At 41.7% G+C, this 144179-nt stretch overlaps 1 protein-coding gene and 1 long non-coding RNA gene across 5 annotated transcripts; one reads left to right on the forward strand and one right to left on the reverse strand.

Annotated features, from left to right (window-relative positions):
- Positions 1–4936: 4936 nt before the first annotated feature.
- Positions 4937–99043, reverse strand: TRPC6 (transient receptor potential cation channel subfamily C member 6). 4 transcript variants are annotated; one of them, XM_072134183.1, is made up of 12 exons: positions 98783–99043; positions 45589–46363; positions 41475–41663; positions 40108–40272; positions 37567–37783; positions 30263–30496; positions 26588–26852; positions 25779–25974; positions 21898–22101; positions 9393–9476; positions 6349–6424; positions 4937–5200 (listed from the first exon to the last, which is right to left on the reverse strand). In XM_072134183.1, exons 1-12 carry the CDS (start codon positions 98923–98925, stop codon positions 5061–5063), a joined length of 2688 nt encoding a protein of 895 aa, XP_071990284.1. In that variant the 5' UTR covers positions 98926–99043; the 3' UTR covers positions 4937–5060. The 4 variants fall into 4 exon arrangements, with proteins under 4 accessions (XP_071990284.1, XP_071990285.1, XP_071990286.1 ...); XM_072134184.1 differs by lacking the exon at positions 98783–99043 and adding an exon at positions 78207–78422; XM_072134185.1 differs by lacking the exon at positions 98783–99043 and adding an exon at positions 78203–78305.
- Positions 82758–91331, forward strand: LOC140117437 (uncharacterized). Its single transcript, XR_011853019.1, has 3 exons — positions 82758–82980; positions 86769–86815; positions 91187–91331. It is a non-coding gene; the product is annotated as an uncharacterized lncRNA (long non-coding RNA).
- Positions 99044–144179: the final 45136 nt, after the last annotated feature.

Here is a 144179-nt window from a genome sequence, read left to right on the forward strand (position 1 = left end):
TCTCCTAACTTAGCGGGAGACACGCGCGAACACCTGCAAAGTGAAGAATAGTGTTATTTCAATGTGTTCTTACAAGTAAAACATCTGCAAACATCTGGAATTTTTTTTTTTGCACTGTTCTTTTACTGTTCAGTTTTATTAAAAAATTGCTCGGGTCTCCCATTGACTTTAATGGGGTTCGTTATTCGAGACGAGCACTCGAGCATCTGGAAAAGTTTGTCTCGAATAACGAGCACCCGAGCATTTTAGTGCTCGCTCATCTCTAATTACTACCACACTACATGTATCTCTTGTTAGATATGTTCCTGTTTATCATGTTAATTTACCAAAAATTCCAAGAAAAAAAATTCTCATATAAAACAATTGATTTCTCCTCTTGTAATACCTGTGAGCGCCTCCACATTGTGTACTCCAGAATCTTACTTACTATTACGCAGTTTTATACTAATTTAATTCCATGGAATGGACCCAATATGAAAGCGATTCTTCTATAACAATCAGCTACAGTCAGCAGGTTATTTAATTTCAGATAGACGGAATATTTCCCCCAGAGGCCATTATCATAAGCAGTTAGAACAGGCTATAAAACAATTTGGATATCTCCTCCGTGCAGTTTCACTCTATTATGTAGGAGTAGATTAAAAATATATTTTGGTCCCTGGGAAGAATGGCCTATTAGTGTATTAGTGAGATTTTATTTTTTTTTACCTAAAAAGGGTTTTTACAAAAAAGAACCATGTTATCTACAGCTGTAATTGTGGAATACAGATTTGTGTCTGTAATTTTATATAGAGGTATCAGATAGTAATGCAAACCTATAGGTACTGCTGGGACCCCCATTGTTTGCAAAAATAGGGTCGCTTGTAAGTGGATTGATTGCTCTGTTGACAAGTGCAAGTCTGTAAGTCTTCAAATACTTTTAAAGGAAACCTACCACCACGGATCTACCTATTAAGGTAGATCCGGTGGCAGGTTCCTCTAATGTAGAGTAGTATAGCCCTTTTGAGGGCTAATTCCTTCATGGCTGAAAACTTTTATAAATTTGAATTCCTCCAATATTCATATTTTCGAAAGAGGCTACAGGGGCGTGGAGTAGCCGGAGCTGAGGCTACACAGCGCGGCTAATCCATGTCTCAGTTGCCTCTTGCGTTCCGCCTACAAATACATCTTCAGCACGCAGCTCCAGGTAGTCTCGTCTGCGAAGGTGGTTTCTGCGCATGCGCATAACACAGGCTGCGGGCTGCGCAGTCTCGGCTCTGATAGCGGAGCTACTGTGCCTGCACAGAACCCAGCTTCGGAGACGAGTACGTGCAGCTAAGAGCAGCTGAAGATGTATTGGTAGGCGGAAAGCAAGAGGTTTTTGCGGCTACTCCACGCCCCAGTAGCCTCTTTAGAAAATTTGAATATTGGGGGAATTAAAATTTATAAAAGTTATCGGCCGTGAAAGAGTTAGCCCTAAAAAGGGCTATATTACTATACATTAGAGGAACCTTAATAGGTAGATCCGTGGTGGTAATTACCTTTAAGTGAGGTGCTTCTTCCTGAAGAGCCATCAGCTCTCTGCATTAAGCTATTCCGTGGTCCAACCACCCTCTGAGTGACAGCTGTAGCAGGCTCCTGGTTGGACAAAGAGGGGCGGTGCTGTGTGTAGAGAGCAAAAAACTCTTCAAGATGGAGCTCCTTATGGCTTGTAGAGCTGCAACCTTTTTATTTAAAGGACACCTGTCATCAGGTTTGTGTCACTAGTCCTGTCACCACTAGCTGTTGCAGCAGCTCACAAGGATCCCATCCCAGCCTTTATCTAGTTATTTCATACATTAATCATTGCTAAATCATCTATTCTTTATCATGTAAATGAGGTTGGTCACATGGTCAGAGGCAGTGATGTCACCCCTGTCCCCCTCCCCTCTCCTCCCTCTGCTCATGTCTGTGTGTAATGTATAGTAAAGCATTGCTAGTGTGTGTGCTGTATCTGCTGACATGCTGCATCCTCCTAATACACAGAGACACAGACGTATCACACACATGCATGCACACACACATGCACACACAGGGTGCAGGGGGCATGGCCACCAGGAAGCACATGGAGCAGCCATTACATGGAGCAGCTGTCAGTCAAACACTGGGGGTGTGGCTGTACCTCCCACTCATGAATAAGCTGGACAGCATGAATATGCTAATGACTCATTGGACATTACACAGGTCATTTGCATACAGCTTTAGGACCTCATTGCTTAAGTTTACAGGCATGTAGAGGGACAATGAAGGGATAGAGGCAATGCTTTCTAGCATTTCTGGCAGTTTATGAAAATATATTTAGTTTAGGGGGGTTATTTTGCATGACGGGTTCTCTTTAATTTATTTGGTCATACTGCTACGAACAGAACACACAGGTATTCTTTTGTAATGGCCCACAGGATGGGTCATTACTAACAAATTAGTTCTAGATGGTTTCCTGGCTAGCTAATGGAGTGCGGCCTTCTCTATTGTGCTAATCCTAAGTGGCAATTCTCCGGTTTGAAGTGTACCCCGTGACCCCCGGGAACTTCTGGTCCGGCACCAGAAATAATGGTGCGATGCATGAGCCAGAGCAAAATAAGTTTTGTGATATTATAACCATTAAAAAGATTTTAGTCAATTTTACTGGTTCACCACTGATGGTAATGACAGAACATTACACTGTATGCTGATTTTTGATTGGTTTATTCAATAAAGCTTTAATATAACAGTTTTTACAAAAAAAAAATACAACTTTGTGTTCTGTACATTGAGCTTTATGTAAAGTATTTGCAGTTTGTAATAATCTTACAATGATCGGCTATCACACCTTATATAGATAATGGATATGGCTTCTTCTAGATAAGTTTCAATATAATTTGGAGTCACTAAATGATTCTGTAACTATCCTACTTGACCAATGTCATGACATTCCGGCTGTCTCTTTGATAGAAGTTATAGTCAGTGGTGGTTATTATTACCTAATGGGGTTGTGTAGGATTAGAACAATATGGCTGCTTTTCTCTAAAAATAGCGCCATAACTATCCGCAGGATGTGTGTGGTACTGCAACTGCTGAAATCACTTTAACGGTGCCAAACTGGATCATGTGTCTGTTTCTAGAAGAAAGAAGCCAGTTTGTTCTTATTTTGGAGAGATTCTTTCATATATATTTGAGGTATGTGATTTACCACATGAAAGATAAGTTCTTTGGCGCAAAAGCATGAGTAGGATGGATAAGAGTGAAGATATCACACGAAAAACTTATGGTCGATGCTTCCATAAAATCAGACTAGTTGAGTTGTGTTTCCATAACTAGTTTGTAGCTAATCATGTCGGGCTGGGGTAGACTAGGGAAGAGGAGATTCTCTAATGAAGCCTGGTTGTCAACAGATTAGGCGGTGAATCGTTACTACTATATGATGAGGTGTCCTTCAAAGAGGAAACCCTCACGAGGACTACATGTCAGCTGGTCCATTTCTTCTGGGATTTACTGGGCCTCCATCATTATTTTCTGTGCCTTATATCACATGGGTGTAGCTTTGCAGGACATATATTTCGCTTTCAGTCCTAGTTGTGCATCTAAATATCCTCGGCATGGAAATTTGACTTCTTGATCACCCTTCTAGCTCCCAGGACACCACCATTAGTTATGATCTTGACAAGCAGCCAAGTATGGGAGCTCTGGTCCTAGAGGAGATAACATTTCACATAGAACCTTAAGTTGTTTGAACATAATGGGGCACATTTACTTACCAGGTCCAGTCGCGATCCAGCGGAGCGTTCTCCGTTGCTGATTCGGGTTTGGCGGGATTCACTAAGGTCCGTGCGCCCGATATCCACCAGGTGTCGCTGCTGCGCCAAGGTCCGCCGGTGTTCACCTTCTTCGTTCCGGTGCATGTAAGTACTGATCTTGCAACACAAATTCTTTTTTAAATTCCGCTGCTTTTCTGAAACCGTCAGGTTGTCCGATGGCCACGCCCCCCAATTTCTGCCACGTGAAAGCCGGCGCCGATGCGCCAAAATCCCGGGGCAATTCCATGCAAATCTGAATTTGACAAAACCGACGAAAGTGCGCGATTCAAACCCTTAGAAAATGACCCCCATTGTGATCTCTCCTGCTACTGTCTTCATGGAACCCTAGTCTCATGCTTGTCCTAGATAAAGAACCTGTAGCGAGTGGTTGTATACTTACAAATTTACTACAGCTTATGGTATAGGAATTAGCAACATTAAAAGAGGCTTCCCCATCCCAGAAATGCACAGGACTTCAGGAGATCTTGTTAGTGATGTCTCTGGATACAGAACCATCAATTACAGGAAAGGGGCTTTCTGAGGAAGAGAGAGCTGGACTTCAGTGTTAAACTCTCCGCCTCCTTGATTTACAACCTATACAACCAGTTTATATCTCACTTCAAAGTAGATTTCCTGGATGATGCCACCACACTGGGTCATGACAGAAACACGATATGGAAGGTGTTTGGTTGGTTGGCAACATACTGGTAGTGGCTTGTTAGGTCAAATACTGCTGACAGGTTCCCTTTAATGAGGAGAATCTTTTATAAACAGCCACCTCTCTATGAGCTCATGCTTCAGGACCCATATCTATTTAACATTTAGTATGTCAACAGCATGGAAAAAACATTTTAAGCTGCCCATGGACATGAGAAGAAGTGCAGTCTCCATCATGAAGAATCAGGATCATACAAGATACACCAGGACCAGAGTTATGGTGATCATGAAGCAGGCCATAGGATTCTCACATCATACACACCCCAGCCCTGCCACGAGTGTCCTTTCACACTTTTGGAGGCATGGGGACATGTAGCTTATCCACCATAGATGATGACCTTATAGAGTGGTTTCTCCTTGAAATGTGTAGGACATAAGCAATGGTCTAACTCAGTGAAGAACATAAAAGCACCGTAGAACAGAAGACAAAGTGGTGAGCTTGGATTTACTTGCACCATCCAAAAGATAAGGTCTCTCAAAAGAGAAGGGTCAACATGGTGAGCTAAGGCAGCGAATAGGCCAGGAGGAACATTGACACTTTTATTTATTCTTCTATGGTTTTTTAGGATCAATAGATAGTCTTTCCCCAAGTTTTCGAATAAGTTCTGCAAGGTCCTCTGTGTTGTGAGTCTTCTCTTCGAGGAGCTCGTAGCGAAGACTTGAAATATCTTGTTTTATTTCCTTCAGTTCGCCTGTAAAGAATAAGGGAAATATTTTTTTTTTTGTTTTACATATACAAAAGAAAAGGTTATTTCATACAACACAGATTGTATGATGAACATTCTAGCTCTTGAAGTAGAGCATCCATGGATCAGATTTGTTTTCCCACCAAATTCTACAGATGGTCAATATAATTCAGAGGAACATCTGAGTTATTTGGAGACCATTCTCCACCATTAACTCTTTGTCATGTTCCTCAAATCAGACAACTGTCATCATTGGGCACCACTAGGTAGGTACTTGGACTGTACGTTTAGGTTGATGGTTCATATCATAACTAGAGCTTGATGCTCGTTCGAGTATTAGCGTACACGAAACGGCTCGTTGCTCGGGCGAGTATTTCGCCCGCTCGAGAACTGCTCGAGTCAATGCAAATTGTCTTCTGATAAGTTAGCAGATGAAGAACACATTGCAGATGTTTCCGTACATCTGCTAACTCATCAGAAGACACGAGTGCAGAACGGCAGATTCTTCATACATATTGTTCTTCACATACTATTGCGGAGAACACCGTTCTGCACTTGTGTCTTCTGATAAGTTAGCAGATGTACTGAAACATCGGCAATGTGTTCTTCAGTGAAGAACACATTGCAGATGTTTCCATACATCTGCTAAATTATCAGAAGACATTATTTCTCAATAAAATCACACATTGAAAAATGCTCAAGTCTCCCATTGACTTCAATGGGGCTCGGTATTCGAAACGAGCACTCGAGCATCGGCAAAAGTTTGTCTCGAATAACGAGCACTCGAGCATTTTAGTGCTCGCTCATCTCTAATCATAACAACATCCACATGATGAAAGGGGTTTTCCCATAAAAGAAAGTTCTCAAATGGTGGTGTAGGAATTACACGGTATCCCCTTCACTAGTAGCTGTAGGAACTTGTTTTGTCCGACTTCTTCTTGTTATATGTGATTCTTAAATTAACTAGTAAAATGAGATGATGTTTTTATGGTGATTTTGACTCCTATTGTTTTCTTGGGAATAAACATGCACATGATTACAGAACCCAACGCTTCCCCTCATATGGAGGAAAGATTCTTTTGGCCCGCTAAGGCCTGGGTACAATTACACCCTCTGCACCCCCCAACCTGTGTCTAGTAATTTAGACGTCTCACCTTCATTGACTTCATCACTCTCCTTGTCAACCTGAGCTTTGAGAACATATCGTTTGATAAGACGCTTCATTATTTTCTGCAAGATAGAAAGAATCAACACAATTTTAATGCAGATCCCAGTAACAGATTGATCATCAAAGATTTGTTCAAAAAGTTTCGGTTCGGGTCCAAGACAATCAAAATTTCAACTTATGTTGCTCCCATTATCCTGGAAATTGGGAAATAAACCCCTCTAGTTCTCTAAAGCTCAGACCTTTCATGAAAAACTCTTACACTTTTTACTCATATATACATAAATCATATATACTAGACAAATTTTTTATGATTTTTTAAATTTTCTCTTGCCCCCCCCTTCCTGCCTAAACTCTGGGATTACAGGAAGTATTTAATTTTTTTATAAGATCAGAACTGAATCCCAGAACCCACTGCGACCCATGATCCCACCCCAATGCAAATCGATGCTCACTACGATCTCCGAGCCAGAGTAAAGTAATTATACACTTTATACAATTTATACACTTTCATCTGGCTTCCGACATTGTACTCATACACTGACGCATAGAAAGAGAGATTTGGCCGATCATAGATGCATGAGATGCCTATTACACAGAGGCTGACAGAGGCTGGCAGACAGAGTTTGACAGACTTTTACACTGTCAGCTCTGCTACATCTCTGTTCTCACAGATATCTGCCTGCATCCCCCTTCCCCTGGATCAATTATCTGCCTGGAGTTTTTAGTTTCAGCTTCTCTTTCCTCACCATGTGCTGGCAGAAAGCGAATGAGAGTATGTGTCAGTGTGAACTCCATGTAGGGAGGCGGGGCTACAGACACAGAGCAGAAAGAGACAGAAATCTCAGCAGCACAGTGTCACACAGCAATCCAAGATGGCAGCCACCAGACCCTAAGTCATAAGTTACAGGGTCGTGTCTAGGGGCAACTGAAATCGTGTACACCAGGACTAATAGAGACAGGTTGAAATTATATCTGTGAAATGCTGTATTTTTGTTAATAACAGTGAATTTGAGAATATGTTATTTTGTGTATTTAATCTACCATCTACCACCAGGATCAAGGATAATAAACAAAGTACAAAGTACATGCAGGTGTTATTTTGTTATCCTGGGTATCTTTAAGAAATTTGCATTTGTGGGAATACCTTTTTAAAACAAAATGGAGGTGGAATTTACAGACTGTCATTTTTTTAGACCAAATTTTTTTGGACAAAAATTAGTCACAATGTATGAAATGACGAAAAACTCCACAAAGTTTGATACCCAATTTCTTCCAAGTATTCCGATACCCCATATGTGTTGGTAAAATGGAGACGGCGGGCATAGAAGGGAAGGAGGCGCCGTTCAGAGCAGATTTGAATTAGCAAATATATGGGGGTTTTTGTAATTTGGGTATATGGAGGATTTTTTTGTTGCGGTATGAGATCCACTTTTCAGGTACATCATTTAGGGGGATTCAATAGCTAACAATGAGATTTTATTAACTCTATCTTGGTGGTGTTTAAGGGTTTGTTTTTTGTGAGACAAGCTATACTTTTTATTAATATCATGTTGGGGTAAATGTTACTTTTTGATCACTTTTTATCCTGTCTTTATGAGGTCAGTTAATGAAAATATCAAGTTTTTTTTCTTTTTTTTACGGCGTTTAGTGACAATTTTATTGTATGGGTTGTGACTTTTATTCTTTTTTTAAATATTTTTTTAAAATTTGCACTTTTTGATTTTTAAACTTCTTTTTGACTTCTTTATTTTGTCCCAGAGTGGGACATGAACAAGAAATCATTTGATCACTTGTTCAGTGTGATGTTATACAATACAAATGTATTGCAGCAATACTATGCATTCTACATAGGCTGAAATCAGATCGCACTTTTAGCACAATCCACAAACAGGCTTCTATGAAGGCAGCCCTGGGGTTCTTCATTGGACCTTTAGGCTGCCATAGCAATGTGCCTTGCACGGAGGCGCCCCATCATCCTTATAATGCCCAGTAGACACCACGGTCATGGTTAACCTTAGGGTTAAACATCCGGGATCCCGATAGTCGTGAACTCAGCTGTTACTGTGGGAACCGGGCTCTCACATGCTACTGGGATCCCGTGGTGATCACAAAAGCTCAGCTTCTGAACCTGAACGATCACCGTGACTTAACTGTACATTACACTGCGGCAAGTACCCGCACTTTATGACGTACAGTTACGTGAGGGTGCGGGAAGGGGATACTGGTATGTGCCTCCTCTGTCAGGATCTGCTCTTCTTTTAGCTTCTTATGCCCTTATTTTAAAAACTTTCAAAAGCATGCAAATGAGCCTAAGGGGCTCCCGGCTCCATTAACATCTATGGAGCCTGGAGCACCTCAGGCTCATTTGCAGGCCTTCTTTTGTAAAACAAGAGTATAACAAGTTAAAAGAAGAACATATCCTGTCAGAGGGGGCACACACCAGCATGTAAGTGTGCTTGGTTTACAATCCTTTATCCTGGTGGTAGATTACATAAAAATAAAAAAGGACATGCTCTCATCGGACAGACCATGTTTCTAACCTTGTAGTAGGACAGATAACAGAGATATATTGAGACATCATGCTGCCTTTCTGATGGATCTCTCTAAAGGAAAGACCCAGACCCAGACCCAGTGAGTGAGAGAAGAAGCATCTACAGGAGCTCCATTTTTCATGAAAATCATTTTTAACACCAGTATAGGTATAAACAAATATGCCCCCAAAATTAGGGCAGCATGGTGGCTCAGTGGTTAGCATTACAGCCTTGCAGCACTGGGGACGTGGGATCAAGTCAACATCTGCAAAGAGTTTGTATGTTCTCTCTTTGTTTGTGTGGGTTTCCTCCGGGTCCACCGGTTTCCCCCCACACTCCAAAACATACTGGTAGGTTGATTAGATTGTGAGTCCCATTGGGGACAGGGACTGATTAGTCAAGCTCTGTGCAGCGCTGCGTAATCTGTGTACGCTATATAAATAAAGAATTATTTTATCATTATTAGTAGTACAAAGCAGGATAGAACCAAAATAATCACCTGATATCTTGTGGGGGGATGACTTATGTTGTTTAAGTTGCCGTCTTCAGAACTTCTTATACTCGAGTGCTTACTGTGACCAAGCTGCCATTCAATGAAAGACACATTAATATTAGTATTATAGATGTGACTTTGCATCCTGTAAATCATAAATTACAGATTACATAAAACACTGGAGGGGTAGGGATAGTAGTGCAGAGGTAGCAGGGCTTGGAGCAAGAGAGATTAACTATCTGCCTAAATATCACCATGATGAATACTGGGTCATCTATATAAAATTTGAAGGAGTCCAGCTCACCTCACGCCAAACAGGAGAATCCAATGAAGCACGGACTGCCCCACTGCAAGGGCTGCAACAGGTTAACAGACGTAGGAAAAAAGGATTCCGTGTCCAGCTTCATCCAAGATAATCCACACTTTTATTAGGGCATAATTGTTAAAATTCCAGAGTGTTACATGGCCAACATGTTTCAAGCGGGCAGACCGCTCTTAATCATGGCTAGATTAAGAGCGGTCTGCCCGCTTGAAACATGTTGGCCATGTAACACTCTGGAATTTTAACAATTATGCCCTAATAAAAGTGTGGATTATCTTGGATGAAGCTGGACACGGAATCCTTTTTTCCTACGTCTGTTAACCTGGGTCATCTATATACAGGGTGAAACAAAAAGGTCGGGATGATGGAATATTATCTTAACATAATATTACGGAAAACTAAAAATATACTGTACATGTCAAAGATTTTTCAAAAATCTATCCAATAATACCAAAACAAAGGGACAGCATTCTGTTAAGGACAGGAAGTGAACAGGGAGAGGACTTCCTGTCTGCTCAGGCTGAGTTCTTAAGAGAGCTGTCAATCAAAAGAAGGAGGTGTGGTTCACTGGCTGCCTGGAGATAACATGACTCTTCCCTTCAGAATTGACTCTTTGTCTGATCATATGCATTTCACAAAAATGGCTGTAATTAAGGTACACTTGCTCAGTGGCAGATCATTTTAGGTCATATTTAACCCTGGTGTGAAGGGCTAAAATTCTGGTCATCTTTAATCAATATCTGATATTTTCCTGGGGAATATAAATCTGCAGTAAAAAATGGGGATTCCCATGTAAGATTTTAAAGTTGTCCCCTCCCCCAGGCAAATTTAGTATTATTTGATAGATCTTTGAAAAATATTTGACGTGTATATTTTTAATTTTTCGCTCTAATGTGTATTTCGTGAAATATTCCACCATTCTGACCTTTTTGTTAGACCCTATACTTAATAGAACTGCAATTGTAATTCTCCAGTTTTACCACTGGATGGCAGCAGCACACCATCGATGATTCTTACACCCGTCTACTACATAGGACGCATTGATAAATGACAGGGAGGAACATTATTAATTTATACAATCACTTTGCCGTCTGCATAATAATATTAGCAGTCATTACTGTCAGTGATATTATCAAGTTCTCTGCTACTGGAGATGACAATGAATCTCATCTGTAATACATACATATTAAATAACTATAATTGCTCACTCCTTATAGATTATTAGGTACCTATGAATCATAATAAATTATAATACGTATGCTTTCATCTCCAGTATAGCTTCTCTTGGTGTTTCCCATTTCTCTGTATAGGACAAAGGTGTCTGACGGCCGGGGCTCAGACCTGCGGGAGCCTGGACTTATGATATCAATTTGATAACATACAATATAATGTCCGAACATTTTGGCAAAAAATGTTGACATATGGAACATAACATATGAGGGGGCAGTTTTATCCAGGCCCAGTATCCTTAGGAGGCCAATGGAGTGATAAGTGATACATTATAGACATAACTTCTAGTTATGTCACTGCTTGACGTGCAGATCTCAGGATCTATAGGATCTATTTTCCGGTATCAGACTGTATAAATTCATGTAAGCAGTAGTGGATTATAATATAGGGGGTTTGGGTGGTAGTCCGGGGCCCAAACCTTTTAAGGGGCCCATGGCCACCCAAACCACCCACCAAATTTTATACTGAGACAGACCTTCACCCATGAAATCCTTGTACAGATCTGCTCCTGCTCTCAATACACATGTAAACAAGAGCCATTTCAGGACCTTTGAAGGTTCTCCAAAGGTCCTAAAAGCAGGCAGAAGGGACACATCCTCCATTCCTCAGAAGCTGATTCTAGTCCCATATTATATGGAAGTGATTCCAGACTTGTAGGGGCTATAATATTCATACAGTCCAGGATCCAGGGCATGTTAGTTTCCACAATCGCCTAGTTTTCCCTGCACAAGTGACAGAACAGCAGACGTATCAGTAGATATTTGTTGCTCAATACTTGTATGACCACTGGGTGGGAGTCACAGATCACATTATACATGTACTAGAGGAAGCAATGACCTCACACTATACTGCATTCAGACCAGGCCATGGCACTGGAAATACGTTTTGCACCTTTGATAATCCGTTTAAGACATAGGCATTTGCGATGCAGTTTGCCTGTGAAGTGTAAGGGGGCGCCACAATCATGAGTTGTGTCACGTTCATCATGAATCTGACACCCCTGCACTATTCTGACAGAGTGCACCAACTTAATTTTTGGTGCACCTTTGAAGGAAACCTACAATGAGGAATCTGATAGTAGAATCCTCCTGCCTCTGCTCTAATCTGTAATTTGATAATCCCGAAACTTGTTAAAAACGTTATTTTAGTAATATGTAAATAAACTTCAGAGGCTACTGGGGCGTGGAGTAGCGGAGTAGCCTGAGGTCACAGTGCCAGTGACTCCCTACCCTGTATAATACCGCCTGACACCCCACCCTCTACCTGTGTACCTCTACCTAAAAACACCCCTCTTAATGGCCCCATATAACATAAAGCCCCTTTCCCATATGCCACCCCCACTATATAAAATACCCCCTGCCTATGACCCCCTACCCTGTATAATACCCCCTGCCTGTGACCCCCTACCCTGTATAATACTACCTACTTGTGGCCCCTACCCTGTATAATACTACCTGCATGTGACCCCCTACCCTGTATAATACCCCCTGCCTGTGACCCCCTACCCTGTATAATACCCCCTGCCTGTGACCCCCTACCCTGTATAATACTACCTGCATGTGGCCCCCTACCCTGTATAATACTACCTACTTGTGGCCCCTACCCTGTATAATACTACCTGCATGTGACCCCCTACACTGTATAATACCCCCTGCCTGTGACCCCCTACCCTGTATAATACTACCTGCATGTGGCCCCCTACCCTGTATAATACTACCTACTTGTGGCCCCTACCCTGTATAATACTACCTGCATGTGACCCCCTACACTGTATAATACCCCCTGCCTGTGACCCCCTACCCTGTATAATACTACCTGCCTTGCCCCTACCCTGTATAATACTACCTGCATGTGACCCCTACCCTGTATAATACTACCTGCCTTGCCCCTACCCTGTATAATACCACCTGCATGTGACCCCCTACCCTGTATAATACTACCTGCATGTGACCCCCCTACCCTGTATAATACCACCTGCATGTGACCCCCCTACCCTGTATAATACCACCTGCATGTGACCCCTACCCTGTATAATACTACCTACTTGTGGCCCCTTACCCTGTATAATACTACCTGCATGTGGCCCCCTACCCAGTATAATACCACCTGCATGTGACCACCCTACCCTGTATAATACCACCTGCATGTGACCCCCCTACCCTGTATAATACCACCTGCATGTGGCCCCCTAACCTGTATAATACCCCATGCCTGTGACCCCCTACCTGTATAATACCACCTGCATGTGGCCCCCTACCCTGTAAAATACCCCATGCCTGTGATCCCCTACCCTGTATAATACCACCTGCATGTGGCCCCCTACCCTGTATAATACTACCTGCATGGGGCCCCCTACCCTGTATAATACTACCTGTCTGTGACCCCATACCCTGTATAATACCCCCTGCCTATGACCCCCTACCCTGTATAATACCACCTGCATGTAACCCCCAACCCTGTATAATACCACCTGCATGTGGCCCCCTACCCTGTATAATACTACCTGCATGGGGCCCCCTACCCTGTATAATACTACCTGTCTGTGACCCCCTACCCTGTATAATACCCCCTGCCTGTGACCCCCTACCCTATATAATACCCCCTGCCTATGACCCCCTACCCTGTATAATACCACCTGCATGTAACCCCCAACCCTGTATAATACCCCCTGCAAGTGACCACCTACCCTATATAATACCCCCTGCCTATGACCCAATACCCTGTATAATACCCCCTGCATGTGACCCTGTATTCTGTATAATACCCCCTGCCTGTGACCCCCTACCCTGTATAATACCACCTGCATGTGGCCCCCTACCCTGTATAATACCACCTGCATGTGGCCCCTACCCTGTATAATACTACCTGCATGTTACCCCCTACACTGTATAATACCCCCTGCCTGTGACCCCCTTCCCTGTATAATACCCCATGCCTGTGATCCCCTACCCTGTATAATACTACCTGCATGTGACCCCCTACCCTGTATAATACCACCTACCGTATCTGTGCTGAAAGATATGACCAACCACATGCCCAGGACAGCAAGACAGAAACCAGAACATCCAGAACTCCACTGATTCTCCAGTGAGAATAACAGAGGAACGACGAATGATAGGAAAAGATTCTCCCAAAGTCCTGAATTGTAATTTCATGGTAAAGAATTTAATAAAATAGAGATGTCAGGGGAGTCCTGAAAATTTGGGTTGGGAATGGATTTGTGGCCTGTACGAACGGATCTCTACTACCTATACCAGACACAGCTCTTCACCGCGTGTGTTCCCATCCGCCATTCCCCTGAAGATATTTATGAGTGACAGATTTTCCCGCACCTTATTCCCACTGTTGTATTTACAGAGATTGCGCCAAATTACACACAATCCTCCTAAATCCTCCTAATGCAGCGCCGGTTATGAAGCCTCACAATACAGACGGCGCCTCCTTTGTTGTTTCATTTGCCTCATTATATTAGGCCTCTTTTCACGCGTCGCTAGCGATTTATCCTAATCAGCTCTCCGGCAGCTGTCACATACAAGTGGCGCTAATAATCCCGCCGCCAGCTGAATACCTATGTGCGCCGCTCTCTCATCTCCCATGCAGAAAGCAATTTGTTCTCAGCATCAGAGAGGCCGTAAGTAGTTAAATATTTACACGGCCCGTGATTGTGCTGCGGGCTCTTTGTGTAGCCACAATACTCATTTATTCATACACTGGTTTTATATGACCACCATGGCATCTTCATGTCTTTCCTTTGTTGCCTCAGGTTATTTCTGACTGATTCTAAGAAGAAGGAAAACAAACCGAAAACTTAAAGGGATCCTGTCGCCATATTTGACCTCATAAAACGACTAGTCGCCTCAGGCAGGGTAAGAAATGTCATTTCTATAATCCCTACTTTCGTGTGAAATCTCATCCGTTTACCTATAAAAAAATCTCCTCAAAGTCATGTGAAAATGAGCAGAGAAGAGTCATATTATAGACAAAAATCTCTGTAGTAGTTCTGTGAGAGATACAGGGGGAGATTTATCATACGCTCGTACGCCGCCCCTCTGGCGCCACCAGATATATCAAGAGGCTTAGGGTGAAGACACACGTGGCGTTTTTGGGCTGTTTTTGGGCCGTTTTTACTAAGTGCGTTTTCAGATCGTTAAAAACGCATGCGTTAAAAAACGCATCAGTTTTTTAAAAACGCATCAGTTTTTTGAAAACGCATGCGTTTTTGTCCATTTTTCCGAAATTGCGCAATGAAAAACGGGCAAAAACGCATGCGTTTTCAAAAAAACCGGATGCGTTTTTTAACGCATGCGTTTTTTAACGATCTGAAAACGCACTTAGTAAAAACGGCCCAAAAACGCCATGTGTGTCTTCACCCTTAGGCCGGTCGACATAACGATGCCAGACGCTAGTGAACATGGCATGGCATAGGAAGTCCGCAGTAACGCCCTGTGCTGGCCCAGTCTGCCGCCGCCCGCGTCCCCTTAATTCTCTTTCCACACCGACTTGGCATGGAGATGACTTGAAGTGGAAAATAATCACAATTACTGGTATTTCGCAAATAATTGAGATTGTTTCGGGGCTTCAAAGCCAGTTTCCTGGCGTAAAAGCCCTAATAAATGTCCCCCAAGTACAAAAGAAACGGGAATTGAATCATTATCCAGCACTTCTCCAGCGATGCCTGTATCTCCAGTTTTGTACTTTACAGAATCACAAGCCAGATGCAATCTTAAAGAGGAGATTTATTGTTTCTAGGTACTATAGAACTGAAAATAGGGGTAAAATATGACTCGTCTCTGCTCATTTCCGCATGACGATGGAGGATTTTCTTTTTTTTTTTTTTTTTTTATAGCTAGACACATAGGGGCAGATTTATCAAGTGTCTGAAAGTCAGAATATTTCTAGTTGCCCATGGCAACCAATCACAGCTCCCCTTTAAAATATTCGTGAGCACTGATAAAATGAAAGCTGAGCTGTGATTGGTTGCCATGGGCAACTGGAAATATTCTGACTTTCAGACACTTGATAAATCTGCCCCATAGAGTTTTAAATAAAAGAGGGAATTCTAGAAAGGACATTTCATACCCAACCTTAGGGAACTGGTTGTCTAAAAGGGTTAAATCTGGTGACTTAAATGGGGAGGTATAAGATATGCAACCATAAGGCTGCTTTCTTCCACACACAGCTACCACACCTACTTGAGTATATCAATATCAGACATAACCGACAGATAAGACAACAAGAAATTGGTAATAGCTTTTTTTAATGGGGGGGGGGGGGGGGAGCATATCCGGATGGCAATTGAATAAGAAAGTGTTCCAGTACATTTAGTAATTAGCAGCAGTGATGATGAACCGTTATGTTGGGATATCATTGTAGTTGATTTGACCCTGGTTCAGAAGGCAGGGTGCGGCCACCCCACACCCACGTATTGGTGACATCCATAATGGCCAGCATATTAGCGTTATTCCCTATCCACAGTATAGGGAATAACAATCTGATAGGGATTGTGAATAATAACAATCTTTGTACAGTGCTACAGAATATGTTGGTGCCATCTTATTAAGATAAGTTGACTATATTACCATAATTTAAAAAAAAAGGTGATGAATAAACCTAAAAGCTAACCATTGCTGCAAGCTAGAAAGCGCTCCCCATTCACACAATCAGGGAGATTTATCATAAGTCTTTTAGAGCAGAACCAATCAGAGCTCAGCTTTCATTTCCCCACAGCTGATTGGTTTCCATGGGCAACTAGAACAGTTTTACCTCAGAAACTTGACGATAAATCTCCCCCAATGACTATAATTAAACAGGGGAGCAATGTAGAGCATAGGTTGAAAAAAAAACTCAAAATCATGATGGGAAGAAATATGAAAGGACGCCTATGGACTACTATTAAATAAGACTATGTGCAACGTTTATCAATTGTGGCGAAGGGTCTTTGTTTTTGGCGCACTAATTGTGCTTTAATTTACACTGTGATGTTAGATTGCGGGGTTAATGAATTTGCATACGACCAAAAATGGTCTAACCTAACTCTGCATTTATAAAGATGAAATAGAGCTCCATATACCAGCTTTGTGTAGGTCTAAGTGTGCGCCAAAAATTGCACCAAAAATGTGTCGGAAAACTAGAAGCGCAGGAAAAGCGTCATATTCCCAAGCGCCACTCAAATGGTGCGCCCAAAAAAGAAAAATATGTGAGTGTCGGAAAAGCACCAATATTGTGACTCCGACACTTCATAAATAAGGCTCAAACGGCGCAAAAAGGGGGGGGGGGACGACAGGCTTCTGTCGGAAAGTGAATAATGAATGCCCCCCCCCCCCCAAAGTCTTATACTGTGATGCTAATATCCAATATCCATATTGATCGGAGCTGCTCCTGATTGGGCATCTTGGCGTCTGTTGTAAAAAAAAAAAATAACCTTTCACTGTGCTATAAATTGTATTTATTCAATACCCTCATTCCCAGGGATAGAGAAGCTGCATACCCACCCACATCTGTATACATCACATCTCAGGTCATAATTCACACTATGCAGCTATTAGAACAGTCAATAGACTCATCTATGGGAAATCATTGTAGGAATTGTCAAATATCCTGACATTGACATCACTGACTTACAGGCCAGGAGGTACTGTAAGGGCGGACACATTCAATGTCAATTATAAGTCTGTTACGCTAAGGCTCACATCATGTTTTTTTCCCTATGTTGTGAGGTTACGTGGTGATGTGAACCTAGCCAAATTACAATGTATGATGTTTGTTATATTACTACTATATATTATGGTGTTATACAATGATTCAGTGTAATCCGGCAGTGTTACTGACTATAAATGTGCTGTGAGCAGTAAGTAGTCATTGTATTTCTGCTGCCTCTTTTCAAAGTTGTCTGCTGTCAGTGCAACATCCTACACCGGGGACTGACCTTGGGGTTTGGGGGCAGCTGGATTACCCTGGTACCTGAATGGTTGGCTTTAGCACAGCTTAGCGCTGACTTGGTCCAGGCGGAACAGGCCTCCTGGGAATTGCAAAATGTGAGAGACAATGCGGAAGGATGATAAAAATTCTCCCTGGGGCGTTCCCAGTGTATGCAAGCATAAGGATCCATGGGTAGATGGTAGAGGGGAGGCCCTTGATCTTAGCGGCAGCCAGGAATCACACGAAAACAAGAGAAATAAAACATCAACTGGCCAAGGTAACAGACCAATCTGTCCAGGTACAAGGTAGCTGGAAGGATGAGCTCTGGCAACAGATGCTCACAGCTGAGTTTCTGTAGCTTTAGGCTGGGGAAGTTAGGAGCTGTTTTAGCAGTAATCCTAGGCAGGCTCTGTCAAGGATCAGGCCTGATTTCTGCAGACCATGTCCTGTAGCAAGGACTCATCTGCTTCTCATCTTATCTCGGAAAAATCTGCACACACTCTTTTCCTCTGAAACTCTCCATCCACAGGGATTTTGAGATCAACATCTCCTGGGGGTGGAGTTTTCAAAGTATCTGTATTTGTTACAAATGGAATTAACAAGTATTAGACATTATATTATTGGTCAGTATGTGAACAGTTCCTATGTAGGCAGGTGTTATGCAGCTGCAATACTGGGTATGGCCAGTAGGTGGCAATACCACTACGGAATGAATATATATTTAATTGAGGGTAAAGAACATGTTCTTATAGCAACTTCCTATGGGAACCACGCAAATTGCAGGAATAGCTGGAGCACAAAAGAAAGTGCAAATACTCCCAAAAAAGGCACAATAAAAAAAAAATTGCAAAAAGCAAGTCAAAATAAAGATAAATGTCCCTCAATGTGTGGCTGAAGCTCAGACAGGAGATTGTAGCCACTAGGCAGCTGACAGGTTTAACCCTTGATAAGACATAGAGCGTAATACAGAGGCATGTCAAGTAGCTGGATAACCCCTTTAAGTAACAAAATGTACTATAACGTTGCAGTGCTCTGGGGGATGTATGGAGAGAGCTCACAGGCTGAGCTCTCTTCATACATGACAGGTGTCAGCTTTACAACACAGCTGACACCCGCCTCTAACTGCTGTGGTTGTTGATGATGACGGTAGTTGACCTGTTAGTGGCATGGTCAAACCCAATTGGCCATCCAAGATGGTGATGTCATAGAGACTTGTAGGCCTGTCATGGAAAGTGCCGATGGTAGGCTATTAGAGATTAGCAGTAAAATTACTATATGCTGCAATAAAGACCCTCCAGGGTTAAGGTACTCTAGATGGTCTGAAATAATAGTAAAAAAAATAATTAAACATATATTTTCCTAGAACATATATAAAAATAAAAAAAACTGTAAAAATCATAAACAATTTAGGTATTGCCACGTCAAACTTTGCCATTGTATCAAAATATAAAAAAGATCATTACCGGCCATGAACACTGTAACAGAAAATAGCAGCCAAGTGTCTGAAATGGCGCTTTTTCACCTTTTTTCCCATCCATAATTTTTTTTTTTTTTAATATGCTCAAACGGTATCATATAGGTCCCAAATCGATATAAATTAAGACGTGAGCACTTACTTCAAAAAATGACACCTTACAAAGGTCTGTACACCAAAGTGTGAAAAAGTTAAAGGTCTCAGAATTTGGCAAAATTGTACAAAGTTGTACAAAGGATTTACATTTTTAAAACATCTCCTAAAACCTTATAAAAACCTACATAAATTTGGTATCCCTGTGATCATACCGATTCACAAAAAGAGCCATAAAAACAGACCCGACAAGAAAATGCCGCAAATGTGTTCTTGTATCACAAACATTATGCAAAGTTTGTTAAGAAGACCCTAAAATAATAGACCGGTTCCGAGGCAATGTCCTGTCCACATCAAAGTGAGACGTTACAAACAGATTTAGTTACGAGTCACCCCATGTATGAAGCCGTGATACAGCTGTGTGCACAAGGCCTTGTAAGGATATGTACAAATTAGGACTGTGCTTCTTGTAAGATAAGAACATTTCTCATGTTCCTGCTAGGAAATAAATCCTCAAAGATAGAAACTTCAAACTTGATACTTTAGTTCAGTTACAAAGGACGTTATCAAAGTGCTCGGCGTGACCCCCATGAGACTGGAATACGGAGAGCGTCAATCACCTCCATTACGCTTTTGTTAAGGAGAAGATACAATCTCCCGAAACTAAACAGGATCAAATTGTAACAAAAGTGAAACCTACAATCGGGAAGATAAGAGCCACTGATTTTAATTACACAGAACAGATCCAGCTGGACCACCACGTGGCCATCTCACGTCATCGGCTGTCCTGGCAGATATGTCATTTCCTTTGGCCAATGCTGGTATAAAGTTCAGCTCGGATATAAGTCAAGTAATTATTCTCATTGTGTCCGATACAGAGATCTTCTATAGAGATTAGAATGGTCTGGGATTAAAGTGATCTCATGTGTAATCACGGAGTGGATGTAATAGGGGAAGGGGGATGTATTCCAATGGTTTCTTGGAAAAGCAAGTATGAAGATGATATGTAGTGACACAGAAAGTCGTAGCTTGCCTCTCGACAAACTTGGAAAGAAGCAATAAGGAAGTGTGTGTACATAAGAATTCCAGAATTTCAGAACTCCCTGAATTAGTAAGTAGAGACCTAGCTGCTGTGACTCACTCCCGCCCCCCCCTGCTCTCTCCATAGACTACTATGAGAAGGCACTGAGGTGTCAGATTACAATCTACAATGCGATTTTACTCTCTATATGAACTATAATTATAGAACATAGCCGTCATGGAAGTAATAAACCAACAAAAACCTGCAAATTTACCATCATGATAAACCAGTGTGACACTTACTCATACATCCAGGCACTGTGACTTTGGTTCTTATATTTGTTATCCATGGTTTCCTTCCTTCCAAAATCAACGGTTAAAATTATGCTAATAAGTCTGAAGGGCTACTGGAGGAGTTACCAAAACCCCTCAGTGTTGCAGCTTTACAGGTTGTAAAGCTTTGCCTCATCCTCCCCCTCTGCTCCCTCAGCACTTCCCCCTCCCTCTGCCTAATGTAATCTCACTGCGGCAGGGGAAGTTTCAGCACACAGCGGGAGGGGGAAAGTGCAACAAGACAGTGTAACAAGCAGTGGCATCTACGTGGCTAGAAAATTTTAAGTCCCCTCACTGAAGTCTTCTGTGATTGTACCAATGAGCTGCCATGGTACCTGGGCATCTCATTATAGCAGGTTGCCTGTCAGTGTAACACTCACAGGCATAATGTGATGCGTCATATGAACAATCTGGGGATCATATGCTTGGGCATATGAAAACAAAGATCAAAAAAGTGGCAACATAAAAAAGTTGAAAATCTGAAAAAAAAAATTATAAATCAGTTACTTCTTACAGAGTTATTTATCATGAACATAACTAAACTGCTCACAGGCATAATTCACCATGATAAAGAAGTTATGTAAACTATCATAGGCGCATCATTGGAAAACTGCATTAACGAGTCCCCTATTTCACTTACAGTAAAAAAAAATTTTTTTTAAATTTTAACACATTGGAGCTGACTTTCACACGACAGAAATCGGGGGCCGTGGCCGTTGGACAACCCGGTGGAATTTAAAAAAGAATTTGTTTCGCAAGATCAGCACTCACATAAACCGGGAAGAAGCAGGTGAACTCCGGCGGACCTCAGCGCAGCAGCGACACCTGCAGGAACTCGGACGCATGACCTTAGTGAATCCCGGCAGACCCGAATCCTCGTCGGAGAACGCGCCACTGTATCGTGACTGGACCGGGTAAGTAAATCTGCCCCATTGTCTTTTATAGTAACATGAAGAACCTGAATTGTCAGCTTTAGCTAGGATTCTATAACTTCAGCCACCAGAATGACTTGTTGAGGTTCCTCCTGGCAGTTTTTGAGGCCTATACCGTTTCACTAGCTCCGATCCCTCCCTAGATGTGTAGATAGACATATAAAGAGTATAAAAGCCTCCCCTGTATACCTTGTTCATCTCTGAGTCCTCCTGTAAACCCTTCGAGTGGCAGGAATATATTCTAGGAAGGAGGGATTTTATTTTCAGTGCAATGTAAACAAAGGATTTAGGACTTGGAACCAGGTTGAATGGCACTGGAAGGGTCCTTCCTTCCTCAAAGTACGAGAACCAAAGCTTGGCCCTGGCAAATTTCCACTCTACGTCAGCGTCATCCTGAGGAGAATAAACATAAAATGTCACAATATTAATACAAAGGGCCATCAAGTATGGAAACGAGAAGGAATATGCTATGGCCAACGGCATCTGCCCTTGAGTAGCCCTCCCTTTGATGAAAAAAAATGGAGTCAAATTAGTTGCTCTGGCCAACAACATTGTTCTTACACTAGAACATATTTTATCTTGTATTTTTAGATTATATGACAACTAACTTTCCAGCAGTTTTCCCCTCTGTAGGCTCTATGTGTGATTTTGCGTTCCCTGAGCTACTGTGTCTCATTCCTCCCCCTTCCTTCTCCATAGACTTCTATGTAATCAGACACTGTAGTAAACCTCTGTAAGCTAAGACAGAATCCTACAGGAATTTACTGTTATTAGACAGGGAGAAAGAATGAGAGTAGAGATGAGCGGACTCAAACCCACACTTCGGTGCCCTCTGTTCCACCCCTCGACCTAACCCGGACATGCTGCTTGATGGACTGTAGAGTCCCCACCAATCCACTAGTTTTACTCCCCCTGGCAACTAGGCATGGCTGTGATTGGCCAGATGTGTACAGCTGCTGGATTGGCTGCTCTGCAGCAAATCAAGCATCATGTCCCGATTAGGCGGAGCTGCTGAACCTAAAGTTTAAGTCTCCAAATGAGATGTGTCAAGTAAGTAAAAAAAAGCAATTTCCTATAATATGATATATTATAAAGGACCAAAAAATTTTTTTCTCCGATCCAGCTTCAAAAGCGGTGGAATTTATGAGACCTCTGTCCCAAAGTGGAAGTTTCCAGTTAAGTTTAGGTGTGGACAAAATACTCAAATCCCCCCCCAATTTTTTTCATGGCTTCGATTACTAGGAGATTGAGAAAGGGGATCAACATTATATAAGGGAACTCAAAAAGTTATATAAGGGAACTTCTCATGTATTTTTAATACTCTTACCGGCCACCATTGCCTTAGACCACATGTTCGTAGGACTACATTCTTGAATAAAAATCAACTTTTCTCTATTATGTATAAAATGGACATATATGAGCTTATATTGTATTCAAATTAACCAAAGGGGTGGGGCCACTATCTTGACACACATATCAATTTTATGTTACAATTGTGAATGCCTACAAATAGGCAGGTTAATTTATGGGCTGCCAAATTCGAATTTGTAGGGGACGTTACAGGAAATTCACAAATGTGGTTATGTTCTTCCTAAGTAGCTATGCAGATTATTTTTAACCTACACACCATTGTCAAGCATCCTGCGTTGCTTTGTTAAAGAAGAGGGAATCGTTACATACATACGTTACTTACATACTGTATTACCATCTGTTAGAATCTCATGTTGACAGTTTAGGGTCCAAAAAATTTCCCATAAAGTGCCAAACCAACATGCTCCCTCTACGGACATGGAGTCATCATTTAGGTCTATGCAAAATATTAAGATTTGGTAAACAAACCCCGATTTCAAGGGTCATAAAAAAATTTGCCTTCCCCTTTAAGGGGAGCCATTTTTGGCTGATTACAACCACAGCTTAAAAAAAAAACTTCAAAGGACTTGACATCTGTTCACATTTTGATTCTCCATCTGACAATATTTATTTTGTGTAATATTTTCTGGCTCCGGTTTTCATGCTTCCCTTTGATAGAGCTTGTATTTACCGTATGACACCGTGCAGACCCTGTTTATGTGACAAATCTACTTCCCCCTCTTCATCTTTGTACATTCTTGGCCGTGTATCGAGTGTTTCTATTACCAGCGGGGCGTTTTTATTATCTGCTAATTCTTATTGATGTGCATTACTTGGTAGCGTTGTTTCAGGCAGACGCCGATGGAGCCGCAAACGGGAACGACTTCAATGAGCGATGGGTTAAATGTTCCTGGCGTTAAATCATAGGACGGCGGTGATTTGTCAGACGCTATATGTGAATCTGACGGAGCACCACCAATTATTTTTAGTTCATCGGAGAAGGGAGCGGGAGAAATCGGTCTATAATGATGTGAGCACCGGTGTCACTCACCACATCGGGGACAGATTAATCCCAAAGTGTTTGTTAAGTGACATGTATCTGTCACCTCTCCTGCAGAACACATCAGGAAGAAGGGGGTATGCTTGTTATATATATACATCACACGGCAAGACAACAATGTCAGACATGGAATCGGGAGCGACGGTGTTTGTAACAATGCAATATCAAACTTCCAAAAGTAATGAATGCATCCTGTAAATTATGTACAATGTACTGTATATTTCTGTATATATCTCCTTTTTCAAGGATATGCAAAATAGCCTGTAGGTGCACTAGAGGCAGAGCTGATTTGCCGACAGGCAGCAGTGAATATCACCTTATACACCGGGCCTAATGCCACCGCTAACTGTTTTTGATGTTTGCCTCCATTGCACTTGCTTGCTGATTTGCATGGGATGCATTTTGGACTCTTTGGGCTACCATCCTGCCCCCCTTGGGCATTTTGGACTCTTTGGGCTACCATCTGCCTAAGAATGTAAACTTTTGATACTCTAAAGAGCAGTCAAGAGTATAGATGAGTGGACTAAAATCTTTATTTAGGTTTGTTTTCAGCTCATGCAACCCGGATATATTGCCATATTGGCAGTGAAACAGCCAATCCCGCAAATTTACACCCCTAGCAACTAGCAAAGGCTATGTTTGGCCAAGGGTACACAGCAAATTAGTGCTCCTAGTAGCTAGCCATGGCTGTGATTGGTCATGAGTGTCCTCCTGGCCAATCAAAGAGGCTAAAAGCTGAGGGCATCAATTTGCTGGAATTAGCTGTTTGGCTGTCAATCTGGGAATATGTCCAGGTTGTGCAGGTCCAACAGGAATTCTGACTCTGAACAGAAATAAAGAGTCCGCTCATCTCTAGTAAAGAATAATAGTCATTACTTCTGCAATTCCACAACTGCTTTCTGTAGTTAAAGGTATTTTACAGTCCAAAAACATCTATAGTTTAGACAATTGATATCATATAAGTGGGAATCTAATTGATTTCGGAAGTCTAGTCCGTTCCCTATATAGTGGCCAACACTGGGAACTGCAACTAAGGACTTATTCAAATGTAGAATAGCTCATCTGCAGTTCCCAATGTTGACCACTATAATGGAAACAGAGCTGGATCTCCCACCCTCCATTATCTTTTATTACTATGTCAATGGAAGACTATCGATATTTGCTGATCCACAGTGGCGTAACTGAATGGGGCCCCCCTTCCCACTTAAAAAATATACTTATTTATATACTCACTTGTGTGAGTTACACACCATACATCGTATGCGTAAACATACAGCATATATACCACATATACCATATGTACATTGTACATATTATAGTTTGTCAGGTCACTTGATGGGGCCCTTGACACTGCGGGCCCCATAGCAGCTACTATGGCTGCTACCACTGTAGTTATGCTCCTGCTGATCCAGCATCCGACCTCCAACAATCTAACAATGATGGCCTTTCCTGGGGATAGTTCATCATTACTTATATTCCAAAAAATCCCTTTAAGTTTTAAATCCATAGGATCCCACACTCTAGTCTAACTAAAGCCGCACAGACTGCACCTTTAAGAATCCACATTATAATTATAAGTTATCTTTTAATATGATAGATCTATTTTTAGATTGATATAGTTTTTGGAGCAGTACAGTGACACGTACTGTACTGTACTTACCTCGATCTCCTGGTAGGAGCTATTGATCATGGCAATCAGCATATTTAATAGCACAATGACCATAGTGACGTTGTACACCCCGTACAGGACGTAGCCAATATTTTCTATAAATTTGTGTCCATAGTTGATGACGACTGACTTCACTTCTGAAAGTCCAAATATAGCCCAGAATAATGTCTTAAAACTTTCTTCAACTCTTAAAAGAAGAAAAAAAAATGAAATCTTAAACAGATTGTAATCTTTTATGGAGATTCAGCCATGTTCAACCATTCATAATTCACTCTGGCTGGAGGTGATGTCCTGTGTGGCTGCCCACAGAGGGATCATGTTACTATTTCGGTCTACATGATGTTAGTGATGATTGGTGACCACATCCAGGACTGATGGCACTTTGTGATTACAATGAAGCAATGAACAGAACTCAAACAAACTGGCTACTTCTTTTTTCACTAAAAATGTCCTACTTTCATTCCTTCAATGGAGCTAAGCTGACGTAAGGGGGTTTTATTGTTTCTAAGGAAAAGCAGTCATGTTTTTTTTTATTTGGGCAAAACCTTTAAAGGAAACCTACCACCACAGATCTACCTGTTAAGGTAGATCAGGTGGTAGGTGGATCTATTGGACGTGAGGAGAGCCCTTTTAAGGAAAGCAGAGGAGGGCACATCTACAAATCCACTAAATGTTTGCAGATCACGTATTATCACGTATCAAATCAGACAAGTTCAGGTGTCCTAAGATAAATACATAAAGACATTTTTCTTCCTTGTCACACTGTGAAATAAGTTCTAATAAACTCAATAAGCCCTTACGTGGTGAAGGCATCATTCTGCTTGGCCCCGAGATAATAGGAGTAGAGGTTAAACATTCCGATCATGAAGGCCACAAACACCATAATGAAGATCACCATGAACTTGAAGATGTCCTTCACCGTCCTTCCCAGGGAAATCTGTAAGGGGCCAAAGCTCTCATTGGCCGGTAGAATATAGGCAATACGGGAGAAGCTCAGAACGACCGCAATCGCGTAGAGGCCCTCAGAGATGATTTGGGGATCTGATGGCAGCCATTTTATTCTAGCTGGAAAAGAAAAGTATAATAACAAGTGATGTGATATATGTAACAGCAAGGTCTGCATTGGTCTGTCATGTACAAAACTTTGAATCCCCAACGTACCCACCAACCCATTAAGAAGTAAGCATCCCAATATTAATGACGCAATTATCGGGAAACGATTAATAGGTCACCTGCTAAGGCCATATTCACATGGCCATGTGCTCGCCCAGACCGGATCCTTGGCACAGCACACGGACGAGTGAAAAAGCGACGGGAAATGAGCACTCCTCACCCCTTCCCTCTCCATTGAAAGCCAGGTGGCCGCTCCATAAATCTGGCAATATATAAGACACGTCCTATATTTTGCAGCACAACCCTCCGGCTCGGTCATGGTATGGCAAGATACCGGGTGCTCATCACACCCTGACCGGTGTCATAGACTTCTATTGTGGCTATGACCTGGCTGCAATTTGTGCTGCTAGATCACAACTACAATATAGGCGGTGTGAATTGGGCCTAACGGGGTATTTTGTTTTATATTGTTATCCTTTATCAATAGTTGGAGTCCCAGCTCCTCTAAGTAGGTGGGTGTCCTCACACTTCTGTGCTCTTAGCTTTCTTCAGAAAACTGTTCCAAAGGCAGCCCTTCCCTCTGCTCTGAACGAACCTTATTGACTGCTAAACAAGCTATTGGACTCCCTTTGAAGGGACCTTGTCATCAGACTTTAGCCAAATGCCCCTGACACTCCTCTGAGCTTGGCTTATATTAAGTAAAATATGACTCCTCTCTACTCATTTTCACATGACGTTGGAGAATTTCTTTATAGGTAAACCTAGAGGGAAATTTAGAAAGGACATTTCATACCCGACCTGAGGGGGCTAGTAATTTGATGGGATTAAAATTTCAAAAATCAAATGTCCTTTAAAGAATTCAATCTTTTATGGGAAATCTCACTAATCTATGGCTACATTATTTTGCCACTTTATAAAAGCTTAACCCCTTAATGCTGAGGCCCTTTTTCGTTTTTGCGTTTTCACTGTTCACTCCCCACCTTCAAAAATCTATAACTTTTTTATGTAGAGAGTTGTGTGAGGGCCTGTTTTCTGTGTAACAAATTGCACTTCTTAGTGATGGTATTGAATATTCCATACCCAGTACTGGGAAGCAGGAAGAAAAATCCAAATGCAGTGAAATTGGTGTAAAAACGCATTTGCGTCATTTTCTTTTAGGACTTTCACTGTGCTCCCTAAATGACAGGTCTACTTTATTCTTTGGGTCGGTGCGATCACAGGGATATCAAATTTGTATAGGTTTTATAATGTTTTCATACATTTACAAAAATTAAAACCTCCTGTACAAATAACTTTTTCATACAGCCTGGGATTAAAGTAACATCCGGAGTGCTACACCTGAGGTCACAGGGGGCAGAGAGGTCTGTCTGTCACTAGGGATAGTCTGTAAGTCGGATGTCCTTAAGTTGGGGATACCCCATGTACTTGAATACATGGAATAGAACTAGAATAGAATGTGGAATGGAATAGAACTCGGATGATATCCCCCTACCCCAGGTTTAACCCTTCAGCTCTCTCTTTTTCATAGTTTATTCTGTATTATCGATGAAAGGATTATTATGTATGAATTGCAATGATGGCGGCACTGTACAGTAATAATCTGTCAGCTGATTGCCATAAAGCCACAAATTTCCTTGATTTTTGAATAAGCACAAGGTTGTGTTGCATCTCCGGGAACATTTCCAAGCTATTCATTGCTGCTGCCGGATATTAACCCTCTATTTCCTGGATTATCCTGAATGCTCATAGACTGCACTGCTTCTTTGGATTTACAATATGGCTGATTGCCTTTGAAATATCATAAAATAAACCCAATTTGTTAATTTCCCTGTCTGTGGGGGGAGGCAGTGAAGGAAGGATTACATCTCTAAGGCCGGGATAATGGAGGCCGATGCTTATTTCATTGCAATGACTAACTACTAGGCAATCAGCAAGACAAAGGGGCTCATCCATAATAACAATCAGTGAAGATAACGGTGCACACATATTATGGGATTTGGCACGTGTGCTGTATATCGGGGAGCCCCTGCTATATTACCATCATCGAGGTGCAGGGCACTGTAATAACATCTATAATGTACCCGCATCTGTGACAGGTGGGAACATTTCCTTCTCCACACTTGTCAGAGCTAAACACATAACATTTGATAAGCAGCAGACTTCCTAAGGTTACCCGGGCACAATACTTAGCCGATAAATATGATGGATATTTTGGCTGTGGAAGCAATGGCAGGAAGCCAATGTTTAGGGGATTGTGTTACTAAGAAAACTTATCTCTCACCCACAAAGATAGGGGATAAGTGTGTGATCACTGGGATCTGACCTCTAATAGCTCCAGTAATCATGAGTACAGGGGTCAACAGGTGCCTCTAAGTGTTCCTCAGAATAGGGACAAGTGCTGGGATTGGTGGGACGGCATGAGAAGGCCTTTCCGTAAACCCCACATCAGTGCACCATTTATGATGATAACTTACAAGCCCCCTATTCTTGTGTAAGCTTGGAGTCAGATTTCTGTGGATGGCGGAGAAGTGTATGATCATTGGAATCCAACCACTAATATCCCCAGTAATCACGAGAAAGGGGGTAAACAAGTGCCCGTGATTGTTCCTCAGAATGTTCAACATCCTTGACCAGAGCTCCATTCACTCCGGTGGGAAGAGAGTTTCAGCAGTTCTGGAACAAGTGTTCCTTTGGTAGGTAAATAAAAATATCTGAGTACCCCTTTACTTCACTGATTTCACGGTTTTGACAAAGGGTTTATCATATGTATAACCATCCCAGATTCTGGTCAGATTCTGGTCAACCTGTTGGCCTGGAGGGCAGGAGTTATGTCCCAAAACCATCTCTCTCTGTGTCCTCTAGTTTCAGATAGAGTTAAGCATAATGAGGAAGCAGAAAGCCGTCGGCTCCCGCCACCACTATTCTTCTTTTGCCACTGCTGTTGGACATGGTGACACAATATAATGACATAATTTTGCCTCCCGCTTCAGAGATGAGTAGGGGGAACAATGGAATAAGACTTTTAAAAACAAGGGGAACATGAGGACGATAATTATAGAATGGGCTAAAGGAAAAAGGAAGAGTCCCCACATTATATACAGTATAGGGGGCGTAAAATAGGCATTATGTTTTTTTTTTACATAGTGGGGTAGCAAAAGGGGGTTCAAAATGTGGGGACCAATAAGTGGGGCATTAAACTGTGTGGGGGCCATGAAGTGGTGGGGCAGGGGTTTAGCAGTGTTTGTTCTTTCTTCTATGATATGATAGTTGAGAGGTAAAAATTGTAGAGTCTCAAGCTCAGCCCTGCTACATCTTAAGATAAATATAAAGTGGGTCATGAATATAAGTTGAGGGCTACTCACCCAGGGTGTAGTATTTGATTTCGGGAGGCAGTGTGGCACTAGTCACGTCCTTGATGTTCTCATCATCATCGACATAGTTCTGTGCTCGGGACGCGTGCCAAAAGGCCATGAACCTGGCAATAAATGAGGCCGCAAAGATGGCCAACATCCCGAAATCCAGGATATTCCACAGCTCAAACATGTATTCCCTGGGCCCTTGTGACCAAATTTCTTTACATTCGGACCAGATCATGCCTGCGGGAAGTCACAAAAACAATTACCGTCAGACACTTAGGATAGTAAACACAGCCCTAGGGACAGATGCAGGGCCGGGCTATTTCTAGGCCATACAAATCATTGGGGATAAGACTGATGTGTTATTATGACTACTGCCAAAAGACTTTTTTGTGAGTTATATTTGTATAATTGTTAACAAAAAAAAAAAGAATATATATACAATTTACATTTTTCTACATGAAAATCCTTTTCAGCATCATAATCTGTTACAAATCCCCCACATGGTTTTTTCTGCTGATGTTACTCTTCTTATTAAAACAGGTAAAATCTGCATTAAATAATCCGTAAGGAACTGTTATGGAGCAGATTTTTTTCAAAAATAATGTGCAAAAAAAAAATCTAATGTACTATATTTTGCTTTTTCATGCAGAATCCATGCAGAAGATTTGCAAGTACACTGCAACAAATACACAAAGCCGAAGGGCACCTGCTGGCTATGTAGATTAAAGGGAACCTGTCAGCAGGAGACCTTTTTCTGGCTCCTCCATGTCCCCATAGAGAATAGTGTGTACATTGCCAACATGTTTGTAGTATAAAACTGTATTTTTTTCGATAAAAAGAAAAGTTAGATGAAAATTTACCTTTCTCTCTGCAGAGCAGTGCCCGGTGTCCCATGGGAGTGGCTAATGAGAAGTGGTCCCCCACCCGCACCCTCGGTAAACCGCTCCATCATGCGACTATTTCAAAATTTAAAAACGACCATCTCCCTCCTATTTGAAATAAATACAGGACGGAGCAGTTTCCTGAGGATGGGGGGATTCGCTTCTCACAAGCCACTCCCATGTGACACTGCTCTGCAGAGAGAAGGTAAACTTTCATCCAACTTTTCTTTTTATCGGAAAATGTTTTATTATAATAACACTTTGGCAATGTGCAATAACTATTAACTATGGAGCCATGGGGGAGCCAGAAAAGGGGTTCCTGATGACATGGTCCCTTTAAGAGCTGTTTTTTAATGCAGAATTTTCACAGGGAAAATTTGGATTTCAGGTGACAATCCTGGTGCGGAATTCATCTTTTTGCAACTTAAGCTACAACCTCTGCAGTAACCGATTTAATAGTTTGGTGCCCCAGAGATACAGTCGGGCAGATGATTCTCCTTGAGAAGTTGTGGATAGGGGATAACGTCACAATTTGGACCGGTCCCTTTAAGTCTACAGCAATATCCATATATATATATATATGAGAGCGTTATCTATGTCCGGTCACAATGTAATGAATTCAGTTTTTAGCAGCATCAGCGGTGGAGAAGAGGCGTAGGACCAGCAGCCGCACTTTCATTTAGGAGAATAAGATTTTCTAGTTAAATGTCAGCTCTCTGGCAGCCGTCCGCTCCCTCCGCTCTGACATGAAATAGCCCTCTATCCCTGAGCGTCTGCTTAGTGTAGCTTGTAGGATAGATCCACTGACACGCAATATAAACCTCCATCTCATGTCAAGCTCTCCTGCCAGGGCTTCTACTAGAGGCTTTGTGGCAAACAGCATCAAAGGAGGAGAACCTCGCTGGATGTCTAACCACTTAATACTGAGGTATTACCTAAATGAGCGAAAATTCCCTTTCATCTATTTATGACTTCATTTTGTGAAGATCTGTAAGGTGAGGGCAATCTGATCAATGTTAATATCCCTAACATGACATAAAGGGGTATTCTCATCAATAGGATATGAGATAAATGCCTAATAATAACACTTCCCAATTGTCCAATTTTTGTGGAATTATCCAGACAAATGGGTCATATATTAGACACTTGGAGAGTCTTATTGCTGGTCCCACCATATAGCTAAAGACCAGAAAGCAGTGGAAAACTGTAGTCCATTTTTGGCCTCATTGATCACACGTGAAGTAAATGATTGGCTGGCGTTAGAGGTCAGGTGAGAGGAAATGAGACATCATCACTTCCTGTCTGTCTAGCGCTAGTGTTAAAATAGACATTAAATAAGACCTTAAAATACTGAGCACTGTTATATCTGTGTCTGCGCCATCCTCGGTTCGTGCTGAGTTGCTGAGGAGTTGCTGATTTTTTTTATACATGTCATAGTGCTACTGTGTGTGAACATGGGTTTACGTGTACTGGTTTGATTGTTTCAGCAACTTCACCTGTTTCTTTCCTGCAACCTAGCTTGTTCCAGGGGTGTTAACCTTTGGTGATTGGCAGTTCTGGCCTTCTCTGTGCTCACTGGATCTCTGAGATCTGACCCAATCAACTTGGGAGCCCAGAACTCTGAGATCACATATCAGTTCGGCCCACCCTTGACGCGGTACTGTGTGCCTGGTCCTGAAGATGCAAAAAACTCAGAGCCAGGCATTTCTATTAACACCAATACAGTACAATATCATTACTATCAAAACCCTTGTGAAGCTGCAATGGCACATAATGACCACTGGGTGGCTGCAAATAGCCACCAACATTATATCACTTTTTGGCACTGTTGCAAACAATATTATCCTGAACAGGTGATACATATCTGTACATGTTCAGCTGTGAAGAATGATAAGGACACATTTGTACCCATCTGTACCTATGGAACTACACACATTTCACAAAAGATTTATTGATATTTCTCCATAGAATTTACCAAAAAAACCCTCTAATACTCATAAATGAAAGTCTTATTTTGCTGAAATCATGAGATCATGTCATCATCTTTCCAGGAACCTCCATAAAATCTATATTCCAGTTTACTTCCTGTATCATTGCTACAATGAAGAATATGGAATCTCCTCACAAGACGTATTTATCTGATGTTAACCAGCAGTTGATATTCATGACACAGACGGTAATAAGCAGTTTCGGCTCTGGGTGCATGACTCCATCTGATTTCTCATTACGGTGAAGGAGACGTAGAAAACACCAACGTTATTTAAAATTCGATTCGATTTCTCCGTCGCTGATGTGACATAGAACCTCATCAGAGGAGCCGCTCATCAATATCCGGGGCCACGTATACAGCTTGTTACTGGGTTTTTTCCTTATTAATGTTCTTCTATGTAACCTGATCTTCCCTATTACTAATGAGTGACTGCACAGAAGTTGCAGCGGATATTTCCGTAGTTGTTATGGGTGGACGTGTCTTGTTGGTGTTGTAAATGTCGTTTTGCAGCATAGACGTTATCCACATACACATTACTACAATATAGGGCCCCAGGGGACCAGCAGAAGTCAATTTAGGGCCGTCTTCCCAACCAATCATATGTCAATCATCATGCAGAATGATTCACATATAACCTATAAGTCAGGCTATGTATCAATTCCCAAATTCATGCGGTTAAATGGTCAATAATCTTTAAAAAATCTTTCCAGAAATCAATTTTTTTTCGAGTGAATACAAGAAACTTTGTAATCAAATGTATAGCAGAAGGAAATTCTTCTCTCACTACTTATTAGACCCTTTGCCTTGTAAATTGATATTGACTCTGAAATCTGCAATGAATCTGCCTTGCTAGAACAAGACTGACTGGACTCTCCAAGGTATCAGATTACATTTAAAGGGATTGATTAGAAAAAACAAATCTAGTAAGCACAGCCAAAGTGTAAACGTAGCCCGTGCATCAAAACAGATACAATTGAAAGTGGTTGACCAATTTACTGTAATGTGTGTGTGTGGGGGGGTGCAGGATATTAGGTAATTTACCAATATACATTTATTAATAGTTCTGCTTTCTTCATATGTAAAACAAAGCCAAAAAATGGTCGCTGATGGAGAGTCATGTGATCTCTAACTGTTCATAAACAATCGCCCTGCCTGGACATTGTTATATTCATGAATACCATCATAAGGTCCTGGAAGGGCGATTGTTCATGGACAGATAGAGATCACATGACCCTCCATCTGCCGCCATTTTATGGTCAGGAATGTCTGGCTGATGAGGTAAAAGACAGGAGGCTTCACTTTACATATCAGGAAAGCAGTGCAGAACGTTTAATAGATGTATATCGGTAAATTACCTAATGTCCCGCCTGCCCACACTTATTCATTACAAAAGCTTGAGGTAAAACGACCAACCCCTATGGGTGATGCCACACATGGCGTTTTGGGTCCATTTTTAAGCATGCGTTTTCAGTCCTTTTCAAAACGTATCCATTTTTGTACGTTTTTTTCCCAATTATCTTAATAGAAAAACAGGTTGTAAGCAGCCAAACCCATGGTAAACAGTCAAAAACAGCCAAAAGCGGACTGAAAACGCATGTTTAAAAAAACGGACCAAAAACTCCATGGGGCAAATTTACTTACCCGGTCCGGCGCGATCACCAAAGTGCATTGTCCAGCGATCATGCACATCTGCCGCGATTCACTGAGATCGTGCGCCCGATATCCTGCATGTGTCGCTTCCCCGCTCAGGACCCCGGAGTTCACCTTCTTCTTCCTGGTGCATGTAAGTGCATTGTCTTGCGACACAAATTGAAACTTAAATCCTGCGCTCAGTCCAAATCAGTCAGATCATCCAACAGCCTGCCCCCCGGTTGCATGAAAGCCGGCGCAGCTTTGCCAAAATCTGATCGTGTGCGACACAATCCCCTGTTAAATATCTGTCACAGCAGCGCAAATACCCAAAATTTTGAAAATCCAACAAAAGTACCATCCGCATACCCTTAGTAAATAAGCCCGCATGTGTTGCATCACCCTAAAAGTTTAAGGCAAACTAGACCCTAGTAGTTTCCAAATTGTGTTTCTTCTGATGGACATCAGGGGTCTAATATTGGGTTAGAGCAGGGGTCTCAAACTCGCGGCCCGCGGGACAACATTTTGCGGCCCCCACCTGGATGGAGAGGGCTCACGGGCTGAGCCCTCTCCATAGCCGGTAAGTCTTTGCTGCATATTGCAGCAAAGGCTTACAGGTAACACCCGCGATCGGTGCTAGCACCGATCGCGGGTGTTTTTACAGCGTGGGCTGCCGGCAAAGCTGCCGACAGCCTCAAACAGATAGCGGCGCATGGGCGCCGCCATCTTACCTGGGATCGCCGCTCCCCGTGACGTCATCGGGGGGCGGCGATCCGTCTCCATGGTAGCCTCGGGTCTTCCGAAGACCCGAGGCTATTTCGTTTTAACCCCTTCATTACAATGTGCTGATAGCACATTGTAATGAATGAGGAGGAAAATCCCCTTATACTGCCATACTGTAGTATGGCAGTATATGGTAGGATCGATCAGACAACCTAGGGTTAAAGAACCCTAGGGAGTCTGAAAAATAGTATAAATAAAAATAAAAAAAAGTTTTTTAAAAAAAAATTAGAATAAAAAAAAAATTAATTTCAAATCACCCCCCTTTCCCTAGAACTGACATAAATATAAATAAACAGTAAAAATCATAAACACATTAGGTATCGACGCGTCCGAAAATGCCCGATCTATCAAAATATAATAACGTTTTTTACAATGCGTTTTACCCCGTTACGGAAAATAGCGCCCAAAGTCGAAAATGGCACTTTTTTGCCATTTTGAAAAATATAAAAAAATCTATAAAAAGTGATCAAAAGGTCGTACAGTCCTAAAAATGATATCATTGAACATATTATCAAATTTCGCACTGAGCCCCTGACTGGGCTCAGTGCGGTAGGAGCTTGGGACCCCTCGGTGCACAGGACGCGTTCATAGAGAAAACACGTCTCCCAGCTCGGGGCTTTCCTTGCGCTGGGAGACGCCGTGACATTTGAATCTGAATAATGATATTTTGTAAGCGCATTTTGTGTGGAAAACTTGATGCGGCCCAGCCTTACCCAGAATCTACCTCCAGCGGCCCCCAGGTAAATTGAGTTTGAGACCCCTGGGTTAGAGTCTGGGCCCACTGGGGGATTCTCCAGTTCTCTGGGGCGTCAGAGGGACAGTCACAAAGCACTCATAGGCATTTACAATGTGTCGTACGTGTCCTTTGTGGCATCAGAATCCTTTGTTGTTCTTACTGCGTCTTGTGCGTCAGATTTATTATTTATTGGCGCCACAAAAACCTCATTTTTCCAACACAAACCCCCCCCTTTTTTTGTCACTCAATGTAAGCGATTAATTTGAATCCCAATCCTTCTCCTGCAATTTACCAACTATTTTTTTCCGCAATTTTTGTCGCGTCACCAGACTGCCAACTTCTAAACCTCTTCATGAATAAGGTCCGTCAATTCTGCAGCTCATCTGTTCTTCTTTCAGTACGACAAATCCATTAAGACCATCATGTTCCAAGATATAAAATCACAGTGAAAAACACCACTAACTTCAGCCGCCAGAAAAATACACCTAGCACCAAAAATAAGTGCCCCCACCCCGGTTCTAGTAAGCTCCTGTCTAACCCCTAGTGCTTTATTTGCATCAATCAAAGGCAGAACTTCTCTATAATGATCCTTCCTGTTTCTGTGTGAGCGATGGAGTGGATTCATCTCTGCAGCCTTTGGGGCACATTTACTAAGGGTCCAAACGCTGCATTTTCGTTGAGTTTCGCTTGTTTATTTTTCGTTTTTCCCGGGTTTTTGGCGCATGCGATCGGATTGTGTCGCATCGGAGCCGGCTTGCGCCACAAATCTGGGGGCGTGGACGGCGGACAACCCGACTTATTCGGACAAACCGCGGAATTTTAAAGCCAAATTGTGTCTCAAGATCAGCACTTACATGCACCAGGAAGAAAAAAGGTGAACTCCGACGGACCTCGGCGCAGCAGCGACACATGCAGGATATCGGGCGCACGATCTTAGTGAATCGCGGCAGACCCAAATCCTCGTCGGACAGCGCACGGCGGGGATCGCGATAGGACCGGGTAAGTAAATGTGCCCTTTTGTGTTAAAGGAGACCTCATTGGTATCTTTTCTCTTTATAGACAATCAGTGGTGCTATAATCTTTTTATTATACCATTGAATTTATATGCGTAGCGACAATATAAATGGCTGTCACACCGGTATTTAGGAACATACACACTGTAAGGACTGAAAATTAGATAACCCAGACTTGGTCACTTGGCCTTTTCGTTGCTTTTATAATCTGGGCCAAAGGTTCGGAAAATAATTGACGATTTGGCAACTAGGGGAAAAGGAAAGAAAATCTTTACCTATTACCCAGGAGATAATGAGCAATTCCATCCAGGAGAAGCAAGAGGTTTTCATCCTAAATATCTGCTTTGCATTATCTGTGATGCTTTCGTTAGGAAGGATCTTGGTGCCCTCGAATCTGTCGGCCGCATTCATCACTAGCAGACCAAGGAAAATAGTAAATGAGGCCGCGTGAGCTACAAACTTCATGAAAGGTCCACGCATTATCCTACCAAGCTGTAAAAAAGACAAGATATCATATAAACTGAGAGAAGCTAAGACACATCTAACACTAATACATTATAAATCGAGCATCTCATCCAAGGCGTAATAATATCACCAAGGCAACTGAGTGCTACTGACATGCCAAATATCCAGACAATAGAAAAACGCTAATAATTTCCATGCAAATAAAAGGGCCAAGTGTCTACAGCAATCAGGTTACAACCCGGTTCCTTTAAGAACTGACAGTTCAATTCTCTAAAAATACAGATTAAAGAGTCTGTCTCGTAATTTTGCAATGCGTGAAGGGAGATCAAGGGCAGGGTCAGGAGCGTAACTACAGGGGTAGCAGCCATAGCAGCTGCTATGGGGCCCACAGTGTCAGGGGGCCCCAGCATCTGCAGTATTGGATGTGTATGTGTGTGTGTGGTGCATATATATTGTATATATGTGTATATGCTGTATGTAAATATGGTGTGTACCTACTGTATGTATGTTTATGCTGTATTTATGTGGTGTGTATATACTGTGTAAGTATAGAAATATGTATATTCTGAAATATGATTTATTTCAATGGCAGAGTATAAAATATATCAAGTTATTTATATCTTTACAAATATTAATTTTAGGGGGTACAATGAATAAGATGTAATGCAATGTCCACAGTAGATAAAATTATAATGTTTAGTGGGTTCACTACAGTACAAATATTTATTTGGTTGAAGACAATACATACAGTAAATTAATATCAGAATTTACTCATGAATCTGGCGCCCCCTGCACTCCTCCGACAGGCTGCATCACTTTTTTTTTTGGTGCACCTTTAACATGGGGTGTGTGCGACACACATGTGTAGAATGTATGTAGCATGTTAAATCTGGCTCACGGTCTGACTGAGCACCAGAACGCCCCCTTCAGGGCAGAAATTTGTGTCCCATAAAGATTAGTGCAGCTGCGCCACATAACTGAAGCGTGCAACAAAAATGTGGCGCGCGGCCCTTAGTAAATGTGCCCTATTGTGTTTTACGGTTATATTCATAGGGCAGTATTAAGTTTGCAAGTATCGTTTTCAGTACTATAGTGTCTAGCAATTTTGTTTTCAGGGAGGATAATGTGGGCATATTTGTATAAAGTGGCAGTATTAGTGTGGTAGTATTGTTTTCAGGAGCAAATTGTGGCAGTATTGTTTTCAATGAGCATAGTGGCTGGCAGTATTGTTTTCAGGGAGTATAGTGTGGTGATATTGTTTTCAGGAGCATAGTGTGGTAGTATTGTATTTAGGAGCATAGTGGTTGGCAGTATTTAGGAGCATAGTGTCTGGAAGTATTGTTTTCCGGGAGTATAGTGTAGTGGTATTGTTTTCAGGAGCATAGTATGGCAGTATTGTATTTAGGAGCATAGTGGCTGGCAGTATTGTTTTCATGGAGTATAGTGTCGTGGTATTGTATTTAGGAGCATAGTGGCTTGCAGTATTGTTTTCATGGAGTATAGTGTGGTGGTATTGTTTTGAGGAGCATAGCGCAGCAGTATTGTATTTAGGAGCATAGTATTGTTTTCATGGAGTATGGTGTGGCAGTATTGTATTTAGGAGCATAGTGGCTGGCAGTATTGTTTTCATGGAGAATAGTGTGGTGGTATTGTTTTCAGGAGCATAGTGTGGCAGTGTTGTATTTAGGAGCATAGTGTCTGGCAGTATTGTTTTCGTGGAGTATAGTGTAGTGGTATTGTTTTCAGGAGCATAGTGTGGCAGTATTGTATTTAGGAGCATAGTGGCTGGCAGTATTGTTTTCATGGAGTATAGTGTCGTGGTATTGTATTTAGGAGCATAGTGACGTGCAGTATTGTTTTCATGGAGTATAGTGTGGTGGTATTGTTTTGAGGAGCATAGCGCAGCAGTATTGTATTTAGGAGCATAGTATTGTTTTCATGGAGTATGGTGTGGCAGTATTGTATTTAGGAGCATAGTGGCTGGCAGTATTGTTTTCATGGAGTATAGTGTGGTGGAATTGTATTTAGGAGCATAGTGACTGGCAGTATTGTGTTCAGGGAGTATAGTGTGGTGGTATTGTTTTCAGGAGCATAGTGTGGCAGTATTGTATTTAGGAGCATAGTGGCTGGCAGTATTGTTTTTGTGGAGTATAGTGTGGTGGTATTGTTTTCAGGAGCATAGTGTGGCAGTATTTTATTTAGGAGCATAGTGGCTGGCAGTATTGTTTTCAGGGAGTATAGTGTGGTGGTATTGTTCTCAGGAGCATAGTGTGGCAGTATTGTATTTAGGAACATAGTTGCTGGAAGTATTGTTATAAGGGAGTATAGTGTTAGTGTGTTATAATGCTTACCTTGCTACATGGTGCCACCCAGTAAACCATTGCAAGAAATGGCAACCCAACCGCTACAGCCAGAACAACCAGAAATTTTACTGCTGTCGTCTGCTGCCGCAAACCAGATAGATTCTCATACCAGATGGAAAGGAGCTGCTGCTGACAATTGGGATGAGCCACAAACTACAGTAAAAATAAAAATTTTGTTAATATCATTTATGTCAATAAAAATCCTTTATTTGTCTTCCCTTCCTACAAACTGATGGCGTCCTATGTCCCCATTGCCTACAAATGACTTGCCATAATAAGGGAACATAGGCAGATTATGTCATGGTCTCCAATCTCAGCCGTTTACCTATAAAAATCTGCCTCAGGCAAATATGACTCTTCTCATCCCATTTTCACATAAGATGAGTCATGTTTAGTGGTTGCAGGTAGTGTCACTTAAGAAGCCCCTATCTTCTGTTCTATAGCACCTAGAAACATGCTGCTGGTGTTATATTAAAAATAAGAATCTCATATTTTAAATCACACCTTATGACTTTGTGATTTACAGAATCAGAGATACAGACAGCTAAAGACATAGTTGAAATACCAAGTGGTAGATAAAGAACCTGTTTTGTAACTTACAGAACCACAAGCTTGAGAGATGAAATCCTTATCTTTACTATGACACACAAAGCTTATAGAACCAAAGACACAAGTTTCCGAAGTGACACATAACCCCCGCTTGGCGTGTCAAGCTTAGCGGAGGACAGCGTCTGGATCCACATCAAGAGGAGCAAAGGTGAGTATTTCTAGTATTTTTTGTTTTTTAACTGGTTAATTTCCTTTAAATCACAGGTGACAGAGCTTCTTTACTGTGAGAACTGTCAATCTGTGGAATAGCCTGCCTCAGGCGCTGGTCACAGCAGGGACAGCAGAGAGCTTCAAGAAGGGTCAAGATACTTTTGTACATCTTGAATTGTTTTGTTTGTTTTGTTTCCCCTAAATCTCTTCCTCATCCAATCCTTCCCTTCCTTGGTTGAACTTGATGGACATGTTTCTTTTTTCAACCATATGAACCTCATTAGACTTAGGCCTCATGGTCTTCTATGGGGCACATTCAAAGTGGCACCATGGATTACCATGCCGGTAATGTGGCGACTGCCCCGAAAACCAAAATATAGGGAAGCTCCTATTCCTTCTAGTCTTTGGAGCGCCAGGACCTCTCCCTATAGATATGGTTTGGGTGAGCTCCACTCACTAATGGCAGATAGGTGGCCAGCAACTGCACACATTAGTGTGCACAATGCCTTACAGTTGGGACTGGGACTCACCATTAAGATGCGGTGTATAATATCAGAGAACGGTCAAATAATTTTTTTGCTTAACATCACTCCTACCTTTTTAACCTCATACTTAATAGCGAGCTTTAATCGGCAGAGGCTCGGCCGGCCATTGACTTCTCCAGAGCTGTGGATCGTGTCTACGTCACCATTTAAAATCGCTTCCACCTCCTCCGTGTTTCTGCACAAATCAAGAAGTCCAACAACAAAGTCCTTGCATTGCATAGACAATTTTTTGTAGTCATTCTAAAAAACATGTAAAACATATTGGAGAAGTGACTAGAAATAGTCGACACATGCAAAGGTCTATGGGCAACTCTTCAGAGGTTCCTGGGCATCCAGTGAGCCGGGTCTTCCAAAAAGTCACCAAAAATAAAATTAAGTGCAGGAAAGTGAATATTATATTCGGTTTATTGTACTTTTAGTATTTGCTTTATTTTTGTCATTGTGTTCCAACATCTATATAGGGAGTTTGAATGTAAAATATGGGGGGTGGGCATCAAAAACATGAGGTTGAGGAACCTGATAGGAGACGAAAAATACCACTCAATGCCAGGAACCACATGAAAAGGCCCATATGCTCAATTTATTTTATATAAAATCATATATCCAACGCTGAGTATCCAAAGTTACTTGTAAACACAAGGAAATCTTCAGTCTATAGTTATAGAAAACTTTTCCTACTCTACCTCCTTCTCTTCTCCAAAAACAGAATTTGCCAAAATTATTCAGCATCTGAGCAATTTGCTATTCATGATAGAAGATATCTCATTTACAGAACATACAGAGAATAAAGCTTCATCTTCAACAACTTAGTTCCCAGATTTTGGAGGAAACCATGAAAAGCTGCTTATTGAAGGAGACGAATGACAGACCCCACAACAATCTGATAATGATCATGTATCCTAAGGATAAGTTATCAACATCTGTTGAACCCCTTTACGGTTCCAGTCTTGTCAATGGGGGATATTTATCAGGACCTCTGCGCACCGCCAGTGGCGCAGAGGCCCTGAAATAATCGCAAATGCTAGCTTATTGCTAGCTTTCGCAATTATTTTCCCCAATCCGCCACCTTCACGCCAGTGGGGCATGAAGGGGCGTGAAGGGGGGGGCGCGGCCGACGGAGCGGAGGGCGCGGCAGGCCGGGATTGGGCCGGCGCGGGGCGTTACTGTTCCTGCGCCTGCGCATTCGTTACTGCCGGCGACTTTTCATATGTGGCGACTTTTCATTTTGGTATTGTCAAAAGTACAGAAATCTACTCCATTAGTGTAAACCATTGGAAAACCGGAAGTTAACTCATTGGGTTTTTTCTCTGTTTTTCCTTCTTAAAGGGGTTGGCCACTTTTCAATTAATCTGTTCCATTAGACATGTCTCTGCATGTATATGTACCTGTGTCTTTGTGTCAGCCTTTCCATTTGTCCCCCATGCTGCCCTCCGCATGTATACAGAGCTTCCTGTCTCACACTCCTGCATGCCGTCTCCCAAAGGAAGAGGGAAGGGAGCCGGAGGAGTCATAATCTCCTGGTACAGCTCCTCCTATTCATCAGTGTTCAGACGTGTAAACAAAGATCCAGGTAGAATCTGCAGACAGCACTAAAGTAAGTATCAGAACTGCTGATTCACCTGATGAACATTCAGAGATTATTATTAAAATTATTATTATTAAGGCATTAAAGGCACATGGGCAATTTAGTAGAAGAGTAGCCAACCCCTTTAAAGTATATAATTAAACTACCAACTCAGTGTTACCATTTATACATTGGGGCTTATCTTTATGCAATCTGACACTCTGGTTGGATAGCATCAAACTGTAAATGGACACCCTCCGAATGGTAATACCATCGTTATATAATAATTTGAACATTTTACAATCTCTTAATTGAATTTTTTCTTTAAGCTTTTCTGTGTAATATTTTATATTTACAGGCCGTAGTTGCTGCATTCATTAAACACATAAGAAGCTATTATTGGCCTTCCAACCCAACAGCAATTACATTCAGATGTGACTATAATTTATACTGCATCGGGCCAGCAAGGACTTCCAATTCAAACATTAAGATGCGCCTGCATATTAACAAGCTATTTTATATGTGGCTAATCTTGTCCTATCTGCAGGTTTATTATAAGTATGAAATGACCTTCTCAAACAAACTTCTCCCATCTTAGTTACTTTATGTACGATGGAGCTTTTCTACCAAGTTCTATGTGTAGCCCATAAAAAAGTCATGACTGACCCACAATGCACTAAACAGAGGCTTACATGAGCCAGAGCGCTGGAGCTGTACACAATATATACACGGGCACAGATCCCGGCGTGATAAAATACATATTAGATTAATGAAAAATCTGTGATTAGGGTTCTTTTGGAAGCTTTGATGTCAGTTTTATATGAAAAAGGGGAGGGCGTTAAGACTGTAATGGGTTAAGTGCTGAATGGCATTTCAATAATTTTTAGTACATTTAGTTTAATCTGGCCATCGGTATATAACCTCAGTATATAACCAGTCAGCCCATGACCCACTGTATATAGCCAGCCCCTGCTCCCCAGTATATAGCCTGCCAGCCCATGCCCCCTAGTATATAGCCAGCCTGCCCGAGCCCCCTAGTATATAGCCACCATAATATAGCCAGCCAGCCCCTGCCACCAGTACATAGCCAGCTAGCCCATTCCACCAGTATATAGCCTGCCAGACCCCTAATATATAGTTAGCTCCCTGCCACCGGTATATAGCCTGCCAGCCCATGCCCCCTAGTATATAGCCAGCCTTCCCATGCTCCCTAGTATATAGCCACCATAATATAGCCAGCCAGCCCCTGCCACCAGTACATAGCCAGCTAGCCCCTTCCACCAGTATATAGCCTGCCAGTCCATGTCCCTTAAGTATATAGCCAGCCCCTGCCACCGGTATATAGCCTGGCTGCCCATGCCCCCTAGTATATAGCCTGCCCATGCCCCCTATTATATAGCCAGCCAGCCCCTGCCACCAGTATATAGCCAGCTAGCCCCTTCCACAAGTATATAGCCTGCCAGCCCATGCCCTCTCATATATAGCCAGCCTGCCCATGCCCCCTAGTATATAGCCACCCCCCTGCCACCATAATATAGCCAGCCATCCCCTGACCCCCAGTATATAGACAGCCCATGCCCCACAATATGTAGTCAGCCATCCCATGGCCCCTAGTATATAGCAGCCCCCTCTCCCCATAATATTGCCAGCACCCTGTCCCCATAATATAGCCAGCCCCTGATCCCAGTATATAGCCAGCCTGCCCATGTCCCCCCAGTATATAGCCAGCCCCTGCCACCCTAGTATATAGCCAGAAGCCCATGCCCTCTAGTATATAGCCAGTCCCTGTCCCATAAAATATAACCAGCAGCCCCTGCCCCTGGTATATAGCCAGCAGCCCATGCCCCCTAGTGTATAGCCAGCCCCCTCTGCCCCCTAGTATATAACCAGTAGCCCATGTCCTCCAGTATATAGCCAGCAGCCCAAGTTCCCTATGGGCTGTGAAAGCAGGACTCACAGGTTTCCTCTACAAAGCAGACAGGTACACAGGACTCATAGGCTTTCTTTACAAGTGGATTGGGGAAGCAAGACTCACAATCATTCCCTATATGTAGGCAAGAACACAGAACTCACGGGCTTTCTATACAAGTTGGAAGGGATACAGGGCTCACAAGCTTTCACCAAAAATGGGCGGGACAAAGGACTCGCAGGCATTCCCTACCAGCGGGCAGAAAAACAAGACTCACAGTCTTTCTCTACAAGCGGGTGTGAAAGCAGGACTCACAGGCTTCCTATACAAGCAGACAGGGACACACAACTCACAAGCTTTCTGTTACTGGGATGATTTAAACAAATAGTAATTGTAAAATACTGAATCAAATCATAGAAAAGTACATGGATCTAGACAAACTCCATTATAGGGGAGCATTTCCTCCTCTATATACCAGCCTGAGGTAGAGGAACTGAATAATTCACTTCTAAAAATAACAGCAGACCTATGGTCCTGTAAGTGGTGTACACAGTCGGGCACTGATCCTATAACCTCATAATCCTTTGCCATCATATATATTTTATGGTAAAGACACTTGACCCACCAAGCTCCACCACAACATAAATTTTTGGGTTATAGACATTTTTATGAGTGTTATGTGCTGCACCCACCTTGAATTCCTTTTCTATGTTTGCTAATACAGCCAGCTCATTGCTGAGCTCTAAAGCCGTCATAACTGGATCTTCACTAGACAAAGACAGATAGGCCGGACTCGCCAGACCTTTATAGGCATTAATCCTCGACCTAGAATGGCTAAAAGAGTCATGTTTCTGTTTTTCATTACATTCATTGCATTTACAAAAATAGTCATGAGGCCTCTCGATCCTGGCTCCTTTGCGTAGAAGCGTATGAACTATCTCATACTCCTGACAATGAGCCGCCAGAATGATGGGGGTGATGTCTTGGGAGAACCTTGTCCCATCTTCATCGTAGGCGTAGAAGTCATCATGTTGGAATTCGGCTTGACTTGGACTGGTGGTGAGTCGTTTCCCTTCGGCAAATGACGGGTGTCCTAGTATGGCCTCTACTATCCGCACGTATCCTTTGCTGATGGCTAGAAGTAAAGCGTCGCCCACTCGGGCCAAGTTTTCTTTCTTAAGTAAAAGTTCTGTAATCTCCAAGTGCTCGTTGGCAACAGCTAGTTGCAAAGCGTTCTGACCCATATAATCCACACAATTTACATTTAAGGTAAGACACTCTTCCATCATTTTCCGAATCACAGGAATGTTACCATACTCTGCCGCGTCCAAAAACCGCTCTTCCTCTGCTGTAAGGCTAGTGGAGCGGTCACTAAACATATAAGCCGGACCTCTGTTGGCTTGTCTTCTACCCTTCTCTCGCAGTAATGTTTGTCTTCTATGTGACAATGTGTTATCTGTGGCGCGCCTGTGGAGAGAGAAAAAGTCAATTATCAACCATGTAAAATTTTAAAAAACCTAGTAAAGTAGCAGGAGACTTGACTACCGACACTAAAAGACTTTCCCAGATTGAAGGAAAACCTTTTACATTACCTGCAGCTGGAATTAGGTGGAGCTCACTCTGCATAAAGTCGAGTACTAGCTTTATAAATCTATCAACTGTGAGATCCACCTAGTGGTGTCAAAATACAATTAAAGTTGTAGCATTTAGAATAGGAAAAACTTCTTTCTTCCAAAAAAACATCCACCATTGCAGACCAGCTCAACTGTAGTGATTGAAATTGGGCTGGGATACCAAAGTCTATATACATCCTTAAAGGAAATCTACCATTTGTTTTAATGAATTGTAAACCAAACATACCTTGAGACTGCTGTAGCTACACTGATGCAGAAACATATATTGTATAATTCCTGAGCTGAGAGTTTTTGCTCAAAAAACTATTATAAAATTCAGAACTTCGGGAAAGCTGGGTGATGCTGGCTGCCATAAATTATTACACACTGTCCAGACAGGACTAATCAACCTGAGCTGGTTCACTCATACACAGCAGCCGGGGGATGGTGCAGCCATTGATTACTTCTGCCTGTCAGGGACACAGTGATTACACCATTCTCTGGAGCAGTGCACACTTAATGTAAGAGGATAAGCGCTGGGCAGCCACAGGAGTTCTAGAGCTTCATTATCATAATTTTATAATCGTTTTTTAAGGAAAATCACTCAGCTCAGGGATTAAACAAGATATGTTTCTGCATCAGTGTAGCTACAGCATTCTCAAGGTATGTTTGGCTCATAATGCATCAAATCAAATGGTAGATTTCCTTTAATGGGTAGATAATCATCTTTATTACCTGGATTTACATAGAATATAGACAGACTCCCTAGCAATGATAAAATATGGCCCCTTTCTGGAACTGCTTGACACTAGCACCTGTCTAACCATTCCCAACAAGTCTTCATCCTCCATTTTATTTTTTTTAAATGTTACATTTGCCAACATTACAAAACATTACAAATTTTATAGAGATTTATTTTTATTGACGGGTCATTAGGATGCGATCAGTTGGATTCTGACACACAATAGCACACGTATCAAACTTTTGGCTTGGCTGTTTCTTTAATTTTGGAGAAATTTTATGGTGCTTGTTGCTCATTTGTGACTTCTTTTGCGCCTAAACTGTCTCCTTTTAACCCCTTAGCGCTCTGCACCGTAGTTGTACTGTGCTGAGTCCCGCAAATAGCGCTCAGAGCAGTACAGCTACTGCGCAGAGACGATGTCGGCTCAGCTCTGCACAGGAGCCGAATCGGCATCGGGGGTCGCGGGATTTCAGCGGTAATCTACCGCTGACATCCCCGGCTAACACCCGCGGTCGGAGTGGGCTCCGATCGCGGGTGTTTAACCCGTTAAATGCCCCGGTCAACGCGACCGCGGCAATTAATATGCCTTCCGGGGGTTTGTACCCCACGATCGGCGCCCCCGCTCTGTTTTCGGGGGCGCCGATCGCTGCTATGGCACCTCTGGGGTCCGATCGGGACCCCAGAGAAGCCTGAAGGCAGTGCCTTTAAGATGGCGTCTGTGACGTCATCTTAAAGGCAAAGTGTCAGCCTATGCATCTGCATAGGCTGACACTGCTAATACCCTGCAATACATGAGTATTGCAGAGTATTATAATGAACAAGCAATCAGATGATTGCTTGTTCATGTCCCATGGTGGATCAAGTAAAAAGTGTAAAAAAAAAAAACAGTTTTTCAATAAAAAATAACTTTATAAAATCGCTAAAAATGCCCATAAGCCCCAAAACATATAAAGAGACATATAACGCTCAAAAAAGTCTAAATCATAACACAACCCCACATATATAGTATCACCGCGTCCGTAACAATCCATAGAATAAAACTAAATAACTATTTGACCCATATGATGAACGCAGTTAAAAAAAAACTTTAAAAACCCGCAAAAAATTATGATTTTACCTATTATATCCCACTAAAAATGCAATAAAAAGTGATCAACAAAACATATGTACTCCAGAATGATACTGTTGCAAAGTACAACATGTCCCGCAAAAAACAAGCCATCAACCAGCTCTGTAGCCAAAAACGTAACAATGTTATGCCACTTGGAAGACGGCGATGCAAAAATGATAGATTTTTCCCCACATTAGGGTTTTATTTGGCAAATTTAGTAAAACGTGAGAAAAAATATTCATGTCTGGTGTCCCCGTAATCGTATCGACCCATAGAATAAAGATAACATGATTATTAGGCTAAACGGTGAACACGAAAAAAAAGAGTAAAAAAATCCAGTACAGAATTGATGCTTTTCTACTCATGACCTCCAAAAAAGTTCCTAAATTTTCAACAATAGGTGATACCAACCCCAAAATGGTAACACTGGAAAAAGCATCTCAACCCACAAAAAAAATGCCGTCACATGGCCCAAATAACGGAAAAGCGAAAAATTTTATAGCCTTCAAAAGGAGGCAACGAGAAAACTAAAATCCTGGCAGCTGCAGGGCTCCTTCCCTTCTGCACCTCGCTGTGCCCCCATAACACAAGTAATGTCCACATGTGGGGGGGGTCTCTGCACTCAGGAGAAATTGTAGAACAAATTTTATGGTGGGTTTTCTCTTTTTATCTTTTGGAAATGTGTAAATTTTAGGGCTAAATTAACGTATAACTGACAAAATTTGACCATTCTAAATTTCACCGCCATTTTGATTCAATTACTATGAAGATCTCAAGGGGTTAACAATCTTCGTAAATTCTTGAGGGGTGCAGATTTGAAAATGGGTTGGTCATATAGGGTGGTTTTAATGCTAAATATGTAAAATTTAATTTCAAACAGTATTTATCCCCAAAATAGTCAATTCTGAAAATACGGAAAATCGCTATTTGATTTGTAGGCCGCGCAACATCAAAATAAATTATCCAGACAGTTCAAAAATTATGAAAAAGTAAAGTAGACAAATGGGAAATATTATTCGGCAAGTTATTTAGGTGGTAAATCGATCTGCCTGAAACCGCAGTGATTTAGAATTTCAAAAATGACAAATTTTTCTAAAAATTCTTTTTTTTTTTTGTAAATAAACGCAAAACTTATCAGCCAAAATTTACCACTAAAATGAAGTACAACATGTGGGGAAAAAACTATCTCAGAATCGCTTTGATAAGTAAAAGTGTTCAAAAGTTATAACCATATAAAGAGACGCAGGTCAGAATCCAAAAAATGGGACTGAGCCTTAAGCTACAAAATGGCTGCGTCCTTAAGGGGTTAAGGTTCACCATGGTCTGCTTTTCTGCAGTATTCCCTGAGTTATCACCTGAATCCAGATGTGAAAGTTGTGACGTTTTTTCTGACATCTCTTATAAAGTTGCAACTTTCACATGTGTATTCAGTTGATAACTCAGGAAACACTGCAGAAAACCAGACAATGGTGAACTTTGAAAGGAGACAAATTTAGGCGCAAAAAAAGTCACAAATTTTCATTCAAATCTACGGCAGCGCCTGAGCAGGCTTAGAAAATAGCTTGGAACTGATTCCGACTATTGGAGACTTTTGTTTTAAAAAGTCGCAAATTCACTTAAGACCAAACGTCACATGTACCTTTAAGGAAAAACCGCTAAGATACATCTGACCAGCAGAAAAGCCAAGAAAAGTCCCAAAAGCCGGAATTATGCTACATGTGCCCCTTTAACCCTGGCACTTAAAGGGAACCAGTCACCACAAACCTTCATTATAAACCTCACACAATATCAGACAGGTGTACTGCCATTCCAATCTTTCTATTCCAATTTCTGTATGTTTTCATTGTACATCTTTTTGTACGTTTTCGTTGTACATCTTTCATTTGTCTTTACATTTCTATATGTATTTCCTTTTATTGTTTCTTATTTTATTTGTGCGTCTAGTCACAGAGGGGGAAAAGCTTACAGATCCAGTCAAGCTCCCTCCACCTCTTTTGTGCAGTTAGCTCCCTAAACCCGTCCCACGGCACCGCCAGTCCGCCCCGCCTTGTCCCACACATCACTACCCGCCTGTACGTACTGGCGGTGCATGCACGGTTTGCCTGTAAATTTGGAGCCATCCTGCTTGTCACCGGATTCCTCCTCATGTGCAGTGCGCATGCATCTGTAATGAGTACACACTGCGCGGTGCTGCAGTGATAAAAAGCAAGGCTTTCCACATCACACCAATTTTTATGATGTTGAGCCATAGATGCATGTACGGTGCACCTGTGGAGGTAGCCAGGGAGCAGCACACGGCTCCAAATTTACAGGCACAATGCGCATGCACCGCCGTTTATAAACGGGCAGGCATTGGCATGCGAGGCATCGTAAGTGGATCTGGGCGCTCTCCCACCTCATTTGTACTGTACAACGAAATATACAGAAACCAGAATACAGACATTGAAAGGTATTGTGCGAGGTTTGTTGTGGAGGTTTGAGGGGACAGCCTCCCTTGCAAGGAAAACTTTAAGAGGACACAACTGCTGGAAATATATGTACATTTGCAGTGGAGGTGAACAGACACAATTAAATTGGATTTCAGAAAATTTCAGTAATTTTTAAAAAAACGAAATAAATCAATAACTCTGAGGAATACCTATGACAATACATGTACACTGCCAAGCGTCTATCTCATTTCATTTAACAAAACCTTAATAGTTTGGATTGATTGGAACATGGCTGTGGGAATGATATACCTCTCCATCCTCCTGCCTTAATTGAAGTGTTCAGATGCTTTCCAGCATTCGTTGTCCCCTGACACTCATCATTGCAATATCAATAGCCGCGCTGTCTGCTAAGAGGACTAAAGCCCTCAGTCACTTATTGACAGGAAGAGATTCGAAAAGGTCTCCGACCATTTTAATTAAGTGAAGTCTCCCACACTGATCCTGAGACTAAGGTCATAGGCCGATACTAGGATGGAGAGTGTATACACCACCCAAGGGACTCTCATCGATAGGATCCATCACATGAAGTGGGAGAATAACGTTAAAGGTCATCTGGAATTACTTTGCAAGTCCCTTATTGATATTAAAGTGGTTGTATAGGATTGGCCTTTCCTGTCCAAATGTCCCATTAGGGATATCCAACCCTATCCACACATCTAGGAGCTTCCATCGCCGCTTCAACCAACAAATATTGTAGATAAAATTATGGACACCATGGCAGAAACTAGATGGACCTTATTTTAGGATCAAGTGGTCCAACCAATGATGTTGGTATCTGTCATAACAGATCGGGTGCTCCACCATATTGTAGATAAAATTATGGACGCCATGACAGAAACTAGATGGACCTCATTGTAGATTGTGAGCCCCATGGGGACAGGGACCAATTTGACAAGCTTTGTGCAGCGCTGTGTAATCTGTGTGCGCTATATAAATAAAGAATTATTATTATTTATTATTATTATTGTGAATTTTTAATTTTTGGGCACAAAATGAATATACTGTCCAAAAAAAATTACAAATTGTAAATTCGATTTTCTAATTTACACCCTGTAAAACAACCTAAAGAGTTGACAAACTTCTTAAAGTTGTTTTCTCATACATTGAGGGGTGTAGTTTTTATGATGGGGTAATTTATGTGGTTTTGCTATTATTAGGCCTTTCAAAGTCACTTGAAAACTGAGCAGGTGCCTGTAAATGAATGTAAGAAGCATGTGTCGCAAGCGACCTTTTTGTGTCACTATTCTTCACACGACACAAGTTTTGTGTCCGTGGACTGTTGGACCGCACGCCACATTTATCAAGCAAAGTCTGACAAAAGTGTGTCGCACGGCCCATGTTAAAAGTTGGTGCACTCTTTGGGAGCAGTGCAGGGAGCGCCAGATTCATGAAGAACGGGCACCGCAATTCCTGAATCTACACAGGCACATAGTACAGACTGCATGGTTTTTAGTAATGTAGGGCCCAGGAGTCCTGCTCCTCCCAACACTTGTACAAGGTATAATTCAATGAATCAGCTGTGACTGGAGCGTTCCTTTAAATATTTATAGAGAATTTATATAGAACAAATCACAGGACACGTCCATATATTTTACAGATCTGGTTAGGTTTCGTATTGGGTACATTGTGTATCAGACTGAAGGATACGGGTGCAGAGACTCAGTAGAAAGTGCCAAAAACACCATTTAATCCTGATTCATAGCTACACTACATGAACTATGCAGAAGCAAAATCGTGTCAGCGGCAGTAGAGAATTTATGATGGAACATTCATTCATTTCCTTCCAGATTTATGGGGACATTTTAGTCCTTTTATTGGAGTAATATTTCTTGCCACAAATAGTAGAACATGACCTTCAATGGGTTCTGATTATATTCATTATACGACAGATAATATGTATAATTTGAAATAGTATCAAATTAGTTAAAGGGAACCTATCATCAGCAGGTGGCCTACTAAACCACTACCAGTATAATATCAAACAGTATAACACCTTCTAGTTTTTGTTTCTTTTATGGTCCTGTGTGATGGCATCATCCAGAAAATCAACTTTGAAGTGAGATGTAAATTGGTTGTATAAAGTCAAGGAGGAGGAGAGTTCAACACTGAAGTCAAGGTGGAGAGCTGGTGACATCATGATTCAGACTTTAGGAGATCTGCTTAGTGATTTCTGCCTTTTATGAAGTATTGGCCCATTTATCAAGTAATAATAGGGCATCAATGACAGAATTATGGTTATGTGCTTGGTTCTTCAAGGCGTTAGACAGGGTCGGAGCCAGGTTTCATGAAGCCCCTGGGTGACAGAGCATCAGTAGGCCCCTCGGTGACAGAGCATCATTAGGCCCCTTTGCAGTGAACTCACATGGCAGCATTAATAATTCAGAAACTAAAACAGTCTCCTGTTCCAAAAATATTCCCTACTTTATCATACCAAACAGCCCTCATGGTTATTTTACATAAAGCCCCCCTCACTCCTTACAGATTTATTAGATACAGCCCCCTCACTCCTTACAGATTCCTTATGTACAGCCTTATGTGGGTCCACCAAGCAGCTCTGGGCCCCAGCACTTGCCCAGGTACACCCAGTGCTGGTGCCGGCCCTGCGTTAGGAACAATCTCCCTGCAGAGCTCAAACACTGTGAGCAATTCTACCTAAAATTAATACTCATAGGAACAGCAGATACACCAAGTATTAAAATCACACAGATTTATTTGTATTTTGGTTAATTGATAAAAATGAAATATTGATATTTTCATTTTTGAAAAAGCACTTTTTCTGCCCCTGACTAAAACTTTTGCACAGCACTGATGACGTGGTCAAATTGCCTAAAGAGAAATGGGTAAAGGGATGAATGGTTACCCCCTTGATATTGTGCTACTCACGCTCTACCATGTTTCTTATTTTAATGAGATATTTCAATGACAATTTTTCAAGTAATGATAGTAAATGGTACAACTAGACTCATCAGATTCCTCCTAGTTAATAAAGCAAAGCACACGATGGTATATGTGTCCATTGGGAATATCACTCCATATCTCATTTTCACCGTCCAGCAGACAGCCCTATTAGGGGGATACGTGAATGATGGCTGCTCGTAGAGATACATCTGTCACTGCACCGACAGCTTTTATTTCTCCATTATTTGCAAAACAAATTTCCCTGCCCCCTGATGGACCGCTATCAGTCAGTGACTGCACCATCCATCAGCTGAGCCCGGCTGTCACTCCTGGAGAAGAACTTCAGGCCCCTTCTATATACTGTACGACATGGACACATACATATACATATACATATATATATATATACACACTCTGCAATCATAAATTTGAGGGCATTTCTATATTTGATATTTTAATATTCAGTGTAAATGTCAACTATTAGAATAACATAAATGTGACTTTCTATAGAATTCTTACAGATAATCAGTGTATAACCTTAGTCACTATTTTCTATTATCCTCATTGGGATCAATGAGCTCTTGCAAATTCTTGGACAAAAACTTTTGTGTGAAAGGTGCATCGTATCTCATCCTATAACGTGAAGCACATTGCTAGGATTTGTCATTACCTAATGGTCATTGGGAGTCTGACCGCTTAGTCCTACACATATACAGAAAATGAATAGGCTGAACTGGTGAAGCCGCCGCGCTGCAGTCTCTTTACTGTTTTACAGCAAAGCTCTGAGCCTACTGGACCTGCTGGGATTTGCAGCCAGCCACTTTCAGTTTAGGATTGGAAAGCAGCAGTGTTATCACAGTGTTTCTAATCTGTTCAGTTCCTTCTGCTCTATAACATGCTGCCTGCAGATAGGACACTGTGTACAATCAGCTCAGCTCCTCCTGCTCTATAACTTACTGCCGGGAGATAGGACATTATGTACAATCTGCTCAACTCCTCCTACTCTATAACATGCTGTCTGCAGATAGGACACTGTACAATCTTCTCTGCTCCTCCTGCTCTCTAACTTGCGGCCTCCAGACAGGCCTCTATGTAGAATCTGCTCTGCTCCTCTGCTCTATAATATGCTGGCTCTAGATAGGACACTATGGACAATCTGCTCAGCTCCTCCTACTCTATAACATGCTGCCTGCAGATAGGACACTATGTACAATCTGCTCAGCTCCTCCTGCTCTATAACATGCTGCCTTCAGATAGGACACTATGTACAATCTGCTCAGCTCCTCCTGCTCTATAACATGCTGCCTGCAGATAGGACACTATGTACAATCTGCTCAGCTCCTCCTGCTCTATAACATGCTACCTGCAGATAGGACACTATGTACAATCTGCTCAGCTCCTCCTGCTCTATAACATGCTGCCTTCAGATAGGACACTATGTACAATCTGCTCAGCTCCTCCTACTCTATAACATGCTGTCTGCAGATAGGACACTGTACAATCTTCTCTGCTCCTCCTGCTCTCTAACTTGCGGCCTCCAGACAGGCCTCTATGTAGAATCTGCTCTGCTCCTCTGCTCTATAATATGCTGCCTCTAGATAGGACACTATGGACAATCTGCTCAGCTCATCTTGCTCTATAACATGCTGCCTGCAGATAGGACACTATGTACAATCTGCTCAGCTCCTCCTGCTCTATAACATGCTGCCTTCAGATAGGACACTATGTACAATCTGCTCAGCTCCTCCTGCTCTATAACATGCTGCCTGCAGATAGGACACTATGTACAATCTGCTCAGCTCCTCCTGCTCTATAACATGCTGCCTGCAGATAGGACACTATGTACAATCTGCTCAGCTCCTCCTGCTCTATAACATGCTACCTGCAGATAGGACACTATGTACAATCTGCTCTGCTCCTCCTGCTCTATAACATGCTGCCTGCAGATAGGACACTATGTAGAATCTGCTCAGCTCCTCCTGCTCTATAACATGCTACCTGCAGATAGGACACTATGTACAATCTGCTCAGCTCCTCCTGCTCTATAACATGCTGCCTTCAGATAGGACACTATGTACAATCTGCTCAGCTCCTCCTGCTCTATAACATGCTGCCTGCAGATAGGACACTATGTACAATCTGCTCAGCTCCTCCTGCTCTATAACATGCTACCTGCAGATAGGACACTATGTACAATCTGCTCAGCTCCTCCTGCTCTATAACATGCTGACTGCAGATAGGACACTATGTACAATCTGCTCTGCTCTATAACATGCTGCCTGCAGATAGGACACTATGTACAATCCGCTCAGCTCCTCCTGCTCTATAACATGCTGCCTGCACATAGGACACTATGGACAATCTGCTCAGCTCCTCTTGCTCTATAACATGCTGCCTGCAGATAGGACACTATGTACAATCTGCTCAGCTCCTCCTGCTCTATAACATGCTGCCTTCAGATAGGACACTATGTACAATCTGCTCAGCTCCTCCTGCTCTATAACATGCTACCTGCAGATAGGACACTATGTACAATCTGCTCAGCTCCTCCTGCTCTATAACATGCTGACTGCAGATAGGACACTATGTACAATCTGCTCTGCTCTATAACATGCTGCCTGCAGATAGGACACTATGTACAATCTGCTCAGCTCCTCCTGCTCTATAACATGCTGCCTTCAGATAGGACACTATGTACAATCTGCTCAGCTCCACCTGCTCTATAACATGGTGCCTGCAGATAGGACACTATGTACAATCTGCTCAGCTCCTCCTGCTCTATAACATGCTGCCTACAGATAGGACACTATGTACAATCCGCTCAGCTCCTCCTGCTCTATAACATGCTGCCTGCACATAGGACACTATGGACAATCTGCTCAGCTCCTCTTGCTCTATAACATGCTGCCTGCAGATAGGACACTATGTACAATCTGCTCAGCTCCTCCTGCTCTATAACATGCTGCCTTCAGATAGGACACTATGTACAATCTGCTCAGCTCCTCCTGCTCTATAACATGCTGCCTGCAGATAGGACACTATGTACAATCTGCTCAGCTCCTCCTGCTCTATAACATGCTACCTGCAGATAGGACACTATGTACAATCTGCTCTGCTCCTCCTGCTCTATAACATGCTGCCTGCAGATAGGACACTATGTAGAATCTGCTCAGCTCCTCCTGCTCTATAACATGCTACCTGCAGATAGGACACTATGTACAATCTGCTCAGCTCCTCCTGCTCTATAACATGCTGCCTTCAGATAGGACACTATGTACAATCTGCTCAGCTCCTCCTGCTCTATAACATGCTGCCTGCAGATAGGACACTATGTACAATCTGCTCAGCTCCTCCTGCTCTATAACATGCTACCTGCAGATAGGACACTATGTACAATCTGCTCAGCTCCTCCTGCTCTATAACATGCTGACTGCAGATAGGACACTATGTACAATCTGCTCTGCTCTATAACATGCTGCCTGCAGATAGGACACTATGTACAATCTGCTCAGCTCCTCCTGCTCTATAACATGCTGCCTTCAGATAGGACACTATGTACAATCTGCTCAGCTCCACCTGCTCTATAACATGGTGCCTGCAGATAGGACACTATGTACAATCTGCTCAGCTCCTCCTGCTCTATAACATGCTGCCTACAGATAGGACACTATGTACAATCCGCTCAGCTCCTCCTGCTCTATAACATGCTGCCTGCACATAGGACACTATGTACAATCTGCTCAGCTCCTCCTGCTCTATAACATGCTGCCTGCAGATAGGACACTATGTACAATCTGCTCTGCTCCTCTGCTCTATAACATGGTGTCTGCAGATAGGACACTATGTACAATCTGCTCAGCTCCTCCTGCTCTATAACATGCTGCCTACAGATAGGACACTATGTAAAATCTGCTCAGCTCCTCCTGCTCTATAACATGCTGCCTGCAGATAGGACACTATGTACAATCTGCTCAGCTCCTCCTGCTCTATAACATGCTGATTGCAGATGGGACACTATGTACAATCTGCTCTGCTCCTCTGCTCTATAACATGCTGCCTGCAGATAGGACACTATGTACAATCTGATCAGTTCCTCCTGTTCTATAACATGCTACCTGCAGATAGGACACTATGTACAATCTGCTCAGCTCCTCCTGCTCTATAACATGCTGCTTGCAGACAGGACACTATGTACATAATGCTCAGCTCCTCCTGCTCTATAACATGCTGCCTGCAGATAGGACACTATGTACAATCTGTGCTGCTCCTCCTGCTCTATAACATGGTGCCTGCAGATAGGACACTATGTACAATCTGCTCAGCTCCTCCTGCTCTATAACATGCTGCCTGCAGATAGGACACTATGTACAAACTGCTCTGCTCCTCCTGCTCTATAACATGCTGCCTGCAGTTAGGACACTATGTACAATCTGCTCAGCTCCTCCTGCTCTATAACATTCTGCCTGCAGATGGGACACTATGTATAATCTGCTCAGCTCCTCCTGCTCTATAACATGATGCCTGCAGGTAGGACACTATGTACAATCTGCTCAGCTCCTCTTGCTCTATAATTTGCTGCCTCTAGATAGGACACTATGTACAATCTGATCTGCTCCTCCTGCTCTATAACATGCTGCAGTTAAAGGGGTTGTCCGAGTTTTGAAAAAAAAAACTATATGTGGCCGGGAGCGGGCTGCTTAAAACAATAAAGATGTACTTACCTTCCGGTGCCCTCCGGTATCCATGCATTCAGCTTCCGGCCGGCCGTGGCCGGGTACGCCTATCTGTCCCTATACACAGCATTGTGTATGGGGGCCGGAAAGTTGTCGGGTCCGGCCCGGATGCTGAATGCAGCGCTGCTCCGGCGGCCATGTTTGTTTACATGGCGCCCGGACCGGAGCGACAGCAGCGCTGGATACCGGAGGGCACCGGAAGGTAAGTACATCTTTATTGTTTTAGGCAGCCAGCTCGCGGCCACATATATTTTTTTTTCAAAACTCGGACAACCCCTTTAAGACATCACAGCACAACATCTTTCCTTTAATTAGAATAGCAGATATATGAGCCGCACACAACCTTTAGATGTAGCACAGTTTGGAAAAAAAAGCAACCAAATAAAAGCAACCTTAATAATCCTGGATATCCTCTTTTATTTCAAGAAAATGAAAATAATTGAAATAAAAAGCTCCCTGTTTGTACATATAATTAGTGAGGGTAAATCCGGAAATACTAATTAAGATATCAGCCAGCAAACATCTCCTATCAGCAGAAGACGGAGGATGATTGTCTCAGTGTAATTCTGCTTTTACCTAATTAAAAAAATCCTCTCTTTCTGCTAATTATATCATGAAATGAAAACTTCTCGGCAGGAATGGAATTATTATACGTAATAATATTGGGGAAATGATAGCGGCTGCACATGGACGTCCTGGGATTGTTAACATGACTAATATCCCATTAACTTTTAATTAAAATTCTGTAGTAATAAGGGAAAATATTTACAGTCGCTCCATGCTCTCCGTGTCCGTATCCAACCAGATCGGCGGAGGAGGCTGTAATATTATTATGTCAATTATAACCAAGGAAACCCGTTAAGATGTGTGGAGCTCCTTGAGCAAAAACATACATAAGATCTAAAGTTTCATTCTTTATGATGCAAATAATGTGTAATATTGCCAAAATATTACCCCCATACTGTGCAAACAACCCACCTAGAATAGTCAAAAACCAAAGCACTGGGCACCCACATAGGGTTGTAAAGAATTGGGGTAGTCCCACTATGCTACAGCAATGAATAGGTGGAAACAATACATTATAGGGGTAGAATTGATAACCCTTGGGGTCCCGGTATGCCGCTAATCACCTGCTTTTGGCACCGGCCATGTACAAAGACATCTCCATTCAGCATGTAGCGATCAAGGAAGTCAACAGGACTGAGTTGGGGGTATTTTTTTTTTACGGTTTATGGAGATCAGCTGGATAGTGGGTGCCAAAAATTCAAAAAGACAGCGATCCAGCACATATGGTTGGAAATCCTCCAAATTGTTATTGACTCCAAAGCGTATGATACAAAATCACATAGTCCCGAGCACTGCATCTATACTGTAGACTACAAATTTCAGCCTACGCGTTTCGAGCGTGTTTAGACGCTCTTAATCATGGCTCATTATAGCTTTTAAGTAATTACTAGGGTGCCAAAAAATATTTGATCAGATTGACTCCCATCAATCTGATACCGGAAGCCTATGCTAAGGAGATGCCTTCAATTGTATACTGATATTGTACCCAGTGCGTAACTAGAAGCTGATGGGCCCCAGTGCAGAGTCTGTGCCAGGCCCCCGACTATAATGTATGGCTTATAGTAATAGTCTTCTCATATGGGAAAGTGACACCATAAGGGCCCCCTAAACCTCTTGGGCCCGGGTGCGATCGCAACCTCTGCACCCCCTCAAGTTACGCCCCTGGTTGTACCCTTTTAAAATTATAGCAGCAAAGAGAGGTGAGAAATCAGTCAATATGTAATATTGTCATTATTTGGGATTTGTGAGCTGATCGACACTGATCAACGTGTTAAACAGATGGCTCCATGACCTGTATAGTGGCTGTCTATGGTACTGCAGGTTCCCATTCCATTAACTGAAAGCAAAGCCTGTAGTTACAGCTTCTGGCCACTGCACACAGCATGGAGCCATTCACTTCTGGTACTGTTAATTGTGTTGTGATGGTGCTGATCAGTGTGGGGGACCAATATCAGCACCCACCAAACAAATGACCTATTCGAAGTCCAACAATGTAAAAGCATCAACAACGTTGGACTGTTATCTCTCTATTGCGATGGTGGCAGCGTGGGCATTTCTGCCAATCAAATGACTAGAAACCTATCACAATGGTAAAGGGGAAACCACCATCCAATAGACAACCTCTGCATATATCCATCACAAACACAGGGACCACCCAGTATTTACATGTACTTAATCAATCAATGGGGTCAATCACTAATGATCCATTACAAAGATTAAGAAGCTACCCATTAGGTGCTGCTCAATGATAAGGGGTCACACAAGGGCAGATCGTTTATTACATTGACTTCAGTTTTGAGTCCATTGCACAATCTTCTGCTGAGCAATCTTATTCCCGATGTGACATTTTACTACTATGTAATGGTGTCAGACCTTTGAGGTTACACAGCCGGATTATATACAACTACAATGTTGTGCTAATAGTCCCAATATGCAAATGTCATCTATCTGTGTTACACCTGGGCTTATTACCATGTTTGCACTCTCCTAGCCCCCAAGTCTTGTAGACAGCCAGGATCTATCTAGGAATCATGAACCGAGAACAGCACCGACTCATCACAGTGATATACGATATAATGAGTCCCTTAGTGCTCATAATCAGATTTCTTTGCGTCTGTTTTGTGGAGAAGAAGGGACTCCTTGTATCATATATCATCACTATGATGCTTGTAGTTCCATCCTCTGTACTATGGTCAGTCCATGAAATCCGTCCAGAGCAGTTTCGTGATTCCGGGACCGACCGTGGTCATCCCATACTTATTATAAAATTGCTCAAACTTCTAGAAATTATTAGGTTTCTTTTAGTAAATAACAACAGTTTATGGCCATTTTAAAACCTATCAGTTCTGGTGACTATGGTCGGGCAGGGCATGAATAGCTTGAATGAATAGCTTCTCTTGTCTGCACGCTGGAATGCTCTCTGCCTCCTGCCCCTCCCCCTGCATTACAAGATCAGCTCAGACACAGGGACTTCCTGCCAGCAAGCAGCATCCTGTCGGGACTTACTCTACTAGCTACAGACAGATAAGGTCTTTACAGCAAAGCTGGCAGTGAGTGTTATAGGTGAGGCAGCAAAATTAAGTGTTTCATTGTGTCTTATATTCATCTAATGGATCTCATCGATCTCTGATCTGTCTCATCTCTCTTTTTCTATGTGTTAGATACTAGTGGAGTGTTCAAAAGCTAAATGAAAGTGTATATAAACCTGTACCCTGATAATCTAAGCACATTGTCAGCACACAGCATCTCATAGCACAGAGGAATCATGAAGTATCTGCTTAGAGCCCACAATCTGGAATCTTAGGCTGATCATTACTGAGTTACAGGAGCTAAAACTGCAATAAAACTGACTAAAATTGCATTTTTACTGTGTAAACATCACTAGGGGATTAAAATTTGAGAACTTTCTTTCATGGGCAAACCGCTTTAATGACCAATAAATTTTAGTCTCAAGAGAACAAAAGTTTGAACTCCCATTTAAGCTTATTTTTATATTACAATCATTTTACTTTTACATTAATTGACATGTTGTACAAATTTTTAAAAGATCTAATTATTTTCGCTATAAATTTATCATGGTTTTAAAATAACATATTGCAAATTCACCCAAAAACTAAACCTTTACAGCGGTATTTTTCTATAAAACATGTAACATCTATATTGATTTGAGCAGCTTTGGGTTGTTAATTATAAATTTTTTGGAAAATCTTAGCCAAGTCTCTGGTACTACACAAGCTCCCGCGAGATTGTAAGATTACAAGCTTTTCACTAGGTGGCACTGCAGTGACATTTGTAAGATATATGACTACAAATGATTGTAATAATTCATTGTGATTGATTTAAACAACTTTGTCCACAAAAGTGAAGTGTTAAAGCATTAAAAAATTTACTGTGCCAGGAACTGAAAAAAACCCAGATATTGGGCCACATGTATCACTCGTTTTTTCTGTTGTTTTTGCGCCTTTTCATTCAGGCGCACCGTTTTTTGCGCCATTTTTGCGATTAAACGTCAAATTAGCCGCGCAGCTAAAATAACCAGCTTTCCCTCATCTATCTTACCAATCCAGATGTTTTGCTGCGTCTAATGATATTCATCACTTGCAACGTCTTCATTTAGGTGCAAAAACGGGCGCAAAAACACTCCAGCCCGAAGGTGGCGTTATCTGAGAAGAAAGCACTGAGCCCCTTTGCAGAAGAGCTCATTTCTAGCAGCAGAGCTCAGCCAGACACTGGAACATATAATAGATACAATTAGATACATTACAGACAGGAGCTGCAGACTCTATTTACAGTTCATCACCTTCTATTTACAAAATATTCTGCAAAACGCTGAGCTCACAGCAAGAGAGAAGAGAACTTTGCAGAATGTTGCAGATACGACATACAATTGTCCCCCATGTAATTCTGCACAGTATCACCAGTGTTTCTGAGGGGGATACTGTGCAGAATTACAGGGGTGCAGCAGAAGACCAGCACTGGGGGATCCCCTCCAGGAGAAGCCACTGCTGAGGAGGTCACTGGGTGCAGGGTGTCACACACCTGGGTGCTGCTGTGAGTGTTATCTTCATTCTGGGCTGTGGGAGAAGCAGAGAGGAGCTTGTAGCAGGATGACATGTAAGTGCCCGAATCTAACATTACGCCTTAACTGCGCCAAAATTGCGCCTAAACTGTTTTAAAGTAAAGTGATTAATAACTTATCACAGTTGGTTGTAGCTTGTGATAATTCTGGCAAAACAGTGCGCCAGAATTTAGGCGCAACTACTACACTTAGGCTCACAAAAGTGATAAATGTGGCCCATTATTTTTTTTTTTTTAACTAACAACTTGTCCAGGAATATGATTTTTTTTTTTACTGAGAAGGCTTTAAAAATAAAAAATATTCTTGCCTCTCTCTCTTCGCTCCTGTTCTACCATGGCGCTGCCCGTCACTGCTGGGTCTCTGCTTTAATACAGAGATCTGAGGTGACGCCTATCTACAGCTGCGTCCTATAGACATCTAAAATTGCCATCTGAAAAGGACTATAATATTGATGGCTTTTTATGTCTGTGCCTAGTCCTGAGGGTCCTTTAAATGAAACTTTATTAATTTATGCAAGGTCTGAGGCATAATTGTAAAATGCTAAATGTGCGCCAATGTCACGGGTGCTCCGGCAACCCATTTCCCAGGTCGCAGACGCAACTGTGCCCCTCTCCACTCACCTTACCACAATCCACTCACCTCACCACAATCCAGCACCACCTCCTATGGCGGGCACGGCAGCTTCAAGAAATTTAAAGGGCCAGTGCACCGATAATTGGCTCTGGCCGGCCAGCCATTCTGGTTAAATTCCAGCCCCTTCCTTTGTCCCCTGCCAGATCTTTGTGCCTACACCATAGAGAAAGCTCCCCTGCGATATTCCTGCGTTCCTGCTCCTGAGTTCCTGTGTTCCCGCTCCTGTGTTCCTGCGTTCCTGTGTCCCGTTTTCCCATTCCTGCCTGGACCTCCTGTTGCTGACCCCGGATTGGACCTTGACATTGCATCTCTGCCGCCTGCCCTGACACTGTGCCTGAACCTGACCACGAGACTGTCTCCTGCTACGGTACCTTGACCTCAGCTGCCACCTGTGGAACGACCTGGTGGTATCCTGCTGCAGCAAGACCAACCCGGTCTGGTAAAGACCGGATGCCACTTAGATTTCGGTCCCAGGTGTCGGATAGTACCACGTCCCGCGGTGGTCCAGAGGATCCACTGATCCCGAATCCTGACAGCCAAGACATCCCTTCTATATTGTACAGCTTATAATACTAGTCTCTTCCTATATGGAAGAGACACTTACTGGTCTCCCCGAGGCTCAACCACACACACTGCACCAGCTTACACACTTGGTAAAACCATGTATAACATAGTATATGTTTTTTTGTATCCTACATCCTACAACTGTATCCTACTGGCAACATATGCCAGTGATTTATGTCAATGTCATCGGGGTTGGGATAAGAGTAAGTGATGGGCAGGGTGCCAACCTCCGTCCTCACACACACAAAACAATCCCCTTCACGAAGGCCCCCAAACGTGTACAGGACCCCTCTCCCTGGCTAGATAAAGGGTTATCATTCAAGGGAATGGTGGGCCCATGGGCGTAACTTCAGAGGTAGCCGCCATAGCAGTTGCTATGGGGCCCACAGTGTAAGGCGGCCCCCACATCTGGGGTATTTCATGTGAATATGCTGTATGTGTGTATTTGTTATGTGTATATGCTCTAAATGTATATGCAGATGTGATGTGTATATGCTGTATGTCTGTGTATATGGTGTGTATACACTGTGGGGGAGATTTATCATCAAGTTTCAGAGGTAAAATTTTCTAGTTGGAAACCAATCAGAGCTCAGCTTTAATTTTATAAACAGCTTTGGGAAAACTAGAACAGTTTTGCTCTAAGAGACTTATGATAAATCTCCCCCTGTATGTATATTTTCTAAGTGGGGCATTATACAGAGGGGGTGACATCAGATTAAGCAGTTTGGCAGCACAAAGCTACAACTTCTCATCTCCCAGGCTCCCTCCATCAGGTAAAACTAAAAATATAGGTGTTAAAGGTTTTTTTCTACAACTTTCTCTGCCGTTAGCAAACATGAAAAGCAGATTCTCAGCATTTTACCTCTCAGCGATACGTCTGCCGCTCCCGCAAAGAGGTTTAGCAGAAAAGTGAGCGGTGAAAGGGTCATTTTATGAGTCATAGAACTTCTATTGTCAGAATGAAGGATCCTCCATTCTAAGAACTGAGACAGATGACAGCGCTGACGGCTCCTGGATTCCTCCGAGCAGAATGGATGCAGACATCAGGGTGACAGCTGAACATCACACAGAGCGCGGCCTGAGCTGTCACAAGCTATCATGGGGCGAGCAGGAATACATAGACCTGATTTATGGGAGCGCTGCCCTTTCCTGACACGTATCAGGAAGGGTAAGTGATGGACTAGATGTGGGGCAGGATCAATAAGAGATGGAAGACTGAACCCATCTGTGCAAGGGGCTATCCCTGATCAATGACCGCAAGTGACATATAATAAGGTAGGTATCTCTGATAATTACCGGCAATTGGGAGAATCTAATGAGGCTATAAGTAAAATAGATGCCATCAGGATCATATTCCTATATAACAGTAGGAATAAATTTTACTGGTGGGCCCTTGGCTCCCACTCCCTGAATTGGTAGTTTTTCACACATAGAAATAGCAGCGTCTAGTTGGGCTGATAAAAAAAATAGTAGCCTAACACTGACATTATTGGCCATGTGGCAACCCTATGTGAGACAAATAGGGAGGGGTGTAACTTGAGGGGGTGCAGAGGTTGAAAGTGTAAATAAACCTGTACCCTGATAATCTAAGCACATTGTCAGCACACAGCATCTCACAGCATAGAGGAATCATGAAATGTCTGCTTACAGAGTCCCCACCCACACTCTGGAATCTTACACTGACCATCGCTGAGTTATTGGAGCTAAAACAGCAATAAAACTAACTAAAATTGCAAAGTTTTGGGTTAAAATGATCTTTATTATGTAAACATTAATAGGGGATTCAAATTTAAGAACTTTCTTTCATGGGAAACCCCTTTAAGTCATACTTCAAAATGAGACAACACATCTGACAGAAATTATAGGCATGTACTTACATCTCCTGATTTCTCTGAAAACAGACCCTAGTGCAGTATGTTATGAGAAGTACAAGTCAAGATTCTTACACCAAAGCCATGAGATGGAGGGAAGGCTTGTGCCCTATGCACACAGGTGCCCAACATATCATATCATAAAAAGTCAGTATACTCAGTCAGGAAGCATCTTCATTCAGGAGTAATAAGAAAGCACAATCCATGAAATTAGATCCCCACAGACCACCAGTTTCCAGAAATATTTTTGATAATTCTTCTCATTGTGGATATAGCGCACAGTTCAAGTTACAAGACCACTGGTTGTCACCGCTCCTCTGGTTCTTACCGGTTTAGCTTCAGCCCGGTCAATGTTCATGGTGCCTCCTACTCTGGAGATTACAGTACAACTCTTGCTTTTCCCATATTTATAGCTAGAGGAGCATCTAATGGATGGACTGGTAATTGGTGCTCCCCCCTCCCCCCCCATTCCTCAGACTATGCCGCAGGTCTTTTTCTAGTAAGTCATTATGAGAGGAAGCGCAGAAACTGGGTGGAGTCCAATTAAAAAGGATTAACTCATCTAAGAACTTGCATTAATATAGACACATAGTTAAAAATTCATGTAATACAAACATGAGGTTCCTAGCTTGGCTTTCTCTGGCTTTCTCATATTTGGGATAAAACATCAAGCTCTATTTCATATCCTATTTTTTCTTACACAACCTTTAAAAAATGCTGACCTTTTACCTCCTGTGGTGGACCTCTTGGTTACCTTAAAGCTTTAGAAGATACAAGTTCAGATAACCTCAATAACCTTCAACCTATGCACTGATATTGCACATGACCAGTCTTTTTAAGAACTTTATCTATTGTTGCTTTTATGTCAATTTTAGACTTTATCTGATGACTTGGAAGTTTTGACTTCTATTGACTTTCAGTACAGTAAACTAAGGTACGAAGCTTTAGAAGTGTGCAGCCAAGATCTAGTGTGCTGGTCTCCTAGTGGATGGGCGCATGCACGAAAGCTTCGGAAGTGTGTAGCCAAAATGAAGTGTGCTGATCTCCTAGAGGATGGGCGCATGCACCAGAAGCTTCGGAAGTGTGCAGCCAAAATGTAGTGTGCTGATCTCCTAGAGGATGGGTGCATGTGCCGGAAGCTTCAGAAGTGTGCAGCCAAAATGTAGTGTGCTGATCTCCTAGAGGATTGGTGCATGGACCGGAAGCTTCAGAAGTGTGCAGCCAAGATGGTTTCCTAGAGCAGTGATGGCAGACCTTTTAGACACTGAGCGCCCAAACTACAACCAAACCACATGTTTTTTGCAAAGTGCCCATACGACAATTTAAGTAGTAACTTATTGTTCCCTGCTCTGTCACATGTTTAAATTATATAGGCACCTGAGGACACCAATACGGTAGAAAGAAGAAGAAGTTTGGATTATCATTGCAGCTTCCTTCTAGGGTTCTGGGACTGCAAGAGGCTTGAGTCCTGTCTAGCGAGCTCTGCGCTGGGGTGATGGCGCAGGTGCCCATAAAGAGGGCTCTGAGTGCCACCTCTGGCACCCATGCCATAAGTTCGCCACCACTGTCCTAGAGGATGGGCACATGCACCAGAAGCTTCGGAAGTGTGCAGCCAAGATGTTGTGTCCTGGTTTCCAAGAGGATACACACATGTGCCAGAACTCAGTTTGATAAGTACATGAGGGTGGACAGGCTTCGTATAGGCAGGTCTGTGACACCAAGCCACTACTCCATGAGGACCTACTAATCATTGAGTATCTAAAAATTTCCTCACAGATTCTTTTTAGGGTCCAATACACATTTGTTATGGTTCCATCAACTTTGACAAGAACCAGTTGGATGTACTTAAAAATTATGGACCCCCATGGCCAAAGTTAATTTTGCTTCCATTCCCATGAGGCAAAACAATATTTACAGCCCTCTAGCACTTCTTAAAAACAAAGATTTTGACAATATGGACCAGCCAATAGCTTTTGGCCAGTATGTACATTTTGTGGCCAATACCTGAAGCCAGCCTGGTGGTCACATATCCTATTTTTTTTTTTTAGATGGGATGCACTACTTTGCCAAATTTAGTTCCTTCATATAATAGATCTGGCACACTACTTTAGCTTCTGTCATTGAAGATTGCCATAATGTAAGTGTGAACAGAACCTGAAGCATGGCCGCCCAGTATAATGAATAGGGGGTAGAGGAAGTGTCTTTCTACTATTCAGTGTAAAAGATCATGCAGAGATAAGAACACATTCAGGGTAATTAATTAGGACTGGCATTTAGAACGCCCCCCGCTGGCCAATTAGGAAATATAGGGGCTAGTTTTGACCTGTGGAACAGGTGGAGCTTTTTTGTTCTAGTCTTCGTCAGAACTCCGCCCACCCCGTTCTCTGCCCGTTCTATTCCCCTACACGTCCATCGTGTGGGTCGTAGAAGCCAGAAAACTGCCGGAGACCGATTTCAAATGGATTTCTCCGCCAGTTTTGTGCCATAATGAATCTCCCTCACTATTCGGGAATTTACTAACAATCCACAGTTTCACAGTTTCCATTTATCTCCTTTCTATGTTCTCTCCATTATCAAATAATTGTTTAAATAATTAGAGAATAAATTATAAATCAGCGTTTGTACTGAAGACAACAATAAAGATTAAAAAAAAAACATATCAGCTTTAGAAGATGACATGTTTTTAATTTCCCATGAAATAACAATTCTGGAGCATCTTTACTAGAAACTCCAAACTGCTGTCCCCACTATTGTCCCTCCTGGAGATGTATTAATAAAGTGACAACTGGGTTTTACCATTCCCCTTATGAATGGGTTATGCACTACAAGATTTGAGACTGACCAATCACTGGCCACGGTGACCAGGAAGTGCAATGTCGTGAGGAGCGGGAATAACGAAACAGGGGAGAAACAGTTGATAACGAAACAGGGGAGTGGGGAATATTGTGGGGTGGAAATCATTATTTTATTTTATTACAGATCCCTTTTATGTCTATTTCTTGTTTAACAAACCCCTTAAAAATGAAGGTTTGCATCTTGTTTAGAAAACATTTCAGAAAAGAGTCATAAGAGGTTGGCAGCTCTCGTTACAGAACTAAGGGTTACCATAGTAACAGACTGCAAAGAAACCCGGGTAGTCTGACCTGTTTTATAGAACTTTGAAAATAATATATAGCAGAATTCTCTGTGACTGTGGTAATCTTCTTATATTTGTTATCCATGGCCTCCTTCCTCTAAAACCAACTTTTAAAATTATGCAAAATAAGCAGGAGGGCTCTGGGGGGAATTACTCCATGCTATAGATTCACAGGCTGTTACTGATGTATGAGCTCAGAGCAGGGAGGAGGAGATGCCGAGGGAGCAGGAGGGCGCACAGTGTAACAGCCTGTGAAGCTGCAACATGGAGGGCTCTGGTAACTCCCCCTAGAGCCCTTGAGGCTCATTATCTAAATTGTAAAAGTTGATTTTGTATGGAAGAAGGCTATGGATAACATATATAAGAAGATTATAATAGTCACAGTGCCTGGATCTATGAGTAAGTGCCCCTGATTTATAGTGCTTGATTTTGATGGTAGATTTCCTTTAAACCATACTCTTTCTTAGAGCCTATGCAGATGAAATGAGAATAGAACACATAACTACACAATCAGCCTACACATTGGCGTTATCTGTGGGTCTGCATAGACGTTGCTTATAAAAAGTTGCTTTCTCATGTCATCGTGATGAGTCTTAACAGAGATACAACTTTTTGACTGTAATTGTTGCTATTGTATTTCCTGTAGTCATGAGGAATGTAGATTTATTCTCTTGGCTAGAATCAACTTGATGAGATGGAAGAGGCAACCCACTGAGCAGATTCCAGTTCATCAGGCAGGACTACTCATCCAATATCCTGGACTGTTCAATATTGTTTCATGTTCTGTAACACCATCTGTACCAAATAACCATCTGTCAGAAAGATTGTCCAACAAGTCGATTGACCGATTGGAAATGGAGCCCAGATCTTAGGAAACAGTAAATCCCCAAACTCCAGGGTGAGAATATAGGAAGACCGAGCTGGAACACTGCCCGTCTACAGAGTGTTTGTTTGTAGTCTGTAACCATGGAAACACATAGCTCTGTATAAGGCCTGTGAGCAGAATTTTCTTCATAAAGTTAAGATGCATCTGAGCGATAAATTATATTTATTAGTTATTGTTATAAATATAATCACTTCCTTTAAGACATCATTAATCAACCTAATACTTGTTTTAGCACCTTCCTTCATTTAGGTTCTGTTCACATTGGGGCTCATTTACTAAGGGTCTGCGGACCGCATTTCCGTCGGGTATCCCGACTATTTCCGTTTTGCGCCGTATTTAATAGGGGTTTTTTGGCGCACACGATCAGATTTTGCGCCAACTTTTCATGAAATGCAAATCGGGTGGGCGGGGCATCGGACAACCCGACGGATTCAGACTACGCGCGGGATTTAAAATTCTAATTTTGGCGCAAGACATGCACTTACATACACCGGGAAGAAGAAGGTGAACTCCAGCGGACCTGAGCGGGGAAGCGACACATGCAGGAAATCGGGTGCACAAGCTACATGAATTGCACCGGACTTCATCTTCGTCGGATCGTCCGGATCGGGGATCGCCAAAGGACCAGGTAAGTAAATTTTCCCCATTGACTTCACTGCTGAAATGTCTGGCAAAAGTTGTCTGTGGCGCATCGTGGTCACTACCACTTTTGTCCCTCTTTGCGCATCACAAAAGTGGACAGGTAAGTACCCAGTCTAATGAGTATTTCTAGGGACACGCCCCTTTGACAAGGGTCACGGCAACACCCAGTTGTAAAATTAGCTATTATAGTCGTGAAACACAAACAGAGACAGGGAAAGTGTCCCAGTTCCCTTTAAGTGGTAAAAAACGTGACATTCCATAGAGTAAGTAAAAAATAAATGGATCCTAATGTAAGTCGTCAGCTGTCAGTCCCCACTCTAAATCCCTGATGCATCAGGCGGGTTAAACGTCTATCAAATAAGTATACCTGCGTATTATTCTCCGGCTTTTTCTTTCTATTATCCTACAAGAGCTGAGAAGCAGATGATGGATGACAATTTACTGTCTATTGATCCAGCTCTCTTCTCGGTAACTACCTGCTTTTGGAGAGTCATTGCTATGAAGTCTATTGTTCATCTGTTTTCATCTACGAGACGGTCGGGGGAGGGGCTGTGCGCCAGCCGTACCCCAGACTGATTATCTACCAAGAAAGTTTTCATTTTTCTGGCCATGTCTCTGAACTGGGCGCTGACTGTTTGCAATACATTTTTGCCATGCATGAGCGGAGAAGTCTCATCAAGCTTGTAATGAAATAGAACGCTCACGATTCGGAATTCGGTCCATGGATTCTTAACCCATTACAGTTTTTGCTTTACAAATTTATAAGCTGTGTCCATCAAGATGCATTAAAAATGGTTCTGGACTTGTATTTGTGTATGGAGCCCAGTTGCTGTATTTTTTACATTGCTTGATTCTGGTGCTGTACTTCTGTACATTGCTGGATTCTGGTGCTGTATGTATGTACATTGCTTGTTTCTGGTGCTGTATTTCTGTACATTGCTTGTTTCTGGTGCTGTATTTCTGTACATTGCTTGTTTCTCGTGCTGTATTTCTGTACATTGCTTGTTTCTGGTGCTGTATTTCTGTACATTGCTTGTTTCTGGTGCTGTATGTATGCACATTGCTTGTTTCTGGTGCTGTATGTATGTACATTGCTTGTTTCTGGTTCTATATTTCTGTACATTGCTTGTTTCTGGTGCTGTATGTATGTACATTGCTTGTTTCTGGTTCTATATTTCTGTACATTGCTGGATTCTGGTGCTGTATTTCTGTACATTGCTTGTTTCTGGTGCTGTATTTCTGTACACTGCTTGATTCTGGTGCTGTATTTCTGTACATTGCTTGATTCTGGTGCTGTATTTTTGTACATTGCTTGATTCTGGTGCTGTATTTCTGTACATTGCTTGATTCTGGTGTTGCATTGCTGTACATTGCTTGTTTCTGGTGCTATATTTCTGTACATTGCTGGATTTTGGTGCTGTATTTCTGTACATTGCTTGATTCTGGTGCTATATTTCTGTACATTGCTGGATTTTGGTGCTGGATTTCTGTACATTGCTTGATTCTGGTGCTGTATTTCTGTACATTGCTTGATTCTGGTGCTGTATTTCTGTACGTTGCTTGTTTCTGGTTCTGCATTTCTGTAGATTGCTTGGTCTGGTGCTGTATTTCTGCATATTGCTTGAATCTGGTGCTGTATTTCTGTAGGGGGAAAAGGGTTGCTTTCTGCATCTCTTAAGGGAAACCACAACGAGATTGGAAACAACCTCTAAATATACACTTATACTGTAACAACAAAGTATTTGCCTCCTGCTAGTTTCTTGAGCGTTGGAGCACAATGGGGCAAATTTACTTACCCGGTCCATTCGCGTTCCAGCGGCGGCTTCTCCGCTCTGGATTCGGGTCCGGCCGGGATTTAATAAGGTAGTTCTTCCGCCGTCCACCAGGTGGCGCTGCTGCGCTGAAAGTAAACTCATCGCGCCGGAATGCACCGAGCTGGACCAGGTGAAGGTAAGCGGTCCTTATGCGACACATTTTCGGTTTTTAAATGCGGCGGTTTTTCCGAATACGTCGGGTTTTCGTTCGGCCACGCCCCCCGATTTCCGTCGCGCGCATGCCAGCGCCGATGCGCCACAATCCGATCGCGTGCGCCAAAATCCCGGGGCAATTTAAGTACAAGCGGCGCAAAACGGAAATATTCGGGTAACACGTCGGGAAAACGCGAATCGGGCCCTTAATAAATGACCCCCAATATGTCCATTTGAGTTGCTAAAATCTCTTCACAGAACTTAGTTTTGCAGTTTATTTTCTTCTGAATGGGGGCAGTAAGATACAGGGTGCAATAGCCAAAACAGACAGCAGGTACCTTCACAGATGCTGATTATTGACTACCACAATTTGTACATCTCCAGGAAAGGTGAGGAAAGGTGTGTAAAGGTGAGCTTATGGGAATGGGTGAAGACAGTGCGGCTACTGCGGGGGACAGTGTTGCTTATGGGGAGGGGGTGAGGACAGTGTGGCTATTGGGGTGTACAGTGTGGCTATTGAGGAGGGGGGACAGTGTGGCTATTGAGGAGGGGGGGGCAGTGTGGCTATTGGGGTGGACAGTGTGGCTATTAAGGAGGGGGGGGCAGAAGGACTAACAGGGGGGGACACTGGCTACTGGGAGGGGACAGTGTGGCTACTGTGGGGAGAAGTGTGACGTTGGGACATGAGTTTACTGTAAAGGGGCCCACTAAGGCTCTGTCTTCCATTGGACTATTTAAATCTGGAGCCATTCCTGAGCGCTGTCTAGAGCTGGGAATCTGTTCATACTAGAATAGACATACTGCTTTGGCCCATACCACATGTTGTCATAAGGTTGTCATGTCACCTGGCTGTCACATTGCCCACACAACACATCATCCATATGGCAACCCTGAGCATAGTCCATAGTGTGCTATTGCCATACTCAATGCAGTTTTCCATAAAAAAGAAAAAGTACTGTATTTTCTAGCGTAAAAGACGACTTTTTAACGCCCAAAAATATTTTTTGAATTCGGGGGTCGTCTTGGCAATAACATGCAGCAAACACCCACTGCTGCAGCAAAAACCTAGCATTAACAACCACATTTGGTACTAGCAACCTTTCATCGTGGCCAGCAGCTAAAAAGCTGGCTTAGATCGCTGCTCCCCGTGATGTCATTGGAGAGAGACGATCTGTCGCCATGACAGCCTCAGGTCTTTGCAGGACTCGAGTCTGCATGTTTTCTGCTCATTTGTTACTATGTGCCAGCAGCACATTGTAGTAAATGATCAGCAAAACCCCTATATGGTAGGATCAATCAGAATACCTAGGGTTAAAGTACCCTAGGGGGTCTGAAAAATAGTAAAAATAAAAATGTTTTTTAAAAAAAGTTTATAATAAAATAACATAAAAATTCAAATCACCCCCTTTCCCTAGAACTGATATAAATATAAATAAACAGTAAAAATCATAAACACATCAGGTATCGACGCGTCTGAAAATGCCCGATCTATCAAAATATAATAACGGTTTTTCACTGCGTTTAACCCCGTAACGGAAAATATCGCCCAAAGTCGAAAATGGCACTTTTTATCATTTTGAAAAATATAAAAATATCAATAAAAAGTGATCAAAAGGTCATACAGTACTAAAAATCATAGCAATGAAAACATCATCAAAAGTCACAAAAAATTACACCACCCACAGTTCTGTACACCAAAGTATGAAAAAGTTATCGGCGCCAGAATATGGCAAAATCAAGAAAAAAAAATTGTACAGGTTTCTATTTTTGTAAATGTATGAAAACTTTATAAAATCTATACAAATGTGTTGTCCCTGTGATCGCACCGACCCAAATAATAAAGTAGACATGTCATCGGGGCGCACAGTGAAACCCGTAAAATCCAAGCCCACAAGAAAATGGCGCAAATGCGTTTTTCACCATTTTCACTGCATTTGGAATTTCTTTCCTGCTTCCCAGTACACGGCACAGAATATTCAATACCATCACCATGAAGTGCAATTCATTACACAGAAAACAAGCCGTCACACAGCTCTTTACGTGTAAAAAATAAAAAAGTTATAGATTTTTGTAGGTGGGAAGTGAAAAATGGAAATGAAAAAACAAAAAAGGGCTGGTCAATAAGGGGTTAACTGTAAAAGTTCTGGGTGCATCTTATACGTCGAAAAATACAGTGAATTTCCAAAACATTTCCCCTCTGCTTTTATGCAACATGTTATATCCCATTGTGATATTATGTAAGTGTTATAGCATTAACACTTCTCTCTGTCTTTGGTTGTCCTAATACACATGGTGCAGGCAATGTAGCGTCATGCTGACACTCGGAGGTGACGCTCGTGGTGCCATTCTCATGCACAGCACTGACGTTGATATCAAATGACTAATTTGTAAGTGACAACTAAAAAAATGCACACAATAACACGTTAGTCATGGAATCATCATGTCTTGAATTGGATCACATGGGATGAGTATTCATTGTGACAAAAGTTTTTTCAATTCAGCTCCACCACAGAGGGGTTAAAACATTACAATTCTCATTAAAATCAAGTTTTTAAAACACAAATTAAAGGGAACCTGTCATCAGATTTTAGCCCACAAACTACTAGCTCCTTCAGGTCTAGCATTCTGTATTTTATGTTACATTTCAACAGTTCTATATCTGTATCTATAAAAAAAAAAATCTTCTCTGCAGCCAAAAGTGAATGAACTGAAAAAGTCAGTTTTATCTAAGATGAGCTTCACATCAGACATAGTACTTACAAAAATGGTATTGTATGATATTAAAAATGAGAATCTAATCTTTCATATCGTATGAGGCTTGAACTCCAGAACTGGGGATGTAGAGTGTTGGGAATGTGGGCTGACAATAATTATCCAATTTCTGACTGTTTTTACCAGTCAGTTTCTACAGATCTGTAGCACACAGAACCCCAATTTCCAAAGCAATTTTAAAGATAAGATTCTCTTCTTTAATATCATACCATAACATATTTCTTGATGCTATAGAGCCAAAGATTGAACCTTCTGAAGTGTTGCTCCCCGTGCAGCCTCTGAAAGTGATTCATCCCAGTTCATTTGCATATGAGGGGATTTTTTAATAGGTGGCAAAATGTAAGTGAAAGGGGGAGAGCTAGAAAGGGCATTTAATTCCCTACCTGAGGGGGTTAGTAGTTTAGTGGGGTTAAAGCTGTTGACAGTTTCCCTTTAAGGCAGTGGTTCTCAACCTTTCTAATGCTGTGACCCCGCAATACAGTTCCTCATGTTGCGGTGACCCCAAACCATGCGATTTGCAGTAAAAAAGCAATAAAATTGCGGCTCCGATGGCTTTAGGCGACCCCCGGTTTTGGTTGTTCGACCCCCGCTGGGGTCACGACCCACAGGTTGAGGCAGGCATGAAAGCACATACAATGATTCCTCACTGTATTTTTTTTATCCATGTCTTTTGGAAACTTTTGCATAAGATAAAGTACACAGCCATGTAGTTGTGACATCGGCAGCTCAGGTAAATACTGTGTAACTGGTTTGGCTTTGGTTTTCACCCTTGAACCACTATTTAGTAATCTAGACTTTTCTACCGTGACATTTTGAGTCACTACCTCTTGTACTGGACTTGGTATAGATCAATGCTAGGTTTAGTGCCAAGAAACACATGTCAAATAAAATAGTCAAAAGATGGAAAATGTAGACAGCATACCCTCCAGAGTTGTATCAGATAAGGAGGGTGCCCGCAGCTAGTTGACCCTGGTGATGGTCCAAATTTTATCCAATAACTAGTAAAAGGACTGAAGCACAGCACAAGATGAAGGGAAACTGCACAGAGTGTTTTATTCACCACGCAGCAACATTTCGACCACAAAGTATGACACAAGCCAAATGCTGCGATGTAGTGTATAAAACGCAACGCAAAATAGTCAAACACCGGGGGTGAAGTAACATAGTTATAGGTACAAGCTCAAGTCAAGTGCCAGAACAACACCAAAGGATGTGACATGCACATCAAAAGTACTTTACTACAGTATTTAAAGGATCCGCTAGATCTGCCCAAATCCCCTGGAAACACCATCATTGTAAACTGGAATCATCTAGGAATGACACCAGCAGAAGACCGATATCTATGATCAGGGAGATGATCAGTGATGTGTGCGGAACATTCTACATTCTAGAACAGTGGAGGAAATTCTTTAGATACTTCTGACAAAGAAAATACAAGGAAGACAGGACACCTTTACCTTGGATGATGATCACTGATGATGATGGTTAACTAGTTGAAAAGCTATATGTCACCTAGAGCTCAAGGCATCCACATGGACACTAATATTTATTTTGCCTCAAAAATTAAATCTTAACGGGAATAACCTTTCAATGTTACACGATTGTTTCTGTGCATGTGAGTAACGATTGCCACAAAATACACATATTACTACATATATATATATATATATATATATATATATATATATATATATATATAGATATTCTGAGCCAAGGTTATTGTTAATCATAGAATATATAACTGCAACCAAATAATGTAACCAGTGCAGTTCTTCAGAAATAGATAGATAGATAGATAGATAGATAGATAGATAGATAGATAGATAGATAGATAAATAGATAGATAGATAGATAGATAGATAGATAGATATGAGATAGATAGATGGATAGATATGAGATAGATGGATAGATAGATATGAGATAGATAGATAGATAGATAGATATGAGATAGATAGATAGATATGAGATAGATAGATGGATAGATATGAGATAGATGGATAGATAGATATGAGATAGATAGATAGATAGATAGATAGATAGATAGATAGATAGATAAATAGATAGATAGATAGATAGATAGATAGATAGATGGATAGATATGAGATAGATGGATAGATAGATATGAGATAGATAGATAGATAGATAGATAGATAGATAGATAGATAGATAGATAGCAAATGGAGAAAAAGCAGCACTCCAAAATGAGGATTACGTTGAAAAACGGTGAATTTATTCCATGTTATGAAAAGTACAAATACATGTACAGAAGCAACGTTTCGACTCCTCAGAGTCTTTGTCAAGCCTAGTGACATAGGTGAACAGTGATCTTATATAGCAAACAAATGTGATCACATGATCAAAAACGATCCCACCCCTTTTGAGTTAACATATTACATCCTATCGTGAATATACAATAAATTGTAAAACATAGTAGAGATTACATCATCAATGCGCATACATAATCAAGTGCTGGTGCATTATGGTATATTAAAGGTATGGATATAGGCAACGGACATAAAGGCAACAGGTGGCAAGTGCTTATAGTGTTATACAGTGCTCAATTATACTGTGTGTCAATTAAAAACAGTAGGACTATGTTCTCACCAACCTAATCCAGCGGTCATGCACTTGAAAAACTTGTGGACGGCAAACGCTGACCGATCGCGGGGGTGACCCGCAGGTGGAACGCAAGCGGAGTAAGAATCCACTGCGCATGTGCAAGGAGGAGTCAAGTGTCCATGGAAACAGTGACGTCACAACAACAACAGAGCGCGTCACCGGGGAACCCGGTGTATTTCACTCAGAGTGAGACGTCATATGGATGATAAGAATATGTATAGAAGATCACTGGCACAGCGGAGGGTGAGTAAATGGCCAAGGTAATTAACATTAGCAAACTTAAGTCAAAAGGACACCTAAGAGGATGAATGGGTATTAACCCCTAAGTGTCAGGGGAAAAAGGGTAATTGTATCCCTATGACCAACCGCGGTCACTGCAGGATTATCGAAAATAACCTCTGGTCCTTATTAATGCAACGAAAGGTAACCACTCCCATGGCACATAGTGTGATCATACAGAATCTATGGTAACCTGAACAGGACACTGAAAATGTGACAATGAAAAATTAAAAGAAGTAGTACAAAAAAGTCGGTCAAAAAAGCGTTGCTGGTCGAGACGGATGGAGAGGATGGTGAGAGCAGTCCGCATTCGGCTCCAAAATAAGTAGGTTAATCTATAAGACAGAAAAAGATAGTAAATATTGAGGTTATAGGATATACAAATCAAAAGTTACATCACTAAAAACCTATACCCCGATGGGAGATCAAGAAAACCCACCAAGACCAGAGGATCATCAAGACAAATCATATATTGTGTAATTTAAAATCCACATTAAGACCATTAGGTCTTAGGGTATTGAGAGTATATATCCACCACAATTCTCTTTTTTTGAGGATACGCTCCCTGTCACCCCCTCTGCGTAGTGGGGGCACGTGATCAATTAGTTGGAACCTTAGGTCCCTCTCCTGATGACCAACTTCCATAAAATGCTTAGGTACTGGCAGATCGCGTCTACCACTGCGAATGGTATAACGATGTTGGTTAAACCTAACCTTAAATTCCAAGGTGGTTTCACCGATGTAGATGAGACCACATGGACAATTAAGCATGTATATCACAAATCGGCTGTCGCAATTCAGGTAATGTTTTATCTGGTGACATACACCATTATGCAAAAAAGAAGGACCCTTGTTCATTTGCTTACAGTTAATGCAATTTCGACAAGGGTATGAACCCTTATTCAGTCGTCCAAAAATGGCAGTTTGCCGACTTGTGCGTTGTGTGCCTACATCAGATTTAACAAGACGATCTTTCACCGATTGGAATTTGCGATAAGAAAAAAGGGGGGGATTTTCAAATTCAGGAACATAACATGCACTGCCAGATAATTTACTCCAATGTTTCCGAATGATGTTTGCAATATCGTTACTGCATGTATTAAATGTAGATATGAATGGGATCCGATTGTTATTAGTGCGTGTCACTGTGGTGGACAAAAGGGTTGTTCTATCTACCAAATCTGCCTTGTGAAGGTTGTCTTGTATGATTCTGCGGGGATAGCCCCGTTGCGAAAATTTTTTGGCCATGGTGTCTAAATTAATGTCAACCATCTTAGGATCACTGGTAATTCTTTTCACCCTTAGAAGTTGGCTATAGGGGAGTGTCTTTATCATAGCCCTAGGGTGATGGCTCTCATACCTTAGAAGAGTATTCCTATCTGTGGGCTTTACGAAAAGATCAGCGGTGATCACCCCTGTATTTAGGATCACCTGTGTATCAAGAAACTGAATCCTATCCCTAGAGTGTACCAAGGTGAACTTGATGGATGCATCAATAGTATTGAGATAGGAGTGAAAGTCCATTAGCTCCAACTCAGAGCCGGTCCAGAGGAGGAAGATGTCGTCTATGTAACGCCACCATCGCAGACAGTGCCTGAAATGGCTAGAGACATAGACGGCATCTTCCTCCAAGACCCTCATAACAATGTTGGCGTAGGTGGGCGCCATATTCGCGCCCAACTGAAATTACACAATGTTAGCTCTTTCACACCCGATGTGGATGCTCCCCATATTGTGTCATTCATCGCGGCGGTGAAACGAGATATACAATCTCTATGTAACTCCTCCACTGACACTGGGTTTCTCCACCCTAATATCACACGAGAGGAGATCTCTGCATTGGATGAGCTGGCCCATGACGGCGACATCACCATCAAGCCCGCAGATAAGGGCGGGGCTGTCGTCGTCATGGATACCAGCTCATACCTTGCGGAGATCCATCGGCAACTTTCTGATGTCTCGGTCTATCGCAGAATCTCTGCTGACCCCAAATTTCATATTGCTAAGAAAATTAAGAGCATTTTAGACGCAGCCAAATATGTTAACATCATTGACACTGATACACATAAATATCTCACCATACAACATCCGGTTACACCTGTGCTATATATCTTGCCCAAAATACATAAGAGCCTTATCTCCCCTCCAGGTCGCCCGATTGTCTCGGGTAGTGGCTCTATCTTTTGCAATATCACCACCTTTTTGGACAAACTACTCCGTGATCTCTCGGTCTCTGGAGCATCCTACATACGAGACACCACAGATTTTATTAACAAACTCAAAGAGGTTGAACCCAACATCACGTCAGACACTGTTCTGGCGTCGTTTGATGTAGTATCCCTATACACATCGATTGATCATCAACGAGGAATTGGGGCCGTCAGACGCAAATTACTTTCCACACACTACACCCCTAAAACTCAACAGTTCATTTTGGACCTTCTGGAACTGGTACTGAAACATAATTATTTTTTGTTTGGTGATGACTTTTTCCTGCAATTAATGGGCGTGGCGATGGGCGCGAATATGGCGCCCACCTACGCCAACATTGTTATGAGGGTCTTGGAGGAAGATGCCGTCTATGTCTCTAGCCATTTCAGGCACTGCCTGCGATGGTGGCGTTACATAGACGACATCTTCCTCCTCTGGACCGGCTCTGAGTTGGAGCTAATGGACTTTCACTCCTATCTCAATACTATTGATGCATCCATCAAGTTCACCTTGGTACACTCTAGGGATAGGATTCAGTTTCTTGATACACAGGTGATCCTAAATACAGGGGTGATCACCACTGATCTTTTCGTAAAGCCCACAGATAGGAATACTCTTCTAAGGTATGAGAGCCATCACCCTAGGGCTATGATAAAGACACTCCCCTATAGCCAACTTCTAAGGGTGAAAAGAATTACCAGTGATCCTAAGATGGTTGACATTAATTTAGACACCATGGCCAAAAAATTTTCGCAACGGGGCTATCCCCGCAGAATCATACAAGACAACCTTCACAAGGCAGATTTGGTAGATAGAACAACCCTTTTGTCCACCACAGTGACACGCACTAATAACAATCGGATCCCATTCATATCTACATTTAATACATGCAGTAACGATATTGCAAACATCATTCGGAAACATTGGAGTAAATTATCTGGCAGTGCATGTTATGTTCCTGAATTTGAAAATCCCCCCCTTTTTTCTTATCGCAAATCCCAATCGGTGAAAGATCGTCTTGTTAAATCTGATGTAGGCACACAACGCACAAGTCGGCAAACTGCCATTTTTGGACGACTGAATAAGGGTTCATACCCTTGTCGAAATTGCATTAACTGTAAGCAAATGAACAAGGGTCCTTCTTTTTTGCATAATGGTGTATGTCACCAGATAAAACATTACCTGAATTGCGACAGCCGATTTGTGATATACATGCTTAATTGTCCATGTGGTCTCATCTACATCGGTGAAACCACCTTGGAATTTAAGGTTAGGTTTAACCAACATCGTTATACCATTCGCAGTGGTAGACGCGATCTGCCAGTACCTAAGCATTTTATGGAAGTTGGTCATCAGGAGAGGGACCTAAGGTTCCAACTAATTGATCACGTGCCCCCACTACGCAGAGGGGGTGACAGGGAGCGTATCCTCAAAAAAAGAGAATTGTGGTGGATATATACTCTCAATACCCTAAGACCTAATGGTCTCAATGTGGATTTTAAATTACACAATATATGATTTGTCTTGATGATCCTCTGGTCTTGGTGGGTTTTCTTGATCTCCCATCGGGGTATAGGTTTTTAGTGATGTAACTTTTGATTTGTATATCCTATAACCTCAATATTTACTATCTTTTTCTGTCTTATAGATTAACCTACTTATTTTGGAGCCGAATGCGGACTGCTCTCACCATCCTCTCCATCCGTCTCGACCAGCAACGCTTTTTTGACCGACTTTTTTGTACTACTTCTTTTAATTTTTCATTGTCACATTTTCAGTGTCCTGTTCAGGTTACCATAGATTCTGTATGATCACACTATGTGCCATGGGAGTGGTTACCTTTCGTTGCATTAATAAGGACCAGAGGTTATTTTCGATAATCCTGCAGTGACCGCGGTTGGTCATAGGGATACAATTACCCTTTTTCCCCTGACACTTAGGGGTTAATACCTATTCATCCTCTTAGGTGTCCTTTTGACTTAAGTTTGCTAATGTTAATTACCTTGGCCATTTACTCACCCTCCGCTGTGCCAGTGATCTTCTATACATATTCTTATCATCCATATGACGTCTCACTCTGAGTGAAATACACCGGGTTCCCCGGTGACGCGCTCTGTTGTTGTTGTGACGTCACTGTTTCCATGGACACTTGACTCCTCCTTGCACATGCGCAGTGGATTCTTACTCCGCTTGCGTTCCACCTGCGGGTCACCCCCGCGATCGGTCAGCGTTTGCCGTCCACAAGTTTTTCAAGTGCATGACCGCTGGATTAGGTTGGTGAGAACATAGTCCTACTGTTTTTAATTGACACACAGTATAATTGAGCACTGTATAACACTATAAGCACTTGCCACCTGTTGCCTTTATGTCCGTTGCCTATATCCATACCTTTAATATACCATAATGCACCAGCACTTGATTATGTATGCGCATTGATGATGTAATCTCTACTATGTTTTACAATTTATTGTATATTCACGATAGGATGTAATATGTTAACTCAAAAGGGGTGGGATCGTTTTTGATCATGTGATCACATTTGTTTGCTATATAAGATCACTGTTCACCTATGTCACTAGGCTTGACAAAGACTCTGAGGAGTCGAAACGTTGCTTCTGTACATGTATTTGTACTTTTCATAACATGGAATAAATTCACCGTTTTTCAACGTAATCCTCATTTTGGAGTGCTGCTTTTTCTCCATTTGCTATTCGAAGGACCTGGAGCCCGGTCTAACTAAGCGTTGCACCCATACCTCCTCGCTACGAATACAAAGTGTGCTGCTTGAACTTTCTGCAAGTAGATAGATAGATAGATATGAGATAGATATGGGATAGATAGATAGATAGATAGATATGAGATAGATAAATAGATAGATATATATATATGAGATAGATAGATGGATAGATATGAGATAGATAGATAGATAGATAGATAGATAGATAGATAGATATGAGATAGATAGATAGATAGATATGAGATAGATAAATAGATAGATAGATATGAGATAGATAGATATGAGATAGATAGATAGATAGATAGATAGATAGATAGATAGATAGATAGATATATGGATATGAGATAGATAGATAGAAAGATATGAGATAGATAGATAAATAAATGATATGAAATGTGTGAGATAATGGAAAATGGTGTGGATCTTGATTTGATCTTGATTTATCTGTATGTGAAATGTTATGCAGGGAAGGCATGTAATTGGACACATTTCATTACTGAATAGACAAACTGACATGTCACATTAATAAGAAAGATGCCAAGCAGATGGAAAAGAAAACAATGAGTAAATATTCATAAAATTTTCAATATAGATACAAAATTTGAACTAGATAGAAAGATACAAAGTGAAAAAATACACTGTGTATATTTTTGGAAATTGGTTAGGTCGAAACCATTGAGAACCTGCACTTTTCCTACATTATTAGTGCTGCTAAAAATATTGCTGTGTTGTTTTTAAAGATATAAAGATAGATAGATACAAATAGTAGAGTTCAAGTCCGCACAGCTTTGTGGAAAGCCCGCAGGAGGGGGGTGCAAAGCCCGCAGAGGTCCTGGCTTGGTCCTTATGTAGATACAAATTAGAAGAAGCGAGCAGCACTCCAGAGGTGGAATTCAAAAGTTGGTGATCTTTATTGAGGCAAGTGGCAACATTTCATTGTTGGATACCTTTTTCAAGTGTCGCTTCTTCTAATTTGTACATAGATAGATAGATAGATAGATAGATAGATAGATAGATAGATAGATAGATTGATAGATATGAGATAGAAAGATAGATAGATAGATATGAGATAGATATGAGATAGATAGATATGAGATAGATAGATAGATAGATAGATAGATAGATAGATAGATAGATATGAGATAGATATGAGATAGAAAGATAGATAGATATGAGATAGATATGAGATAGATATGAGATAGATAGATAGATAGATAGATAGATAGATAGATAGATAGATAGACAGACAGATATAGATATGAGATAGATAGATAGATAGATAGATAGATAGATAGATAGATAGATAGATAGATAGATAGATATGAGGCAGACAGATAGATAGATATGAGATAGATAGATAGATATGAGAGATAGATAGATATGAGATAGATATGAGATAGATAGATAGATATGAGATAGATAGATAGATAAGGAAATAGATAAATATCTTGGTTGAAAAGTGCAGGTTTTGCTCACAGCGTCTTGTTAGTTCACATTCCCGCAGCGGTTGCTTTAGCGCAGATCCTTCATTCCTCAGCGCTCCTAATAAATAATGTGCTGATTTTCCGGAAATTATTTGGAAAGAAAATATGAGATTTTGTTACCTGATGCTATGGTGGAGGACTGTGATTGCTGCAGACCTGTCGTTGCGTTACAGCATAAGCTTTGAAGCGTAACTTGGCAGAGGTAATTGGCATATCCTCCTGGCATACACCCGGGTGAAGCATATGTTACGTTGCTGGTGGCTTTCTCGCTAATTGTACTTCTCTCTGAGCAGATATGTGGAGACACAAAGCCCCCTCTGTAATGGGGGGTGACTGCTCTGTGGGTGTATTTTGGGCTTGCTTGTGTTTCTCCCCTCTCGGCAGGACGTGTGATTATAGATCTAGAATGACTGTGCGGCTTCTGTACTTAATCAATGCTCAGAATAATCCGCCACCTTCAGCTACTGCAGGGCCGCAACATTTACAACTTTATGAATATGAACGTCGCTCATTCCCCACCATTCAGTACGGGACATATTGAGACCTGAATATATCCGGGACAGCGGGAAGTTTTCTGTTATTACTATAGGGCCCTATAGGAAGCAATCCTGGAGGACGGGATTATTTGTATATAAAGAACCTTTCATACCCAACGCATTGATGTCTTAAAGGGATTTTAGTTCCGGCAATGTGGAACTTGCTGTTAAAGAAAACTGCCCTTTAGTGGCCATGAAGTGACACTGTCCTTCATTACCTTTTCTTTAGATGGACATGTCCAGTTACTGTATATCGGGAGATGATCAGCTTTGGAAGACGATACTGTTTTGCAACATCGTCACAAAGTGATATCTTATAAGTTTCTGTGTACATCCACCTAGTGGTTGTAATGTGTATTGTAGTCTTGACAGGTTTTTGTCACCATATTGTAATATTGTATACAATTGGTATAAGAGTATTTAAAAAAGTTTCCAGGAATTTTGGAAAACCCATTAGGGGTTAGGGCTGGGGTGTCAAAGAAAAACAAAGGGAAGGATTAACACAGCTTGTATGTCAGTTTTTTTGGCCAGGAATTTTGAGTATGGAGAGGAGTAAAGGGGACCATGCCCGGAGGTTGAGTGGACCGGGGTGGAGTGTTCCTTGCGAAGGTTATATCACAATCCCAGAACGTGTGAAAGGGGGTGGCATTAACATCATATACTACAGCATATTGCACCAGCAAGGGATAACTCCCTTATAGTTTACTTACCCTGCTCCTATTCCCAATGTTTTGTGTCACTAGTATTTGGCAACCTCTGGAAGTACCAGGGGAGTTCACAGAACCAGGTTCAGCCAATCATTGGTCTCCTTGGACCAACATCCCTGGTGTAAGGAGGACTTTGATTGGCCAAGGTGCCAAGACCGAAAGTACCAAAGCAGTGCAGGTACTAGGAGATGGAGCAGGGTAAGTACATCTTGGGTCACATACGTCTCGTAAACCCACCTAAAGTGAGATTCTCATTATGACCACTTATCCCAAATTCTAGTGTGTTCTAAGTGTTTATTTGATGGGGTTCCCACTAGCGATCACTATAATGGGGAACACCCAGTGCCGCATGTGTCTGGAATACTGGAGCACATGTCCTACTAGCTATATATATGGGGGCACATTTATCATATGCTGGTGCCAAGTGCACCAACATATAACGGTGCCCCGCCACCTGGCAGCCGCCAGATCCGCTTCATGCGTCCACTGGGCAGCAGTGGCCTGGCCTGGCATAGAAATGTGACATAGCCACAGGAAGTCCACAGGAACTGACCCATTTTCTAGGGATTTCTTCTAACATCCGTTTTGCTTTCACAGGCCATAAGTCCAAGAGAAGGAAATGGATCATGCACTTTTTTGTACAGGTAAGGAGCGTAGACTTCCATTGAAGTTGTCTTCTGGAAGAGGCTTTTAAGAAACCAAACTTTTTCAACCATCCGTGTTTTTGCGGGCGTTAGATAGGGATGCCATACGCATGTGAAAAACTGAAGATCCTGAATATGTATTGTCTCTTAGCGGCAGACATTCTTTTCATATGACCAAACCAACACAAAGATAAAGCATTAATGAGATCTGCCGTATCCATATCCAAGACATAAAATTCATCTTATGTTCTTTCTATAAATGAATTTCCATGTAACGTTGTCAGACAGCACTTATAGAGACTGCGAGGAACCCTAAATTGATTATGTTAATGTCGTCGCAGGCAGCGATCACCATTTACATTATGGCTAAATATAACAATGGCAAATGTTATTAGAGGAAATGAGATGCAGAACATTATATCTGGCAGAGAACATACAGAAAGATCTCAATGACATTAAACAAGTGATGCATTATGTCAAAATCAAGGACAGGGGCTTCACAACTAACAACACTGAAAGCAGAACTAAAGAGAAGTGGCTCCGACCTTAAGTGGGCTGGGGCCAGCGAGGTCCCCACTGTGACCAGGTCCACAAGCCAGGCCGAGCTCATAGGCTCCCCAAACAATTTTGTGATCTTCAGTGATGCCTGGCAGCCAGGGGTGCAACTACAGGGGTAGCAGTGCCAGGATCCGGGGTACTGGGAGTGTATATGGCATATGCCTGCATAAGTATGTATTAGCTGTATCTATATGTGTATGCATATGTAATAAGTATATGGTGTATGTATATGTGGTGTGTATATAGTTTATGTATGTTTGTATATGCTGTATGTATACAAGTACAGGTTACGTACAGGATATGTCCCTTAGGTTTGTTCTTAAGTTGAATTTGTATGTAAGTTGGAACTGTATATTTTATAATTGTAGCTACAGACACATTTTTTTTGTCCTAGTGACAATTGGACCGCCTGTACTGCCGCCTGTAGTATATAAATGTGTGTGTATATATGAGTGTATACATGTGTGTGATTGTAACTCACATGTGTGAGTATACTAATATGTTTATTTTTTAAGGGTGAAGAGGGGTCTCATTTAAAAGTCTGCAATGGGGCCCTGTCTCTTCTAGTTACTCTCCTCCTGGCAGCCTAAGTATCATAGATCCCTCTGCTACTCCCTGCTCTGAGATTTATGATACACTAGCCCCAGACATGGCTATCCCTTTCCTTTAACCTCTACCCACCCCAGTATGGTATAGTACATTTTGGCGAGTTGTGCGCTATAGCAACATGGTGTACAATGCCGTCCTGGAGACCGCATAGGCTCAGAAGCAGTGCCCATGCAATTGCAGCAGGAGCCCGGCATATACTAACTCAGAGACTGAGACCCCCACAGATCCCGAAAACAAGGTGTCCGATGGGGTCCTACGTACCTCCGTCGAGCTGACGGAAATTGCTGAGCGCTGCGCTCACCGATCTTCGTCAGCTCCATAGAGATTAATGGAGCAGAAGGGTCATGCGCGGCCGTCTGCTCCATTAGTCTGACAGAGTGACCCCTCGTTCTCCTGATCTGTGGAGGTCTCATCACTGAGACCCCCACTGATCAGCAGGTTAGTCCCTATCCCGTGGATTAGACCAAACTTGCATTCGTGGGAAAACCCCTTTAACTGCAAGACCTTAGCAATGAATCTGGCTGCTAATGCTCCATCAATAGGTCTGATGTTGCTGCTGACCTGGTCCCTGCAGCACAATATCTGCTTTATAACAATTGTAGTATCCCATTCAATAAACACCGAAAATTGTAGCTCCCTTTGATCTAGCAGTGTAGTTGTTAGAAGGATATCCATGTTCTGTACTAGAACTTATGTGAAATGCAACCACTAAGCATGTGTGCCATATAGATGATTGTAACCATTAAGAGTTAATGTCACATAAAGAAAGTAAAATTAAAATAACTTAGTGTCCATTCCTATAGAATACAGCCAAAGGATGAAGACTGCCATAAGTCGTGGGCTATATGAATATTATAACCCTAACATGTCTGGAATCACTTCCTACATATGGCACTAGAACCAGCTTTTTGTGGAGGATGTGTCCTTTTTTTTGCTTACAATCTGTGGTTCCAGGACCTTTGGAGGACCTTCAAAGTTCCTGAAATGGCTCTTGTGAACATGTGTATTGAGCGCAAGAACAGATGTATAAGGATTTCATGGGTGTAGGTCCTTCTCAGTGTAAAATTTGGTGGGTGGTTTGGGTGGCCATGGGCACCCTAGAAGGCTTGGGCCCCGGGATACCACCCACACCGCCTATATTATTATCCACTAGTGAATAGAGCTCTTAACCATACTAATAAATTACAAGGAGTTAATGGCACAGTAACTCTCCTTCCTGTCGTCTCCTGTCCTTACACTAAGATTATATGGAGACACTTTAAGTCTAATTGACTGAAATAATAAGCTTAAGGGAATAGGTGAGATAGAAACTTGTCATCAGAGCAGCATCGGCAGGAGCACGACTTTACTTATCGCTTATTAGCATAGAAATTATTGCTATTAAACAAGCTGAATACATCAGACGTATTTATTATAGCAGAGGGCAAATCATTTAGTGCCCTGTGTGCATCCGAAAGCTTTTACAGTGCGCATTCATCATAGTTGTTGTACTGTGCGCTAAATGTAATTAACACAGGAAAAATACAGGGCGGAACCAGAAATGGATATTACATAAGATGTACCACTTGTTATACATAGAGAGCTCATGCACATACGGCTGATATATCCCTTAAAAGGGACCTCACATCTCGCCTGACATGTCCAAGTTAGTAAAAATGTATATCCTTAATGGGAACCTGTCAGCATTGATGCGCATGCGCTATGTGTCTGAGAGTCCAGTTCCTACACTACCTGATCGCATGCGCATGCGTCAGATTTAAATTTTATTCCCGTCTCCCTGATCTTGTGCTGCTTATTACCATAAGGATTCAAATTTAACATGCTGCTATAACACTGGCATACTGGCGCAGTTATAACATGCTTATCGCTACTGTTTCAATTTTACGCATTGTTGTTTTAGCTCCTATCACTCAGTGATGGTCAGTGTAAGATTCCAGAGTGTGGGCGGAGACTGTCTGAGCAGACACATCATGATCCACACACACACTCTGTCAGCTCTGCCTCCCCCTTCCCGAATAAAGAACTTATCTGTCTGTAGCTTGAAGCTGTCCTCTGCTGCTGCTGGCAGGAAGTCAGTGACTGTGTATCAGTGAGAGTACCATCCTGCATGGGGCCCTGCATGGAGCAGAGAGAGAGAATATCTCAGCTCCATGGCAGACAGAAAAGCAAGATGTCTGACGACCCTAAAGTCATAAGATCAGGGTTGAATCCAGGGGCAACTGAAATCGTGTACACGATAGAGACAGGTTGGACTTATATCCGTGAAATGCTGTATTTTTGGTAATAATAGTTAAAGGAAACCTACCACTGGTAATGGTAGGTATTAGCTGTAAACAGCGGGCACCAGCTGAGGGTGAGCTGGTGCCGGAGCTTACCTTTGCTAGGGTTTTAAACTGCTATATCGCGGTTTAAACACATTTTGATGAACAGACCCGAAGCAGCTACGCACGCCTCCATAGGAAGTGCCGGAGGCGTCACGCGCGCACGGCCGAAGCTGCTTCGGTGTTTACAGCTAATACCTACCATCAGCAGTGGTAGGTTTCCTTTAAAGAATGTGTTATTTAGTTATCCTGAGTACATATAAGAAATACCCCTTTAATCCTGGTTATAGATTTGCTTTAACCCATTAAAATGAAACTTGTCATCAGCTTTTTATCGATGAGTTTTGACATAAAATAAGGAATTGTAGAAAGCATATTTCATACCTGAGTGGGCTAGTAGCTTTGTGGGGTAAAAGCTGCTGACAGTGTCCCTTTAATGGGTAAAGAAAGACAGCACCCAGTAGTTTTTCATGTTTAGATGTTTAAAACAATCTTATATTTTGTTGTATCTCAAGTCAAGATGGAGTTCTCAATTATAAGTTTAATCAATCATATTATTTTATACATTTGTCCTAAAATGTTTTGGATGTATAGGGATGTCCATTCATATGAATATCTACTGATTCATGAAATAACCCCACTAATGTCATCCAGATGAATCCTTATGTAATGATAACATAATAACCAGCACATCTATGTACAACACTAGTGATTTGATAGTAAGCTGTGCCAAATAACCAACTCAGCTCTGCTACATGACGTATACTACGTACACACCATTCACCATCCTCATTGTCTTAGGGGAGAAGACTGGAAACTCTGCATTTCCTCTCTGTGTCCTGTTTATCAGAAAGTGACCTCTGACTCCTCTGTTCCTCCGCAGATCTCTCCCCGGCTCCCTGTAAGTCTCTTATTTGGAAAACTAAAAATACTTCACTTGTCTTCTTTGATGTACAAGCATAACTCTACGTGAATGTGTAATGTCTACACGAGACAGTGGCAGGATTCGGTTTGTCATTAAAACAGTACGGAACAGAGACGCGAGGAGGAATCTTTGAAGTGCCGCCACATATAAACATAAACATCCCCTAATGCTCAATCCACACCTAAACCCAAGCTGATATATACATATATATGTCACTAAAGAACAATAATGGATTATCTTACACACCTGTTCTTTACATTCCGCAGCAGGACAGAGGCTGCAGCAGATTCTAGGTGCGGAATTCCATGTTTCCAATGCAAAAGTCAGAAGGTAACATATGCTGCACACAAGGCTGAATAACACTAACAATATAACAAGGAATATATGCATTTATCACATACCTAACAACTGTCCCGGATTTAGCAGGATAGTCCTGCGTGGTAGGGAGTTTGTCCTGATATAAACTCGTCAAATGCCGATAGCATTGAGCACAATGGTGGAGCAGGGAGCAGATAGTGACCTGCTCCATGGGTAAGGTATGTAAGGGGGGAAATTATAAGTAGGACAATAAGGTGGAGGTTATAAGTGGGGGCAACAATAAGTGGGAGATTATCAGTGGGGCAACAACAGGAAATAGTGCTTAAAAATGTACATATTATGACAGGTGGGCTACCAGAATGGGCTATAACAAGGAGCAATAATAAGGGGGGGGATGTAAATGAAGGGGTTTCAGGAAAGGGGAATTAAAAGTAGTGGGGTCACCAGAAAAGGGTATTCAGTGGCGGAATGGCCATGTAGTCCACCAGTCTAGCAGCCGGGTTGTGATTCGATCGCGTCGCGATAAAACATGTGTGCATTATGCACTATTACTATTCAAGGTCTCGCTGCAGGGGTCGCTATAGCAGTGTTCTGTGTAAGGAGGGGGTTGCAGACATGGGGCTACCTGAGTGAGAAGGAGACAAGACCTGGGAGGGGGGACTAGTTGTCTTTGGAAGTGGGAGCAGTGTTATAGTAAATATATTGTTTTACATAGGGGGCAGTATTATAGTAGTTACTATTGTTTTACATAGGGGAAGTATTATAGTAGTTATTTTGTTTACATAGGGGCAGTATTATAGTAGTTACTATTGTTTTACATAGGGGGCAGTATTATAGTGGTTACTATTGTTTTACATAGGGGAAGTATTATAGTAGTTATTTTGTTTACATAGGGGCAGTATTATAGTGGTTACTGTTGTTTTACATAGGGGAAGTATTATAGTAGTTACTATTGTTTTACATAGGGGAAGTATTATAGCAGTTATTTATGTTTACATAGGGGCAGTATTATAATACTATTATAATTTATTCTTTTAGATAGGGGGCAGTAATATAGTAGTTATATTACTGTATTTTAGAGGAGTAGGTTTTTTATGTATATAGAAGACAGTATTAAGTTCTGTATTCTGTATAGTCTGCAAAAAAATACATTATATAGTTGAAGCAACAGTAAAGGGTGATCATACATTATGGGGGGGGGGGGAATGGGGTATTATACACATTGGGAGGTAAACGTTGTCTTCTGTGGGATCATGGTACACAGAGGAAATCAATGCTGTGAAAATATAGGAGCGCAAGTGTTGAGGGAGCGTTCAACAGTTCATTAATTATTTTGCTGGCCCCCTTATTTTTTGTAAAAAATGTATAACTTTTTTGTATAACTGGACAACGCCTTGAAGATAAGGATAAAGGATAAAATACTTGTGGATCTTCAAATAAACTGTATTCAAGGCTGTAACAACCCCAATGACAATATGGCAATATGTATTATAGAAGTGGTGTGTAATCCATCATTTCTCATTTCAGTAAAACTACAACTCCCAGCATGCCCAGAGATCAGCCAATCACATTACATTGCTTATACAATACGATACAATATTACATTATTGATCCCCTGGGGGAGAATTCTTTTGTACACAGCGCACAGGAAAATTGTTACAACAGATAGGGATACAGATACATAGGCAGACGGTTACATACATGTTATATTGGGATAAGACGATGTTTTATTTGCTTGTTGCTTTCTTGCTTAAAGGAAACCTACCATGAGGAATCTACTATGAGAAGTAGATGTGATGGTAGATTCCTCCTGCTGCCTCTGCCCTAATCTGTAATTTAATAATCCTGGAACCTAACTTTATGTAAATTACCTGCAGAGGCTACTAGCCTGGCCGGGTACTGGGAGCTAAGACTACAACTCCCATCATTCCCAGGCTTAAATTGAAAACTGCCAATATGCCAATAAGTGAAACATTCCCTGGGCACTATGGGAGTTGTAGTTGTAATCAATGGGAGCTGAAAATATTGTAACATTTTAAGAGAAAATGTAGTAAACCGACGTAATTAAAGTCCCTCATTACTTCTTCTCCATGGTCAATTAGTTGATTTCCCGAAACATTACATGACATTACGCTACATTCAGACATCATTTTGGTTTCCCACTTCCGGGCATTAGTACGATGTGTGTGAGTCCTATCTTTTCCATAATAGCTTTTCTATGAAAAAAATGATAGCAGGACGTCATCTAGAACCCGAGGGACGGTTCTAATTTGCTGTGCTCACCTCAGAGTCTTCAGATGAAAGAGACGCCAGCCAATCATCGAGACACCATAGAATAGAGCACTGTGCAAATGTTTTAGGCAGGTGTGGAAAAATTCTGCAAATGTCTAGTAAATATTAAAAATATGTTCTTCAGGGGAAGATTAAGAATGCCACAGGCCCTGGGCTGTATAAAAAAATTACATCCCCTACAAGTTCAGAATTGACTTCCTACATATGGTACTAAAATCAAGCTTCTTGTGGTTTCAGGACCTTTGGAGGACCTTCAAAGGTCCTGAAATGGCTCTTTTGTACATGTGTATTGAAAACAGTAACAAATGTACAGGTTACGTAGAAGATAGGGTCCAGAGGTTTGTTCTTAAGTTGAATTTGCATGTAAGTCGAAGCTGTATATTTTATAATTGTAGATCTAGACAAAAAAAAATTTGGCCCCAGTGACAATTGGAGTTTAAACATTTTTTGCTGTAATGGGACCAAGGATTATCAATAAAGCTTCATTACAGACACATTACAGCTGATCATTGCAATCTGGGACTATAGTAAAGCATTCAGAAAGCTTCACCAGAGGTCAGAGGGGTCTGTCTGTAACTATGGGTTGTCTGTAAGTCGGGTGTCCTTAAGTAGGGAACCACCTGTACAAGTATTTCATTGGTGAAGGTCCTTCTCTGTATAACATTTGGTGAGTGCTTTGTGTGCCCATGAGCCCCCTAGAAGGCTTGGGCCCCGGGCTACCACCCAAACCACCTATATTATAATCCACTACTATTGTTTTTCAGCAGGAAAATGATTCCAAACATACAAACAATGTCATAGAGATCTTTCTTCTGCATAAAGACGAACAAGGAGTCCTGGAAGTGATGATATGTTCCTCATCTAGAGCCCAGTCCAGTCTGTCTGGAACTACATGAACAGACAGAAGGATATAGAAGCTCAGTGATTAGTTCTCCAAGATGTGCGGAACAACCTCCCTGCAGGATTTCTTCTGATAAAAAATTCCATTTTTTAAAAGAATTATTACTTTGCACCTCTTCCCCACCTACCTAATAATGATTGAAGATCACTCTATAACACCTTATTGACACATTCAGACTTAAAGGGGTTGTCCAGCTTTTTAAACCCCGCAGGAACAGTGTCACGTGCGTCCATTGTATATTTTTCTGGTCAACCCCTTTAATAGAGGGAGCACAGTGTTACATCACAGAACAAAACTGATAAGGTGAGGTGCAGGTGATGAGTATAATGAGTATATAATGTATAGTACAAAAAAAAAAACGCCTTTTTCCATCATCTACGCTCATCACTAACCGCCCTTTGTGCCCAAAGGAGACTCGCCTGGTAGTTGTTCCTATGGCATCGCATCCTATGCCCTAAGTAGTGGTTAATGTATAACATAAGAGCATGACAGCAGTCTCATCTATCTCCCATGTATCATATGGGGTCAGAGTTCGGGTCTCTCAGTCCCCTTGGGCCCATTTATTACTATAATTCCACTTTCTGACCCCATTACTCATTGGAAATTGCTAAGGGGAGCACAAGGCTGCGAATAATGAGGATATTAGTCGTGAATCTCGCGCTGCCCTGGAGGATACATCTCGTGCTATACGTTACTTACTGTACGAGCCACTCATGGACCTGTTTTATCTCCTGCCTCTCTAGTACTGACAATGGTGAATGCTTCAGGGGCCAAACCTATCCAGAGATCTGATAGATGACTTCCCAGAGCCATGGATTTCACAGCCCCATCTCCAAGTATGGAAGAGAGATAGTGCGCACCTTGTACTGTGTAGATGTAGCAGAGCTGACGTCGTCGTATGGTTGTAGTGTCATCACAAAGCAGGAAAGACGCATGATGATCAGTTCAGCTCTGCTACATCACTTTATCCCCATCTAGTCCTAATTCTATAGGCAAAATGATTGGCAAGGTGATGAAACCCAACACACCCCATTTTAATTAATGAGTCACTTGCTATCTGTCTGTTATTTTTGAGGACTAGGCTCCCCTTATCTTCAGTATTTGCAGTAATTTGAGTTTGGTGCAAAAACTATTGCAATTAAAAATATGCATAATCCGTCTAAAAAATTTGATTTTTACAATCCATGCAGAATACAGGCGGTCCCCTACTTAAGGACACCTGACTTACAGACGACCCTTAGTTGCAGACAGACCTCTCTGCCCACTGTGACCTCTGGTGAAGCTCTCTGGATGTTACTATAGTCCCAGGCTGTGATGATCAGCTGTAAAGTGTCTGTAATGAAGCTTTATTGATAATCTTTGGTCCAATTACAGCAAAAAAAAGTTTAAACTCCAATTGTCACTGGGGCAAACATTTTTTTGGCTGGATCTACAATTATATAATATACAGTTTCGATTTACATACAAATTCAACTTAAGAACAAACCTCCGGAACCTATCTTGTATATAACCCGGGGACTGCCTGTATTCATAAATTTATTTAGCCAAACTGCTGCATGCGAATACACCCCGACAAAAAAAAATGTTTACACTTTTGTACATGGGCTCATAGGGGCAGATTTTTCAGAAGTGTCTGAGGTAAAACTGTTCTAGTTACCCATGGAAACCAATCAGAGCCAAGCTTTCATTTTCCCAAAGCCTTTTATAGAAGGAAAGCTGAGATCTGATTGGTTCCATAGGCAACTAGAACAGTTTTACCTCAGACACTTCTGATAAATCTTCCCCATGGATTGTAAGCTCTTGTGAGCTGGGCCCTTACTCCTATTGATCTATGTGTGACTATGTTTTTACTCTGTAATGTCTTATTTTATTTTTTAAATGATTTGTAAAGCGCTACAGAATATGATGGCACTATATAAATAAAGATTATTACTATGGGCCATGTCTGGCATTATAACTGGCCATCAATGAAGTCAGTTCGAATTGGCTGCAATACTAGTTACATCCTGTAGACAAATGTGGCGCTGTTTCTGTGTACTAACAAGCCATCTCCTCAGTTTCCACTCGGTTTCCGATGCTTTTCTTAAGTAAAGAATTACAAACTGCATGGCGGCCAAATATCCCTGGTGGATCAGTGTCCTAGGTCTTGATTTGTAGTCATCTATTGCTAGGAATCAGCATGTGACCACGGCCCTGTACTAAAGACTTAGTAGGGAGGCAGGGGCTTCTATAGATCACTATGAGTTTGTGTCCCTGCAGAGTATTCAGTCTGGGAAATATGGCCGACATATGATATGTATTTCACGTACAGTCAGTAAAACGAATGATATCACAGCCAATATAATGCAGAAGTTTTCCTGCAGTCTTAAAGCGCACCACTCATAAACACACTCAGCTCTGCTACATCGGTATAATTTCACGAGTATATGATCAATTAATTTCATTCTTAGTTCCTAATTTCCACTCCAGTCCTTCCTGCTCTCCACACATCTGCCTGCTGATGCTTTCCTCCATACAGTGCGGACAGCTATTGGTGACTGTAGCAGTAGCCCCCCGTCTCTGCTTAGTACTCTACCCAGACCACTAATCTGCAACCTGTGGCCACATGTCACGGCTGTCAGGGCATGCTGGGAGTTGTAGTTTTGCCAGCCCTGTAGAGTCGTAGGTTCCAAACCACTAACTTAGAATGGAATGTTAAAAGAAAAGTCATATTCTACAAGGTTACTAATACAATACAGTATATATAGTATATACCTATACTGTAAGTATATAAAGAACACACATAACACTATTAAATATAATACTAAAATACCATATATATACACACATTGATACAATACAGTACATGTAATACATACTGTATATATATATGTGTACCTATATACCGGTGCAGAGTATCCACAATACACTATAAAATATAATACAGAAATACTGTGCAGATACATGTGATACAAAACAGTACATGTAATATATACATTGTATATATATACCTATATACTAGTGCAGAGGATTCAATACCGTGCTTGTAATATTTACCATATATACCTATACAGTGCATCACATATAGAAAATACACAATACACTATTAAATATAAGCAGATATACTGTGTATATACACTGATACAGTATAGTACATGTGATATATATTGTTTACATACCTTTGCAGTATACAGTGCATCACATGTAGAGAATACACAATACATGATTAAATATAATACTGAAATTCTATATATATACTGTATACATTGAAACAATATAGTACATGTAATATATACTGTAATTATACCTATATTGTATACTGTGCATCATATAAAGAGAACACACAATACACTATTAAAAATAATACTGTGTATATACATGATACAGTACATGTAATATATACTGTATATATACCTATATAGTATACTGTGCATCATATAAAGAGAACACACAATACACTATTAAAAATAATTCTGTGTATATACAATGATACAATACAGTATATGTAATGCATATACCCAGACAGTGTATCACATGTGGAGTATACAGTCTAATTATATAATACTATGTATATAAAATCAGATTCAACAAGTCCCAGTGATACAATGTTGCAGATATGGATAACGCTGTAATTCCAGGACCACACTGTACAGGTGAGGGGTGTAATATTTAAAGCCCCCCACCCCTCCTTCATATATGTAACTACACGCCTCCATATCTGCACACTCCTCCTATTGACTCCCATTAAAAATCCTACACTCTGTGCATGTCATTTGCATATATTACATAGCCAACATCATATTAACCCTGTGAAAGCCTCAGCTGTATACTCGATTATACTACATTCCATCCATTTCCATCTACAATAAATCCCATCCCCATGCTTCTATTAATTTATGCTAATTACAGCCCCATTAATAATTATTCTATAAGCCTCTCCTTGTAATTGACGACCCACAGTATAATACGGAAACATAAGTACAGGGGACTACAGCGTGTGTTTCCCAGTAGATTCTGCTGGGGGTAGTAGTTCTGTACATACTATACATCCATAGGATACTTACATGTGATAGTAGCCATAGGGATGTGACGAGTGATTATCAGCCCCATCCTCCACCTCCATAAGCAGGTAGTCCTGGCTCTCATTCCTCACTGCTGTGATGGGACAGTTGTTATTCCTTGTCACATAAGGCTCACAGTGGCTCATGGTAATTCCAAAAATTCTCTTGGAAAACTCTTGTCCCCAGCACAGGCGGCATGCAGATGACAATGATGCTCCCGGTATCCGCTGGCAGTCTCTGCTCCTCCACAAGCCCCTTGCATTGCTTTTTATTCCCTGGATCTGGTCCCCCAGCTCCAATTTTTTTTTTTACTTTCTGTCTCCGTGCCCCCTCTAGTGGCTGGAAGTAGAATGCACAGAGGTTTCTTGCAGCTGGATTTGCGCTGATTGCTCATTATTGTTTTCCAAATCCGTTAAAAAAAAATGTTATTCCAATTTAGAATATGATTGGAAAGTTTAATCAACAGGCACAACTAATCAATTTTGGATTCTGAATAAATTGCATGGCGGCGACTCTGCTTTATCACGTTTTTTGACACCATGGTCTGTGTGCAGCTGCTTAGGGTGCACATGTGGTATCTCACACCCTTTGGACATACACTCCAATGTTCTAGATTCTCAATTAGAGATACATTCACATCGCATGTTAGCGAAAATTGCATTTGCATATATATGCAAATGACCTCCTCGGTGCACAAGAGGAGGAGCCATGGCTTCCGGTGCACCAGTATGGTTCTTTCTATGCTTCTTAGCAGCACAAAGCACTGCCACATTTACACCATGATTGGAATCTCTTACAGAAAGAAATTGGGTACTGTAGAAGGCATGGCTCCACCCCTGATGCACAGAGAAGCTAATTTGCATATATACCTATTTGCATATAGAATTGCCTCCAAAATGTCAAATCACTAGGAAGCACAAATTATGTGTCTGAAAAATGTGTAAGATTGCTATTTTGGAGCTGGTGGATTTGGAGCTTGTGCGGATTTCAGTGATTCTGTTACGGACAACCGACAGTGAATCAAAGGGAACCTGTCATCAGATTTTACCCCATTAAACTTGTAGTACCTTCAGGAAGAATATGAAAAGTCCTTTACCTGTGAATTCTCTTATTACCTATTTAAAATCTCCACCAAAGTCATGCAAAATGAGCAGAGAAGAATATTTTGCCTGAGATGAGTCAAGTTTAGAGGCTGCAGGGTGATTATTGCTTCAGACGCTTCTATACTCAGTTCTTTAGTACCTAGAAACATGCTTTCAGATCACACCAGGACTGTGGTTTTGGGATATACATAACTAGAAATCTAAGCAGTAAATGACAGACTGTCTATTTATTTAACTGTCTGTATCTCCGGTTCTGTAGCTCACAAAACCATGTAACCAGAAAAATTAGATTCTTATTTCTAATATCAAACCAGTCTGTTTCTATAAATATGCAGATATCTGAAGATATGGATGTAAGATATAACACTCCCCCTGCAGACTTTTAACTCATCTGAGACAAAATATGACTCCTCTCTGCTCATTTTTACATGACTTTGGAGGAGATGTTTTTATGGGTAAACGGATGAGATTTTAGGACATCTACCACCAGGATGAAGGACTGTAAACCAAGCACACTGACATACTGGTGTGTGTCCCTCTGGCATCATCCACTCTTCTTTTAGCTTCTTTTGCCTTTTTTTTAATAAAAAAGGTTTTAAACATTATGCAAATGAGCCTGAGGGGCTCCATGCTTCATTGACATCTAAGGAGCCCGGGGCCCTTTAGACTCATTTGCATAATTTGTAAAGCTTTTTTTTTTTTTTAAAGCCAGGACTTCAGAAGCTAAAGGAAGAGCAGATCCTGCCAGAGGGGGTGCACACCAGTATGTCAGTGTGCTTGGTTTACAATCATTCATCCTAGTGGTAGATTTCCTTTAAGAGAGGGAATTCTAGAAAGGATATTTCATACTGTCCCTGGGGAGACTGGTAGTTTAACAGGGTAAGTTACCAAATCCTATCCCCCTACCACATGTGATCAGGATTATGTCAACTTCCCTTGCAAAATTAAAAGCAAAGGTTGAAATCTGAGGGGAAGAAAACTCTGCAGTTCAGTCACGGTAACTTTTTACTGTAAGTACTTTTGGCCATGGTGGTGCAATCTCAGTGGAGAACACTACAGAACGGCCCTGTGATTATTCTCCGGCAGTGTCATCATGTGCGTTCCCGACCTAAGGGTTTTTCTAAACTTTCTTGTCCTTATTCGTTCTCCACGGATTCTTTTATCATGATTTAATTTTTTAGTCTTTACTATATTTTAAAGGAAATTTACCATCCACATCCATCATGATAAACCAGGGGCACTTAATCATAGATCCATGCACCGGGACTGTGGTATCTTCTTATATTTGTTATCCATGGTCTCCTTCCTTCTAAAATCAACTTTTACCATTATGCTAATTATCCATAAGGACTCTTGGGGGTGTTTTTAGAGCTCCCAATGCCACAGCTGTTACACTGTGCAGGAGCACTTCCTCGCTTCCACTGTGTCCTGAAACTTCCCCTGCTACAGTGAGATTACATGAATCAGAGGGAGCAAGGGTGAAATTCTGAGGGAGCAAGGGGGAGTGTGGAACATTGTAACAGCCTGTGAATCTGCAGCACGGATGGGCTCTGGTAGTCCTTAAGGCTTTTCAGCAGAATGATGGAATTTTATTCTAAAAGGAAGGCTATGGACAACAAATATAATAAGATTACCGTGGTCCTTGGATGTATGAGTAAGTGTCCCTGGCTTATCATACTGGATTTGATGGTAGATTTCCTTTAATATCAAATTTTTTCTATTTCTATGTTTAAAATTATTTTATTATGCAGCAAAATATTCATTAAATACACAGGGGGAAAAGCTTTCCATTTTAATGAAAACACAATGGCGCAGTTTTCTCAATTTGTAAGAATTTAGATCTTTTAGATTTTAGAGTTTTTAAACCCTTTTACAATTTGTATGACAAAACGGTGTATGGTCAACCAATAGGAGGTGTGCAGTGCGACTAGGCAGTCTCATACTATGCCATATACTCCAGATCCAGCATCAGACACAGAGATAGACCTGGTGCTGGAGTAGGTTTAAGCCAATTTTCTAGATCCCTGGATGAAGTCTTGTTATCGCAAACATGCGTCGGGGTGCTGTCATCCCAGGACCTCCTTGTGGTTCTACCCTATGTGTTAGCACTTGTATATTCCTATGGTCACATAAGACGATTGCAAAGCTAGCAGAGGCCAATTTTCTTATATAGAGCTCTGAATTCTCTAAATTCACTTAGAAGTGAATTCACCCTGTGTGAACTAGTATTTTTGCACAAAAGAATTGTAATTTATGGCGCAGTCACAGGATAAAAGGTGTTATTGCTGTTTTAACTCCTTATACTTAGTGATGGTCAGTGTAAGTTAAAGCAGCAGTGGATGGACACTAGCTGAGCAGACACTTCATGATCCCTCTAGTGCTGTGAGATGCTGTGTGCTGACAATGTGCTTAGATTATCAGGGTACAGGGTTTATAAACACTTTCATTTTGATTCTGAACATTGTACTAGTACATAGAAAAAGAGATGAGACAGATCGGAGTCATGAGATGGATATAAGACACAATGACACACACAGCTTTGCTATGTCACCCCTACTATTCTTTATGGTGAAACTGCGAAAGGCTCATTAAATCAGTTGTGGTTCCCCCTTCAGGTCAATGCCTTAACTTGCCTGTAGAGCTTCTGATGTCTCCTGTAGTGATGTGTTCTTCGTGAACTAGCCGGCTCCAAGAGACAGCTCTTGTTCGTGAAGGAGAGCTGGCTCTCGTCAGTGAGCTGAAGGCTCACTTAACCCCGCCCCTAACCGGCTCACCATGCCCCTTTTAACCCTATACAATGGGGTTAAAAGTAGAGTGGTGTGAGGTGACTGACTGGCCTGCAGCTCCCTATTGTATATTTACTAGGAGCCAGAAGAGTTGGCTCTTATTAGTGAGCAGAACCTAATGATCCAGTTGGATCCAGAGAAACCAAATTGTAAACACCTGGACTTATAGCGAAAGGATGGAATAATATCTGGGAAATGCTGTATTTTTTTTTTAATAACAGTGAATTAGAGAATTGTGTTACTTTGTTATCCTGAGTATATTTTAGAATCTTATCTTAGTGGGAATATCCCTTTAATAATAATAATTCATTTATTTATATAGCACACACAGATTACTCGTAGGTTGATTAAATTGTGAGACTCATTGGGGACAGGGACTGAATTGGCAAACTCTGTGCAGCGCTACGTAATACACTATAAATATGCAAATCAATTGCGAGGAAGTAAACCAGGATGTAATAGAAGGTAATGTAACCCTGATTTCCTTTATTGATGAAGCTGATATTAGTGTGAATGTAATTGAGCGAGTCGCTGGGAGGCTGAGCAGTGGCCAGTATAGATACATACAGTATATACAGTACATGCATCAGACCCATACACACCAGAAGATGATATAATAAGGTCCAGATATCAGCGGGGGGCTCAGTGGGGGCCGGGATACAGCTGCTTCCTGTAGTCACAGTCTCATTAGTCTCATCCAGCTCAGAAGACAATTGTATTTTCCCTAGAAATGTTCTGTTACTGCCGTGTCCTGCATGGAGGCCTGCTGTGCGAGGACTGACAGTGACTGCCGGGTCATACACCACATAGTATTTCCTAATCATGTTATTATAATACAGTTAGAGGGACTTGTCTGCTCTTCTGATACATCTATTAAGGTGAAAGACTTGAGACACTCTATTATTCCTCTGGGAAATGTATTAGTAAATAGACATCTGGGTGTTACCATTCCTCTTGTCAGTGGGGAGTGTCCCTTATGACAATGTTTCCTCCGATTGGGCTAAATATGTAGAGTCACGCCTGATGTCACATGCCTACATATTGGGGGTCATTTACTAAGGGCCCGATTCGCATTTTTCCGATGTGTTACCCAAATATTTCCGATTTTCGCCAATTTTCCCTGAATTGCCCCGGGTTTTTGGCGCACGCGACCGGATTGTGGCGCATCGGCGCTGGCATGCACGCAACGGAAATCAGGGGGGTGTGGCCGAACGAAAACCCGACGGATTCGGAAAAACCGCCGCATTTAAAAAAAAAAAAAATTGGTCGCACGCGCCATACTTACATGCACCAGGAAGAGATCAGTGAACTCCGACGCAACTCGGCAGACCTCGACGCAGCAGCGACACCTGGTGGACATCGGACGCAGGACCTTTATTAATCGCCGGAAGACCCGAACGCTCGTCCGAGAAGCCGCCGCTGGAACGCGAATGGACCGGGTAACTACATGTGCCCCATTGTGCCCAATGGTGGATTTTCAGATACCCGGGCCCTATACGAAGATCGCTAGGTTGAAAAAACCATCTATACTGACCTTCTGACTTCTTTTCCTGTCCTGCGGCTCTATCTTCTCTTCTTCTAGCCGGTGCGTAATCAAGGCAGCGTGACATCATAGTGTTGCGCACCACGAGGGCAGAAGAAGACAGAGCCGCAGGGCCGGGGAGAAGAAGCTGGAAGGTGAGTATAGATTTTTTTTCAAGGGGGCTCAACGTGGAAACTTCTGTAAAGTGAGGAGCCCTGCTGTGCACATTTCATTTGTGGGGGGTTCTGCTGTGGACATTGCATTAAAGGGAGGACTGCGGCCATTTCTGTAAAGGTGGGCTTTGCTGTGGCCTTTTCTTTAAAGGTGGCTCTGCTGTGGAATTTCATTAAAGGGGGGCTTTTCAGTGACCATTTCATAAAAGGGGAGTGCTCTACTGTGGCCATTTCATTAAAGGGGAGCTCTGCTGTGGACATTTCATTAGGGGGGGGCTCCGTTGTGGATATTTCTGTAAAGGGGGCTCTGCTGTGGACATATAATTAAAGGGGGCACTGCTGTAGACAATTAATGGGGGGGCCAGTACGGGCTTCGTTGGTGGAGATTAGGCCTCGGGACACGAGGTTGGTTTGGATCCTGGGGGGGCTCTAGTTGTGTGAACAGCCCAGGACCCATGGGACACTTAATCCGCCACTTACTGTGCCATTCATATATGCAAACTAGGCAATGAATATCACCCGTATTACCCTGACCCTACACCTATACATCCATTTACAACCTCTTCTTACCTCCCCCATGTGGCCTCCAATCAACATACAAAGCAGATGAAGGTTTCATGGTGGTTCTTAGTCTGTGAAATCTCAAGACTCATTTATACGCAACATATTTATCCAGGGAAGCAACAGATTTTTCAATTTCAGAATTTGCCAGGAAATTTCAGAAACAATTAAATACAATCCTGCCGTTACCAGTCGCAGTGATGCCAGGACACGCCAACTTAATGGACCTCTAATTCATGAACTTGTCTCTAAGCTCATACACTAGTATTTTCTCTAAATGTCAGCATTTGGGGCCAGGGCATGAAATATCCCAATGAGAATATAATGTTTTGAGATCATTAATATTATAACATGTTACTCATAGAACAGTGGCAGGAGCATAGATCTGCAGATGTATCACATATGAGTGAACGTTAGCCACATACATTGACAACTACTCATAGATCTGTGTATTGTATAATGGTGGAAGTAGGAAAAAAGCTGAATTGTTAAAAGTTTCAATGGTTTTACGTTTCATTCTCTAATAGTTTGATTCCAGATTCCACATCTATTTAGGGCTGATATCTTCACTTCATATGAGGTCCCCTACTTAAGAACACCGGACTTACAGACGACCCCTAGTTACATTAAGCTTTTTTGTTAATCTTATGAGAATTCAACATTTTTAATATCTAATTGTCGCAGAGACCAACAAAAATTTGGCTGGAGTTACAATTATAAAATATACACAACCTATCTTGTATGTAACCCGGGGACTGCCCTGTACTCCCAAGTTATTTAATAGAGTATAAAGTACTGTACATCATCAATATCCTGAAGTTAATCAGATAGATAGATTTGAGATAGATAGATATGAGATAGATAGATATGAGATAGATAGATATGAGATAGATAGACAGATAGATAAATAGATATGAGTTAGATATGAGATAGATAGATAGATAGATAGATATGAGATAGATATGAGATAGATATGAGATAGATATGAAATAGATATGAGATAGATAGATAGATAGATAGATATGAGATACATAGACAGATAGATAGATAAATAAATAGATATGAGTTAGATATGAGATAGATAGATATGAGATGGATAGATAGATAGATAGATAGATAGATAGATAGATAGATAGATAGATAGGTAGATAGATAGGTAGATATGAGATAGATAGATAAATAGATATGAGTTAGATATGAGATAGATATGAGATAGATAGATATGAGATAGATAGACAGATAGATAGATATATAGATAAATAGATATGAGTTAGATATGAGATAGATAGATATGAGAGAGATAGATAGATATGAGATAGATAGATATGAGATAGATAGATAGATAGATAGATAGATAGATAGATAGATAGGAGATAGATATATATATAAGATAGATAGATAGATAAATAGATATGAGTTAGATATGAGATAGATAGATATGAGATAGATAGATAGATAGATAGATATGAGATAGATAGATAGATATGAGATAGATAGATAGATATGAGATAGATAGATATGAGATAGATAGACAGATAGATAGATAAATAGATATGAGTTAGATATGAGATAGATAGATATGAGATAGATAGATATGAGATAGATAGACAGATAGATAAATAGATATGAGTTAGATATGAGATAGATATGAGAGAGATAGATAGATAGATAGATAGATAGATAGATAGATAGATAGATAGATAGATAGATAGATAGATAGATGCTGATGGGTGCAGATCCGTAAATCCCCTGGCTAGAGGATATTAATAGATAGTCTGACTTACCTTTTTAAAGCTTAAGGAATCCTGGAATCATTGCCATAAATAAAAAAAAAACAACAAAATAAAGTAATTTAAATAGATAAAAGATATATACATCAATAAATAAGAGATAGATGATAGAGAGGCAGATGGACAGAAGATAGATGGATAGACAGATAAGATAGTGTAAGATAACAGATAGATATGTAGACAGATTTGAAAAAGACATAGATTTACATAGTTAAGAGAAAAATTGTTAGGCAGCTTGATAGATGGATTTTCTTTGCAATTAGAACCTGACACTTGGGTCCAGTGAAACTGACACATTAAATAGACACAAAAAAAGTGCTAAGAGACCACATCATAAGAATATGTCACTGTGATGAGGAAGGTGACAACAAGGCGCTAACTGATGCAAATGGATATACATACATGAAAAATACATCAATCTGACAGCACTTAGGCTTCAGGGTTATATTTTAGAAGATTAAAAATTGGTTATTTTTTCTCCATAGTTCTCCACATTAGGTTCTCCACATGGTCCGTCTCAGCACCGGAACACCCCCTTCAGTGCAGAAATTTGTGTCGCATGAAGAGTAGTGCAGCGTATGCCACAATTGTGTTGCGTGCACCATAAATGTGTCTCTAACACTTGTTTTTAAAAAATGCAGCAAATGTGAGAGCACCTATGTTACATCTGTGCGGGTGTCATCCTCTGCCCGTAAGGTACGACTGAGGATGCGCTGATAAGAGTCAGTTTCATGTCTTTTGCTAGTCTAAATCCTACCGTATTCCTTTCCTAGCAGCCTAGATTGATTTCCACCTCACTCATCTGTCTCCTGCAAACTCTGGCTCTTAACGTCTTGTGGATCAGTGCTCGTTGTATGCTAGTGTATTGTTCTTGGCTTGCTATGTTTATTCCGTCATGTGTTTTCTGGTAACTTTCATCCTTTTGCCTGTTTCTCTGACTATCCCTTTGCCTATTGATTTTGTACTGCATTGTCCTCCTGGTTCTGAACTGTATTTGGCAACGATCATTGTCTGGTCTTTTTCTCCGTGGTTTGCACTTCGGTGCAGGAAGGGAAACTCTACTAGTTGTCTCCTCCCACTTAGGGTAAGTGGGGCAATTAGGTAGGGACAGTTGAAAAGGGGTTTAGTCTTAGGGCCCACTGTGTTTGTTTGTTCCCAGGTCATGCATAACAAGCCTTATCATTTTATTAGAGACATTTGAATCTATTTGTTGGTTCGTGGAATCTGCTGAATAATTTTTTATTGTCTTTGGATGAATCTTACAAAATGTTGGCTAGCTAATACCATCATTCATCCAACAGCATAGAGAGGAAGGTGGGTAAAGGAAAATGGAAAAAAAAATGATTTTTATAAAAAATTTGTCTGTAAGACAACTTTATATTCCAACTTTCAGGACAATTGGAGCAACCTCAATTCGGACCAATTCAATTCAGAACCAAATTGAATCTTAAGAAAAATTATACGTACCACATAATATATTGTATGATTTGAAGTTTGATCTACCATATCCCAATTTTCAGTTGAATGTGGCCAGCTACACATTTCTACCATCTATATATTTTTGCTTTCATTTGGTTTATTTTTGTCTTAGTACCTGATTATATCAGAAAAAAAATATGGAACATGTATAACATTTTTTCTTCACTGTAACTGGGGAACCCATAGGATCTGTAGATATTAAAACACATTCGATGACACATCACTTTAAGCACTGACTTCCAAAAACAGGAAGGACTGTGCAACACACTGAAAAATTTTTGTTGCACACACCTTTTTTATCAAAAAGTCAATGTGCAGATGCTACATTGGGTTGAATGGAATTTTTTTTTTTTTTACCATTTATTTATCATCCTACTACACTATCAACATCTATATAGAAAAAACATAATGTAATTATCGGAGATAATTATCAGTGACTACAGACTAGAGTGCAATGTGCTGCAGGTTATTGCCTTAGTCTATACATCTGGCCCCCAGGCTGTGCAGAGGCCGGACATCGGATATTTGTGATTAGAGCGTCTCCAGTCTATCACTCACTTACATTCATTCCTCCGGAGACTCTGCCTAATGAAATATATAGTAATAGATAACATATCAATGTAAGGATCGTACGGAGGTCATTTCCTACCAACAGGATACCTGCAGCCCAAGAGACAGAAGAAAAAGAATATCATTTATTTAATGACCATTGCGGTGCTTTATCATTGATGCCCAAAATTATTTTTTTTCAAAATATGTTAAACTTTTATAGAAAAACTACAAGACTTTATAGAGTCAATAAAATGCCCAAAGGGGTTACGTATAGAATGTTCTTATACCTTACTTTTTAGATCTGCAACCCACTTCCTCCTACAGTAGGTCTACAGTAGAGAAGATAGGTGACATTTTATTTCATGGTGGTCTTATTTAGAAGGGGTTAACTTTTGAATCCCTGGTGGTCTAGGATATTCCTCTTTTCCTTGGTGGTCTACAGTTAAGCTAGTCATTAATATTTTAACGCGTAATGGTCTAGTGCAGAAAAAGCTTAACCTTTTACTTCCTGGTGGTCTTGACATAATTCTGCCCACCTTGGTAGTCCACAGAAAAAAACAACAGTAAATATTACTGGGTTAATATTAGAGGGTTAATTATTGAGTCCCAGTGGTCGATGTTATTTTCTAGTTGGTCTACAGCAGATGAGATCATTAATATTTAATTTCATGATGGTTTAGTTTAAAAATGCTCTGTACAGGCGGTCCCCTACTTGAGAACACCCGACTTACAACCGGACTTCTGGATGTTGGTAACTTACTGTACTTTAGTCCCAGGCTACAATAATCAGCTGTAACAGTTATCACAGGTGTCTGTAATTAAGCTTTATTATTAATCCTGGTTCTTATGAGAACCCAACGTTTTTAAAATCCAATAGTCTCTCAGACCAAATAAAATTTGTCTGGAGCTACAATTATAAAATATACATTTCTGACTTACATACAAATTCAACTTAAGAACAAACTTACAGAACCTATATTGCACGTAACCCAAACACTGTCTGTATTTGACTTCCTGGTAGGCTCAGGTAATTCTTCCTGTAGATCTAGTGTTTTACATTTCATCTACATTGCCTTTAATTACTCACCTAAGTCTGTAGGCAACTGACTTCCCAAACTCTTAAACACATTAGTGAACCGATGGATATTGTGATCTGCAGAGGTTTTTTTTAGGGTGGTCTTCTGGTGGGGGGGAATTAAAAGAAATCTACCACCAGGAACAAGGATTGTAAACTAAGCACACTTACATACTGGTGTATGCCCCTCTGGCAGAATTTGCTTTTCTTTTAGCTCTTTATGCCCTTGTTTTTACAAAAAAAAGGGGCTCCGGGCTCCATAGCTATTAATCGAGCCTGGAACCTGAATTATTTAAAAATCCCTTTTTTTTGTAAAAACAAGTGCATAAGTATCTAAAAAAAAAAAGAGCAGATCCTGCCAGAGGGGTCGCGCACCAGCATGTAAGTGTGCTTAGTTTACAATTGTTGATCCTCCCACTTTTATGAAACAGTCATGGTTTACTCCCCTTTCCAGAGCCCCTGATGTAAAGCATATCACATATCCCTATGGCACGGGTGTCAGAGGTGGTGTTCGGAGACCTTTCTGTGGGGACTCAGGCTGTTTTTAGGATACATCCTTGACTAATTGGAACTGAAGGAAGAGTGAGAAGGTGTGAACAGTGCTGGATTATCTTTGGAGGTCCCCCTGCTGGCTCCACGATTCTTCCTGTACAGAGAGTCCCTGGAGAGAAGCTGCAATGATACCTGAATTTGTCCACCTGATTTCACATGTATTGGTGTCCTCAGGGGGCTGATACGATTGAATGTTGTGGAAGAACAGGGAGCAATAAGTTACTGTTAAAATTGTTATGTTGGTACTTGATGGTAAATAAGTGGGTTTTGGTTGTAGTTCGGACACCCAGTCTCTAAAAGCTTCACCATCACTGCCCGCGACCATCAGATAGTAACCTATTCATTTACTTTAAGGGGCATTTGCCTTGACTATCATTGTGTCAAATTTTAACACTTCTTACCCTAAATGACCAAAGAATCAGTAAAACACCAGACCACCGGGTATAAACTCCAAAGGATCCAAAAGTGAATCCTTTCTGAGGTGTACATCAGGAATGCTATAATACCCTCTTTTACCCTTGACAATCAGGGAATGAACCCTTACACTAAACCACTAGGCATCCAAATATATATACCACCCCTGACCATGGCAAACAACTATAAACCCAATCTTTTAAGCCAGACTACTATTTTCCAAAACTGCAAAGAAATACAATTCAATATACTGTAAATCAACAGACAGGGCAGCCACTAAGAAGTTTGGGGCCACGGACTGGCAAATTTTGTGGGCCCCCAACACAATGACAATCTGGCATTGTGTGCGCAGTGAATTTCCTGCACCTGGGAAGGGAGGAGGCTTTTCTGTGACTTGGGGCCCCTTCTCCTAGTGGGGCCTCCTAAATACAGTCACAATATACCCCCCTGATGGCGGCCCTGGCACCAGATAAGCTAGTATTAGCTTACCAGAAATTCATATATTAAAGAGCTTTTCAAGTAGCAGGCTATTGTTACTTATGCTTAGGCCCAAAACCCATCACCCCCACCATCACCTGTTTGGTAAGCAGTAAAAAAATTGCATCCCACTACTAATGCAAGTGCCCCTTACATTGTATAGTGGCTGTTTATGTCATTGCAACTCAGCTCCATTCATTTGAATGTAATTAAGCTACAAACCTCCACTACTCATGACATCACAGGCCTAGGAAGTGGAAGCAGAGGCGTAACTAGGAGAGACCGGGCCCCATTGCAGACTTCTGAATGGGGCCCCCTACCTCCTCAGAAAATATTACACTTATTTGTATACTCACACATTTATACACTTATGCAGACAGATTTATGCAGTGATATATACATTTATATACTCACGCAGATCTGTCCCAGTAGCTGCTGACCACATGGGGAAGTACACGGCAGGAGTTAGAGATATCTTTCCTGACATTTCTTAAGTTCTAAGTTCCCGATTCACGCTGCGTACTGTGGAAGATGTGACATGTTTATGCTGTATACATATTATGCTGTACAATGAATAACATTCTATGTATATAATGGTGCACATCTTCCATTATTCAATGGGGGTCATTTACTAAGGGCCCGATTCACGTTTTCCCAACGTGTTACCCGAATATTTCCGATTTGCGCCGATTTTCCCTGTATTGCCCCTGGATTTTGCCGCACGCAATCGGATTGTGGCGCACCGACGCTGGCATGCACGCAACGGAAATTGTGGGGCGTGGCCGAACGAAAACCCGACGGATTCGGAAAAACCGCCACGTTTAAAACAAAAAATGTGTCGCGGAGCTTGCACTTACCTTCACTCAGCCTGGCTAGTTGTATTCCAGTGCGTTCCGGGGAACTTCAGCGCCACCTGGTGGACGTCTGAGGAACTGCCTTAATAAATCCCGGCCGGACCCGAATCCAGCGCAGAGAACGCGCCGCTGGATCGCGAATGGACCGGGTAAGTAAATCTGCCCCAATGTGTCAGGTCAGATGCTGGGGCCCCTTCCACTGCAGGCCCCATAGCAGCTGCTACTGCTGTAGTTGTGCCCCTGAGTGGAAGCAGTGATAATAGGAGTTTTGCTGCCACTTCACATTCGGTGCTGAGATAGACCCAAACCAATATAATATAGGTGAACTCCCCTAGAAATATTTCTATCCAGGAGAACCCCTTTAAACCAGTTCATACAAAGGACCATTAAGGATCTGAATAATATCTTCTTCTAAAACCAACAACCCCAAAAGATGGAAACATTAACCCTATTCACTGCTAAAATGTATCACCATGCTGTAATTTTAGAGGTAATACATAATTCACCCTTCTAATGGCGGCAATGTTCCTGGTTATTGTACATCATGGTATAGAGCGCTGTTTACATTGTTCCTCTCGGCCGTGCTGTGTATAATTCATTAGATGACAGTCTGCCCTGCGTAAACGTAAAGAACAACACATAAATGTATAGCGCTAACATTACACAAATTGCCTTGTTAGCTCTCCTAAGCTTTCCAGCTCACAGTTTTTCGGCTCTAACACCTTCTCTAAATATACATTTACTGCACATTTCTACTTCTATATGGGAAAACGTTAATCTTTATGTTGTGATATTTTTGTAAAGCGAAAACGTGAACATTTTTATAGAACTCTAAGGACCTTACAATATGTTCTGTTCCAAGTACTATGGTATAAGCACACCAGGGCCTGGCTCAGCAAGTGTATATATATAATAATTAACAAGGGGACCAATGTATGTTATTTGGGGGCAATGCCAGGCTGAGGATCCTCTAGTGGTCACAGGCTCTCACCCATTACTGGACCCAAGAGGAGCAGCAGAATGCACCTTAATTTGTAACTAGGGGATAATAAAGTTTGATGATTAATTCAGGGAGACCAAATATCTATACAGGCGGTCCCCTACTTAAGGACACCCGACTTACAGACAACCCATAGTTACAGACGGACCCCTCTGCCCACTGTGACCTCTGGTGAAGCTCTCTGGATGCTTTACTATAGTCCCAGACTGCAATGATCAGCTGTAAGGTGTCTGTAATGAAGCTTTATTGATAATTCTTGGTCCAATTACACCAAAAATTTTGAAACTCCATTTTCACTGGGGCAAAAGAAATAAAATTGTCTAGAACTTCCATTATAAAATATACAGTTTCGACTTACATACAAATTCAACTTAAGAACAAACCTCCAGACCCTATCTTGTATGTAACCCGGGGACTGCCTGTATATTATTAGTCTACTGGCTACAGTATATATCAATTCATGGGTACTAAATAATAATTCATATTATATGATAGGAAATCTACTATCAAATTCCAGGATGATAAACCAGGGGCACTTACTTACAGGACCAGGCCCTGTGTCTGTGGTAATCTTCTTATATCTGTCATCAATGGCCTCCTTCCTTTTGAAATCAACATTTTAAATTATGTTAATGATCCAAAAGGACCAGAGCAACTATGTATTGTAGCTTCATAGGCTGTTATATAGTTTATTTCTACTTATGACATGCCAAATTTTATTCTAATATTATAATACAGTATTACATTAAACAACGGCATCACATTACACCATTTTTATAAAATATTGTAAGTATGTTATACTATTGCAGGCGAAGTTTATGGTATGTTTTTTACCTTACTATATCACCCTATGTGCACTTTTTCTGTAGTTTTATTTCTACAGTCTTGAAGGGGTTGTCCACTTCCAGCAAATAATTGATATCTGACCGGTCCCTGTTCATGTGATGTCACACAGGAGCACAGCTGGTTATAAATCATTGCTCTGATTAATCTCTGTAATATAGCGAACTGTGCACCTGTGTGACATCACATGACCAGGGATATAACAAGCCGTGCTCCTGTGTGACATCAAATGAACAGGTATATAAGGAGCCTTGCATCTGTGTGACATTACATGGCAAGGGATATAATGAGCCGTGCACCTGTGTGACATCACATAACCAGAGATATGACGAGTCATGCACCCGTGTGACATCACGTGACCTGGGATATTTTGAGCCGTTCACTTGCGTGACATCACATGGCCAGGAATATAACAAGCCGTGCACCTGTGTGACATCGCATGACCAGGAATATAACAAACCGTGTACCTGTGTGACATCACATGACCAGGTATATAACGAGCTGGGCGCCTATGTGACATCACATGACCAGGGATAAAACGAGCTGTGCACCTGTGTGACATCACATGACCAGGGATTGATACCGAACAAAAAGGATTTGCTGAAAGTGGATAACACCTTTATGTTACATTAGTATTATAATTATTATTATTATGCAGTTATATACAGGTTACATTATTATACTACAGTATTATGTTACATTATTTTTATGCTACAATATTATGTTATATTATTGATATACTAGAGTATGACATAAATACCATCATACTACACTTTTACATTAGATTATTATACTATATTATTACATGTCGCATTATTATTACATTACTTTCTTTCTCTCATTAATATACATTTTTACATGGTACATCACGATATTGCTGTAGTGTAACTTGCTAAATGCCATTATTTCCTTACAACACCGAGCCCACTTACCATCACTTTCCTGTACATGTGGAGCTCGGGGCAAAGTTAAAGTTTCGTTTTTTTGTAGCGGCCTAATGAATAAATGATACAACTTTTAGTACAACATCTTTAACAAAAGTATATTTTCCCTTCACGCTCTAAAAATTTCTTCCACCTTACTAAACTGGAAGCACAGACATGACAGATCAATGATGGAGGAAATGTGCTGGAGAACAGCGCCCCGCACCCGGCCATATATTCAATTATATTTCGCTTTCCACCTTCCATTCTGCCGGCAGAGGCCTGTCATTATTAATTAGACAGTGACTGGTTACATTTTTGTCTTCAGCCTCACGCAGCAATCAACGTGGAAGAGAGAATTAAGTTAACATGTTAATCCACATCTAACTAGATCCCAGGAGCCCCCGGCTCAGACGCAGCTCATTTAAATAGCCACAGGAAGTTTCCGCCATAGAAACTGCGACTAACGGAAAGCAAAATTATATAACAAGCTCCTTCAAATATGTATAATAACAGGAAAAAAGGGAAATTTCCCATATGAATATATAAATAATAGGTGTGAAGCCGCTTAAAGGGATATTTGGCTTATTGTATTCATAGCATATTACGTGAAAGTCGGATCGGTGGGAGTTGTACACTTAGGTCCCCCAATAATTAAATGGTTCAGGGACCTTCCACGGTCACACGGTGCGTTTTGTTTGCGTTTAGAAACGCCTTACAACAGCTGAGATGAGGTGATTTGCCTAATTACATTACTGCCCTAAGGCTCTGGTAGGTCCTGGAAATATATGAAAACACCCATCACTTGGCTTAGCGACGCCCCCTGATCCTCTACAGCCAATCCCCAGTGATGGGAGTTATTCATTTATATGAAAAGGACACATGGAGGAGCAGTTTCCCCAAGAGTGAGGGGGTAACTGCTCCTTTTCAGCCACTCCCAGGGGACGAGTGCCTAGTCACACGGCACATGGTATTGAAAGGTACTATATAACATATCTTTTTTTCTGTAAAACCTATTTTTTATACATAAACACTTATGTACTATGCTCCGTGGGGACTGGGGGAGTGCTAAAAATGGGTCTCCTGGTGACAGGTCTCCTTTAAGTTCAATATACAACGATGATGCAATGAGCTCCCTCTAGTGGTGATGGCTGGTAGCCCTACTTTTTATTTTTTCCAAGGGCCAATTTTGTAATTTTCATTAGTCTTTAGACCTTCGTCTTTGTTGTCATTCAGGAATCATACTCATACTGTTGTCTGATATGTCAATCAACTCATTTCCGAGGGTCCCAGTCCAGGCATCCGCCAGATTGTGGTGGTCATACATAACCATTCATGTAATACCAGGACGACATGCTCTTATAACTTGTCTTTCTTTTCGATCCACAGATGGGGTCCCTGGATCCATAGGGTACGTCTTATTTTGTTTGTATATCCCTTTGATAAAATCCAATCCACTGCAGGACTTGCAAAAGACTCATCTGCAGCACAACTGTTGCTTTAAGAAACAAACTAATTATAACACCAGATCTCAACATTCGGAAAACTAACCTCCGAAACGTGAATCTTATTTGCTTTAATCTTACGTATGAAAAAAGAGAATAATTTCTTCCCTCTTATCACCTCTTTTGTTCCTGTTCTCTAAAAACTGAAGGCAATAAATAAATGGAGGCAATACCAGAGCCGAGTGTTAATAGTCTCTCTTTGTCTCTCTTTCTCGATATATTATGTTCCTTTATGTCTAAGGATTTTGTATTTCCTTTCATGAATGCACGAACGATGCAGAATAAAAATAATTTTATTATAAATTTTTGCTTTTTTTGGACCCTCCCCAACTCTGAAGTGTAGAGTGGAATATTACAGCCATGTTAGATATTTTGTGAAATACTTCTTTGGTCATCTTCACAGACATCCGCACATAAATAATCTCCAGTTATGAGTCACTTTTATGGTGGGACGATTACAATCTATTGTACTATTTATACAAAAACATATCCTGCCAATGAGGATCAACTTACTATTTTTAATCATTCTTCAGAAATAGAGTTCACTTTCCTCCTCCACATTTCTTGGCTGGATTTGAGAGCATCTCTTATTCTGGAGGACCTCTCCTGTGTGACACAGGTACCCCACTGGTAGGTCACCACTATTAGATTGGTGGAGGTCCAACAATCCTGCTCGAAATGCAGCACTGCATTGTATAATCATGTGACCTCACTTATAAGCACCATCCATCGGTCATGTTGGATTGTAACTCAGCTTCAATCAAGTGAATAGATCTGCATTACCAAAAACAGCCACTATTCAATCTATAGAGCATTCGGCCTTATCACAATTTGTTGGTTTTTGTTTGTCCGCCCGTCTCTTAATGATTGACCACAAGTTCTCAATGGGATTAAGATCTGGGGAGTTTCCAGGCCATGGACCCAAAATCTCTATGTTTTGTTCCCTGAGCCATTTTGTTATCACCTTTGCTTTATGGCAGGTGCTCCATCATGCTGGAAGAGGCATTGCTGATCACCAAACTGCCGCCCCACACATGAATGGTTGCAGGAGGCTGTACAGGTGGCATGAGACAAGACTGATGGTATCGCTCACCTTGTCTTCTCTGAACAAGCTGTTTTCCAGATGTTCCAAACAATCGGAAAGGGAATTCATAAGAGAAAATGACTTTCCCCCAGTCCTCAGCAGGCCACTCCCTGTACTCTTTGCAGAATATCAGTCTGTCCCTGATGTTTTTTCTGGAGAGAAGTGGCTTCTTTGCTGCCCTCCTGGACACCAGGCCTTGCTCCAAGAGTCTCTGCAGTCTCACAGTGCCTGCAGATGCACTCACACCTGCCTGCTGCCATTCTGAGCAAGCTCTGCACTGCTGGGAGCCCCATCCCCAAGCTGAAACACTTGAATTCCTTGATGATGCGATAGATTGTTGAGTGAGGTGCAATCTTTCTAGCTGCGATACTCTTCCCTGTTAGGCCACTTTTGTGCAGTGCAATGATGACTGCACATGTTTCTTTAGAGATAACCATGGTTATCAGAAGAGAAACAATGATGCCAAGCACCAGCCTCCTTTTAAAGTGTTCAGTGGTGTGATTCTTACTTAATCATGACAGATTGATCTCCAGCCCTGTCCTCATCTACACCCACACCTGTGTTACTGGAGCAATCACTGAGACGATGTTAGCTGCTCCTTTTAAGGCAGGCCTGCAACGAAGCTGAATTTTGTTTTTGGGGAAAAAGTTCATTTTCTAGGCAAATATTGACTTTGCAATTAATTGCTGTTAAGCTGATCACTCTTTATAACATTCTGGAGTATATGCAAATTGCCATTATAAAACCTGATGCAGTAGACTTTGTAAAAATTAACATTTTTATCATTCTCAAAACTTTTAGCCATGACTTTAGGGTGGCAGGGACTGGGAGACCTGGGCCCAACAGTGAAATTGATTTTGGGGGCCCACCTACTGCTACATGTGAATATTAAATGTACATTTTAGGCCACACTGAAACAATGCCTCAGGTATATGGTGTGTTCTGCCTTAATACAGTTTGCCTAACTAATGTGTCGCACACTCTGGCCTGTTTTCAGGATGTGAGACAGTTGCCCCTTTTCTTTTTTTTTTTAGTGCACTTAGCTTTATGCTGTTGCGACAGAATTGTGTTGCATCTCAGTAATAAGTGGCACAAACAAGGAACACACACCACCATGCCCTTTTAGGTCCACGGTTTTCTAAAGTGCAGCCATGACACAAAAGTGGAGCAAACACATAATACATACATGTGAGAGCTCCAAAGATCTTCTTTTTAGTGTAGACTTAGACCAAAAACTGGCGCAGACACAATGATACTTCTTGGCTGATGTGTTTGCATTGCATTTTGAAATGCATTGCAAATGCATAATTAGTAAAGGACACCTACCACCAGAATGAGGGATTGTAAACCAAGCACACTGACATACGGGTGTGTATCCCCTCTGAGGGGATCCGCATTTCTTTTAGCTTCTTATGCACTTGTTTTTTTTTTTTTTTAAGTTTTAACAATTATGCAAAAGAGCCTGAGGGGGTCCGTGCTCCCTAAATGTTAATTGAACTTGAGGCCCCTCAGACTAATTTGCATAATTTGTATAGACTTTTTTTTAATTTAAAGCAAGTGCATAAGAAACTAAAAGAAAAGTGGACACACACACCAGCATGTTAGCGTGCTTAGTTTACAATCCTTGATCCTGGTGTAGATGTCCTTTAATGATGGATATAACGCAGATATGTTCTGAGTTACGTTTTCCCATTGTGTTTGTAATGCTTTTTAAAATGCAAACAGAAAAGGAAATGTATATGAAGTGTCAGAGCAGAACTGGTCTAGTTGCTTGTGGCAGCTAATTTAGAGTTCAGCTTTAATTTTCCCACATCTGAGCTTTCAGTCAATTAGAACAGTTTTGCTCTCAGAAACTTCTGAAAATATTGCTCTCAGTGTCAGAGCTGCATCATGCGATTACATTGCGTTTTGCAACGCACATCAAGTGTATTCGGAATGTCTCCTCCCTGAACACAGATATGTCATGACCTAAACGCTGGTATCTATGTCCAGCATTAAGGAGATCATTTCCCTCCTCATATTGTGACTCCCATCTGTGCTCCCCTCATATTTTGGCCCCTCATATTGGTTCCCTCTCAGCTCCCCCTCATATTGTTTTACTCTCCCTCCTCTTATTGTGGGTTCCCTGGAATCTCCACCTCTCATCTTCCCCTCTTTTTCTGACCAACAGTCATCTACCTCTCTTAGTTTGGCCCCCTATCTTGTTGACTCCCCTCATCTTCAGTAACCTCCCTCATCTTCCCCCTCATTTGTGGCCCCTCTCATCTCCCCCTTCTTAATGTTGCCACCTTGTATCCCCCCCTCTTATTGTGGGCCCCCTGGTATTTCCCCCTCTATTTTGACCATCTCTTATCTCCCCTTCTCATTGTAGGCCCCCCTATCTTGTTGGCATCCCTCTCATCTCCCCCATCATTTGCAGCCTATCATCTCGCCCCTTATTGTGGGCCCCCTGTTATTTTCCCCTCTTTTTCTGACCCCCTCTCATTGTGGGCCCCCTATTTTGTTAGACCTTCTCACCCCCTCCCCTTATTTGTGGCCCCTCTCTTCTCCCTCCTCTTAATGTTGCCCCCCTCATCTCCCCCTCTTAGTGTGGTCCCCTCTCATCTTTGAAGTGTTGTTGAAAAAAATAAATACCAGATATTCACCTTTACAGGTTATCCAGCAGCTTCTATTGTCTTCTTCTCTAGGGCTGTTTACAACAGGCCAGCAGGCAATGACATCATCATGTCGCACGTACCGGCTTGCTGCACAGAGGCCCAATGATGATGTGGAGAGCTCAGAGCTCACTCCCGTTGATTGGGAGTCAGCATGTATCAGTGTCCACCAGTCCCATCCTGCCTGAAGACATGCGGTTGGGGTGTAGATATTGATGGATATTGAAGAGACAAGTTTGGACTCCAGATACCCTTTCAGTACACCTCTTCCCTCTTCTTTGCATATAGGAAATAACTTACCCAAATTATTTGGGTTACTCCAAACTATATGGGTATAAGGACAGACCCACATTAGATTACATATATGACCATTCCACCTTACAGGACCTATGGCATGTATTCATGAAAACTACCATAAGGTCCTGGAAGGTAGCTTGTTCATGGACAGTTAGGATCACATGACCCTTCATCTGTGGCCGTTGTATGTATAGTAATGGCAGATGGTGATGTAAAAGATATTTATTAACCAGGGGCTGTACTTTACATATCTAGAAAGCTGTGCAGGATATCTAATAGATAGATTGGTAAATTACCAAATATCCTGCATCACAAGGTGGCCAATCCCTTTAATTCCAAGCTTTATGCCTGGAGGACCAGGATTCTTCTCATCACTTGCCCAATATCAATGGATACCTGGTCCTGTCGCGATCCCAGATTTGGACGGTCCGAAGAGGATGTTCACGTTCTTCTTCCCGGTGCTAGTAAATGCATGTCTTGCAACACAATTCTAAATGTTAAATCCCGGGCATTGTCCGGATCCATCGGGTTCTCCGATGCCATGCCCCCTCGATTTCTGTTGTGTGCAAGCCGGCGCTGATGCGCCAAAATCCGATTGCGTGCGGCAAAATCCCGGGGCAATTCGCCGCCAAACAGAAATCAGGGAGAAACCCAATGAAAATGTGCTCGGAGGACCCTTAGTAAATGAGCCCCATAGTCTTAATTAAAACCTGATCCAGGGTGTTCTAGGCCTCATACTGTGACCAAAGTTCACCTTCCAATAATATAATGACTCTACACAGATCTGAAATGCGTCAGGCAGAGCCCAAATTTGAATCCAGATGGATGTGTGTGTTGTCCACCAAAGGTCCTCTTCTAATTTGACATGTGTAATTCTTGTGGTATCATACCCATAAATACTGGATGCTGTAATCACTGCTAAAACTACTACTACCACTAAGTCACTTGTCATTATGGGGTAGTGCAGATTAACTGTGGATAATTAGACTTTTTTGATTTAGAAACAAAAACATAATACATAAGAAAATGTAAAAAAATGTGGAAGGTCCGGAACATTTTCCCATTGCATTGTATATATACATACTCATTGTTTTACTCATATTTTAAGGATGACAAGGAATAAAGCATGAGACTTTTACTTTAACATCAGATATTGGAATCAACTTCAACCCCTTAACAACGTGTGACGCACTAGTACGTCATGCATCGGCTGTGGTTGAATGGAAAGGGATCACGGGCTGAGCCCTCTCCATAGCCGGCAAGTGTTTTCTGAATATTGCAGCAAACACTTACCGGTAACACCTGCGATTGGTGCTAGGACCGATTTTTGGGTGTTAACCTGTGGGGAATTAAAAATGGAAATACAAACACAAAAAAGGGCCTGGTCGTTAAGGGGTTAAAGAAAAATTTTACTTTACAAACAATATAAATAATTTATCATTCTGATGGTGAAGTCTATATAGATGACACAAGCGTTCACTCTGGAAAGAGATGTCTGTCTATTAAAGCGGTGTGCCCATGAAAGAAAGCTCTCAAATTTTAATCCCCTAGTGATGTTTACAAAATAAAGATAATGACAAGGGGTCCCTGAAGTTTAAGGAAGGGGATACATGGTGGCACAATCCCTCAGCAATATGGTTTTTTAATGGTTAATCATCTTATACTTGGTTTGGCAATGAAAGGGTGGAATTTACCTCATGAGGTAAAAACTGTGTTACAAGCTTTCCCGCATTTTTACTGTTATGAAAATATTGCAGCGAGCTGATTGGCTGCCGGTAAGGCCAGCTGTTCATTGGTGTACAGCTGGGTCAATGGAATTAATGTTACCAGGTAAAATAATTAATGTTACCAGGTTACAAATAAAAGGGGCTTCCAAGATGGGTCACAGTAACAGTTTTCAAGAAGAGGTGTTCAGCGCTTGATCAGGATGGACGAGCTGATTGGGGACCTGATGCAGAAGAAGGAGTCTGAAGCTGGCGGCGAGGAATGGCTGCGGTGCTGCCTACAAGTGGCGGTACTTGCGGCAAGAAGAGAGCTGGAACTGAGGGAACTGTCGGACCCAGAGGAAGAAGAAAAAAAAGTCCAGGATGGTCGGAGCGTGGTAGCGGGGCACAGCGAGGAGCTAGCCAGGACATTGCATGGTGCTCACACGGCGGAGGAGCTTCTAACCGTGCCGGAACTTCCGGCGAAGAGAAGCAGGAAGGTGTATACCCCGCTTCTGGATAGCAGCAGGAAGAAGTCCACCGGCGCAAAGGAGCCTGGGCGGACCCAGAAGGAGACAGGCAGCTCACAAGATGGGAATCGCTCGGCAGTGGCTGAGGGGGCCGAGCTTGGCAGGAGGAGGAGGCTTCAGCAGCAGGGTAGGGTGATTCACAAAACCAAATTATCAACACAGAACGGAAAAGTAACAGTGATTCCGCAATATTCCTTATTAATCGAACCCACTCCATAAATCTTATACCAATTTAAAAAAACTGTGTAAAACGGTTCCTATAAATCAAATCTCACAAGAAAAAGTCTTAAAAAATCTATTTTTTATTGAGAAATTTTTTTTTTTTTAAAAAAGGACAACTTAATTTACAACATTTGTGGATGACTACAAGATATTCATTTCGATCATTCCTGAAGGTCCATAAAATCCATCAATACAACACCAAGTCTTGTCCAACGAGAATTCGGGTCTGCCGAGATTTATTGCCAAGATCATGCGCCCGAGTTCCTGCAGGTGTCGCTGCTGCGCTGAGGTGCGCCGGAGTTCACCTTCTTCTTCCTGGTGCACGTGAGTGCTTGATCTTGTGACACAATTCGTTTTGTAAAATCTCGCGCAAGCCGATGCTCCACAAAAACCCAGGGAAATGCGGAGCAAAACGGAAATATTCGGGAAACCCGACGAATGTGTGGACCCTTAGTAAATGAGCCACAATGTCTTCTAAATGTGACATGGTAGTTATAACATTTGGTTGAAAACAAGATATGTACAAGGCGCTTCTAATGTTATAGCAGATTCTCTCGCTTGCATTTCCAGAAGTTCTATCAGCTGGTTCCAGGGGCCGACACAGAAGGAGTTCCTTGTCCTCCCCAGTTTTGGAACCTTATTTGGGATTGATGACTGATAAGATTAAGGCCCCTTCTACACTAATGAGTGTTGTGATGAACTCACATCGCACTCGCAACGCATGCTGCCCGGATCGCACGGCCCGAACGCTGCTCACTGGGACTGAACTGACATGCTGAGTTCACTCCCGGTTTGCTGCGTTCGGGCTGTGCGATCCAAGCAGCATGCGTTGCGAGTGCGATGCGAGTTCATCGCATCACACTCGTGAGTGTAGAAGGGGCCTCAGTGTTCATTAGCTCCGAGTACATGGACTGTATTTTGCAGTTCTGTAAATGTAGATTGCTTTCAGAATGAAATGTCATTGGGTTTGTTATTTGTATGCGGCTTAATACAAAACAAGCTCAGGCTGGGGAGACTAAGTATTACAGTAACATGTTTATTTATGTATGATTAATTATTATGTGGTTATTATTCATTACTATTATTATATAAAGTTTTATTTCATTGGTTACCCCTTAATAAACATCGTTGTCTTGGGTCTTTGTCAAATTAATTATTGGTTTTAGATTTTAAATATGTGTGTTGCGTTTTTGGGATTTGTGTTACCATGTTTCCCCTTACTTCACAATTTTTACACAGTATTATCGCTATTTTAGCTCCAGTGATGGTCAGTGTAAGATTCCAGAGTGTGGGCCTGGACTCTCTAATCAGACACTTCATGATTCCTAGTGCTATAAGAGACTGTGTGCCGACAATGTGGTTATATTATAAGGGTACAGGTTTATCTACACTTTTATTTAGCTTCTGAACATTTTACTAGTATCTGACACATAGAAGAAGAGAGATGAAAGATGATGAGATCATTGAGATGGATGTAACACTCAGTTCTGCTATCTCACCAATAACACACAGAGTCCTCTCTGCTATTTGCCTCCCTCCCACATAAAAACCTTATCTTGCCTGTAGCTTGTAGAGTAAGTCTCTGCACACTGCTGCTTGCTGGCAGGATGTGCCTGTGTCTGAGCTGGTATTGTAAGCCAGGGGGAGAGGCAGGAGGCAGAGAGCACTGCAGTGTGCAGACAGGAGAAGCTATTCGTGAGAGGAATCCGACCATTGACAGAAGATTTAGAGTCGTATCCATGGGCAACCAAAATTGTGTACACCAGGACTGATAGAGACAGGCTGGAATGCTATCTGTGAAATGCTGCATTTATGATAATAACAGTGAACTGGAGAATGTGTTAATTTGTTGTCCTTAGTATATTAAAGGATCCTGTCTGCATAGGAATACCCCTTTAAAATCTGAAATAAGGGAAACAGTTCCTGAGTATAGATCCTATTTGAAGACAAAATGTTATGTCCAGCTGGTCATCCAGAGGGAGGGACTAATGGAACCTTCTATAGAATTTCAACGATATGAAGAATGAGTTTCTACACTGTTACCATTCTTCCTTCATATAGTTATATTATTTATAATTTGGGTCATGTTTGCTGCTACAAATTTTTAAGATATTTTTTCTTCAATTGATATAAATCAGATCCCTGGATTTGCCTGATCTCCGCACAGCAGCTCCTTTTACTGTACTCTGCCGCGGCTGTGCCCAGCTCTAAAGCTGATAGACGTTATGATGTCATCAAACAGCTGCGGCAGAGACAATACAGTGGAGCATAGAGCTGACCGCTCCCTACTTCAACATTGCATTTAACTCCTACCATCTGCAATAGACTTAAATATGGTACTTTCTCGCTCAATCTGGAAGGTTGGGGGATATGAGCCTTATACAGGTGCAGGTGCAGATAAGGCACAGGAGAGGCTGCAGCCTGTACCTGAAAGGGGTTATCCGGGTTTAAATTTTTTTTTATGTCCGGGCTGGGGAAGGCTAGTTAAACATAATAAACATGTACTTACCCCCTCCGGCGCCGCCGTTGTCCCGCGCCGCGGTCCCTTCGATCCGTGCCCCTGTTTGTTTACAGGGGCACCGAAGCCGCGCACAGGGAGCTTCCGGTCCACGATGTGGACGGCTCCTCCCATGCGTCCCTATCTCTCAGCGTTGTAAGCGCTGAGAGATGGTGCGCATGGGAGCTTCCGGCCGGCCGGAAGCTCCCTGTGCGCCGGTGTAATGAAACCGGCGCACAGAGTAGACGGGCCGCGGCGCGGGACATCGGCAGCACCGGAGGAGGTAAGTACATGTTTATTGTGTTTAAATAGCCCTCCCCAGCCCGGACATAAAAAAAAATTTAAACCCGGATAACCCCTTGAAGTATATCACAGGCAGTATTCAAAATCCAGCCCATTACAGGGAGGGGACTAACATGACTGGAGAACAGTAGTCGTGCATTATCTACAGGAAAAGGGAAGTAGCCTTGATGAGAAACCTTGTGAGGTTGCCTTGTGAGGCGGCAAGAGGCAGCACTGGAAATGTAGCGACACATGACTGCAAAATCAGACTTCATGTCATTTCTTATCCTGAGCCATGGAAACACACTTGCATGGGAGCTACATACATACATAAAATGAAAAGGGGTTGTCCACTTGATATGGTTTGTGTAAGGAAAAGTTATACAATTTGCCAATATACTTTGTGTATCAATTCCTCATGGTTTTCTAAATCTCTGCATGCTGTGTTTCTATAGGAAGCTTCTATGCTTACTTTCTTGTGGATAGAAACATGTCCATCGTCTTTTGATGGACACACGGGTGCACAAGCTGTTAGGCTGCATTCACACACATGTATGGGGGACGTATATACGGCCATGTGCGGCACCGTACGGCTCCGTAGCCCGGGAAAAGATAGGACATGTCCCCTATTTAAGGACACTCGACTTACAAACGACCCCTAGTTACAGACAGACCCCTCTGCCCACTTTGACCCCTGGTGAAGTCTCTGGATGTTACTATAGTCCCAGGCTGCAATGCTCAGCTGTAAGGTGTCTGTAATAAAGCTTTATTGATAATTGGTTCAATTACAGCAAAAAATTTTGAAAATCCAATTGTACCAGGACAAAAAAATGTTTTAGTTTTTTTTATAAAATTACAAAACATTATACAGAATAATTTATAAAATATACAGTTCTGACTTACATACATATTCAGCCTCATTACTCAAACCATATCAAATATTTGCTAAAAGTGGACAAGGCCTACTATTTCCAATATTGTATTATCACGTAGGGATCACATAAGCGGCATCTCTGCCTTGGTGGATTGTGTAGTACCTGCTCGCTATGATATGGATTGTAGTCCCTGCTCGCTATAATATGGATTGTAGTCACTGCTCGCTATAATATGGATTGTAGTCCCTGCTCGCTATAATATGGATTGTAGTCCCTGCTCGCTATAATATGGATTGTAGTCCCTGCTCGCTATAATATGGATTGTAGTCCCTGCTCGCTATAATATGGATTGTAGTCCCTGCTCGCTATAATATGGATTGTAGTCCCTGCTCGCTATGATATGGATTGTAGCCCCTGCTCGCTATAATATGGATTGTATTCTCTGCTCGCTATAATATGGATTGTAGTCCCTGCTCGCTATAATATGGATTGTAGTCCCTGCTCGCTATAATATGGATTGTAGTCCCTGCTCGCTATAATATGGATTGTAGTCACTGCTCGCTATAATATGGATTGTAGTCCCTGCTCGCTATAATATGGATTGTAGTCCCTGCTCGCTATAATATGGATTGTAGTCCCTGCTCGCTATAATATGGATTGTAGTCACTGCTCGCTATGATATAAATTGTAGTCCCTGCTCGCTATAATATGGATTGTAGTCACTGCTCGCTACCTGAGTGAAGTTGGCCCCCCCACCTTGTTCAAATCAAACAAAATTGGTGTCAAACGTTTGTGCTATGTTTGTGCTGGTTTGTGCAGCAGAAATTTTCGTTTGTGCCGCTATCATTTTTAAGATTTTAATGAAAGTTTCCAGAGGTCATCAGAGGTCAACCAGCCCCCCCACGTTGCCCAAATCAAACAAAACTGAGACCGAACAATTCTGCTACGTTTGTGCTGCTCAAATTTTTGTTTGTGCTGCTTTTGTTTTGAAAATATGAACAAAAAATGAAAGTTCAAAAGTTCAGCCAGCCCCCCCACATTAACCGAATCAAACAAAACTGGTGTCAAATGTTAGTGCTACGTTTGTGCTGGTTTGTGCAGCAAAAATTTTCGTTTGTGCCGCTATCATTTTTAATATATTCATACTTTTTTGCAGAGGTCATCAGAGTTCATTTTTTCAAAGTACAATGTGTTTGCTAGCTCCCCCTGGTGATCAAACCAGGGAAGTGTCACTAGGTTTGTTTTTTACCAGTTCATCCTAAACACCTCAAACACCTGAACATACCTTAAAAATTATAGCAGCACAAACAAAAATTTTTGCTGCACAAGCCAGCACAAACGTAGCACTAACGTTTGACACCAGTTTTGTTTGATTCCGTTAATGTGGGGGGGCTGCTTGAACTTTTGAACTTTCATTTTTTGTTCATATATTCAAAACAAAAGCAGCACAAACAAAAATTTGTGCAGCACAAACCAGCACAAACGTGGCAGAATTGTTCGGCACCAGTTTTGTTTGATTTGGGCAATGTGGGGGGGCTGGTTGACCTCTGATAACCTCTGGAAACTTTCATTAAAATCTGGAAAACGATAGCGGCACAAACAAAAATTTTTGCTGCACAAACCAGCACAAACGTAGCACAAACGTTTGACACCAATTTTGTTTGATTTGAACAAGGTGGGGGGGCCAACTTCACTCAGGTCTGCTCGCTATAATATGGATTGTAGTCCCTGCTCACTATAATATGGAGTGTAGTCACTGCTCGCTATAATATGGATTGTAGTCCCTGCTCGCTATAATATGGATTGTAGTCCCTGCTCGCTATAATATGGATTGTAGTCCCTGCTCGCTATGATATAAATTGTAGTCCCTGCTCGCTATAATATGGATTGTAGTCCCTGCTCGCTATAATATGGATTGTAGTCCCTGCTCGCTATGATATAAATTGTAGTCCCTGCTCGCTATAATATGGATTGTAGTCCCTGCTCGCTATAATATGGATTGTAGTCCCTGCTCACTATAATATGGAGTGTAGTCACTGCTCGCTATAATATGGATTGTAGTCCCTGCTCGCTATAATATGGATTGTAGTCCCTGCTCGCTATAATATGGATTGTAGTCACTGCTCGCTATAATATGGATTGTAGTCACTGCTCGCTATAATATGGATTGTAGTCCCTGCTCGCTATAATATGGATTGTAGTCCCTGCTCACTATAATATGTATTGTAGTCCCTGCTCGCTATAATATGGATTGTAGTCCCTGCTCGCTATAATATGGAGTGTAGTCACTGCTCGCTATAATATGGATTGTAGTCACTGCTCGCTATAATATGGATTGTAGTCACTGCTCGCTATAATATGGATTGTAGTCCCTGCTCGCTATAATATGGATTGTAGTCCCTGCTCGCTATGATATAAATTGTAGTCCCTGCTCGCTATAATATGGAGTGTAGTCACTGCTCGCTATAATATGGATTGTAGTCACTGCTCGCTATAATATGGATTGTAGTCACTGCTCGCTATAATATGGATTGTAGTCACTGCTCGCTATGATATGGATCGCTGACAAGCGCCACTTAATTGTTTTAGCTTTTTGATTTACTACAGAAATATTGTGACCCCTGGACAGGACCTGCAGGAGGCGCTGAGCTGTGTATGACTGATGACTGAGTGGTTTTTATTACTAGTAGATTAGTGTCAGCACTTTTTATATACTACCCCATCTGTTTCTGCCTTTCATTTTTTCTGAGATGCAGCAAAGGTTCTTGTTTTTTTCTTGTGCTCCGCAAACATTTTGTGATTCATTTTTATAAAAGGGAATTGCAACTTTAAGCAGAAAAGTAAATGATGAAATATTGATGACGTCCTGAGTCAGCGATCTGCACCGGCCGAGTCTGTGTTGTTTATAAATGTAGCATTGTAAACTTTACATCATAGAGATTGTTTGTTTTCATGTTTTTGTTGTTTCATATGGGATTTTATACCCAGAAATGACTTTATGGGAAAGTCAGGAGTGTAAAATGTCTTGAGAATGTTTGTAATGAAATGAAAGGTCTTCTCATTGACCCTGAAGTTTTATATAAGAAAAGCAGATGGATACAATTTTTTTTGGTTTTGACAAAATAACATTTGTATATTCTAAACATCAGAGCTATTTGAGAAACCCCTCGGGGGACCTCATGAACCCCAGTGAAAATCTGTGGGTTCCATTACAGTCGGTCATTCAACACATTGGGGCAGATTTACTTACCCGGTCCATTCGCGCTGGATTCGGGTCCGGCCGGGATTTATTAAGGTAGTTCCTCCGCCGTCCACCAGGTGGCGCTGCTGCGCTGAAAAGCATCGGAACGCGCTGGAGTTCACCGAGCCGGTCTGAGTGAAGGTAAGTGCAAGCTCTGCGACAGATTTTTTTTTAAAAATGCGGCGGTTTTTCCGAATCCGTCGGCTTTTCGTTCGGCCACGCCCCCCGATTTCCGTCGCGTGCATGCCAGCGCCGATGCGCCACAATCCGATCACGTGCGCCAAAATCCCGGGGCAATTCAGGGGAAATCGGCGCAAATCGGAAATATTCGGGTAACACGTCGGGAAAACGCGAATCGGGCCCTTAGTAAATGACCCCCATTGGGGCAGATTTACTTACCTGTCCGCTCGAATTCACTAAAAGTGCATTGTCCAACTGGAATGCCCTGTGCCGCAATCTACTAAGATCGTGCGCCCAATATCCTGCATGTGTTGCTTCCCACGCTCAGGTCCGACAGAGTTCCCCTTCTTCTTCCTGGTGCATGAAAGTGCATTTCTCATGAACAATAATGTAAAAGGTAAATCCCGTGCTCAGTCCCAATCGGTTGGATCATCGGACGGCACAAGCTCCGATTTCTGTCACATGAAAGCCAACGCCGCTGCGCCACAATCCGATCGCGTGACACAATCCCCAGTTACCTGTCACAGCAGCACAAATCCCGAAAACGTTGTAAAATCAGACGAAAGTGTGGCCGCAAACCCATAGTAAATAAGCCCCATTCTGTGCAACATAGTGGCCTCTGTAATAAATGGAAGTGAATGGAGCCTGCAAAATAAGAATGTTTTAAGGAATAGAAGTGTTAACTTATGTGTTAAAATGTATTCTGCAGCAGGACAATAATTCCAAATTCCGAGGCCATTAACCACTTAACGACTTTTAACATTTTTTTTCCCACCTTCAAAAATCTATAAATTTTTAATTTAGCAGTGTACTGAGCTATATAAGTGCTTGTTTTCTGCATAACAAAGGTTTTTTATAGTAACTTTATTAAATAATAATAATAATCTTTACTTATATAGCGCCATCATATTCTGTAGAGCTTTACAAATCATAGGGGACATATACAACTATATTACATTACAGAGTACATAAAGTCATATGGAACAATAGGAGTGAGGGCCCTGATCACAAGAGCTTCCATGTTCCATGTCTTGTACTGAGAAACAGGAAAAAAATCCAAATGCTGCGAAATTGGTGAAAAAATGCATTTGCACCATTTTCTTGTGGGCTCAGTTTTTCCGTCTCTCACTATGTGCTCCGAATGACACATGTATTTTCATTCTTTTTTATACATTTCCCTTCATGAGTTTCAACCCTCGAAAAATGGAGACTTTTGCAATTCTTCTGTATTGGAGAATTTGCTATAGATCTGTTAAAATGTGCCATGACAATTGATCGTCGCTCCCCAGCAGTTTAAGGGTTAACACCAGTGAGTCGGTATTACTTTAAAAAAAATAAAATTACTGATCACATCTACTAGTCCACAGAGTTGAAGGTGATGTGTATAATGCGGGGGGGGGGGGGGGAGGGGCTTCATGTAATTCATGGGGGGTGAGGAGGGGCTTCATGTACTATATGGGGGGTGAGGAGGGGCTTCATGTAATTCATGGGGGGTTAGGAGAGGCTTCATGTAATTCATGGGGGGTGAGGAGGGGCTTCATGTAATTCACGGGGGGTGAGGAGGGGCTGCATATTATCCATGGGGGACAGGGGGCCTGAATATAATAATTCCATGGAGGGGGGGGAGGGTTGCATATAATGAATCTATTGGCGATAAGGGGGGCCCGGGCTGTAAATAATTAATACATGGGGTGAGGGCGGCTGTATATAATCCATGAGGAGGTAAGGGGGCTGTATATAATGAATCTATGGGGGTGAGGCTGCATATAATTAATTCACGCTGCTACATGAGTTTACTCCAGAGGAACCACTGAGGCTATGTCACCTAGGGGCCTACTGAGACCTGAAGCTGGCCCTGTAATCGAAGGTTAGAGACTACAGGCAAGCAGCTAAGCAACAGTAACAGTAGCCAAAAGTTAAGGTAAAAACATATGGACCAAATAAGGGCACTGGCTTCCAAATTAATAGTTTTTACTTTTAGATTTATAGCCCAGTGACCCTCTCCTGATTAGTTCCAGTCTTATAGATAGATTAGTGTAATGTATATATTTAGGATGTATATTGAGAGCTAAACTCTGCAGCAGAACATGTCCATTTCCTGCCCTGGTCTTCAGCTAATGATTATCTGCTCTGTGATATTGTAACAAACCTCCAGTTGCGTGAAAGCACCAAGTAAAATTTCTAAGCAAATTTCTTACTCTGCTGGTTTAGAAGGAGAAGAATACATCACAGCAGAAGATGAGTGTGCTGATTTTGTAAGCAGCAGTGACCAGATCATATAATTATGTTGTTAGTGATGAGAGGGTTGTGTAAGTATAATGAAATGAAGGGATAGAATGAAAAATTAGTGAATATGTGTGTGCTGATCTGTCGCTCATGCGACTGATGTTGATGTAAACAGGTCCATGTGACAAGGACAGGAGATTAGCGAGGTTACAACTAAACAACGTCGGTCTGCAGCAGCAGATGACTGAGATGATCTTGACAAAGTTTGTCATGACAGAAGAATGAATAAACGGGAATAAAACAGCTAGTGGGGATAGTACATGCTATGGCAAAGCATATAATGACTGCAGCGGGGGATTACTGTGATGATCTTGTTGGAAGCAGTGACCTGTCCATTTATGTTATAATTTCAGTGATGTTAGGACCGTATCTGAAAGGGACAAGAAGCTAGTGAAGAAAAAACAGGCATGGGAACGACAGCAGCAGCAGAAGATGACTGATATGTTCTTGATGGAAGAAGTGACCTATCTTTTTGTGTGATTATGTTAGCCATAGCAGAATTTTATATGGCAGGGACAAGAAGTTAAGGACAAAACATTGTACAGCAAATCAAATCATGCAGTAGAAAATGAGTATACAGATCTCGTTGGAAGTGGCGGCCTGGATTTTTAAGTTATGATGTTAGCAACGGCAGCAATTTACGTGACAGGGAAAAAACATGTTGCAGGCAATTGCATCATGGGAATCTGGCGGCACTACAGGAGTGTCTTAAAGGGGTATTCCCATGAAAACAAGGTTCTTAACTGTACTCAGGATAACAAAATAACACATTCTCCAATTCACTGTTATTAACATAAATACAGCATTTCACAGATATAATTCCAACCTGTCTCTATCAGTCCTGCTGTACACAATTTGCAGCTGTCCCTGGTTCCCGATCCTATATCTTCTGACCTCAGGGTCGGCACCCATATTGGTTTTCTGTCTGAAGGCTCTGGAGCTGAGATATTCTCTGCTCTCTGCTTCTACCCCCTCCAATTGCAGTCCAGTACGGATACACAGACACTGACTTCCTGCCGGCAGCAGCGAGAGGAGTGTAAAGCTCTTATTTTGGGGAGGGGGAGGAATACACAGCAAATCTAGTAGTGTGTTGTGGAATAGCAGAGATGTAAGATCTGATCTGTCTCATCTCTCTTTCTATGTGTCAGATACTAGTACAATGTTCAGAAGGTAAACAAAAGTGTATATAATCCTGTACCCTTATAATCTAACCACACTGTCAGCACACAGCATCTCATAGCACTAGAGGGATCATGAAGTGTCTGCTTAGAGAGTCCCCACCCAAACTTTGGAATTTTACACTGACCATCACTGTGATAGTGATAGCAGCTAAAACAGCAATAAATTGTAAATTTAAAGGTTAAAAATGTTTGTTAACATCATGAAGCATATATATGAAGCTAGAAGGGATACCAAATGTTAAAGCCAATAATATTATGAGACAAATGACAGCAGCAATAGGGAGTGTCCTGAACCTGTTGTCCCATATCACAGGAATAATGATAGCAGCAGAAGAGGAGTGTGATGGTTATGCTGGATGCAGTGACCTGTTGTTTTATATTATCATATTACAAGAACCCCTTTGTGGCAATGATGAGAGAATTTAAGATCAAATCGATCTCTGTAAAGTTCACCTTCTGAGTTGCTTAAATCTCCAGTGTCTTCCTCCTTACTTTCATCCCTGGTGGTTCTCAGAAGACGATTTCATACATAAAAAATCTGATGCATGAGGCTCAATGATCTCAAGGAAATCTGCACATTCATATTTCCATTTACAGCAGATTCCAGTTCTATCTCAGATAATTCCCTGTGTTCCACAAAATGTCACTATAAAAGCAATTCATATTCCTCCTCCATATCAGGCACTGAATACACGGCATGCTCAGTCGTATGCTCATCAAGTCAGCCCAGGATCTTACTAGTTGAAAGAATCAGGTCACACAATTTTTAAAGAATAGGGAGCTTATCGGGGTAAATAGCACCATGTGATTATTACATATATATTCCTGTCAGGAGATTTGTAGCCTTGCTGTGTTCAGAGGGATCAGTGTTACTCTAAGTGAGTATCTATGCGCCATTTATAACAATAACGGAATGTAGTTACTGACTACAAATGGAGTAAGGCAATGTAATATAACATAAATATGGTTCACGGATCAGGGGGCCTTGCGATCATTACTGAATGTACACCCGATCCATGAACGCCAACCACATATCACAGGTCGGAGGGGTGTGTAGATGTCCTTTGCACGCCCCTCCTACCAATGACTTGGAGGTGGTGTCCATGGTTCTGGGGGCTGGACACCCCACCATTAACACCACTGCAAAATCATGAATGCCTTGCCCCTGATCTGCAGGCAATCCTGTCACAGGAAGTCTAGAAATAGTCTAGTGGCAGGTCATGTGACACACGGCTCCTCCTGACAGAAGAGGAGAGCTTACCAGGGTAAGTACAATATTGGTGAAATTATTAACATCTTTTACTTAAAGGTATTGTACACCAATGGCCTACTTTTGGAAAAAATTATCTTTTGAAAGTATGCACATGAGCCTCAGGGGCTCCTAAGTCACAGAAGCATCTCTCTGACTGGAGAGGGAGGGAGGAGGCGGGCAGTACCACATAAAAGATGCTTGCATAATTAGCAGAAGGCAGAGCCAAAAGGTGCTTCTGGGACGTAGACAGGAGCCCCTGGGGCTCATTTGCATAATTGTATAAGACAATTTTCTAAAAAAACGAGGCTATTAGAAAATAAAATAATAATTGATTTTTTTTCAGGGAACACCAGTGTGTAAGTGTGTTTGTTGGAAAATTCTGCATCCATATGGTAATTCCCTTTAAACGTTCTTCTATGAGGCCACTTCTTTAACTCTTTCCTGTAGAAGTCATTATGTGGTTTTAACTTTCTGCTTTCTCAAAAAACAAACTTTTTTATTTTCCACTTGAAAATAACTTTTTTTTTCATGTTTTTCTTGTGGGATAGTTACACTTCCTAATTGAACCATTCAACTTATTTAACATAGCAGCCACCCAGCAGAGAAACAACTCACTCACTTGCACTTGTATGACTTAGGATACATTTACACAGCCGCATTTGCGGCCAGGCGGGCATACCGCTGCGTGTTGGAGAGGAAGAGGAGGTGACCACTTCCCCCTCCATAGAGAAAAGCAGCGCACGGGCGCACACACGGGGAGAGATAGAGCATACTCTATCTTTTCCCTGTGTACGGCGTGGAACAGTGGCACACATATATACATGCATATACATGCATATATACATACATATATACATGCCGCATATATACATCCCCATAGACGGGCGTCCGAATGTACGTTTAGGCCACATTCACACCGTCAGTATTTCACAGACAGAGCAGGAAACTATAAAAAAAAGGTATAGTGGAAAGTTCTGTTAGTTGTGGCTTACAAACACGGATTCAAAAAACTGACAGTGTTAAAGTGGCCTAGCTTTTACTTACATGGGTAGCACGGTGGCTTGGTGCTGAGCATTACAGCCTTGCAGCGTTGGGGACCTGGGTTCAAGTTCTAGGGTCAACATCTGCTCTCTCTGTGTTCGCGTGGATTTCCTCCCACACTCCAAAACATACTGGTAGGTTGGTTAGATTGTGAGCCCCATTGGGGACAGGGACTGATTTGGCAGTGCTGTGTGCGCTATATAAAAAAAAGGAATTATTATTATTAATTATTATTACAACATATTATTAAGGTGAAAGCAACACAACCATGTGGAAACTTTCCTATGGCAGTGGGGAGTCTTCTGTAGGCCAACTATGGCCATAACTCCTTGTCCTTTTACAGTCATCCCTCTTGACGAAAGGAATAGTAACCCATTGGTCAATTTATCGATACATTCCCAGAAGGAACATCAGGAATGGTGATCCATGGTCTTCTCACGTGAAACACATACAACTGTCATAATACAATAATGCATACTTGAATTGTGGCCCATTAGAGTAAGTGGATTGGAGCGTCAGCCTCCACCCCTCCCCTTGTCTTCTATGGTTACATACAATAAATTAATTTAATGAAGGCCGATATATTATGGATTCCTTTCCCCAGCTGATACCATCAGGTTATTGGCCTGTTTATGTGACCTTCTTTCTTGTTCTGTTCCTTCCCAAGGTCTCAATTATCTAATACCAGGATCACATTTCCCTCCCCGCAAGGACTTCATAAAGTGTGGTAAACAGGGATAAGATTCTGCTTCTGATGAAATCTCTGCACTTCCAGGAATAATTGGGATTTCTTCCATTGAATGTTAATGGAGTCTTCAGTAATTAAGTGAAAAGAAAGTCTGTAAATATTCCTACCAAATAACCTCAGGCTTATTATACTGTATATGGCAATGGGCAGTGACAGCCCCCTCCCCCATGGTCAATGTTGTGTGGTGTATTGTATTACTTCCTGCTTAATTTTGCACATGTTGTACCGGATGGACGAATATCTAATCACCATTCTTAGTAACTAATACAAGAAAATACGCGGGTTCCCATCTGTCTCTGTACAAGACGTCAAAGTATTCCTACTATTTACTAAGAAAAACAACATTTCTACTATAACAAATTCAAAAATGTCACCTCTTATGACCCATACTGCACATGGTCTGCTGCCAGATTCAATACCAAAGACTATAGAGTGGCAGAAAAAAGGAAGTAAACCTGTAACGATGCTGTCAGGGGACATACAACCAAGGGAATAAGTAAGAGAAGATGTGAACTGTGAGCCTTACTTACTTGCTGACCCTATCCTAGATGGTAGGTAACAACTGGGTAACGTCTGAGAAACAAATATGAATCTTTTCAAATTCAGAACAGGTGACTGGTTAATACTGTCATTAATCCAAAAACTTTGTTGTAGAGTTGTATAGAGTGTTATAGAGTGTTTTAGAGGATTCCAGTGTGTCAAATGGAAGCAGACGCAGCTGCGCCAGAAACCGATCGCGTGCGACACAATCCCAGTGCAGGAACCAGAGCAGGCAATCCCCATAAAAGACAAACAGTCCGACAAAAGTCTGATCCGTGACCTTAGTAAATGATTCCCATTGTATGATGTAGTTAGATATTGACCCACAACACAAGCAACTCAATAAAAGAATGGTTGATCGTAATTTTATCCAGATCCAGATATCTCGACTTGCACAGGGTTCTGTACAGAGGGCATCCCAGGAATATTGATGATACCAAATTCCTATTCTTACAGGCAATGTTTGGTGATGGTGACTGCTACTACAGTGTATTGCTGGAGTAGTCATATTGTATGTAAGCACATTTCATGGATAATTCAAGCAGCAATCTAGGTGATGAGTTAACTTACTTTGTATTGCAACTATGGGGCACATTTACTTACCCGTCCCGTTGACGCCGCTGATCCGGAATGTCCGATGAGGATTCGGAGCTGCCGTGATTCACTAAGATCGTGCGTCCAATTTCCTGCATGTGTCGCTTCCCCCGCTGAGGTCCGCCGGAGTTCCCCTTCTTCTTCCCGATGTATGTGAGTGCTGATCTTGCGACACAATTTGGCTTTTAAATTCCGCGGTTTGTCCAAATCAGTCAGGTTGTGCAACGGCCACTCCCCCCGATTTATGTCGCAGGAAAGCCGCGAGTAGTATACAGCCTGCCCCCAGTAGTATACAGCTTGCCCCCAGTAGTATACAGCTTGCCCCCAGTAGTATACAGCCTGCCCCCAGTAGTATACAGCTTGCCCCCAGTAGAATACAGCCTGCCCCATGTAATATACAGCTTGCCCCCAGTAGTATACAGCTTGCCCCCAGTAGAATACAGCCTGCCCCCAGTAGTATACAGCCTGCCCCCAGTAGTATACAGCCTGCCCCCAGTAGAATACAGCCTGCCCCCAGTAGTATACAGCCCAGCCCAGCCCAGCATTAAAAAATAATAAACTTATATACTCACCGTCCGGTGGCCCCGATGTGCTGCTCCCCCGATGTCCGCGCGGCTCGTCTTCAGTCTTCTGCGCCATCTTCTTTCTTCTCCATGTTTTTCCCCGGGGCGGCGCCTGGGGGTATTATTTTTTAAGTATTTTTTATTTTTATATTGACTCGTGTATAAGCCGAGGGGACGTTTTTCAGCACATTTTTCTACATTATTCTTTGGGTCGGTTTTAAAAAATAAAAACATTTTGTACAAAAAAAATATCATCATTTTGCCACCTTACACAGCATCATATACATAAACTAGAAAAAAGTTATTAGAATCAGGTCATTTCTTGAAGGACATGATGTTGTTTACATTGAGATCATTTGTGAGACTGTATAACCATTTGATCTGTTTTACCCTTACCTTACAGGGTCTGATAGATTCTACCATATACTGCCATACTACAATATGGTAGTTCAGGCGGTCCCCCACTTAAGAACACCCGGCTTACAGACAACCCCTAGTTACAAACAGACCTCTGGATGTTGGTAAGTTACTGTACTTTAGCACCAGGCTACAATAATCTTTAGCCCCAAATCGCATAGAGAAGTGGCTGGGGACTGCAGGGGATTTCCAGTGATGGTGCAGAAGGCGGCTAAAAAGGCAATTGGCGGTCTTTAGGCGGTCCCAAAAAGGGGCTGGATTGGGCGGGCTCATTGGGGCCCGCCCCGTGGTTTTATAAACATTGGGGGCCCGTGGAGGGGCCTTTTTCCTTCTGCCCTAGGGACCGAGCGGCGAGAAGTCTCCCACCCTTGCCCTCAGGTTAATTTTCGTTTACAGGTGGTTTCCCGGTTTCTGGCTGTTCTTTCTGTCTTCCCTTCAGATGTCACAGCATTGGCGGATTTTCACATGCCAGAAGGTGACATGAAGGTGCCCACATGACGTCTGACGCCATTCGGGTGAAAGGTTTTGGCTCAAGAACAAGCGAAGGGCCCGGATGGGCATGAATTTTGTTCCAACTATTTTGCATTTTTTCTATTGGTTATTTAATTAATTAATTGTTTCTCTAAAAATAAATGCTGTGCCCCCCCCCCCCCACACACACACATACCCACAACAAGAAACACGGTGTGGTGTCCATTGATGGCTGGTTTTCCGTGTCAAGAGCCTGAATATTTTGGGCTTAGTTTACAAGTCCCTACAGTCTCAGTTATAACAGTTATCAAAGGTGTCTGTAATTAAGATTTATTGTTAATTCTGGTTCTTATGACAATCCAACATTTTTAAAATCCAATTGTCACAAAGACCAAAAAAATTTTGTCTGGGGTTACAATTCTAAAATATACAGATCCAACTTACATACAAATTCAACTTAAGAACAAACCTACAGAACCTATCTTGTACATAACCCGGGGACTGCCTGTACATGGGAGGGGAGGGTACAGCCCCTGAACCCTCTCCATACACCCCTTGCAGTAAGCTGACGCACTATTACACTGGTTTACGGCAAGGGTCAACCTCTCTCCCCATAGGGTTTATATCAGTACATGCTCTGCAGCAGAATCTGATAGCGAAGAGAAGGAGCAGAAAGAGTTCAGTATCTGCATATCTTATATATAAATCTGAGACAACCTTCTGTAATAAGTCGAGATGCCCCAGTAGAGAGCGGGATTGCCACATCGTTTTTTTTGATAAATGTTTATAAAGTAAACTTTCCAATTTACAGAAATTTGGCATACTGTATAGGATGACTATCATACAACTACTACAAAGCTTCTGTATGAGCCAGTACGGCAGGTTTCCTTTAGCCCCAGGTATGCTATTGGATTCATGGCACATACGCTGAATGTAGTGTGAACATAGCCGTGGCATATCCCTCACATCTGCTCTTTCACCCACATCCAGCATGGACGATCCGCCGGGCAGCTGCTTATCTCCAGTGCTGCAGTTCCTGCCTCCAGAGCTGATACACTAATCATAACTCGCAGCGATGCTTCTTGCGATGACCTCAGTCAGTTCACAGAATGTAGTTATGTGGGAAAGATTGAATTTCCATGCCCTCACAGGATGTTTTGAAAAAAATAAACCCCCATCATCTCGAGGGACCAGTCTCCCTCTGAGCACAGGGTTACGCATACGCACTTTCATGCAGGGAATGTCTGAACAATTCACAGAGTACAGAGAAACGTCACAAAGCCAAATCTAAGTTCATGTTAGTTTATCATGTAGTCTCTGCCAAGTCTTTGATCAATCACAGTGAATACTGATACACTTCATAGTAAATATCTATTATTGAATAATAATAATAGTTATGTACATTGGGAGGTCCATTCCCATTGCATGAGAATTTTCGTGTGGTCCACACATAAGGTATACATTGTTTGGACTACTAAAGGGGGTGTTCTAGAGGATGAGGCAAGTGGAAAAAAATACTTCCTTGGCAAGAGCAGTGATCACCAGTAATCATAGGATCTCCCACACCTTTCCTCCCGAAGGCAATGGGGCCACGTCGCTGGGATGGGTAAATATTTTTCTTCTTTAACTTTGCTTGGACTCCCAGGTGTTATTGAGCGAAGAAGACATAGGAACAAAGCCCCTGTCCAGCTAAGTGGTGGCTGTCACATATAGATGAGTAACGTATCATCCTATGTTACCACCTATGCTATGGACAGGGACGAACATTAGGAGAAACTCAGGGCCAATCGCACCAGCATATGGTCTCACAAGAGGTCTGAGGATCTCATCTCGATACCTAAAGGCAGTCAGGCTACCTTGGGCAAGCACATGGAGGGCTGTGTGGCCCTCCATAGAAATGCTGCCCCACACCATTACTGACCCACTGCCAAACCGGTCATGCTGAAGGATGTTGCAGGCAGCAGATCGCTCTCCACAGCGTCTCCAGACTCTGTCACATGTGCTCAGTGTATACCTGCTTTCATCTGTGAAGAGCACAGGGCGCCACTGGGAAATTTGCTAATCCTGGTGTTCTCTGGCAAATGCCAAGCATCCTGCACGGTGTTGAGCTGTGAGCAAAGCCCCCATCTATGGTTTCAGGCCCTCATACCCTGCTCATTTGGAGACACCTGCACATTTGTGGCTGCTGGAGGTCATTATGCAGGACTCTGGCAGTGCTCCTCCTGTTTCTCCTTGCACAAAGGCGGAGGTAGCGGGTCCTCCTGCTGGGGGGCCACCACGTCTCTTGGTGCACTGGGTTGACTCTTGGTAGCGCTTGCAGCCTCTGTGCCATCCTGGATGAGCTACACTGCCTGAGCTACTTGTGTGGATTGCTGAGGCATTGTAGGGAGGTCATACAGGCACACGGAGGCCACACATAATACTGAACCTCATTTTGTCTTTGTAAAGTGTAAAATAGGAATGGGAATATTGTAGAATATGTGCATAATTCAGAGGATTTAGTGGCTCCATTACAACAGTATTCTCTAACCACTGGTACTGCTTCGGGAATCATTGAGTGCCACAGAAGTGGAGTTAGGTGCGGCCTCTGACTGAAGGTGTGGAGATACTCCTACAGTACTAATTCAGCCACCAGAACCAACCCCCATTTTAGTTATTGACTGCTTCTGGCTCATTCTCCTGTTGTGAAACAACAGATAACTCTTGAGGAACACCAGTACACAGAGGTCCAAGCAAAATAATGAAAACCAAATGTCCAGCAGAAGACAACTCCTTTGAAGGGCACTCCACATTTTTATTGGGGTCTGTTTCTTATTAGATGATACACAACTAACTCTATAAATTAGACCACATCAATGATTTATTGTTTGAAGATTGATAACCGAGAATGTAATTAAAATAAGACATTGCTAGTTCTGTAGAAATGGATGGTGGACATCAGAATATTAGTCCTTTGATTGGGTTAAAGAACTTAGCCTAATGCTGTAGGCACGCTTTAAGTGCCCCGTGAATTGAAAAATTGGCAGCAATGACAACATTAAAGGGGTTCTCCGGAGGTGAAACATGGCTGCAGTCTTCCAAAAACAGCGCCTCACCTGACCATGGGTAATGTGTGGTATTGCAACTAAGCTCCATTCATTTCTATACAGCTGAGCTGCAGTACTGACAGTAACCATGGTCAGGTGTGGCACTGTTTTTGGAAGACTGCAGCCATGTTTTTCCACCTCCTGAGAACCCCTTTAAGAAAAACACTGAGCATAAAGGAACATTGGCCCACCTTTATTAAAGTGTTTGAACCACTTTTCTGCCTGACTTAAGTGTCTGCAACGTGTCCGACAAGACAAAAAAAAAACGTGCACCAAAAGGGACATGTTACTGCTTAGTAAGACCATGGGCCACAATTCTGCAGCATGAATAAAGTGCACAAAAAAAAAATAAAATCTGGGGGTGCAAGATTCATGGAGCCCTTGTGACACATTTCATGTTACACACTACACAGGTTAACTGCACAGTGTAGTTCGCCCTATTTTTGATAAATCTCTGTGCTAGTCACTGACACCTTAGCAGTGGTTCTGTCAGGATAAGAAAGCAGTCTGAGGCATAAGACAGACAACTAGGAAAAGACAGACAAACTGGGTTATAACCAAGATGCTGATGTACAAAATCATAAGAAAGAATCGTCATGGATCAGGTAAAAGTCGGTATCACAGGAATAACTCAGAATATCACTAAGAAGCCAGAAATACAAGATACAACTGTGTGCACACAAATTCCCTGCTAAGAGAGACTGATGCCCTGTTAATAAAAAGCCCTGCACAAAGCATGTGCAGAATGTTCTCAGCTCTGCTAACTCACCTATAACACACACCGTTCTGCAATATACCTCCCTCAACTTCCCCTGGATAAAGATCTTATCTGTCTGTAGCTTGTAGCTTTACTCTTCTTACGATGTTTTGTTGTTTGCTGGCGGGCAGTCAGTGTGTGTGTGAGCTCGTCCTGGAATGCAAAAATGGGGGCTAGAGGCAGAGAGCAGCTCTGAGCAGCAAGATGTCTGCCGAACCTAAACTCAGATGATCCAGGGGGCAACCAAAATTGTGTTCACCAGGACTGATAGAGACAGGTTGGAATTATATTTGTAAAATGCTGTATTTTTGTTAATAACAGTGAATGTGTTATATTTTTTATCCTGAGTTTATTTAAGAAACTTGTCTTCGTAGGAATACCCTTTTAAGATCACATGCCAATCCATAAACAATAATAAGTACATTTAATTATAATAATAAATGTATAAGTAAAACCAAAAAAAATTTCAGAAGAATTCATCTTAGCAGAACAATCCATCCGACATTGGTTGGGTGACATAGCTCTTCCCTTAAAACACCCCAAATTTCCATAATAACCAAAAACATCAATGGGCATGAAGCTAGTCACGATGAACAACAACAAATTGAAGGAGTTCATAGTTGGTATTAACAAAAAGAATTAAAAATCAGTTTTATTTGTTATGCATAAAAAATATCTTATGTGTGATTTGATCAGCTTTTCATCTTTGTCGTCCTTCACTATAGACGTTCTTGTAAAAACAACTCAAATAACAGGTATCTTTTAGGGGTATGTTATGGATCACTATGATCGTGGGACATATATAGCCATAGAGTTTCTAAGGTGCTGTGTGTTACATATTTTTATCACACATTAGCCCCATGAATGTAAATAGATGATATATCTCTATACCGCATATTTGCCCTATATAATTCAAAAAGTGCATTGTGTTACAGCTCCTTATTTCACAATCGCCCCATAGGATTCAAAAGTGTTATGTGCTATTATGATTCCATCCTGAGAATTGTTTCCTCATATTGCTAGAGTGTTTTAGTACAATCATGAATGTTGATGTATCAATTATTATATATATATATATATATATATATATATATATATATATATATATATACATAAAATATTCTTGATGTTTGACTTTGCCCAGATATTTGGACCGGGGTATTATGTGACAGATATTGTCAGTGTCGGAATGGCCCACCAGAGCATCAGAGAACCCTCCGGTGGGCCCCAGGTTCTAACACTGTGTAATGAGCTCCAAAGATCTTCAATAGTTTTATATTATCTAATTAA

Source organism: Engystomops pustulosus, chromosome 2 (assembly GCF_040894005.1).
Source record: "Engystomops pustulosus chromosome 2, aEngPut4.maternal, whole genome shotgun sequence".
Lineage (NCBI taxonomy): Eukaryota > Metazoa > Chordata > Amphibia > Anura > Leptodactylidae > Engystomops > Engystomops pustulosus.

Bases quoted from the DNA above. Each gene is read 5' to 3' on its own strand.
- TRPC6 (XM_072134183.1), bottom strand. From the start codon at position 98,925: ATGAGCCACTGTGAGCCTTATGTGACAAGGAATAACAACTGTCCCATC. The intron at 41,664-45,588 runs GTGGGTGCAGCA...CATGTTTTTTAG, and splicing joins ACATAGAAAAGGAATTCAAG to AATGACTACAAAAAATTGTC. The intron at 40,273-41,474 runs GTAGGAGTGATG...TTTTTACTGTAG, and splicing joins TTAAGTATGAGGTTAAAAAG to TTTGTGGCTCATCCCAATTG.